This window comes from Chiloscyllium plagiosum, unplaced genomic scaffold, assembly GCF_037043375.1.
Source record: "Chiloscyllium plagiosum isolate Xiang-an unplaced genomic scaffold, Cpla_swu_hap1 HiC_scaffold_11, whole genome shotgun sequence".
Lineage (NCBI taxonomy): Eukaryota > Metazoa > Chordata > Chondrichthyes > Orectolobiformes > Hemiscylliidae > Chiloscyllium > Chiloscyllium plagiosum.
Window position 1 is genome coordinate 18,719,414 of NW_028270149.1, and position 144,179 is coordinate 18,863,592.

Below are 144,179 nucleotides of genomic sequence, written 5' to 3' on the forward strand. Positions count from 1 at the left end.
GCGTCGTACAGACTGGCATAGAAGGATTTACTGATCCTCATGACGTCAGCCTGAGATGACGTTATCGAGCCATCTTCTTCCTTCAGGCTGCTGAGCACAGAGCTCTCTTTGTGCACCTTCTGGAAGAAGAAACGTGAGCACGTCTCGTCCTGCTCCACCGAGCGGACCCTGGACCGGAAGATTATCTTGGAGACCTCCAAGACAAAGAGCGAGGCTTGCTGGCCCTTCACCTCCTTGAGGTCCTCCGTGACATCCACCCCCATCGTCTGCAGCAGGAGCAGGTTCTGTATACTTTCCTAGAGCTGGGACAGTTTTCCCCGCCTCTCTCTCACCTCCTGAATACCTTTGAGGATGAAGAACCTCTTGATGTTCCCTGTTACTGTTTCCCACCAGTCCGCTGGGGACTCAAAGGGGGGCTTCATGGTTCCCCAACCTGCGCAGTCCCTCTTGAGCTCCTCAATGTTTCCCGGGGTCAACAGCTGTTTACTGACCCCCCTGCCGGATCGTCCATCTGCATCAATGATACAGTTGAAGTCTCCGGCCAGAATGACCGGCCTGGACGTAGCCAGCAACAGTGGAAGCTGCTGCAGGACGGCCAACCGTTCACTCTTACCCACTGGGGCGTACACATTAATCAGTCTCAGGGGAGCATTCCTGTACATGACGTCGGCGACGAGTAGGCGCCCGCCCACCCCCTCCTTAACCTCGGAGATGGTGAAGTTGCCTCCTCTCAACAGGATACCCAGGCCAGAGGCGCGGCTATCGTTGCCCCCTGACCAAACTGACAGCCCATGGGCCCACAAGCTCGACCATCTCCTGTAGCTGCTGAGGTGCGGTATCCCACACTCCTGCAGGAACAGGATGTCGGCTTTAATGTTGGCCAGGAAGGCCATCGTAGAAACACATCACGTAGCCGATTTGATGCTACGCACATTGATGGTGGCAGTTTTTAACCCCATTTTAACAGTTTACAGTCCTTTTGCTGCTGGTCTTGCCCCTCTGGGGTAGCTGTGTGCATCCCCGTGGTGACGGCAAACTGCTGGACCCTCCCAGGGCTGAGGTAGCTGTCCGGCTCCACGCTGGAGCCATTTCCCCGCTCTGGTGCCTTCGGGTCGGGCCCAGGCTCAATGTTTCCCGGGGTCAACCAGCCGCTGCTTGTCCTGTAGGTGACAGTCGGCCAGCAGGAGGCAGTGGTCAGAGAAGAACACCGGCTTGACGTCCTTCACGTACCTTCAAGAGCTCCTCCCAAGTACTGCTTAAAGGTTGAGAAATTTCCTACCTCAGTACCCCTCCCAGACCGGGCATTCCAGATTTCCATCACCCTCTGGGTGAAAATTGTTTTCTCAACTCCCCTCTAATCCTGTTACCTTTCACTTTAAGAGCACTCCTGATTGAACCTGCTTCCACCACACGTTCAACGAAGTCGCCAGTGAACACCCGTGATACGTTTTGTTTTTTGTTTGTGAAAGGGGGGCGTTTATTTTGTTCATGTCCCATGAGTCAGCCAATAGTCAAAGGGCTTTTTCTTTCACGGAGGCAGGTTCCGCGTCAGCTTGTGTTGTCTGAACGCGGACATGTCTCCGAAACAGCTACTGGCTGGCCTCCTGTTTGTCGCTCCTTTTACCTACTGGAGCCCTGGCTTGCTGCTGAATGTGCTGCTGCTGCTGGTTTTCAGCTGGTGGCTCAGTGCCCCGGTCACTGAAGGGAACACGGACCAGCTGGACCACAGGCCGGATCGCGGGGACCAGGCATTGTCTGAGACAACGGAGGAGCTGGTGGTGAGTGCAGTCTGTTTGCTCAGGAACAGTAATCTTCAGATAGATAAACACTTAGCTTTCCTCTTCTCCAAAACCTCCACTGCCGAATCATGACAACCGCAGTCTATACCACTGATTCTGGTTTGGTTACAATTTCCTCCATTGAGAAGCCTTTCAAGTTGCTCAGTGTTGCTCTGTTTCTGCAGGCGGAATCGCTATTGTCTGTCTCTGTGTGAGGTTGAGGTGTTAGTTTTAAAGGATCATGTTTCAGACCAGGAATTCTTGGTTATGGGGTTCACTTTGGGAGTCAAGCATGAGAATTAAGCTTAGGTGTATGGATTATCTTCTGGTTAGGTTTGGAACCAGGCTTGTCTGGTCGTGATTGAACTGATCTGTAATTTACCCAATGCCACTTCCCCATTTTCACCCAGGAGCTCTGCATATTCCTTAAGACACAACAATCTCACTCACTTTTGACATCCTTGATTGTCGCTGCCTTCACTATACTCCAGGACAGTGCATTCCAGACTCTAACCAGCCACTGTGTGAAAAATATTTTTTCTTGTCATTACTACTTGTGCCAATTATCTAAGACAGGCCGGCTACTTGCGGAGCATTTCAGAGAACACCTCTGGGACACCCGGACCAACCAACCCAACCACCCTGTAGCTCAACATTTCAATTCCCCCTCCCACTCCACCAAGGATATGCAGGTCTTTGGACTCCTCCATCGTCAGACCACAACAAAACGACGGTTGGAGGAAGAACGCCTCATCTTCCGGCTAGGGAACCCTCCAACCACAAGGGATGAACTCGGATTTCACCAGTTTCCTCATTTCCCCTCCCCCCACCCTGTCTCAGTCAAATCCATCAAATTCAGCACCGCCTTCCATCCTGAGATCTTCTTCCCAACCTCTCCGCCCCCACCCCAGTCTGACCTATCACCCTCACCTTGACCTCTTTCCACCTATCACATTTCTGACACCCCTCCCCCAAGTCCCTCCTGCCTACCTTTTATCTTAGCCTGCTGGACAAACTTTCCCCATTCCTGCAGAAGGGCTTATGCCCGAAACGTCGATTCTCCTGTTCCCTGGATGCTGCCTGACCTGCTGCGCTTTTCCAGCAACACATTTCCAGCTCGTATCTAAAACTTCTGCCTATTAATCATCAAATCTTCCACCAATGGGAGCAGTTTTTCCTTATGTCACTGTCAGATAGAGTCATAGAGATGTACAGCACAGAAACAGACCCTTCAGTCTGACTCGTCCATGCCGACCAGATATCCTGAACTAATCTAGTCCCATATGCCAGCACTTAGCCCATATCCCGCTAAACCCTTCCTATTCATATACTGTCAGAAAAATTTGCCCAATAGGTTAGAGATCACAAAACACAGCTTGAAGTGAAATTGACTAACAGTTTATTGCAAGCTATATGGCTGGAAGAGAAATTGACTAGGCTGACACAGAACTGACAGTCTGTAGATCAGATTTCTCTTCCCACAGCTGAGGATGAGACCAATTTTATAATAGTGCTGCACAAGGCTGTTTAAGAAATGGGAAACTACAATGTGTCTGGAAATGGAGTAATCTAGTTACAAGGATGCTAATTGGAAAACAGTTATCAGATGAATGTCCTGTTCTTTCACACAATGCACAATGCAACATCCTGGTAGTACAGATGGTTTCATTCCTCTTCACAGGTAGGTGTTAATGTCTCCTCTGAAGTGGTGAGGTGCTTTCATTGTCCTGCTCCTGGAGCATGTCCTTTGCTGCTGCCTCTCTGTCTGACCTGCTCTTTGTGTGACTTTGGTATTGCTGAGTTGTGAAACTGACCTTGGGGCTTTGAGATATCTGTGGTGCTCTGTCATTCTTAATGAGCTTAAAGTGTATTCTCTTGTTGCGTGGGCTGTCTGATTTGGCTTGTGAGCCTGCTTGGGAATTCTGGGTGTTTTTGGTACAGTTTGGCCATTTTTGTGGGCCTATCGTGGGTTAGCAGATCTTTTCCCACATATACCCATCCAGATGCCTTTTAAATGCTGTAATTGTACCTGCCTCCACCACTTCCTCTGGCAGCTCATTCCATACACGCACCACCCTGTGCATGAAAAGATTGTCCCTTCGGTCCCTTTTATATCTTCCCCTCTCACCCTGAACCTATGCCCTCTAGTTCTGGACTTCCCCACCCCAGGGAAATGACCTTGTCTATTAATCCTATCCATGCCCCTCATGATTTTATAAACCTCCATAAGGTCACCCCAAAATTGGAGGTGTAGTGGACTGTGAAGAAGATTACCTCAGATTACAGTGGGATCTTGATGAGATGGGAGTTTAGATCAGTGTGGTGCTGGAAAAGCACAGCAGGTCAGGCAGCATCCAAGGAGCAGGAAAATTGACATTTCAGGCAAAAGCCCTTCATCAGAAATAGAGGATCAGATGGGCCAATGGGCTGAGGAGTGGTAGATGGAGTTTGGTGCTGCATTTTGGAAAAGCAAATCAGAGCAGGACTTACACTTAATGGCAAGGTCCTGTGTAGCGTTGCTGAACAAGGTGACCTTGGAGTGCAGGTTCATAGCTCCTTGAAAATAGACTTGCAGGCAGATAGGATAGTGAAGAAGGCGTTTAGTATACTTTCCTTTTTTGAACAGAGCATTGCGTATAGGAGTTGGAAGGTCATGTTGCGGCTGTACAGGACATTGGTTAAGCCACTGTTGGAATATTGCATGCAATTCTGGTCTCCTTCCTATCGGAAAGATGTTGTGAAACCTGAAAGGGTTCAGAAAAGATTTACAAGGGTTTGAGTTATAGGGAGAGGCTGAATAGGGTTGGGGCTATTTTTGGATCTCTCGTGATTTTGAATAGCTCGATCACATCGCCTCTGAGCTGTCACTTCCCAAAGGAAAATAGTTCCTAAATTCTCTAATCTCTCCATGAAACTGAAGTTCCATGCTCCCCCATTCTCATGAATCTTTGCTGATGTTCTTCAATATCTTCCTGTCTGTCCTAGAGTGTGGTGTGCAAAACTGACTCCAGTTGAAGCTGAACCAGTGTTTTCTACAAGTTGATCTTAACTTCCTTGTTTCTTTTTAAACAAATTTGTTCATGGGATGTAGGCGTCACTGCATAAGTCCATCCCTGTTGGCCCTGGGGAAGATACTGGTGAACTGTCTTGAATTGCTGCAGTTGAAATAAAGGTGCACCCTCAGTGCTGTTAGAAAGGGAGTTCCAGGTCTTTGACCCAGCAATATTGAAGGAGTGGAAATATCACTCCAAATCAGGTTGAAGTCACTATCCTTTATGTATGTACTGTATATTCCTCATATCTCTCTGTTCTGTGATCTTCAATGATTTATGCCCAATATATCCAGATCCTCTTGCTCATGCACCCCTTTTAGAATTATGCCTTCTATTTTGCAGTGTCTCTCTCCCTTCTCCGTAATAAGATTAGTGGGAAGTGATGACCAAGTGGTATTATCACTGGACTGTTAATCCAGAGACCCATGTAATGTGGGATACTGGGTTCAAATCCCACCATCTGGAATTAAGAGTCTAATGATGAGCATCAATCTGTTTATGATTGTTGGAAACATTCATCTCATTCACTAATGTCCTTTAGGGAAGAAAATTGCCAGCCTTACCTGATCTAGCCTATTTGTGACTCCACACCCTACTGTAATGTGATTGACTCTTAATTGCCCTCTGGGATGGGCAATAAATGGTGGCCTAGACAGCACTGTCCTCATCCATGTGAATGAATAAAAAAAAACACTTCACATTTCTCCTAATTGAATTTTATCTGCTTTTGCACCGACCTATCCATATTCCTTTGAAGTTCTGCATGGTTCACAATAATTCCAAGTTTTCCCTATATACCAAGCTCCATGTCATTAATGTGCAACAACAAGAGCAGAAGTCCTAAACCCATCCTGGGGAACTCTGCAATGACTTTTCCTTCAGTCCAAAAAATCAGCCATTAACCACCAGCTTCTGATTCCAATCAATCAGCTGTTCTTTTCACGTTGCTATTTATTTCATGAGCTTCTTATTCAAGTCATTCATATCAATGTCATTATTTCCCAGTTCCCTTCATTCTCAATTCCCTCAGTCTCCAGTTGCCTGAACGATCACTTCCAGCTTTGTGTGACTCTCCTCTGACTTTGGATTGCAGTTTATCCTCTTGGACTCTCTCCCTCCCCCATTCATTGTCCGTCGTAACTCCAGTCCAGTTATTTGGAACTACCTTAAATCCACATTCTCGCTTCCCCTGTCCATCTGTCGTTTTACCATTTTCTATCTCCACTCTCATCTGCTGCTCAGTGCTGAATGCTCTGCTGTATTTAGAGCACTGACGTTTTAAGTGAATAAGGCTGCAAACTAAATACAAATCGTGAGACGGCTGGAGAAACTCAGCAGGTCTGGCAGCATCTGCGGAGAGAAACTTTGTGTCTGGTACAGAGTTCCAACACGTTGACTAACATACCAGCAGGGAGATTTGCTAGAGCTGCCGGGGAGGATTTAAACTAGTAAGTGGTGGGGGGAGGGGAGGAACCCAGGGAGGTAGTGAGGAAAGAGATCAATTTGAGACTGGTACAGTTGGGAACGGGAGCGAATCAAATACTCAGGGCAGGCAGGAACAAAGCAGAAAACAAGGTAGGACTGATAAATTAAACTAAATTTATTTCCATGCAAGAGGCCTAACAGGGAACGCAGATGAACTCAGGGCATGGTTAGGAACATGGGACTGGGATATCATAGCAATTACAGAAACATGGCTCAGGGATGGACAGGACTGGCAGCTTAATAGTCCAGGATACAAATGCGATAGGAGGGCTAGAAAGGGGTCAAGAGAAAGCGTTTCTAATAAGAGATAGCATTAAGGCTGTACATAGGGAGGGTTTTTCCGGGGATACATCCAGGGAAGTTATTTGGGTGGAACTGAGAAATAGGAAATGGGATGATCACCTTACTGGGATTGTATTATAGAACCCCCAATAGTCTCAATAGAAATTGAGAAACAAGTTTGTAAGGAGATCTCAGTTATTTGTAAGAATAATAGGTTGGTTATGGTAGAGGATTTTAACTTTCCACACATAAACTGGGACTGCCATAGTCTTCAGGGTTTAGATGGAGAGGAATTTGTTAAGTGCGTACAAGAAAATTTTCTGATTCACTACGTGGTTGTACCTACGCAAGAAGCTGCAAAACTCTTGGGAAATAAGACAGGGCAGGTGACTAAGATGTCAGTGGGAGAGCACTTTGGGGCCAGCGACCATACTTCTATTAGTTCTAAAATAGTTCGAAAAGGATAGACTGGATTTAAAAGTTGAAGTTCTAAATTGAAAGAAGGCCAATTTTGATAGGATTAGGCAAGAACTTTCAAAAGTTGATTGGGGGTAGGTGTTTGCAGGCAAACGGACAGTTGGAAAATGGGAAGCCTTCAAAAATGAGATTATGAGAATCCAGAGACAGTATATTCCTGTTAGTTTGAAAGGCAAGGCTGATAGATGTAGGGAATGCTGGATGACTAGAGAAGTTGAGATTTTGGTTAAGATAAAGAAGGATACATATGTCAGGTATAGACAGCAGAGATCCAGTGAATCCTTAGAGTATAAGCAGTAGGAATATACATAAGAGGGAAATCAGGAGGGCAAAAACAGGACATGAGATAGCTTTGGCAAATAGGGTTAAGGAGAATCCAAAGGGATTTTATAAATATATTAAGGACAAAAGGGCAACTAGGGAGAGAATAGGGCCCCTCAAAGATCAGCAAGGAACCCAATTGTGGAGCCACAGGAGATGGGGAAGATGCTAAACGAGTATCTTGCATCAGTGTTTACTGTGGAGAAGGACATGGAAGATATAGAATGTGGGGAAATAGATGGTGACATCTTGAATAATCTCCATATTACAGAGAACAAGGTGCTGGATGTCTTAAAACGCATAAAAGTGGATAAATCACCAGGACCTGATCAGGTGTATCCCAGAACTCTGTGGGAAGCTAGGGAAGTGATTGCTGGGCCCCTTGTTGATATATTTGTGTCATCGAAAGTCACAGGTGAGGTGCTGGAAGACTGGAGGTTGGCTAAGTTCCTGCCACTATTAAAGAAAGCTGGTATGGAAAAGCCAGGAAACTATAGACCAGTCAGCCTGATGTTGGTGGTGGGCAAGTTGTTGGAAGGAATCCTGAGGGACAGGATTTACCTGCATTTCGGAAGGCAAGGACTGATTAGGGATAGTCAACATGGCTTTGTGCATGGGAAATCATGTTGCACGGACATGATGGAGTTTTTTGAAGAAGTAATGAAGAGGATTGATGAGGGCAGAGTGGTGGACATGATCTATATGGACTTCAGTTCGGTGTTCGACAAGGTTCCTCATAGTAGACTGGTTAGCAAGGTTAGATCTCATGGAATACAGAGGGAAGTAGCCAGTTGGATACAGAACTGGCTCGAAGGTAGAAGACAGAAGGTGGTGCCGGTGGAGGGTTGTTTTTCAGACCAGAGGCCTGTGACCAGTTGAGTACCACAAGGATCGGAGCTGGGTCCACTACTTTTCATCATTTATATAATGATGTGAACATTTGGATGTGAACATAGGAGGTATAATTAGCAAGTTTGCAGATGACACCAAATTTGGAGGTGTAGTGGACTGCAAAGAAGGTTACCTCAGATTACAACAGGATCTTGATCAGATGGGCCAATGAGCTGAGGAGTGGCAGATAGAGTTTAATTTAGAAAGATGTGAGGTGCTGTTGTTTGAAACAGCAAATCTTAGCAGGACTTATTCACTTAATGGTAAGGTCCTAGGGAGTATTGCTGAACAAAGAGACCTTGGAGTGCAGGTTCATAACTCCTTGAAAGTAGATTCGCAGGTAGATAGGATAGTGAAGAAGGCGTTTGGTATGCTTTCCTTTATTGGTCAGAGTATTGAGTACAGGAGTTGGGAGGTCATGTTGCAGTTGTACAGGATATTGGCTTGGTCACTTTTGGAATATTGCATGCAATCTGGTTTTCTTCCTTTGAACAAGTAACAAAGAGGATTGATGAGAGCAGAACGGTGGATGTGATCTATGTGGACCTCATTTGACAAGGTTCCACAGGGGAGACTGGTTAGCAAGATTAGATCTCATGGAATACAGGGAGAACTAGCCATTTGGATACAGAACTGGCTCAAAGGTAGAAGACAGAGGGTGGTGGTGGAGGGTTGTTTTTCAGACCGGAGGCCTGTGACCAGTGTACCACAAGGATTGGTGCTGGGTCCACTACTTTCATCATTTATATAAATGATTTGAATGTGAGCATAAGAGGTATAGTTAGTAAGTTTGCAGATGACACCAAACTTAGAGATGCAGTGGAAAGTGAAGAAGGTTACCTCAGATTATAACGGATCATGTTCAGATGGGCCAGTGGGTTGAGAAGTGGCAGATGGAGTTTAATTAGATAAATGCGAGGTGCTGCATTTTGGGAAAGCAAATCTTAGCAGGACTTATACACTTAATGGTAAGGTCCTGGGGAGTGTTGCTGAACAAAGAGACCTTGGAGTGCACGTTCATAGCTCCTTGAAAGTGGAGTCACAGGTAGATAGGATAGTGAAGAAGGCATTTGGTATGCTTTCCTTTATTGGTCAGAGTATTGAGTACAGGGGTTGCGAGGTCGTGTTGCGGCTGTACAGGACATTGGTTAGGCCACTGTTGGAATATTGCGTGCAATTCTGGTCTCCCTCCTATGGGAGAGATGTTGTGAAACTTGAAAGGGTTCAGAAAAGATTTACAAGGATGTTGCCAGGGTTGGAGGATTTGAGCTATAGGGAGAAGATGAATAGGCTGGGGCTGTTTTCCCTGGAGTGTCGGAGGCTGAGGGGTGACCTTATAGAGGTGTACAAAATCATGAGAGGCATGGATTCGATAAATAGACAAAGTCTTTTTCCTGTGGAGGGTGACTCCGGAACTAGAGGGCATAGGTTTAGGGTGAGAGGGGAAAGATATAAAAGAGACCTAAGGGGCAACTTTGTCAAGCAAGGGTGGTACGTGTATGGAATGAGCTGCCAGAGGAAGTGGTGGAGGCTGGTACAATTGCAACATTTAAAAGGCACCTGGATGGGTATACGAATAGGAAGGGTTTGGAAGGATAAGGGCTGGTTGTTGGCAGGTGGGACTGGATTGGGTTGGGATATCTGCATGGATGAGTTGGACGGAAGGGTCTGTTTCCATGCTGTACATCTCTGTGACTCTATGAGAGGATGTTGTGAAACTTGAGAGGGTTCAGAAAAGATTTACAGAGATGTTGTCAGGGTTGGAGGATTTGAGCTATGGGGAGAGGCAGAACAGGCTGGGGCTGTTTTCCCTGGAGCATCAGAGGCCAGGAGGTGACCTTATAGGGGTTTATAAAATCATGGGGGGCATAGATAGGGTAAATAGACAAGGTCTTTCGCCTGGGTGGAGCAGTTAAGAACTAGAATGCATAGATTTAGGGTGAAAGGGGAAAGATTTAAAAGGAACCTAAGGGGGCAACGTTTTCAAGCAGAGGGTGGTGCGTGTATGGAATGAGTTGCCAGAGGAAGTAGTGGAGGTGGGTACAATTACAGCACTTAAAAGGCATCTGGATGGTTATATGAATAGGAAGGGTTTGGAGAGATATGGGCCAAGTGCTGGCAAATGGGGTTAGGTTAGGTTAGGATATCTGGTGAGCATAAGACCATAAGACATAGGAGCGGAAGTAAGCCATTCGGCTCATCGAGTCCACTCCGCCATTTAATCATGGCTGATGGGCGTTTCAACTCCATTTATCCGCATTCTCCCCGTAGCCCTTAATTCCTTGTGAGGGCGTAGGTTTAGGGTGAGAGAAGAAAGCTATAAAGTTGGACAAGTTGGACTGAAGGGTCTCTTTCTGTGCTGTACATCCCTATGAATCTATTGACTCTGTTTTTCTCTTCACCGATGCTACCAGACCTGCTGAGTTTCTCTAGCCTTCTCACAATTTGTATTTTGTTTGCAGCCTTATTTATATATAACAATGTGTTTGTTTCAGATTGCCAAGTAATGCAGTACTTTGCATAAATACAAATTGTATTGGTTTAAATGCTTTTGCCGATATCAGTCAGAAGTTAAATATAACATTCGCACTTTATTGCTGATTTGTGACCTTTTACTTTTACTTCCTATTTCCTGGAGTATTATTAAACTATTTTGGCTGGGAATTCCTATATCGAAATTATGCTCAGCGCTTACTCAACTCCACTGTTTTTCTGGCAGACATTGATCAGTTACCACGTGCTTACAGAAATAGTTTGTTTTCTTTGTCGAAGCAATTTCCCTTTTGGTATTGTAATTAATTCTGTATGACTTTGTGTTCAATGGCCAGAAACGTCTGATTTTTACAAAAATGTACAATGCACCAAATTTACCAATGGATGCTGGTTTTTGTTAAGGTAGCTGGAAAAGCACAACTGGTCAGGCAGCATCTGAGGAGCAGGAGAGTCGACGTTTCAAGCATAAGCTCAAAGAGTTAGAGAATGCCGTCTGACCGGCAATACTTTTCCAGCACTACGCTGTTTGACTCTGATCTCCAGCATCTGCAATTCTCACTTTCCCTTTTAAGATAGCATCTGATCAACACAGAATTGTTGTAAACACTACAATTTAACTTATTCATTCACTTATCAGAACTCTTGGTGTTTTTTATATACTGAAGAGAAAGCACATCCTCTTTTTGATTCTGTTTATTTATCCTAAATGAATCTTTCATTTCACCTGTGCTGACAAAGTCACCAGATACTGGTCATCCAATCAGCCTAATTATTTTGATGTTAAGGACAGGGTTTGAATTGATCAGTATTCTAGCAAGCATATATAAATTTTCCAAAGGTAAAGTCATTTTAAGTAGTGGGGAACCAACTAGTTTGAAATACAGGAAGGCGTTAGGCAGAATGTGTCTTTGCGCAATATTCCTTAATGCAACACTGGATGTAATATTCAAGATGAAGGGCTTTTGCCCGAAACGTCGATTTTCCTGTTCCTCGGATGCTGCCTGACCTGCTGTGCTTTCCCAGCACCACTCTGATCTAAACACAGCAATATTCAAATGTCAACATGATAACATGGGCACTGGGTTTAAGTTATTAGATAATCATTGTATTGTCAAGATTACATTTTGAAGTCTTCCAAATGTACCACTTCCATACCACATTATTTCCCAACCTCTGTATCCTCAGGAAACATCCCTTGTATGTTCCTCATAGGTACTTCCAGTCTTAAAAAGAAAGTACATATGTTTTCCAGTCTTTGATTATGACTCAATCCTCTGTTAGGAACTCAATCTTGTGACTTATCTCTGTTTCATCAATATGGCTGGGTCTTTCCTTTCTGTGTGAGAGTTCAGGAAAAGCTGAACATACTTCTCAAAAATAGCCTGTATGTAGTCTTCTGCCTTATACTGAATTAAATTAAAATGAGAAAGGTAAGGATAAAGAATGGTCAATAGATCCATTTCATGTACTCCTCCATGAAAACCTACAGCTTTTTACCAGCAATGCAGCAGTTTCTGACACACAACACTGGAGTGTCATAGAAACATGGGAATAGGAGTAGGCCATTCAAACCTTTAAACCAGTTCTGCCTTTCAGCACTATTGTGGCTGATCAAGCAATTCAACACCTTTTTCAGCATTATCCCCATAACCTTAAATGCCATTGATAATCAAAAGATTATCAACCACTTTAAATATACTTACCAACTGAGCTTCCACAGCCCTCTGTGGTAGAGAATTCCAAATATTCACAACCCTCTGAGTAAATAAAATGAAGTAGTTAGGCAAAAAGTTAAGGCTTTGTAGAATGAATATAGGAGGTTTGTTGAAGGTTAAAAGCAGAACCTCAAATGTAGTAATCTCTGGTTTACACCCGGTGCTATGTTCTGGTGAGAGTAAGAATAAAAAGATAGGGCAAAAAAGTCAACAGGTGATGAAATGGTGCAATTTACAAGGATTCAGATTCTTGGACCATTGAGAAGATAAGGTGGTTCATATGTGGAATGAACTTCCAGGGGTAGTGGTAGAGCTACAGTTATAACATTTAATGTACATATGGATAAGTACATGATTAGGAAAGATTTGGAGTGATATGGGCCAAACACAGGCAAGAGGGGCTAGTTTAGTTTGGGAACATGATAGGTGTGGATTAGTTGGACTGAAGAGAATGGAAACAGACCCTATTATCTTATGATCCTAAATGTCATTCCCTCTGATTCTTAAATTGTGCCCCTGGTACTAGACTGCCCAACCAAGGGAAACATCTACCCTGTCTGTCCTTTAAAGTATTTTGCAACTTTCAGTTGGATCAATGTTTCTTCTTTGAAACCGTAGAAATAGATATTTAGATTAAATTACTTACAGTGTGGAAACAGGCCCTTCAGCCCAACAAGTCCACACCGACCCTCCGAAGAGCAACCCACCCAAACCCATTCCCCTACATTTATCCCTTCACCTAACACTATGGGCAATTTAGCGCGGCCAATTCACCTAACCTGCACACCTTTGGACTGTGGGAAGAAACCGGAACACCCGGAGGAAACCCACGCAGACACGGAGAGAATGTGCAAACTCCACACAGGCAGTTGCCCGATGCGGGAATTGAACCCGCGTCTCTGGCACTGTGAGGCAGCAGTGCTAACCACTGGGCCACCGTGCCACCCTCAAATACTAGAAACGCTAGAAGAAATCTGGTGAACCTGTGTTCCATTCCCTCAATGGCAATAATATCGTTCCTCAACTGAGATTATGGACTTCAGTCTTGGCATTCACCTTGATGCCTTAACCTTCTGACCTCATGAGCCAGTAGACTTTCAAGGATAATGAAAGAACACAAAATAATTTAGGAAACAGAGGTGATTCTCGGGTTTTGGGAATTATTCTTGGAGTCCTCAACATTCCCAGTTTACTTATAATGGAAACTTATTCAATATTTGTTTGGAGGCATTTCTTTCATTTTTACATGTCTACCTAACACTGTTTTCCAGTTCACACACTTGTAGTTAGGCATTCTAAAGTCATTCTATGATCCAGAAACTTCCAAAATCTGGAAATTATTTGGCATTTCTATATACAGTCATCTTCCTTTGCTCCCTGTGATGTTCAGTTAAGATGCAGGTTCTTTTTTTCTTCCATTTCTCTCCAATGCAATCCATTTTTTATGCCTACCTGATTAATATCTTTCACCTTTCTCACTCTGGATGTGTAATTCTTTTTGAACTGTTAGTAATGCAATACTGCAAGAATCCTTCCCCACCCGATGTCAAGGAAGGGAAGCTATTGCAAGTGATTGTCCTATATAAAGCCTTTTAACTACAAAATGGTGGACTACATTCATTCTTAATTTTTCAAAACATTACTGGCTGGATAGAATAAGCAATTGAAGCCTTGAAATACTTTTGAGTGGAAGTTATTATTTGTTCCCAAATTACGAAGTTTTTTTAGGGGATATTCTTTATACCTCAGTACATATGTGGTGCAAGGCATAACCTTTTGATGGACCCAGCACATGGTAATCACTCCTAATCAAATAATCTGTAATATTTGGACCATAACCTTATATCTAATTTTTTATAGGAAGAAGGACAACCTCATGATCATGTGGATGTACTTGATGGCAGAGAGCAGAATTCAATTGTGCTTGATCCAGGCCTTCGACAGTCCCTCAGGAAAGGTAAATATTCCATGTTTCTGAATTCAGGCCATTGTTTTTGTGTGTGCTGATCACAGTAAACCTGGGACCAAGTAGCCATTTCTTTGTTGCTATTGAATCACCAGACATTAACATTTTTGTTTTGTTTTAAATGGTCAACTTGAGTGCAGAGAAGGGTTTCAGATTAAGCCACTCATGGGCTGAGGGTTTCCATTTCTGTGCCAGCAGCCAGTGATTTTCTGTTAATTAGTGTGAATGATGGTGATATGGGAGGTGATGGCGTTATTACTGGACTGTTACTCCAGAGACCGAAGTAATGTTCTGGGGAAACCGAAAGAATTGCGGATGCTGTAAATCTGAAACAAAAAGCAGAAATTGCAGGAGGAGCTCAGCATGCCTGGCAGCATCTGTGAAGAGAAATCAGAGTTAACGTTTCAGGTCCGGTGACCCTTCCTCAGAACTAACATTCAGGGGACCCAAGTTCGAATCCCACCATGGCAGATCATGGAATTTCAATTCAATAAAAAAAAATCTGGAATTAAGAGTCTAATGATGACTATGAATCCATTGTTGGAAAAACTCATCAGGTCCAATTGTGTCCTAAAGGGCAGGGAACTGCCATAGGTTTGGCCTACATGTGACTTCAGGCCCACAACACAGTTGTAACTCTTATCCACTCTCAGGGATGGGCAATAAATGCTGGCCCTGCTGGGGATGCCCTCATCCCATGACTGAATAAAAGAAAGATATGCAGGAGCACTCATGACCAAGGCTTTGAGACGCTGGAATGCATCAGATACTTATCACAATCAGAACCTCAATTGGGAAAGCTGAGAAGAAAACCTTTTCACACAGCAAGTAGTTAGGGTGAGGAAGGCACTGCCTGGAAATGTGGTGGGGGCAGGTTCAATTGAGGCATTCAAAAGTGTAATTGATGATTTGGATAAAGATAATGTGCAAGGCTATGGGGAATTTGAATTCAATTTAAAATAATCTGGAATTAAGAGTCTAATGATGACCAGGAATCCATTGTTGGAAAACTTCATCCGGTTGACGCTGGGTAATGATCGTTTGTAGAGCTAGTGTAGACATAACAGGCTGAATCCCCTGCTGTACCACAACACTTCTGTGATTTCTGTAAAACATGATCCATCCCTCTATTTGTAGTTAGTTGGGTAAATCACAATTACCTGTTCAATCAAAATCGGGAGGTCTGTTACAAGATGGTCCTGTTTGTTGGTGCTACATTTAAACACATTCAAATGTATTTTTTTTTGCAATGTCCAAACCTCTTTGATTTTCTTCTAGTGTACACTAATGGTTCTCCCATGGCACCTCTCACATATGTAATTTTCTGAGGTATGGATCTACCAAGTCAACTTTTTGCATGAGTTTTCACCCAGAAACGTAACAGTTTTGTTTAGGAGGAATGCTTTGCACAAGTATTTCTACCGAATCTTTTTCTCATTGAAATTGTTATATCTTACAGTGTTTGACTGCAGTTACTCACAGTTCATCTTGTTATGGTACAATCCACCCGAACCCCGAGATGATCAGCCACTCTACCAAGTCCTGTTCCATGAGTTTACCTCGGCTGTAGATCATGCAGTCTTGAAGATCAGGAATCTGGACCTCACCAGAATAGAAATTGGATTGATTCAAACACTTGCCAAGCATTTGAAATCTGCCAAGAAGGGAAAGGAGAGGTATTGTGTGTGTTTTTAAGTTTCAAAAGGGAAATTTCAGTGGTTAAGAATGGGACTTCAGCTAAAATAGGAATATCACCAAGATACCAGCAAAATCCACTAGAATTTCATCCCTACTAGCTGTTTGTGTTTGTCATTCATCCTCAATATGGTAAAGTATAACCTTTAGAAATAAATTCCTTACTTTGAGATTGACAAGAGTTTTACAGGACATGAACTTCTGTAGCCTTCCCTTGGGGATGTTTCTAAATGGGTGAGGCAGCATTTCTAGATAGATTAGATTACTTACAGTGTGGAAACAGGCCCTTCGGCCCAACAAGCACACACCGACCGGCCACCCACCCAGACCCATTCCCTTACCTTTACCCCTTCACCTAACACTACGGGCAATTTAGCACGGCCAATTCATCTAACCTGCACATTTTTGGATTGTGGGAGGAAACCGGAGCAAACCCACGCAGACACGGGTAGAATGTGCAAACTCCACACAGAGAGTCACCTGAGACAGGAATTGAATCCGGGTCTCTGGCGCTGTGAGGCAGCAGTGCTAACCACTGTGCCACCATGCCGCTGTTCTGTATCTTCAGCAGTTTACTCTTCAATAATGCAGAAGTTAACAGAGATAATAAGTCTATGAAAAATGTGCAATGTTTTGCAATTTTCTAGACCTTGAAGGAAAGTCCCATGACCGAAGACCAATGGCCAAGAGCTCTTACTGCATTATAACACAAACAACATGTCAGCCATCATCTTGGGCATGGCCCCTTAACAAGCCTTATTTGGCCAATGCAAGTTTAAACCTCTTTTTGTGAACCCACCCTCCTGTTACCACATCTGTCAATCTGGCCTGTTTTCATCATAGCATACTTGACTTGTTTTTCAGTTAATTAAGTCAACATCACTTGTAAAAACAAAATATAGCTCAAAATGGGCCACTTTTCCTGATTGATGTAGGAACAGGAACTTTGAATGGAATCTTGGAGGCAATGGAGATTTGAGCTTTGCACCACCTCTTTTCAGGAAGACCTGCCCCCATTTGTTCCACTTAGGTACTTGACAATGATCCTTCTAATGGGATCAGGCATCTACCTGCTGAAAGCTGCTGACCTGGCATCTCTGAATGGCAGTGCCACTGGGAGTGAGGTAGCTACTGCTGGTATGCCAGCAACTCAAAGCCAAGGATCATCTCTGGCTCCTAGGTCAGAGGTGAATGATAACAGGAGGGGTTGGGGTGGTTGGCAATAAAGTTGACCAGTAGGCCCCTTCCTTCCTGATATCATTAGGATTGACCTATTGGAAGGTCAAAGCAATCATAAAAAGGGATAAGACATCCTTGAACATTGAACATTCTGAGACTGTTTCCTTTAGAAAATTGAAGAATGAGGGAGTGACCTGTTAATGGTCTTTAAGGTTCTGAAAATGTTTGATATGTTAAATATGGAAAAAATATCTCTACCGAACAGGGATGCTGAAATATAAGGTAAAGGGGAATTCTAGAGGAACTTATTTATTCAGTGTGAGTGTGAGTTGACTCATGGTGATTTGAAACACCTTACCTAAATGTTTTCATGCTTAAGTTGTACACAATCTTATGCATTTCATTATTATGCCTGCATTTTATGAATTATCAATCTCGACCTAGTTTTACAATTCCTTTAATATTGGGCTCGATCATACAATTATCCAACAGGGAAACAAACTCTGCTCCAACTCGTCCATGCTGACCAGATATCCTAAACTGATCAGATCCCATTTGCCAGCATTTGGCCCATATCTCTCTTCAACCCTTCCTATTCATATACCTACCCAGATGCCTTTTAAACATTGTAATTGCACCAGCTGCCACCATTTCCTCTGGCAGCTCGTTCCATACATGTACCACCCTTTGCATGAAATAGTTGTCCCTTGGACCCCTTTTAAATCTTTCCCCCTCACCTTAAAATCTATGTGCTCTGATGTGCAGAGATTTCCAAACAAACAGCAGACTCATAGTAAACCTGTTGGATTCATGCACTGGAAAGATCCATTTCCTTTTATTGAGTTGGCAATTCCAATAAGGTGCTGCTAGATCGCCAACTGGCTGAGCTTTAGTCATGATGGTCATCCCCAAGGTGACTTTCCTGCATGTCTGGAAGATTAGCATATAATTGAGGTAGACATATAATCTGGTAAATGTATAGCTGGCAAAGAAATTGGAGCTGGCACTTGGTTTCAGTTTCTGTTGGAGTATGTACATGTAGGCAGTGGACATAGCAATTGCAACATTAGAATTGTGAAGCAATTGAACCTTTATTTTTGCTACTTCCAGCTCAAAATTTGATTTTCACCGGTGGCATCTCCACCTTACCTAGATCCACCCTATATACATGTCCAACTGATCCAAAACTCTTACCCTTAGTGGGAGTCTTGACTTACCTTTAATCCAGTATCGAGCTTCTTCATTCTACTGTACTCTATCCAATCCTCTTCATTCTCTTTACTTCTAGTCCTTCAAAAGCTTCTGTCAAAACATAAGTTTTCTCCAATGTTCTTTTCCATAAAGCAGCAAAATGCTTTGTGCAATGAAGAGTCACTGTGCAGATGGAACATACTGGAGGTTCACTGAGAGGCTATCAGTTAAAAAAGAGTATAAGTATGCTACTATTATTGGTTTGCTCTCAGTTGCCATTGTAAACTTGATACTAAGCCATTTCTAGGTTTGTAATTTTTTTCTGTACTAGATAAAGCCCAAAACAGGCCATTTGTCCCATTCAGTCCATGCTAGCATGTGTAATGATTGCTTATGTCAGCCCTGACTCAATTTGTAGTCCTTCTGTTTCTCAGTCAAAATGTTCTGTGTTTGCATTCCACTCCAGGACTTGAGCACAAACGTCACTCCATTGCAATACTGAGGGAGTGCTGTACTGTCAGAGATGCTGTATTTTGGGTGGATGTGAAACTAGGGGCCTGTCTTTTGTTTGAGTTGTGAGTAAGAGACCCCATGGCACGATATTGAAAAAGGGCAGAAGAGTTTTCCTAGTGCCTGACTGTAAATTATCCCTCAATCACCATCACAAGAACAAGTTACCTGGTCATTGTCATGTTGTTGTTTGTTTGTGGGAGCCAGCTGCATGTAAAAGCATTTCCTGAAACACAACAGTGATTTTTAATTTGATTTATTATTGTCACATGCACTGAGATACAGTGAAAAATATTATTTAGAATCATAGAGTCATAGAGATGTACAGCATGGAAACAGACCCTTTCGTCCAACCCGTACACACCGACCAGATATCCCAACCCAATCTAGTCCCACCTGCCAGCACCCGGCCCATATCACTCCAAACCCTTCCAATTCATATACCCATCCAAATACTTCTTAAATATTGCAATTGTACCAGCCTCCACCACTTCCTCTGGCAGCTCATTCTATACACGTACCACCCTCTGAGTGAAAAAGTTGCCCCGTAGGTCTCTTTTATATCTTTCCCCTCTCCCCCTAAATCTATGCCCTCTAGTTCTGGACTCCCTGACCCCAGGGAAAAGAGTTTGCCTATTTACCCTATCCATGACCCTCATAATTTTGTAAACCTCTATAAGGTCATCCCTCAGCCTCCGACGCTCCAGGGAAAACAGGCCCAGCCTGTTCAGCCTCTCCCTACAACTCAAATCCTCCAACCCTGGCAACATCCTTGAAAATTATTTCTGAACCCTTTCAAGTTGCACAACATCTTTCCGATAGGAAAGAGACCAGAATTGCACGCAATATTCCAACAGTGGCTTAACCAATGTCCTGTACAGCTGCAACTTGACCTCCCAACTCCTGTACTCCATGCTCTGACCAATAAAGGAAAGCATACCAAATGCCTTCTTCACTATCCTATCTACCTGTGACTCCACTTTCAAGGAACTATGAACCTGCACTCCAAGGTCTCTTTGTTCAGCAACACTCCCTAGGTCCTTACCATTAAGTGTATAAGTCCTGTTAAGATTTGCTTTCCCAAAATGCAGCACCTCGCATTTATCTGAATTAAACTCCATCTGCCACTTCTCAACCCATTGGCCCATTTGGTCAAGATCCTGTTGTAAACCCTCTTCACTGTCCACTACACCTCCAATTTTGGTGTCATCTGCAAACTTACTAACTGTCCCTCTTATGCTCGCATCCAAATCATTTATGTAAATCACAAAAAGTAGAGGAACCAGCACCGATCCTTGTGGCACCTCACTGGTCACAGGCCTCCAGTCTGAAAAACTACCCTACACCGGCACCACCCTCTGTCTTCTACCTTTGAGCTAGTTCTGTATCCAAATAGCTAGTTCTCCTTGTATTCCGTGAGATCTAACCTTGCTAATCAGTCTCCCATGGGGAATCTTGTCGAACACCTTACTGAAGTCAATATAGATCACATCTACTGCTCTGCCCTCATCAATCGTCTTTGTTGCTTCCTCAAAAAAACTCAATCAAGTTTGTGAGACATGATTTCCCATGCACAAACCCATGTTGACTATCCCTAATCAGTCCTTGCCTTTCCAAATACATATACATCCTGTCCCTCAGGATTCCATCCAACAACTTGCCCACCACCAACATCAGGCTCACTGGTCTATAGCTCCCTGGCTTGTCCTTACTACCCTTCTTAAACAGTGGCACCACGTTAGCCAACCTTCAGTCTTCCGGCACCTCACCTGTGACTATCGATGATACAAATATCTCAACAAGAGGCCCAGCAATCATTTCTCTAACTTCCCACAGAGTTCCAGGGTATACCTGATCAGGTCCTGGGGACTTACCCACCTTTATGCGTTTCAAGACATCCAGCACTTCCTTCTCTGTAATTTGGACATTTTGCAAGGTGTCACCATCTATTTCCCTACAGTCTATACCTTCCATATCCTTTTCCACAGTAAATACTGATGCAAAGTACACATTTAGTATCTCCCCATTTTCTGCGGGTCCACACAAAGGCTACCTTGCTGATCTTTGAGGGGCCCTATTCTCTCCCTAGTTACCCTTTTTTTCCTTAATGTATTTATAAAAACTCTTTGGATTTCCATTTAATTCTATTTGCCAAAGCTATCTCATGTCCCCTTTTTGCCCTCCTGGTTTCCCTCTTAAGTATACTCCTACTGCCTTTATACTCTTCTAAGGATTCACTCGATCTATCCTGTCTATACCTTACATATGCTTCCTTCTTTTTCTTTTGTGTGCTACAGACGAATCATATCTTTCAGAATTACATCAGGGTAATTGGACAGAATGCAGAATACACTGTTATAGCTACAGAGAAGGTATAGAGAAAGATCAACTCTAATATGCGAGTGGTCCATTCATAAGTCTGATAACAGTGAGGAAGAAGCTGTTCTTGATTCTGTTGGTACATATTTTCAAACTTTATTTATTCTGCCCAATGGAAGAGGTTATTACCAGGGTGGGCGGTGTATTTGATTTTGTTGGCTGCTTTCCCGTGGCAACAGGAACTATATCACAGCATTCCTATAGTGTGGAAGCAGGCCATTTAGCCAATTGAGTCCACACTGACCCTATCCCTGTAACTTTGTTTCCCATGGCCTAGCCAATCCACCTAGCCTACGTATCCCTGGACATTATGCACATCTCGGTCTGTATTTTGGCTGGAGTCAATGGAAGGAAGATTGGTTTTTGTGAAGGACTGCGCTGTGTTCACAACTCCGTAATTCCTTGTGGTCTTGTGCAGAGCAATTGCCATGCTGTGCTGTGAAGCATCTGGATAGGATGCTTTCTATGGTATATCTGTAGAAATTGGTAAGAGTTATTGTAGAGATTCCAAATTTCCTTAGCCTTCTCAGGAAGTACAGGCTTTGATGTGCTTTCTTGACTGTGTAGTGTTGACATGGATGGACTAGGATTGCATTTCAAAAGTGCTTGATTCTGATTCCCAGGTGCTATAGATAGTAAATATAAACATGGGTCAGAAGCAGCACACAGATCATAGCTGGTTGATAGGCTGAGCTTTCAGTCAGTATTGGCCAACACTGCTATTTGCAAACCTTCCCTCTGATTGTTGGGATAGGCTGGTAAAAATTTCAAATGTTGCTGAGGTATGAGTTCATTAGTGCTTGTTACTTTTTGTACGTTATCCAGGTCACTTTTATTCATAGCTATAAAGACCTTCAGCAGGCCAACTATGCATAGAAAACAATAGAACTAAACAAGTGTAATTTGTGTTCAACTCGAGCAGCATCTTTAGTTGACCTTCCCTCCCTACTTCTGGGGAAACTCTTATTTTATTCTCTTGCAGTACTGTAAAATAACAGCTTTTCTACCCATATGTTCTAAGCCGCAGCAAGTTATTACATCTGGTGAAATGCTTTTTGCGATGAAGATCACCACATAACATTACAACTGACCTGTCCCTGTTATTAGTGAGTTCAAACCCACCATGTTACCTATAGCTTAGTAAAATTCTCTGCTAATCTGGTGAAACCGATACATTTTCTTCTGTATTGCTTATCCATCCAAGCTCCTCCTGTGTTTAACTGAAAATCAGAACCCTTACCCCCACTCCTAGTGCGATTTTAGAAATTCTTTTCATATGTTTTATGTGCGTGCCTGAGATGCTGCCAACTCTCAGTTTCAGAAATCTAACCTGAGGTGATATGTTTTAATCCAAAGAAGTAAAGTTGCTGAAAGTAAGAGGTTTAAATACCATAATAGGATAGAATTTGCCCAGTTTGTTCATCCTGGCTTTGTATAAAGTGACTCCTTTGTGACTACTAATGTAAGTTATATCTTATCGCCAACAATTTCAAGAACTGAGGTCCTTGCTTTGTCTCCAACTCAGTTTTACTCTAAGTATTAACATTCTTACAAGAATTTGATGCAGGTTCTGACATGATTGAATCAACAATCGCCAAGTATTCCATACATTCAGAAACTGGTTTTAATTTTTCTGGCTCATGTGCAGTATCAAAAATAAATCACATGAGAACAGAGAAGCTAACAACCTTTCAATTGGAGTTGAAGCCCAGTCACATGGATGTTAAAGTTTCTCACAGAGTTGCCAGTAAGTCTGGAAAGGTAGCAATACTCAGGTAGCTTGTTCCTCGTGTTCATCTGACTGCTTATCATACGATCCCAAAAGTGTGGAAACAGGCCATTCGGCCCAACTGGTCCACACCAGCCTTCCGGTAAGCATCCCATCACCCTACATTTCCCACGGCTAACTCACCTAGCCTGCACATCCCTGAACACAAAGAACGAATTAGAGTGGCCACTCCATCTAACTTGTACATCTTTGTGACTGTAGGAGGGAACCGGAGCACCCAGTGAAAACCCATGCAGACACGGGGAATGTGCAAACTCCATACAGTTGTTCAAGGGTGGAATTGAACCCGTGCCCCTGGCGCTGTGAGGCAGCAGTGCTAACCGCTGAGCCACTGTGCCATATGCAACTGGTTAGCTAATATGGTGGGACACTTACCTGTGGTTATGAATGTAAGCCATATTCCAGAACTGATTCTGTAATGCAGCACTGAAGAAGTGAAAGACTGTCTGAGATTCTAGTATGTGAGTGAGATATTACATGGAACCTCTGCTTGCCTGATCCAGGTGTGCCGATGGGTGTTAGTAAATCCTGTTAGAAAAAGTGTATTCTCCCCGTGTTTCCAGCTTCAGATAACACTGTGCAGGAGAAAGCTATTTGGCATAACATACCTGTACCTGCTCTTTGCATGATCATTTAGATCACACTCAAATGCTGTTTTGTTGTACTCTTACAACTTTTCTCATTTCAAATTCAGATACACTGCCTGAGTGGGTAGTGGAGGGAAATTAAGTGAAGATTATTCAACGGGACCCCAGCAACTGCTGAAAGCTAAAACTAAAAATTCTGGCTTTCTGGGAGCTTGACCCCACCCATTCAGGTTCTTATATGGTTCCACCTTTATCAAAAAAGACCCAAGGCCTCACAAGCTGTCTATTTTATCGGTGTTGAGCAGACCACTTGATACCTCTGTCTTTCTTCCTGAAAATAAATGATTAAATACACCACCTAAAGCCATTGTATAGTTACAAATCTGCTTCTGCTCCCTTTCCGGATTGTGCATTCTGGATCACAACAAATCGCTGCCTAAAACAGAAAAACTATTTTCGGTTCCTAACTACAAAATGAAATCCAGAAAGAAAGATTTTTCTGCAAAAGAGTCACTGGACCCAAAACATGAACTCTGTTTCTCCCTTGGCAGATACTGCCAATACCTGCTGAGTTTCTCCAGCAATTTGTTTTTGTACAGGATTTTTCAACCTCTGTAGCAAGTGGAGGATGGAGTAGTCTCTTAAACATAGAATGAGTTCACTTTCCTTTAGGAATCAAGGTATGAGTGTCAACAGAGTTTAAGTGAGAGGCATGATTTGGAGATGCCGGTGTTGGACTGGGGTGTACAAAGTTAAAAATCACTCTACACCAGGTTATAGTCCAACAGGTTTAATTGGAAGCACACTAGCTTTCGGAGCACAGCTCCTTCATCAGGTGGTAGTCACCTGATGAAGGAGCAGTTCTCCGAAAGCTAATGCTTCCAATTAAACCTGTTGGGCTATAACCTGGTGTTGTGTGATTTTTAATTGAGTGAGAGGCAACTGTCTGTGTGAAGTTTGCACATTCTCCCTGTGTCTGCATGGGTTCTGCTGTATCCTTTGGTTTCCTCGCTCAGCTCAAAATGTGCAGGTTAGGCCATGTTAAATTGCCCCATAGTGTCCAGGAATGTACAGACTAGGTGGATTAACCATGGTAAATGCGGGTTACAGGAATAGGATGGGGTGACGGTTGGATGTTCTTCAGAGGATCGGTGCAGACTTGGTGGGTCAAATGGCTTCTTTCTGTACTGTAGGGATTCTATGATTCTAATTCTTGCTCATTCCTGGATTTGTGCCTGTTGGTATAAATCCAATGTGTGTCCAGGCTCCATTGCCATCACAGGTTGTGTTGAATCCACTTTATGTATTGTTAAAATTAGAAATATGAGAATATAAGAAATGTTTATTATTTGCAAACAAATATTGATTCAGGCTGATTAGAAATCCCATCTAAGGATTTTTAAAAATAATCTTTTATGGGATTGGATGTTGTTGCTCATTCCTAATTGCCTGATGGGCTATTTCAGAGGGCAGGTAAGAATCAGCAACATTGGTGTAGTTCTGGAGTCACACATCAGGTTAGGATGACAGATTTCTTTCCTTACTGAACCAGATGAGTTTTTACAATAATCAGGGATAGGTTTATGGTTGCCTTTATTTGTTGATATTTTAATTCTAGATTTTATTATTGAATCTTAAATTCCACCAGATGTGGGGTGAGATTTGAACCCACATCCCTGGAGCATTGTTATAGGCCTCTGGATTAATAATCCAGTGAAATTACCATGATAGCACAATCTTCTCCCTAACCATGAACATGGGATCAAGTGAGGTTTTGGTTCATCATTCTCCTTCAATGCTACAGTGCTACTTGTAAGGTGGAAAGTATCAATTCATAACAGAGAACTGTTCCACAAATGATTGCAATGTGGTAGCTTGTCCAGTGGTCAAGACCCTCCACCAACTGTCCTTAATTTCAATTAGTGTTTGCCAGAAAGAAACCTTGAGCAGAAGTCTTGGCTGATTTTGTTTCTAAAATTACGCCTGGGACACTGATCACAGTTGCAGGTCTCTGTAATCCTGTGGGTGAGAACAGCTGAATTATCACTTCCAGAGACAGAAGTGGGAGTTTGATGGGTCACATCAAAAGAATGCCACAGGATTTTAATATATTTAGCCATTGAAACCTCAATGCTGAAACATAACATGGAGTCATACAACACAGTCCCAACCAGTCCGTGCTGAACATAATCCCAAACTAAACTAGTGCCACCTGCCTGCTCCTGGCCCATATCCCTCCAAACCTTTCCAAGTGTCTTTTAAACGTTGTAATTGTACCCACATCCACCGCTTTCCCAGGAAGTTCATTCCACATGCGAACCACCTTGTGCGCAAAAAAAAGGTCGCCCCTCATGTCTTTTTAAAATGTCTCTCTTCTCACATTAAAATTGTGCCCCTTAGTCTTGAATCCCCCATCCTAGGGAAAAGACAACCACCATTAACTCTGTCTGTAGCCCTCCATGATTTTATACACTTCTATAAAATCACTTTTCAATGTTACATTTTCCGGTGAACTTCAAGACCTATTTTGAAATGCTACAAAGTAAAGCCATCCTTCTTTACAAGAAAATTCACCGATATGTCCGGTTCTAGGGAGAAGATGTTCCAAACTCGACAAGAGGAGGTCTTTTTCCTGAGGAAGGCTGCAGAAACCCTGATGTGGAATCTAGTTCCGGATTCATTGTGGAAATTAAACACTTATCAACAACTACTGAAGGAAGTTATTGCACTGAAAGGCAGGTACCAGCGCTGGCTGTGTTAAATGTACATTACTGTGCTGTCTTCTGGGAGAAAGTGAGGACTGCAGATGCTGGAGATCAGAGCTGAAAATGTGTTGCTGGAAAAGCGCAGCAGGTCAGGCAGCATCCAAGGAACAGGAGAATCGACGTTTCGGGCATAAGACCTTCTTCAGATTCCTGCTGTGCTTTTCCAGCAACACATTTTCAGGTCTGTGCTGTCTTCTGCCCTTGTAAATGTTGGCTCACCAAAGATTTGTTTCGCATATCCTAAGTCCTCTTTACCCATCATCCCTGTGTTTGATGACTTACATTGGTCCCTTGGATCTATGTTGAAGGTATTAAACAAATGCATTTTATGATTGTCCTTTGACCTAGCTGGAGATTTTGGTTAAAGTTGGCAGATACCCTAAGAATTTTATGCGCTTTTTATTTTCGCTGCCCCTTGGGATTCTTAAAGTATTATTTTTTATTTTGCTTTATGCACAATTCAATAAACTTTAACAAAAACTGAATTTGCTGGAGAAACTCAGCATCTATGGAAAGAAAGCAGAGTTAACCTATTGAGTCCAGTGACCTTTCTTCAGAGATGATGGCAGCAAGGGAAAGATAGTGTTTTTGTTGAAGACAGGCGATTGGGGTTGGGAGAAAGGATAGGGAAGATGAAACCCAGAGAAAGTGAATGACATTTTGGGAAACTCAGGGATGGATAATATTCTGCTCAGCAGAAAAAAAACCTGATAAGGGGACCAGACATAGGTGGCTTCCACACCCAACCCATTTTCTCCTACTTTTATAAAGCATAAATACCACCTTTTTTTCTAGCTTGATCAATTGGGTCAAAGGGCTGAAGAGTGGGAGATGAAGTTTAATTTGAGTAAATGTAAGGTATTGCATTTTGGTAAAACGAACAAGGGTAGGACTTCTACAATTAAATATAGGGCCTTGGGTAGTGCTGTACAAGAGAAACCTAGGGGTTCATGTACATTTGGAGTTTGAGTCAATGTAGACAGGGTGGTTAAAAAGGCATTTAACACACTTGCCTTCATTGCTTAGGCCTTTGAGTGTAGCCGTTGGGTCATCATGTAGAGGTTGTAGAGGACATTGGTGAGGTTCCTTCTGTGTCAAGTTCTGCTCGTCCTGTTACACAAAGTATAGCTAGAGAGGCTTCAGAAAAGTTTTACCAGGATTTTGCCAGGAATGGAAGGTTTGAGCTATAAGGAGAGGCTCAATAGGCTGAGACTTTTTTCACTGAAGCATAGGAGGTTGAGGGGTGACCTTTACAGAGGTTTATAAAATTATAAGGGGTATAGAAAAGGTGAGTGGCGGGTGTTTTTTCCTTAGGGTTGGGGATTTCAAGATTAGGGAGCATATTTTTAAGATGAGAGGAGAAAGATTTAAAAAAGACTTGGGGCAACATTTTACACACACAGCGGTTTGTGTGTGGGATGCCCTCCCAGAGGAAGTGGTGAATACAGGTACAATTACAATGTTTAAAATACAATCGATAAGTATATCAATTAAGAAATGTTTGGAGGGGTATGGGCTAGGAACAGGCAGGTGGGAATAGTTTAGTTTGGTATTATGGTTGACATGGACTGGTTGAGCTGAAGGGTCTGTTTCCGTGTTATGTGACTCTACGCCTCTACTTGCAGTTCTCAGGAAGGGTCACAGGACTCAAAATATTAACTTTGCTTTCTCTTCACAGATGTTGCCAGACCAGCAATTTTTGTTTCAGATTTACAGCATCTGCAGTTCTTTTATTTTAATGCAATAAACTGTGCTGTGTTTCTTTTCAATGAGCTTTTTATTATGCTTAGTTAAGTCTTGACAAGCATCTCTTGCCCAATGCAAACACAAACCAACTAGATTGGCTGCTTGAAGATTCCAGCTAGAACTTGTCTGGAATCAGCCTTCATGAATCTAGTAGGTGTACTGTAAGTTTGGTGTTGGCTTTAAGAGATTCATTTATCAAAAGGTGGAAATGCTCGCACTTATTCAGTCCAATGCAATTCCCTGCAATCTGTTAGAAAACCACAGGAAGTTGAAGCAGGAGTTGGCCACTCAGACCCTTGAACTTGCTCCTCTATTTAGTAAGGTCAGGTCAGATCTCATTATAGCCTCACTTGCCTGACCTCCGTATCCCCTGATTCCCTAACTGAGTAAAACTATACTCAGCCTTGAATAAATTCAATGACCCACCCTCACACTATTCTCTTAGGAAGACAATTCCACAGGCTAACAATGCTCCAAGAGGAAATAATTCACCTCATCCTAGTCATGGCACTGAGAGACCTCTGGCAGCAAGAGGCTTTTATCTGTGACAAACATGCAACCATTCCTTCCTGATATCGTTGGTGCAAGGGACTGGTTTGTGTGTCCCCCTCCATCCCAACACATTGAGCCTTGCTTTCCGATCCACCTGAAGCTATTGAACACAGGTCATTCACCCAATATTCTGTAGGATGGGACAAGCTAAATACTAGTAACTGCATTCGTTGATAATTGAAATTGTTGTGCATCTTTTAACTCTGTGATTTTGTCAGAATTTTTTTAATATAATGGCTTAAGGTGTTGGAAGAAGGTGCAAGTTGGAATTTTCATGGAAATTTTCTTAGAATGGAATATATGTGATTTTTGCTGATTTCAACACCCAATCTCCCTAACTAGTGCTGAGCTTAGATATTGAGAAATGTGTGGCTAGATAAGCTGAAGTCAACTGGAAGGTGACTCATACTGAGAAAGACAGCCTTGCAGCTGTAACATGCTGAGAGCGTGCTAAATTGCTTAGCCTCCCACATACAAGGCAACCGTCAAGATAAGAAGGTGGGCAGTGCCAACAGAACAGCACACCAGCATGACTCAGCCTAGACAGGACTGCTGGGCACGATAACTACAGTGAATCACAGTATATAAGGCATTATTATATGTAAAATATATGAATATTTCTATGATACAATCTAAGCCATGAGAAAATAAACATTCATTGTCAAATTGATTTTTTTTTACTCCAACATATTTCCCAACTGCGCAGTTTTGGAGGAAGTGATAAACATGGTCTGTGATCCGGATTTTATCAATCAGACATTGATCAAATTTCTGGATAAAGATTCAGGTGAAACTAAAGAAGTTAAAGACATTGAAAACCCTCCCCAGAAAACGGGAGCAAGTAATGAAATCAAGTGAGTAGAGTTTTTATAATGCACGATGTACTTTCTGTCTTCCTCCTGCTAGAATAAAAAATAATTTCTTTGAGTGAGACCTGATTGCACTTTGATCCCATTCCTCATTGAACTCTGATCCCACTTGCAAGTCATATTCCTGCCTGGGGCTTAAAATTGGACTCCATGGAAGTCATAGAGATGTACAGCATGGAGACAGACCCTTCGGTCCAACTCATCCATGCTGACCAGATATCCTAACGTAATTTAGTCCCATTTGCCAGCATTTAGCCCATGTTCCTCTAAACCCTTCCCATTTATATACCCATCCAGATGCCTTTTAAATGTTGTAATTGTACCAGCCTCCATCACTTCCTCTGGCAGCTCATTCCAAACACACACCACCCTCTGCATGAAAAGTTGCCCCTTAGGACCCTTTTATATCTTTCCCCTCTTACCCTAAACCAATACCTTCTAGTTCTGGACTCCCCCACCCCAGGGAAAAGACCTTGTCCAATTATCCTATCCATGATTTTATAAACCTCTATAAGGTCACCCCTCAGCCTCCAACCTCCAGGGAAGTCAGCTTCTCCCAATAGGTAGAATCCTCCAAGTCTGGCAACATCCTTGTAAATCTTTTCTGAACCCTTTCAAGTTTCACAACATCCTTCTGATATGAGGGAGACCAGAATTGCACAAAATATTCCAGAAGTGGCCCAACCAATGTTCTGTACAGCCGCAACATGACATCCTAACTCCTGTACTCAATGCTCTGACCAATAAAGGAAAGCATACCAAACACCGCCTTCACTATCCTATCTACCTGTGACTCCACTTTCAAGCAACTATGAACTTGCACTCCAAGTCTCTTTGTTCAACAACACTCACCAGGACCTTACTATTAAGAGTCTAGGACTGAGGAAGGCTTTGTAGCTGCGTCCAAACCAGTCCTTACCTGATATTCACACATATGTACCCAGCAGAGTTTCTGGATAAAAATCAGGAGGGAGTATTCATGGTAGCTAGTGTTTCTTCCTTAATTCAGAACCACCAAGGCCAGTTATAGTTAACGGGATTAGACAATCCATGCAGACTGGAGATTGAGCTTTTATGGGCTCAACCCTCACACTCATTAAATAAACTCATCTATCCAATGGTGGAGAGAGATGATTAAAAGAAAGCACTTGCATTTATATAGCATCTCAAAACATCAGGAAATTACAAGCTACCACAAAACAAATTAAGTAATTTTGAAGTGTGGTCACAGTTGTAATGTAGAAAGTTCAACAGTTTGTTTTTAGTCATGATCATTGAATATTGGGCAAGGGTCCAAAGAGAACTCAATTGCTCTTCTTCAGAATAATGCCACAGAATTTTAAGTATCAGACTTAAGATACATTAAATTATTATTGTGCCTGTGTATCTCTTATGTGTGAAGCTGAAATATTATTGTTCCATTCCTGCAGAAATTGTAATATTCCTAAGGAAAACAAGAAAAAGAAATCATACAGAAAGGGTGAGTAATTTTCCTAACAGTCCTTTGTCATTTTTTTTCATGTTTGTCCGGTTGTGCATCTTGTGTGATGTTGTCATCACTTTAGGTATCTCCAAATCTTTGACAAGTTGCTGCTTCATGAACACACAAACATGTAAAAGTTTCTATTGGTGCTCCAGGACTTGGTTGCTCTCTCAATAGAGATAGGTGACTGGTGATGAGTTTAATCTGAGCTTCATCACACCTCAGCCAAGGAGTGAGGTTGAGAAGATGGGAGTTTTGTGGTTCAATTCTGCTCTCCCTACTATAGGAAGAATGTTGTTAAACTTGAAAGGGTTCAGAACCATTTTAACTAAGGCTTTTGTATAGCCATGATGCTCTGATCTAGTGTACTTGAAGTCCTTGAATGAAGAATTCCAAATAAATTTGTGTGTAATACTTAGTGCTCTCGGAGGTTGGGAGCTGATGTTTTGTTGTGCTGAGTTGTTTTATTTATTTATTAACAATCTTTACTGATTTGCCTATTTTGCACATGGGTATAGTTGTGTTTTGTTTGTGTTGGTGTTTTTTTTCTCTCTTTTGTTGTTAAATACCCATATTGAGTAAGGTTTTTTTTCCTTTCTTGGTGGTTTGTTAGTGTTGTATTTTGTTTGTAATTTTTTATATGGAAGAAAAATTTTCTTTTAATAAAAATATCTAAAAAAAATAGGGTTCAGGAAAGATCTACAGGGATGATATCGGGATTGGAGTGTTTGCGATATAGGGAGAGGCTGAATAGGCTGGGACTGTTTTTCCTGGAGCCTCAGAGACTAAACGGTGACCTTATAGGGGTTTGTAAGATCATGAGTGACATGGATAGGGTAAATAGTCAAACTCTTTTCCCCAGGGTAATGAATTCCAAAATCAGAGGGCATAGGTTTAATGTGAGAAGGGAAAGATTTTAAAGGCACTAAAGGAGCAAAGTTTTCACACAGACGGTGGTGCGAGTATGGAATGAGCTGCCAGAGGAAGTGTTGGAGGCTGGTTCGATTACAGCATTTAAAAGACATCTAGATGAGTATATGAATAGGAAGAGTTTAGAGAGATATGGGCCATATGCTGAAAAACCGGATTAGATTAATTTAGAATATCTGGTCAGCATGGACGAGTTGGACCAAAGGGTCTGTTACCATGCTGAACATCTCTATGGCAACCTCAGTCTGTGTGGAAGCAGAACCCACACCATTGCTGTCACTCTTAATCACAAACCAGCTGTCCAGCCAACTGATCAAACTGACATCCAACATGAGCAAGTAACCATCAGATGATTTTATACAAAACCTATGTGACTATCTAATTTACACTCTCTTGCCCTTTTGAAAGTTGGAATATCTTGAATTGATGAAAAGTCAGATGATCGATGTTCTCTCGACATCAATGAACTTCTCTATTACTTTTCCACTCTAAACATGCTCTCATGATGCTTCTGCTGTATGTTTAATCAACTTCCCATAGATTTTAATTTTTCAAAGCACTCAATCTTTATTGCAGCCGCTTAATTTTTCATCTTCTCCATGCTCTTTGAGACAATGGAAATCTTGTTTCTTTTTTGCTGTCATAAGTCAGTTTACCTTCATTGTATACATACAATGTTCCTAAGATGGAAGTTCTGATGCTCTTTCTTTTTACATTCTGGAATTGTCCACTGGTTTTATTGTTTAATTTTGATCCGAATGTTTATTCCATTCAAGCATTCAATTCAAAGCTTTCAAAAATATTTAAGAGATCCAAAAAGAAGGGTGCTGAAACCAGTTCATCATTTGGCCACACAGATGAAGTTGATGGAGAGTCTTGTTCTGAACTTGAAGCTGTTGACCAGAACTTTAGATCATTTTCTACTGATGTGGAAGACATCACGGAGGACAGTGTTGACGATTCTGCAGAAGAAGAAGACATCAAATTTGCTGATGAGGTCTGTGGGAAATTCCTTTAGAAGTAATCTATAGCCGACGTAGTCAATGTCTAACTTTTCAATGGTGGTAAATAATGAAAATGTTTTATTCTCCTTTAGATTTTTAAAGTATTCTAAGTTTTTTTTCACTCACTCCTACAAAACTTTTCTGAGAGGGGAACAACTATATTAGAATGGCCTCAATTGTCTCCTGTGTTACTTTGGAAAGGAAGATTTCTTAACCTGTTTTAGCCAGGAGCATAGTTTATTTTGAATAAGGATTCTTCAAATTGTAGAACACTCCTGGATCAGTTCTGGGAATTGTTCACGAAGGCTTGTATTATTCCATGCCACCAGCACTCTGATGTTCTACAAAACTTGGTATTGGTTTGTTCTTACTCAACTTTTAAGGTTCAAAAAACCCACCCATTGTTACTGGATTGATTATGATCCTAAAATCATACAAAACAATACACATCACCTTAATAATATGCCCCCTCGTTAACCCTTTAACTAAGGGAAATAGCTTCATCCTAGCCACCCTGTCCATGTCCCTCATAATCTTATACACCTCAAAGAAGTTCCCTCGCAAGCTGCTCTGAGGAAAATAACCCGAGAGTTTCTAACCACTCTCAAATAAACTGCTCCATCCCAGGCAGCATCTTGGTGAAACCCCCTCTGCCAACCCCATTCCAGTCCAGTGTGGCCTAACCAAAGCTTCAAACCAAAATCCTTCCAACACATGCCAGTGTTGAGAGTGGGAGATATTCCCAGTCAGCCATGTGATTGAAAGAATGCTAGCGCTTCTTAAATTGCTAACTCTGGCTCCGAACCATAAAACAATATTAAGGTAGATGTTGCCACAGTAAATCAGACTCCCAGAGAGAACTGTAACACACCACCACATCTGTTTGACATTGAACCAAATTCTGTTTGACTGCTAGATGAAATGTGTAATAAGTAATGGGGACTGGAATCCCATAATGGTGAACGTTGGAAATCAAGTATTTGCATTCTCGGTTTTAGTATGCTGCCAGTCCCTAATTAGGGTGAATTCATGTACCTTTCTGGGGTCTACCTACCAACCTTGCATCAACTTGTTGAGAATAACTAACAGACTTAGAAAGGATCCCAGAAAATCTTGATTGCAGTCTACTGCCTTCCTGTGGTGGGGGTTATGAATTAATACATGATGGTGAATCTTAGGCCCTCACTGTTTTGGTGATGTGCTCAGTTTGTTGGCTCTTCATTAGGCCATCCAGACTCCCCATTGCACTGGCTAATTTCATCTTGGCCACTATGTGATGAGGTTTTCTTGCCATGGGTAAGTAATTTTTAAAAAATTTATCTTACCCAAACCAAATCTAATCTAATCTAATCTAAGGATCTGCCATCAGTAAAATCAAAAGGGTTTATGTTTATGATGCTGTATATTTAAAATTTAGATGCTTGAATGGCTGAAAGAAAACCTTCTTATTACCACTGAAAATGAAGAATCATCACTAAGAAACTGCAAGATCACTATTTCAATGGTATGTTGTAAATTAGTTTCCTAAAGCACACATCATTCTTGAGGTATATGTTGTGGTTGTTTGGTTTTGTTTTAATGTATTTTTGGATATTACAATTTAAACAGGAACAATCACTTTCATTTTCTAAACTTTTCTATCCTCTATCCTCAAAGGAAATGGCTTAGTGCTGCGGAATGGAGCAGTCACCCATATTAGGTCCTTTGTATGCAATACAATATTATGTACAGTCAGTTCCGCTACAACACGATAGTTCTGTTCTCATGCATTCCTGTGCTGTAAGAAAGTCGCATGAAACCAGCACCATTTAAACTAATGGGGCCGGAATTGCATTATAACCAATACACACTTTAAAACTTTGTGCTTTCGAAATGGTGTCCCCATTTCATCAATCCTGTTAAAGCAAGTTCGCATTAGCAAAACGTGCATTATAGCAGAATGACCTGTAGTTGGATAGAAAGGCTCTGCCCTTGATAATCCAGGCTTCAGTGCAACAACTCACCCCCGATTCCATTCGTGCAAATTTTAATAGTTCTCACCCTTGACAGCTTTCAGACTCCTCTCCATGAGATTGTGAACTTGTGCTCTTTTTACAAATTGACTAAGAAGTGGCTGGATTGTCTGAATTCACTGTTCTTTAGACTATCCTGTCCAATGAAAGCCTTGTAGAACCATGTTTTTGATTCCGGTCATGATTTTAATCTATCAGTTGGCATTGACTGTAACCAGGTAAAAAGAATAACTGCAGATGCTGGAAACCAGATTCTGGATCAGTGGTGCTGGAAGAGCACAGCAATTCAGGAAGCATCCAACGAGCAGCGAAATCGATGTTTCGGGCAAAAGCCCTTCATCAGGAATAAAGGCAGAGAGCCTGAAGCGTGAAGAGATAAGCTAGGGGAGGGTGGGGGTGGAGAGAGAGTAGCATAGAGTACAATGGGTGAGTGGGGGAGGAGATGAAGGTGATAGGTCAGGGAGGAGAGGGTGGAGTGGATAGGTGGAAAAGGAGCTAGGCAGGTCGGACAAGTCCAGACAAGTCAAGGGGACAGTGCTGAGCTGGAAGTTTGAAACTAGGATGAGGTGGGGGAAAGGGAAAAGAGGAAGCTGTTGAAGTCCACATTGATGCCGTGGGGTTGAAGTGTTCCGAGGCGGAAGATGAGGCGTTCTTCCTCCAGGCGTCTGGTGGTGAGGGAGCGGCGGTGAAGGAGGCCCAGGACCTCCATGTCCTCGGCAGAGTGGGAGGGGGAGTTGAAATGTTGGGCCACGGGGCGGTTTGGTTGATTGGTGCGGGTGTCTCAGAGATGTTCCCTAAAGCGCTCTGCTAGGAGGCGCCCAGTCTCCCCAATGTAGAGGAGACTGTATCAGGAGCAACGGATACAATAAATGATATTAGTGGATGTGCAGGTAAAACTTTGATGGATGTGGAAGACTCCTTTAGGACCTTGGATAGAGGTGAGGGAGGAGGTGTGGGCACAGGTTTTACAGTTCCAGCGGTGGCAGGGGAAAGTGCCAGGATGGGAGGGTGGGTCGTAGGGGGGCGTGGACCTGACCAGGTAGTCACGGAGGGAACGGTCTTTGCGGAAGGTGGAAAGGAGTGGGGAGGGAAATATATCCCTGGTGATGGGGTCTTTTTGGAGGTGGCGGAAATGTCGGCGGATGATTTGGTTTATGCGAAGGTTTGTAGGGTGGAAGGTGAGCACCAGGGGCGTTCTGTCCTTGTTACGGTTGGAGGAGTGGGGTCTGATGGCGGAGGTGCAGGATGTGGACGAGATGTGTTGGAGGGCATCTTTAACCACGTGGGAAGGGAAATTGCGGTCTCTAAAGAAGGAGGCCATCTGGTGTGTTCTATGGTGGAACTGGTCCTCCTGGGAGCAGATACGGTGGAGGCGGAGGAATTGGGAATACGGGATGGCATTTTTGCAAGAGATAGGGTGGGAAGAGGTGTAATCCAGGTAGCTGTGGGAGTCAGTGGGTTTGTAAAAAATGTCAGTGTCAAGTTGGTCATCATTAATGGAGATGGAGAGGTCCAGGAAGGGGAGGGATGTGTCAGAGATGGTCCAGGTAAATTTAAGGTCAGGGTGGAATGTGTTGGTGAAGTTGATGAATTGCTCAACCTCCTCGTGGGAGCATGAGGTGGCGCCAATGCAGTCATCAGTGTAGCGGAGGAAGAGGTGGGGAGTGGTGCCGGTATAATTACGGAAGATCAACTGTTCTACGTAGCCAACAAAGAGACAGGCATAGCTGGGGCCCATACGTGTGCCCATGGCCACCCCCTTGATTTGGAGGAAGTGGGAGGATTCAAAGGAGAAATTGTTAAGGGTGAGGACCAGTTCGGCCAAACGAATGAGAGTGTCGGTGGAAGGGTACTGATGGGGACGTCTGGAGAGGAAAAAACGGAGGGCTTGGAGGCCCTGGTCATGGTGGATGGAGGTGTAGAGGGATTGAATATCCATAGTGAAGATGAGGCATTGGGGGCCAGGGAAACGGAAGTCTTAGAGGAAGTGGAGGGCGTGGGTGGTGTCCCGAACGTATGTGTGGAGTTTCTGGACGAGGGGGGATAGGACAGTGTCGAGGTAGGTAGAGATGAGTTCAGTTGGGCAGGAGCATGCTGAGACAATGGGTCGACCAGGGTGGTCAGGCTTGTGGATCTTGGGAAGGAGGTAGAACCGGGCAGTGCGGGGTTCCCGGACTATGAGGTTGGAAGCTGTGGGTGGGAGATCTCCTGAGGTGATGAGGTTCTGTATGGTCTAGATTAGATAGATTACTTACAGTGTGGAAACAGGCCCTTCGGCCTAACAAGTGCACACCGCCCCGCCGAAGCGCAACCCACCCATACCCCTACATTTACACCTTACCTAACACTACGGACAATTTAGCATGACCAATTCACCTGACCTGCACATCTTTGGACTGTGGGAGGAAACCGGTGCACCCGGAGGAAACCCACGCAAACACAGGGAGAACGTGCAAACTCCACACAGTCAGTCGCCTGAGGCGGGAACTGAACCCGGGTCTCCGGCGCTGTGAGGCAGCAGTGCTAACCACTGTGCCACCGTGCCGCCCACCGTCTGGGAGATGATGGTTTGGTTCTGTATGGTCTTTGGGCCTCATAGAATATGAGTTTCCTGATTGGGACTGTTAATCTGGTCCAGTCAGCGAGAGTAGGTTGACAGATTAAAAAAAGGAGTGTCAGAGATACTGACACTCTGACAGCTGACTCTAAAGAGGTTGTATTAGAGTCAAGCATTGTTAACGTGTAAAAGGTGAATTGGCGACTGGATACCTGCCTCTGTGGAGTTATTTCATCCTTCTTCCTGGCAGCTGCCCCAGAGGCTGAACCAGACTGGTTGCAACTTTGCACTCCTATCTGACTCTTCAACGGACTTCTGATTACAAATCTCCACCAGAGCTATGACCACCTATTTCCACTTCCATAACATTGCCTGACTCTGCCCTGCCTGGATTTTCTGCTGCTGAATCCTTCATCTGTACTTTCACTATCTCCAAATACAATGATTCCAATGTCTGGTTGAGCACCGATCTATTTCCCTCCAAAAACCTGAGGTTATTTAAAACTGCTCTCTGTGCCCTGATTTGCACCAAGTCTCATTTCCTGTCATTGCCATGTTTACTGACCTACATTGGCTCCTGGTTAAGCATTTCTTAATGCTGAAATTTCATCCATCATTTCAAATCCCTCCATAATGGTGCTCCTCCCCGTTTTTGTTTATCTCCTCCAGCCTGACAGTCTCTGAAATATCAGTTCCCTTTCATTCTGACTTCTTGAACATCTCTGATTTTAGTTGCTCCACCATTGGTGGTTGTGCCTTCATCTGCTGTGGGTCTAAGTTCTAGATTTCCATCGCTAAAGATCTGTCTCTCTAATTCTCTTCATTTTTAGAGGCTGGTCTTAAGGAATTCCTTTATAACTAAGTGTTTGATAATCTGCCCTAAAAAGTCTTCAAGTGGTTTAGATTGTGTTTTTATATTGTATTGATTACACCCCTGTGAAGTGCCCTGAGGTAAAAGCAGACTACTACAGATTAGATTAGATTACTTAAAGTGTGGAAACAGGCCCTTCGGCCCAACAAGTCAACACCGACCCACCGAAGCGCAACCCACCCAGGCCCATTCCCTTACATTTACCCCTTCACCTAACACTACGGGCAATTTAGCATGGCCAATTCACCTAACCTGCACATTTTGTTTTGGACTGTGGGAGGAAACCGGAGCACCTGGAGGAAACCCACGCAGACACAGGGAGAATGTGCAAATGCCACACAGTCAGTTGCCTGAGGTGGGAATTGAACCCGGGTCTCTGGTGCTGTGAGACAGCAGTGATAACCACTGTGCCACTGTGCTGCCCACTGGAATGCTAGAAATCTGAATCATGTAGAAAGTGCTGGAGAAACTCTGCAGGTCTAGCAGTATCTGTCGAGAGTGAGAAACAGAATTAATGTTTTGAGTCCAGGATGATGACTTTAAAATGAAGCGCTTTGAGATTTTTATTACCTTTAAAGATGCTATATGATTGCAAATTTTTGTAATGGATATCTTCCTAACTCTTACTGTATAATTTGACTGTATGGCTGCATATTATTAAAAGATTTGTCAGGAGGTGCTGACTCACACGTGCTGGAAAACAAGTTAGCTGCCCTCAACACTACTTTGTACATTGCTCGTGTGATTATTCTTCAGTGGACCTAGTCTGTGAGTGTCTTCAGGTTAATTGATGTGCAGAGATACCACACCTGAGCTAAATCTGCTCTTGACTAATGTTGTGGTTGAACAGTGACAGCCCTGGCTGATTTCATTTTTTTAGCAGGAGCGAGGGACTTAGGAACCTACAAATCAGGAGCAGAAATAGGCCACTTGGCTCTTTTCACTTGTCTCATTGTTCAATTCATGGCAGATCTGATCTGATTGATCAAGGTCTATCCTGTCCCATGAGGGAAGACATATCTTCAGTGTCCCTGCTTGAGATGCTAATGTTACATGTTTTGCAGGTACTTTGGAACGAAATAGAGAATCCAACTTGTGTGATAGACGTAGAAAACGTGCAAGTTGCAGAGGAATGCTGGTCTATTAAGAGAGAATACCATGAATTTGAGGAACTTCAGAAAGAACTCAGTAAGGTAATCAACTTCTTTCTTCAAAAATCCAGAAGTGATCATCTAATTTTCTAAAAGAATTTCTGTAAATAACAATCATGTGAAAATATCTATTAATGTTGGATTACTGATTGATAAATCTTCGCAACTCCATGTGATCAGTCGAGAAATTTGACTTGCTGTTTTGGAATTGGATATTAAAGTGACTTTCAGCCTCATTGTTTAATCCTCTGAGTACTGATTTGATTTGTTTGCCTTCCACATTGGGCTCCCCCTTTCTCCCATTCCCTCCTGAAGGCGTTGGCTTCTTGCAGAGCTCCAAGGCAATGTAATCTGGTGGTCTTCTTGACCATGTCATGTATTTGGAATTTCAGAATGCATTTGATAATGTGCCACATAAAAGGATATTGCACAAGATAGCAGCTCGGGGAGAGGTAGTGTATCGGCATGATTAACACACACAAGGTAAGAGTCTGGATGAAAGGGCCTTTAGCAAAAAGGCTTCTAACTAGGGCTTGATTAGCTCAGTTGGCTGGACAGTTGTTTTGATATACAGAATGACACCAACAGCTTGTGTTCAATTCCCATACTGGCCGAGGTCACTATGAAGATCTCAGTTTCTCCACCTTGCCTAAAGCACAATGACTCTCTAATTAAATTCAATGCCAGTCATCCATCTGTCAACTGAGAGGGCAGTCTCTGGTACTTCAGCAACTTGTAGCTTCAGTAGTGTCCCGTAAAGCTGTTATGTGACTACAGTCTGACTCTGGAGCTGGTTTGTGATCTTACAGTGGAGCAGAGTTCCTGGGAGGATCAGGTCCTGTAGGTCACCTTGGCTCAAACTAACCTGAAATGTTAGTACCTGTGTAACATGCTTACATCCTGACAAATTAATCAGGATAGATCTTTCTCTTTGGCGTATAGTAATCATTTATTTTAACTGATACCCCATACATATAGGACAATGTATGAACAAGTCTTTCAAATGGATGTCACTCCTTGTCACCAGATTACTACAGGATGTAGTGAAGACAAAAGTTCAGGCAAATGTTATAATTGGAAATTTTAAGAAGGGATGCTTTCATGGGATGTGTGTGATGCCAGGAGGGCTGGCATTTGTTGCCTATCTTTAATTGCACTGGAATAGAGCAGCTTGTCAGGCCTTTTTCGAGTACAGTGAAGTGTCAACCACATTGGTCTGGAGTCCAATGTTTGCCAGCCTGGCAGAGAGCAGACCTTCCCTGAAAGACATTAGTAAACAAGATTTTTTTTTGACCAACGATGGTTTCATGGTCATCATTGTTGAGACTACCTTTATACTCCAGAATTATTAATTGAGTTTAAATTCCATGAGCTGCTTTGGTGGGAATTGAACCTGTGCCCCTGGAGCATTAACCCATGTGTCTGGATTACTAGTCCAGTGACGTTACTGCTATATTAACATCTCCTCTGGCATTGTGAGTTTAGGTCCCTTTATATTGTTGACAAATTTGGAATTCCAAAATTGAAGTCATTGACTATTCTTGCCATTGTCAGAGATTTGAGTTCTGACTTCTTCAGTTTGTCCTGCAGTTGAGCGTAGTTTGTAGAAACGGAAAGATGATTTTCTGCTCAGTTATTTCACTAAAACCATTGTTCTTCTTTTTCAGACATTCGACACTTTGGTTGAAACAAAACTGCCATCAATCAATTGTGTGAAACCTGACACCATTGACGATAAATTCAAGGAAGCCATTGAATGTCAACTAAATGGATTTTTAAAGGTTAGAGAACCAAATAATTTAATAATGATTTGAATTTGGTCTGATGAAAATTGAAGAAGATCTGATCTGAACAGCTTCTTGATTAGAATAGTCTTGTTATACCAATGTTTTCTTTGGGGCAACAAAGGAGCAGGAATAGGCCATTCAGCCCATTGACCCTGCCCTGCCATTCAGCATGACCATGGCTGACCATCTACTTCAATACGTTTTCTCATGCTATCACCATGCTCCTTTACCTCACTGGTATTTAGAAATCTGACAGTCTTTCCTTTAAATATACACAATAACTGAGCTTCCAATGGTCACGTGCTGCTCTCCTAACCAAGCTGTTCTGGTATAGTTACAACACTGACATCTGTTCAGCAATAAGGAAAACCATCCAAGTAAGCCCTGTCCACAAAAAAAAACAGAACCAATCTAACTTGGCCAATTACCATTCCACCAGTCTATTCTTGACCATCAGTTAAAGTGATGGATGGAGTCATCAATGGTACTGTCAAACAGTGCCTCCTCAGCAACATCCTACTCACTAACGTTCACTTTGGGCTCTGCCAAGGCTATTTAGATCCTGATCTCATTACAGATTTAGTCCAAACATTGATGAAAGAGCTGAATTCTATGGGTAAGGTGAGAATGATTGCACATTGACAGCAAGGCTGCATCTGACAGAGTGTGGAGCCCTAAAGGAGCTTGAGTAAACTGGAGTCGATGGTAATTAGGGGGAGGAAAATGTTGCTGATATTTGCAAAATGTTGAGCACAATTCATGACTCCTCACTTACTGAAGTAGCCCTTGTCCATATTGGACAACAGTAAGGCTTGAGCTGATACATGGCAAGTAACAGTTACTCCACACAGGTGCCATGCAATGGCCATCTTCAATGAGTGAGATCCTAATCGTTGCCCCATGACATTTAATGGTGTGATGCCTGGCTTTAACACCCTGGAATACTTTGATTTGTTAGGTTAGAAAGTGTCTAAATCTTTAATTTGTTCAAAACTAATTTAGCCTAATTTAGTTTGTAGTTGGCTTCAAAATGAAATCTGGATTTTAGTTTCAAGAGTTGCAAAGTTTGAGCAGGTTTATTTTTAAAGTTTCTTTTGGTAGACCAGAATGGGGATTATTCAGATGTGAAGAGCAGAGATACTATAGTCATTAGTTAATAAATTAAATAAAGTATGATAGAGATGGCAGATCAGATAGTGCTGGATACAAAGGTGATCAAAAGTGAACACAACTGCCGCGAGTGTTTGTATCTCAAAGATCTTCAGATGCAAGTTGGGGAGATCGTGGCTGAGTTACAGACTGTGCCACCTCAGGAAAGGGAAAGTTAACTGGACACTTGGCTCCAGGAGGCAGGAGCACCCCTTAAATTAGTTGATTCAAACTTAGATAATGATAAAAGAGATGAGGGTGTGATTGCACATGAGACAGGTATCAGCTCTCTAAGGGACCTGAGGTACAATTCTTGAGGAGTTCCAGTCCCTAAAATTGTCCAGCAGTTATGAGGTTCTTGCAAGCTTTGTGGATGAGAAAAGGAACTGCAGGGAGGATGAGCAAACTGGCTAGGACACTTTGGTGCAAGGAGACATTCATGTAGGAGGAAGATGGGAATATAGAAATGGTAGAGGACAGTATGATTAGGTGGATTGATACTGTTCTCTACAGTTGAGCATGAGTTCCTAAGACTGTGTTGTCTGCCAGGTGTCAGGACATCTCCTTGGGCTGCGGAGGAAGTTGGAGAGGGAGGGGGAGGAATCCAATTGTCTTCATCCACATTGATACAGATGATTTTGAAAGGATTAGAAAGGAGGTTCTGCTGAAAGGTTTTGAATGGTTAAATTAAAATGTAGATTCTCCAAGGTAATAATGTCATTCAGTTGTAACCTTCACAATAATCTATAGCCCCAGTAGCATTAGAATACTAGACTAGCACACTTGCACTAGATGTGCACTCAGTTTTTCACCACTTCTCTTGTGTATTCCTGGCAGCAGGAAGCAAACACGTTTTTCACTTGTACTGCTACCTTTCACCATATTATGCCCATAGTCTGGGACTGTGACTCTCAAGTGATGGTTCAGCTTTCTGCCTTGTATTTCCTCCTTTTGAAGTGTTTCTCTGAAATTCCTTCAATGTATATCATTCCATAGTCTCTCCAGGGACTGGGTGTAAACCACACATAGAATTTCCCAGATAATCACTGGGTTGCATTCTCCAAAATCTCTGGCTTGTACGACCTTTTCTAAAAACCAGTCAAGCCATCTTCCTGTGATAAATCTGTAAGTAGTTTGGGATGATGATCATTTGTTGTGGTAATATGACACTGCAAGGACAGCTATGGTTCGAGAAGGTGACTCAGCACCAACTTCCACAGGACAAATAGGGGATGGGCTATAAATGCTGGCCCAGCTAGTGACTGCATTAAAAAATATAACAGAGCTTCTCTTTTCACATGTACATTTCCCTGCTGGACCAAGTCCATCACTATGTTGTGATCTGCTTGCATATACTCCTTTACATTCAAAAGTAGACAAGGGCTCTTGTGGTAATGTCAATTACAGCCTGGGCTTATGTCCCACCTGCTCCAGAGGTGTGTGGTAACATCCCTGAACAGATTAATGAGAAAATATGAAAGGCAATCCAGGAATGAAAGGCACCCTGTAATGAAAGCTTTCTTTAACTATATGAACAAAACCTGCTGTTTTCTCTCTTGCAGAAGCTGGTGACTGAAGAGTCCATTTTGCATAACGAGAGTACCCGCAAATTCTTCTCGGCCAATGATGAGCTTCGGGAATACTGGGGGCTATTAAAATCTCTGTTCAACGAGGATGATGAGGTAAATGCATATGATGTGGGTATTTGTTTCAGCTTATGGTCTCAATCAGGTATAATAGTGAAAACACATGAAAATTCTTCTTAAAAAAAAAAGTGAACAACAACTACGGTTTTCATTTCCTTGAGATGTAAATCACTAGTCCTGACTTTGCATTTATCATTGTTACTGTGTGATCAATTTTTTTTTCTCACATTGAAACAAAACAGGGAATTAAGGGTTTCAAGATAACTTGTGGTAGCTTCTATGCTCGTTACAGCTTTGATAAGATTAGGAAGGTCCACACTCATTTGTGTGGACATGAGGAACCATTATTAAATACAATTATATATAGCTGATGAGGGCATTATCAAGAATTCTGCAGACCCAACCTCCATGTGATCTAATGACACTATGACTCACTCTTCAGCTGCTTCATCGAAAGGTCTGAAGTGCTGATGTTTGTTAATGATTGTATAATGTTGAGCATCATTTATGACTCCTCAGATACTGATGGAATCTATGTCCATAATGCAGCAGGACCTGGACAACGTCCAGACTGGGATGATGTGATAAGTGTGACAAGTGCCAGGCAATGAGCATCTTAGCAAAAGGGAAAACAACCATTGTCCCTTGATGTTCAATTGGATTACCATTGCTGAATCCTCCGCTATCAACATCCTGGTAGTAACTGTTAGCTAGTTTTGAGAAGATTTGTAGCTCAGGTTGAGGTTTTGGATGTAGGTTTGCTCGCTGAGCTGGAAGGTTCATTTCCAGATGTTTTGTTACCCTACTAGATAACATCTTCAGTGGGCCTCAGGTGAAAATTTCTGCTTTCTATTTATATATCTGGGTTTCTTTGGTTGGTGATGTCATTTCCTGTGGTGATATTATTTCCTGTGGGGAAGTCACTTCCTGTTCCTTTTCTCAGGGGGTAGTAGATGGGTATTAACTGTAAACCAGAAGCTAAATAGGACAAACCACTTTATATGCTATGCCTATAAAAGTAGGTCAGAATGACCAATAACTTCCCTCCTGCCTTGTATTGTCTGTCCACTATCTACAAGGCACAAGCCAAGAGTGTGGTGGAATACTCTGCACCTTGCAGATCACACCAAAATTGGACTTGTAGTGGACAGCAAAGAAGGTTACCTCAGAGTACATGGGATCAGATGGGCCAATGGGCCGAGGAATGACTGGTGAAGTTTAATTTAGGTAAATGTGAGGTGCTGCATTTTGGAAAGGCAAATCAGGGCAAGACTTATACACTTAATGGTAAGGTCCTGGAGAGTGTTGCTGAAACAATGAGACCTATGGAGTGCAGGTTCACAGTTCCTTGAAAAGTGGAGTCACAGGTAGATAGGGTAGTGAAGAAGGCATTTGGTATGCTTTCCTTTATTGGTCATAGCATTGACTATAGGAATTGGGAGGTCATGTTGCAGCTGTACAGGACATTGGTTAGGCCACTGTTGGAATGTTGCGTGCAATTCTGGTCTCCCTTCTATAGAAAGTATGTTTTGAAACTTGAAAGGGTTACATGGATGTTACCAGGGTTGGAGATTTGAGCTATAGAGAAAGGCTGAATAGGCTGGGCAGTTTCCCTGGAGTGTCAGAGGCAGAGGGGTGGCCTTATAGAGATTTATAAAATCATGAGGGGCATGGATAGAGTAAATAGACAAGTTCTTTTCCCTGGAGTGAGTGAGTCCAGAATTAGACTGCATAGATTTAGGGTGAGAGGGAAAAAATGTAAAAGGGACAACGTTTTCACACAGAGGGTGGTGCGTGTATGGAATGAACTGCCAGAGGAAGTAGTGGAGGCTAGTACAATTACAATATTTAAAAGGCATCTGGATGAGTATATGAACAGGAAGGCTGTAGAAGGATATGGGCCAAATGCTGGCAAATGGGACTAGATTAACTTAAGATATCTATTCAGCATGGTCAAGTTGGACTGAAGGTCCTGTTTCCATGCTGTACATCTCTATGACTTTATGACTGTCAGCAGCTCCAACAAGACTCAAGTAGCTCAACTCCATCCAGGACAAAGCAACTGGCTTGCTTGGCATCCCATCCACTTTTCAACATTCACACTCTTCACCTCCAATGCATTGTGGTAGCAGAGTGCACCATCTACAAGGTGCACTACAATAAATTACCAGGTCCTCTTTGATAGCACCTCCTAAACCGGAGACCTCTACCACCTGGAAGTACAAGGATAACAGATTCATGGGAGTACCACCACTTGGAAATTCTCCACATACCATCCTTACTTGGAACAATTTGCTGCTCCTTCAGTGGTGCTGGGTCAAAATCCAAGAATACCCTTCCCAGCAGCATTGCGGGGTTCCTAAATGCTAATGACTGCTGCAGTTCAAGACACTCACCACCACTTTCTGAGTTAGAGCTTTTCGATAAATGATGGCCTGAAAGGTGACACCCAAAAGGAATACTTTAACGTCCTCCTAGGTGTTCTTCCCTTGTGTGTTAGATAAAAGACAGGGGGTTGATTTGGAATTTAATGAAACAGCCCCTTCTTTATTTAACTCTTCAGGTGTCAGCATAAAACATTCATTCATTGTAACATTTAATTTTCACTTCATCTAACTTCAACATTAACTCACTTCGTTTCATTTCACTTTAACTTAGTTCACATTTAACTCTAATTCTAATGTGAACTCTATAAGTGGTGACACCCACATGCCTTGAATAAAAAGAACTATAACTTAGCTGTGTACACTCAAGCTATTCTGAGAATGTTGGTATAATTAGCTTTTTCCACTTCCATGGCCAAAGTTACAAATAGTTTTCTTTAGATTATGGCCAGTGCATTGGCCTCAGTCTTTTGAATTTAAACAGCAAAAGAACAACCTTTTTTTTTCAATAGTTAAAAATCACACAACACCAGGTTATAGTCCAACAGGTTTAGTTGGAAGCACACTAGCTTTCGGAGCGACGCTTCTTCATCAGGTGATTGAAGGAGCGTCGCTCCAAAAGCTAGTGTGCTTCCAATTAAACCTGTTGGACTATAACCTGGTGTTGTGTGATTTTTAACTTTGTACACCCCAGTCCAGTACCGGCGTCTCCAAATCATTTTTTTCAATAGACTTCTCAACTTGTTCAGCTACCTTAACAGTTTCATGTATGTGTGCCACAAATGTGTCTTTGACTCCATACTGTATGTTAACATTTATATCATTTATTTTATTTTACTGCTCGTGATTGTTCCTCCTACAATGAATGTCTTTATACTTCTCTGTGTTAAGTCTCAACTCCTTTGTGTCGGGCAGCGTAGAGAATGAATGCCTTTCCTGCCAATGCCAGAGATAGTGTTGAGCTCAGTTTAAAGCAAGTACCAAGCCTGACACACTTGTTTAACATTGTTGGTGGCCATGGTTTCAGCTGCCAAGGATTTAATCTCTGCCCCAAACCTCATTACCCCCTTTAAGACACTCCTTAGAATTTGTCTCTGAGATTAAGTTACTCGTTCCCTATCCAAACATTTCACTTTCTGCCTCAGAGGCAACCTTTACTTTGTAACATTTCTTTTGTGAAGCAGTTTGAGATGGTTTATGACGTTAAAATGACTAAATAAGTGCAAGTTGAAGTAAAGTTACCTTTATACGAGCTTTAACTATCCTACTCCCATGATTGTGTGATGTTTCCGGTTTACCTTCCCCGTTGTAAGAGTGCAAAGCATGTTTACCAGTCATTCCTCATAATAGAGACACTGCCTCCGGCACCACTGGACCTGCTCTGTGACTTCCCCTTCCCCCACCTCATCCTAGCTTCTAACCTCCAGAAACTCGATCCCCTGACCTGTCCGGACTTGTCCGACCTGCCCAGCTCCTTTTCCACCTATCCACTCCACCCTCTCCTCCCTGACCTATCACCTTCATCTCCTTCCCCACTGACCTATTGTACTCTATGCCACTCTCTCCCCACCCCCACCCTCCTCTAGCTTATCTCTCCACGCTTCAGGCTCTCTGCCTTTATTCCTGATGAAGGGCTTTTGCCCGAAACGTCGATTTTGCCTGTCCTCGGATGCTGCCTGAATTGCTGTGCTCTTCCAGCACCACTGATCCAGAATCTGGTTTCCAGCATCTGCAGTCATTGTTTTTACCTGCTCTGTGACTTGGTGACTAGGACTGACTCCATTGACCCAAATGCAAAGCAACAGCACCAATTTATGTATCTGTGGCACCTTCACCATACCATAATGCCCCAATTGGGGTTGCACTAGCACAGCTGTTATGTCAATTAAATACAGAATCAGGGATTAATGATCCTTTGAATTGACTTCTGATTTCATTACAGAATCTCACTCCAAATACATGGGGAGGAGGTGAGGGTGGTCAAAGTTGCTGGTTGATTGGCATGACCTTCACAACAGGAGAAAGGGAGGACTGCAGATGCTGGAGATCAGAGCTGAAAATGTGTTGCTGGAAAAGCGCAGCAGGTCAGGCAGCATCCAAGGAGCAGGAGAATCAGCGTTTCGGGCATGAGCCCTTCTTCAAAGGGCTCATGCCCGAAACGCTGATTCTCCTGCTCCTTGGATGCTGCCTGACCTGCTGCGCTTTTCCAGCAACACATTTTCATGACCTTCACAACATTCAGTCACTCACAGCCGATGCTCAGTAGCAGCAGTCTGTACTGTCTACAAGATGTGCTGCAGAAATTTGCTGAAGATCCTTAAACAGCTCCTTCTGAACCCACAACCATTTTCACCTAGAAGGACAAGGGCAGCAATAGATACATGCAAATGTCACCAGTTGCAAGTCTGCCCCCGCTCCACCACTCCACAAAGTCATTCACAATGCTGACTCGCTTGCCTTCACTGTCACTGTATCACGATCCTGGAATCCCCTCCCTCAGGGCATTGTGGGTCAACTGACAGCAGGCAGACTGCAGCAGTGCAAGAAGGTGACTAACCACCAGCTTCTCAAGGGCACGTAGGAACAGGCAAAAAGCGCTGGCCTAGCTAGCAACACCCACAACTCATGAGTGAATTAAAACAAAACATTGGCCCAGATGATAGAAGGAATCATTGCCAGCAGGTCGCAGTACATATAAGATTTGAATTGAAGAATCAGAGTTTTGTGGGTGTGCGTTGAAGGTAATTTTAAGAAAATAAAGTAGTTCAAGGTGTTTCTCTCACTATCACCAAAGAAAATTTGACAGCAAAAGACACACGGTGACTTTGGGGTACATGACAAAACGTTTGATCAAAGAAGTAGATTTTGTGTGATTTAGAGGAGGAGAGAATTAGGAATGTGGAGAGTCATAGACATGATGTGGAGGAGCCAGTGTTGGACTGGAGTGTACAAAGTTAAAAATCTCACATCACCAGGTTATAGTCCAACAAGTTTATTTGGAAGCACAAGCTTTCAGAGCGCTGCTCCTTCATCAACTACCTAATGTAGTCATACACCATGGAAACAGACCCTTTGGTCCAACTAGTCCATGACAAACATAATCACAAACTAAACTAGTCCCATCTGCCCATATCCCTCCAAACCTTTCTTATTCATGTACTTATCCAAATGTCTTTTAAATATTGTAATTATACCACCATCCAGTACTTCCTCAGGAAGTTCATTCCATACGCAAACCACCCTTTGTGTAAAAAATTTTAAAATTTGTTCCTCATGCCTTTTTTAATTCTTTCTCCTCTCACGTTAAAATTGTATCCCCTAGTCTTGAAATCCCTCATCCTGGGGAAATGACAACTACCATTAAACTATCTATACCTCTCATTATCTTATAAACTTCTTAAACCGGTTGAGAGACAACCTTAAAGGAAATTATTCCAGAGAATTAGAGATTAGACAAATAGATGAAGGCACTGTCATCACTGCCCTAGCAGTGGGATGGACTGGAGGCCAGAAATGGTAGGAATGCAATGATTTCAGAAAGCTGCAGGTGAGGGTGGGGAGATAAATCAGATCAGATTAGATTAGATTCCCTACAGTGTGGAAACAGGCCCTTCTGCCCAACAAGTCCACATCGACCCTCCAAAGAGTAACCCACCCTCCTCTGACAAATGCACCTAACATTATGGACAATTTAACATGGCCAATTCACCTGACCTGCACATCGTTGGAATGTGGGAGGAAACCCACGCAGACACGGGGAGAATGTGCAAACTCCACATAGACAGTCACCCAAGGCTGGAATCGTACCTGGCACTGTGAGGCAGCAGTGCTAACCACTGAGCCACTGTGCTGCCCAAAGTGTCCTGGGAAATGAAGAAAGCCAGTTGACACAGTAACAATGTAGGTAAAAACAATGACTGCAGATGCTGGAAACCAGATTTGGATTAGTGGTGCTGGAAGAGCACAGCAGTTCAGGCAGCATCCGAGGAGCAGTAAAATCGACGTTTCGGGCAAAAGCCCTTCATCAGGAATGGTATATTTGTGTAATTTACTATTCAGTGTGTCTGGAAAAGGAAATGTAGTTTTGTAAGCTTGTGTGTGATAATTCCTGATTTTTATTTTCACTGTCATATACCATAGGTGATTTGTGCAGCAAGTGATACTTCAGAAGACCCATGTAACACTGATGTGGGTGAAGATGAGCCTTTGGAAACAGATCCAGAAAACACCGATATTTCGAACCATAAGTCTGTAGAATCACTACCTTCCAAAATACTTAGTGAAGACTCTGAATCAGATTGTGGCTTCAGATTGCTGTCAGGTACTTCTAAAAAGAAAGTTGCAGGTGGATTCAGCATTTCCTGCAGGAAGAGGATAAATGGACTATCTTGGGGAAAGATTCCACAAACTTCAGAGCGGACAGAATGCCTCACGAATGAGGTTCAGAAGCTCTTGGAAGAATTGTTTTGTACAGGTGAACTTTTATTTTCCTTTTTGAAGCAGCTTTATGTTAATATTTTGACATGAGGCAATGGATTTTCCCCCACACACTCTTTATACTGAGTGCATCTTTTGTTTAGACTCCATTTAACCTGACTGTTTTGATGAGGTTCATAAATAAGAATATAGCTCTGAGGTTCTGTTTCATATCTTTCTGCAATAGAACAGAATTGACTGAAGGCAGTGTGGTAATTACGGGCTCAGCCTTACCAGAAACTGGCTCAGTGGCATTTTTGTCATTTTTGACCTTTCTGCAAGGTCTACTGAGATTTCTTGAGTTTATCATTCCACATTCACTTCATTCTCTTCGTATTGGTACTCCTTATAGAGTCATAAAGTCATAGAGATGTATAGCATGGAAACAGACCCTTTGGTCCAACCCATCCATGCCGACCGGATATCCCAACCCAATCTAGTCCCATTTGCCAGCACTTGGCCCATATCCCTCTAAACCCTTCCTATACATAAATCCATCCAGATGCCTTGTAAATGTTGTAATTGAACCAGCCTCCAGCACGTCCTCTGGCAGCTCATTCCATTCACACACCACCCTCTGCATGAAAAAGTTGCCCCTTAGGTCCCTTTTAAATTTTTTCCCTCTCACCCTAAATCTATGCGGTTTAGTTCTGGACTCGCCCACCCCAGGGAAAAGGTCCTGTCTATGTTAATAGGCCTCTTGTCACTCAATACTGGGAATCACTTCTTGGCATCTTGTTTTTGACATTGAGAATGTACTCAATGGATACCTCACCCTGAACTATGTCATTCAGGGAAAAAAAATCACTATTTCCATTTCAGGGAATCACATTTCGGCTCAGTTTTATTGAAGCAGCTCCAATATTATATTTTTGATCAGCATTATCATCACTCAGAATGGTTAGGAAGTGGGAGACAGTATCCTGTCTTTCAAGATCCATTGGTTAGTCTGTATTGACCGGCCAGTCCAAACCAGTCGAACTGTAGATAAATGAGTCTTCATGGTGACCCTGAGGAGGTGATGGGGTTTTGAGCATGCTGGTAAAATTGGAAACAAAAACAGAAAATGCAGGAAGTAGAAAGCTTTTCAGTTCAGTTTCGCAAAAGAGAAAATCTAGATGAATAACCATGTATTGAATACTTCCAAATATTGGGTTCATCCTCCAAAATTACAACTTGGTCTTTATTTTCAGCAATTTTGTTTTTGCTCTCAGTATTTGATAAGTGAAATGGCTGTAAACTATCAGCTCCCTCCAATTTAAAGTACTGTAGTCTTTTTATTTCATCAGCAATGTGAATTTACTGAAGCAGAATTAATTTTATTTGGAAGTGTCCTTGGTAAACTTCAACTCTTCTGTTTTTTTGGTTTAGAATTATTGTATGATCAATTTCTAATTTTATGAATGAAATAGTATATGAGCCTTAAACTTATTTTTTCATATGCTATATTTGGAATCATCTTTTTATGTACAAACTTATCGCACCAACTAGCAAACTTTAATTTTTTTTTAATAAAGTGGGTGGTTTAGTGGTTAACACTGCAACCTCACAGCACCAGGGACCCAGGTTCAATTTTACCCTCAGGCAACTGTCTTTGTGGAGTTTGCACATTCTCCCTGTGCCTGTGTGGATTCCCCCCCCCCCCCCCCCCCCCGTGTGCTCTGGTTTCCCTCCCTGAGGGGAACACCACCCCTGCTCATGACTCCACTCCATTTCCCCTAACACCACGCCCACTCCAGTTACAGGCTCCACCCCCACTCCCAGCTCTATACCTACACCAGGTCCTAGCTCCCTGCCGAGTTTTCACCAGTCCCCCTGACCTCCCCCTCAATGAGGATGAACGATCAGTCCTCAGCAAAGGCCTCACCTTTATCCCCCTCCGTCCATGCATTAATTAATTTAACACACGCCGTGACGTCAAACACTTCTGCCGCCTCCGCCTCCGCCTCCGAACTTACTTTTACAATCAGGACTCCCGCCCACCTTCCGAGAACCCCTTCGCCCACCTCCAGCACACTCCATCCGCCTGGACACCCTGCACTGGTCTATTACTCGTCCTCGAACTCTTCATTTCCTACTGCCACCAAGACATTAATTGCCTCAACCTGTCTACCCCTCCCCCACTCCAATCTCTCATCCTCCCAACACCTAGCCCTCCACTCCCATTGCTCCAATCCCAACCTCACTATCAAACCAGCGGATAAAGGGGGTGCAGTGGTAGTTTGGCGCACTGACCTCTACACCGCTGAAGCCAGACGCCAACTCGAAGACACCTCCTACCGCCCCCTCAACCATGACCCCACACCCCCTATCACAAACCCATCACCTCCCAAACCATATAGAACCTCATCACCTCAGGAGATCTCCCACCCACAGCTTCCAACCTCATAATCCAGGAACCTCGCACCACCCGATTCTATCTCCAAGATCCACAAGCCTGACCACCCTGGCCGATCCATTGCCTCAGCCTGCTCCAGCCCCACCAAACTCATCTCCACCTACCTTGACACTGTCCTATTCCCCCCCTGGTCCCGTAACTCCCCACATACATTCGAGACATCAACCATGCTCTCCACCTCGTCCAAGACTTCCATTTCCCCAGGTCCCAACGCCTCATCTTCACCATGGACATCCAATCTCTCTACACCTCCATCCGTCATGACCAGGACCTCCAAGCCCTCCGTTTCTTCCTCTCCCGACCTCCCAAACAGTACCCTTTCACCGACACTCTCATTCGTTTGGCTGAACTGGTCCTCACCCTTAACAATTTCTCCTTTGAATCCTCCCACATCCTCCAGACCAAAGGGGCAGCCATGGGCACCATATGGGCCTCAGCTATGCCTGTCTCTTTGTTGGCTATGTAGAACAGTGCATCTTCCGTAGTTACACCGGCACTACTCCCCATCTCTGCCTCCACTACATTGATGACTGCATTGGTGCAACCTCATGCTCCCGCGAAGAGGTTCAGCAATTCATCAACTTCACCAACACATTCCCCCCCATCCTTAAATTCACCTGGACCATCTCTGACACCTCCTTCCCCTTCCTGGACCTCTCCATTTCCATTAATGATGAGTGACTTGACACTGATATTTTTTACAAACCCATCGACTCCCACAGCTACCTGGATTATACCTCTTCCCACCGTACCTCCTGCAAAAATGCCATCCCGTATTCCCAATTCCTCCATCTCTGCCGTATCTACTCCCAGGAGGACCAGTTCCACCACAGAACACACCAGATGGCCTCCTTCTTTAGAGACCGCAATTTCCCTTCCCACATGGTTAAAGATGCCCTCCAACGCATCTCGTCCACATCCCACCCCTTCGCCCTCAGACCCCACCCCTCCAACCAAAACAAGGACAGAACGCCCCTCGTGCCCACCTTCCACCCTCCCAACCTTTGCATAAACCACATCATCTGACGACATTTCCGCCACCTCCAAACAGACCCCACCACCAGGGATATATTTCCCTTCCCACCCATTTCTGCTTTCCGCAAAGACTGTTCCCTCCGTGACTACCTGGTCAGGCCCACGCCCCCCTACAACCCACCCTCCCATCCTGGCACCCTCCCCTGCCACCGCAGGAATTGCAAAACCTGCACCCACACCACCTCCCTCACCTCCATCCAAGGCCCCAAAGGAGCCTTCCACATCCATCAAAGTTTTACCTGCGCATCCACCAATGTCATTTATTATATCCGTTGCTCCCAATGCGGTCTCCTCTACATTGGGGAGACTGGAGGCCTCCTAGCAGAGCGCTTTAGGGGCCATCTCTGGGACAGCCGCACCAATCAACCCCACCGCCCTGTGGCCCCACATTTCAACGCCCCCTCTCGCTCTGCCGAGGACATGGAGGTTCTGGGCCTCCTCCACCGCCTCTCCCTCACCACCCGATGCCTGGAGGAAGAACGCCTCATCTTCCGCCTCGGAACACTTCAACCCCAGGGCATCAATGTGGACTTCAACAGTTTCCTCATTTCCCCTTCCCCCGCCTTATCCCAGCCCCAACCTTCCAGCTCAGCACCGCCCTCATGACCTGTCCTACCTGCCTATCTTCCTTTCCATCTATCCACTCTACCCTCCTCTCTGACCTATCACCTTCATCCCCACCCCCATTCACCTATTGTACTCTATGCTAATTTCTCCCCACCCCCACCCCTCTCTCATTTATCTCTCCACTCTGCAGGCACCTGCCTCTACTGCTGATGATGGGCTTTTGCCTGAAACGTCGATTTTCCTGCTCCTCGGATGCTCCTGACCTGCTGTGCTTTTCCAGCACCACTCTAATCTAGACTCTGGTTCTCAGCATCTGCGGTCCTTGTTTTTACCTAAATTGCCCATCATGTCCAGCAATGTGTAGGATAGGTGGGTTAGCCATTGGAAATACAGGGTTACAGGGATAGAGCAGGAGGTTGAGTTTGGGTGGGATATTCTTTGGAGGGTCAGTGTGGACTTGATGGGCCGAATGTTCTGCTTCCGCACTGTAGGGATTCTATGATTCAGTCATGACTCAGGATAGCAGCCTAAACTTTGAGTTAGTAGGTCTGTATTCAGGTGCCAGAGACTGGAACACAAAACCCAGGCTGACACTCAGTGCAACACCACCTCCGTGCTGTTCTGCATTGATCAGAGGTGTGACCCTTTTGGTAGAATTGTTGAAACAAAAGCTCTTTGCCATGGGACTTTTCCCCTAGTTTCTCAGGGAAGAGATACATGGCAATATTTCAAAGAAACATAAGGGCCAAGGCCAATATGTATCCCAATATTTAACTCAGCGTTACTATGGTATTTTCACATTTCTGTTTGTTGAACCTACTGCACAAAATGATTGTTGTATCTTCCTACATTAAAACGATGACTACACTTCAAAATTCAAATTGGTTGTAAAGTGATAGATCATTAAGTACTTAGAGGCATGATATAAATTTTATATTAACAGCAGGTTAAAGATAAATACAGTTAGAAATTTGTCTGGCTTGCATCTTCCTTTAACAGATGTAGCAGCTGTAGACAATTAGTTAATTTTTAACGTAATCTGAGTTTATTTCAGTTCCAGCCATAGCTGCTCAATGAAATAACTGCTGAAAATTTGATGGTAGATGTTAAGATAAAGGCAGCACTTTCAGCAACTCTTGAGTCATCAAATTCAAGTGGAAGAATTGTAACACCTTTTGTAACAATTGTTAACTAGTTATTATCTTCGAGGAGAAAGTGAGGTCTGCAGATGCTGGAGATCAAAGTTGAAACTTTATTGCTGGAACAGCACAGCAGGTCAGGCAGCATCCAGGGAACAGGAGATTCGACGTTTCGGGCACAGGCCCTTCTTCAGGAATGAGCAGAGAGTGTTCAGCAGGAGAAGATAAAAGGTAGGGAGGAGGGACTTGGAGGAGGGGAGTTGGAAATGTGATAGGTGGAAAGAGGTCAAGGTGAGGGTGATAGGTCGGAGTAGGGTGGAGGCGGAGAGGTCAAGAAGACGACTGCAGGTCAGGAAGGCGGTGCCGGGCTGGAAGGATCCGGCTGAGACAAGGTGGGGGGAGGGGGGATGAAGAAACTGGTGAAGTCCAAGTTCATCCCCTGCGGTTGGAGGGTTCCCAGTCGGAAGATAAGACGCTCCTCCTCCGACCGTCGGGTTGTTGTGGTTTGGCGGTGGATGAGTCCAATGACCTGCATATCCTCGGTGGAGTGGGAGGGGGAGTTGAAATGCTGTGCCACAGGTTGGTTGGGTTGGTTCGTCCGGGTGGCCCAGAGGTGCTCTCTGAATCGCTCCGCAAGTAGGCGGCCTGTCTCCCCAATATAGAGGAGGCCACACCGGCTGCAGCGGATGCAGTAGATGATGTGGGTGGAGGTGCAGGTGAATCTGTGGCGGATATGGAAGTTTCCCTTGGGGCCTTGGAGAGAAGTGAGGGGGGAGGTGTGGGCGCAAGTGTTGCACCTCCTGCGGTTGCAAGGGAAGGTGCCGGGAGTGGTGGTTGGGTCGGTGGGGGGTGTGGATCTGACAAGGGAGTCGCGGAGGGAGTGGTCTCTACGGAAAGCTGATAGGGGAGGGGAGGGAAATATATCCTTGGTGCTGGGGTCTGTTTGGAGGTGGCGGAAGTGACGGCGGATGATGCGCTGTACATGGAGATTGGTGGGGTGGTAGGTGAGGACCAGTGGGGTTCTGTCCTGGTCTATCTCAGGCGACCGAATCAACACGGACATCTACTACAAACCTACCGACTCCCACAGCTACCTGGACTACACCTCCTCCCATCCTGCCCCCTGTAAAAATGCCATCCCATTCTCCCAATTCCTTCGTCTCCGCCGCATCTGCTCCCAGGAGGACCAGTTCAAAATACGTACAACACAGATGGCCTCCTTCTTCAAGGACCGCAATTTCCCCCCCGACGTGGTCGACGGTGCCCTCCACCGCATCTCCTCCACTTCCCGCTCCTCCGCCCTTGAGCCCCGCCCCTCCAACCGCCACCAGGACAGAACCCCACTGGTCCTCACCTACCACCCCACCAATCTCCATGTACAGCGCATCATCCGCCGTCACTTCCGCCACCTCCAAACAGACCCCAGCACCAAGGATATATTTCCCTCCCCTCCCCTATCAGCTTTCCGTAGAGACCACTCCCTCCGCGACTCCCTTGTCAGATCCACACCCCCCACCGACCCAACCACCACTCCCGGCACCTTCCCTTGCAACCGCAGGAGGTGCAACACTTGCGCCCACACCTCCCCCCTCACTTCTCTCCAAGGCCCCAAGGGAAACTTCCATATCCGCCACAGATTCACCTGCACCTCCACCCACATCATCTACTGCATCCGCTGCAGCCGGTGTGGCCTCCTCTATATTGGGGAGACAGGCCGCCTACTTGCGGAGCGATTCAGAGAGCACCTCTGGGCCACCCGGACGAACCAACCCAACCAACCTGTGGCACAGCATTTCAACTCCCCCTCCCACTCCACCGAGGATATGCAGGTCATTGGACTCATCCACCGCCAAACCACAACAACCCGACGGTCGGAGGAGGAGCGTCTTATCTTCCGACTGGGAACCCTCCAACCACAGGGGATGAACTTGGACTTCACCAGTTTCTTCATCCCCCCTCCCCCCACCTTGTCTCAGCCGGATCCTTCCAGCCCGGCACCGCCTTCCTGACCTGCAGTCGTCTTCTTGACCTCTCCGCCTCCACCCTACTCCGACCTATCACCCTCACCTTGACCTCTTTCCACCTATCACATTTCCAACTCCCCTCCTCCAAGTCCCTCCTCCCTACCTTTTATCTTCTCCTGCTGAACACTCTCTGCTCATTCCTGAAGAAGGGCCTGTGCCCGAAACGTCGAATCTCCTGTTCCCTGGATGCTGCCTGACCTGCTGTGCTGTTCCAGCAATAAAGTTTCAACCTTAACTAGTTATTAAGCAGGAGAGCTGTGCTTTTCAGAAGAGCTATTCTGTGCACAGATTGGCTGAAAATATTAAAGGAATGATCTCGTTATTGTTTGCTGCTTGGATATTTGGTAGTAAATTCTAAGTTCGTTAAAGGATCGTATATATGTGCTTTCAATATTAACTCTTGATCATAATCTGATGACATTTAAACCTCTTGGGCTGTCGACTGCAGTATTGAAGTTAATCCATTTCCATTTGGTGCTCTGGGATGCATCTACAGAAAGTCACCTAGCCTTTATTGTTTTCTAAGATCTGACCAACACCCCTTCTATTGTTCCACCTAAGCTGATTTAGGATATGCATTCATTTGATTCCTCCTGAATATATAAGAATAAAAATTATGATGTTTCAAATACAGTGTCTCGTATAAATAAAAACATGCTCTCTTTCACTATTTGCTTTTGCATTTGAATATACTGAAAATCTTATTTGTAAGTCTAGATCATGGCACACTGTATTTGTTATAAATTGGAAAAAGACAACCTCCCATTTAAATTTGTCATTTGATGACCCGACTTTATGGAATCTAACCAATCAAATTAATTAATTAAAGCTAGAAGTACATTTAAAACTCTGAGAACATCTGTCAGTTTTATTTGTGAAGGTTTGCAGTATTTTGTTTTTATTTGGGAACTCAGTTTGAAAGTGAAGGAAATGTGAATTTAGATCTGAAGGTGATTGGCCTTTTTTTTTTAAAGAAAAGTTCAGAAAGCCATTTTAAGCAGTGAAGTAGTGATTTTAAGAACATATGTGACCAAAGTTAAATATTCAGTCAGTTTCTGTGGAGTTGATTACTGAAAGTTTACTAAATTGAGCTTTATGATATAGAAGGAATTCAGGGACCAATAGTAAGTTGAGTTAAGAGGAGTTATATCAGCTGAAGTTTAGGTGGTATAAATCCCCAAACTGTCAGAATTAGAAGGACATGTCCAAACCATCAGAGCTGAAAAGAATTCTTAAGCAGTCCCAGGAGAAGAATAGAAGGGAATTATTTGAGTACAAAATTAAAGATAGGAGTGATATTTCACTGGGATATTGCTAAGAAAAGGGTTTGAATCATTATTCCTAATACTAAATAAAAACCGAAAGAACTGTGGATGCTGTAAATCAGAAACAAATGAAGTTGTTGCTGGAAAAACTCAGCAGGTCTGGCAGCAGCTTTGAAGAGAAATCCGAGCTAACATTTCAGGTCCAGTGATCCTTTCTCAGAACTAAGGTTCTGGATCACTAAATCCAAAACGTTAACTCTGATTTCTCTTCACAGCTGCCAGACCTACTGAGCTTTTCCAGCAACTTCTGTTTTCCTTTCTGATTATTTTTAATATTTCCATTAAGATCGTTCTAAATGGTTTGTACAGATGATTTATGTTTGGTTTAATAAAGTTATGTTCTTTTGTTTAAAGAACATTGCCAGCCTCAGTTGAATACGTTCACTGTCTGACAACCACGGTGACCAAACTGCAAGAATAAACCTTACCATCTATAAAGTTAGGTTTCACTCTGAGAACTGACTTTTTCAGTAACACTGTCTTCTGTGGGCATATTTATCTGTGTAATTTTATCTTTGTAGGTTCTACATGCCTACATTTAATTAAAAGTTAATAGGTTGATGTGGTTGAGCATGCTTTTGCCAAAGTTTGGATGTTCCTGCTCAAGTGAACTCCTATAAATACAAAGTTGTTGTTATTGCATTTCTCATCATTGACTCCTCAGACACTGATGCAGATTGGCCACTTGGTATCTTTGTGTTATTGGTTTACATCAGACACGACTAAAATTCATCTTTCAGATGAGGCATTTGATTTGAATTATTATTGTCAGACATACCTAGGTACAGTGAAAAGTTCTATTTTGCCTGCACTACAGGCCGATCATGCCATACAAAGTGCATTAGGATGATAGAACACAGCAAGGAATACAATGTTACAGCAGCAGAGAATGTGCACAGAGAACGAGATCAACATTGAATTTAAAATTTGAGAGGTCCATTCAGAAGTCTAATAGCAGGAGTGAAGGAGCTGTTCTTGAATCTGTATACAGTTTTTTATATCTTCTGACTGATGGGATAGAGCATTTCTGGGATGGGATGGGTCTTTGATGATCCTGGTTGACATTGAACCAAAGCTACTCTTTCTCCATGTCCTTTCACTCCAACAGGAGCAAATTAGGAACTTATTGCAGTTAAACTGAGCCTGCATTTTAGTCGACTGTTATATTTTAGATAAGCAGGTGGAACTGGAGCTTAGGCTTTACATACTTAACACAGTTTCAGTCTGCTCCTCTTTCAAGTCAATGTTTCCAGAAATGTTATGACACACCTCTGGGGCAGATGGCACTTCAAGCTGGACCTTCTGGCCCAGAGGTAGGAACACTACATTTGCACCACAGAGCTCTCCTGCTCCTACTTATAAATGTACAACTGAGTCCCAGTTAATGCCCTCTGCTTGAATATGATTACATACACAACTAATATACAATCAACATTGTATATTAATTAAGATTGCCAAATGAAATGTTTGTGGCTCTGCTGTGATAAGTTCCATGTTTCACGTTTCACATTACAGATTCACATCAGCCTCCACCTATTCTATTTATCTAATCCTATCAAGATATCCTGCTAATCCCTTCTCCCTCATGTACTTATCTAACTTCCCCTTAAATACATCTATACTATTTAGCTTAACTGCTCCTTTTAGTAACAAGTTCCATCTTGTAACCATTCTCTTGATAAAGAGGTTCTCATGAATGTTTGTTTATTAGTTAATTATTTACCTTGTTCTTCTTGTGGATTGCCATGCAGTGAAAACATTACCGAATGACAGAATTGTTATGGTTCATTGTATCTGCACCAGCTCTCCAATGAACATTGTGACTTGGTGCCAGTCTCCTGCCCGAACCCAATTTAAATAATAATCTAATACCATCTTGACTGCCTCAGCTGAATCTACTTTTGCAACACTTCCAGGCAGACCATTTGAGACCTGAATCACCCTCTGTCTGCCATTATTTTTCATAATTTGCTTTCACTTCTCTGTCCTCTTCCAGAGAAATTAGTCTGAGCCTATGTAATCTGTCCTGATAGTTCAAACTTCTCCAATCTATAAGACAAATGGATGTGATTTGGTATGGTTATAAAGACATGATTGCAGGGAGACCAGGTTTGGGAATTGAACGTCTAAGGATTCTCAGTGTTTCAGAAGGATAGGCAGGACGGAAAAGGAGGCAGTGTAGCTTTGCTGGTAAAGGATGATGTCGGTGCTGTAGTGAGAAATGATGTCAGCACTGGAGATCAAGACATAAGAATCAGTCTGAGTCGAAATAAGAAATAGCAAGGGAAAGAAGTCCCCAGTGGGAGTAATCTAGTGGGGCACAGTATAAACTAGGAAATACTGCCAGAAAGGTACAGCAAAAATCATTAGTGATTTTAACATGCATATAGACCGGATTAATCAATTTGGCAGGGTAGACTCGAGGGAGAGTTCTTGAATGTATTAGAGATTCTTTCTTGGAGCAATATGTTCTGGAAACAATCAGGGAGCAAGCTATTCTGGATATGATGTTGTGTAATGAGGTGCGGATAAATTAATGATCTCATAGTAAAAGAGCCTTAGGAAAGAGTGATCATTCAAATTCAGTTGGAGGGTGAGAAACTGGAATCCCAAACTAGCGTTCTGGAGTTAAACAAGGTAATTACCTAGGCATGAGGACAGATCTGGTCACAGTGGACTGGAAGGGAAATCTAAAGATAGGTCAGTTGATGAGCAGTGGCAGGTATTTAAAGAGATATTCAATTGCTCCCAACTAAAATATTTCCCAGAAAGGAAGAAATATTGTAAGAGGGAGAGAAAGCATCCATGGCTAAGCAAGGAAGTTAAAGATGATGTAAAGTCAAAAACTATGGCGTACAATATTGGAAAAGTTTAAAGATCAACAAAGGGTCACCAAAAAAATTCATAGAGAAAGGGGAAAATGTGAAAAAAAAAACTCAGCACAAAATATGGAAATGGATGACAAAAGTTTCTGTAAATATATAAAATGGAAGAGAGTAGCAAAAGTAAATGTTGGTCCCTAGAACTGAGTTGGAGAGCTAATAATGGAGAACACAGAAATGACAGGGTCACTAAATGAATATTTTGCTTCAACTTTTGTAGTGGAGGACACTAAGACTATCCTAATTTTACAATGTAATGTAAGGTAAGGTTATAAAACAGGAGAAACTTGGAACAATCGTCATCGCTTGAGAAAAAGTATTAAGCAAACTATTGGGACTAAAAGCAGATAAATCTGATGGCCCAAATCCCATGGTCGTAAAGGAACTGGCAGCTGTGAAGATGATTGCATTGGTTATGATATTCCAAATTTTCCTGGACCCAGGCAAGGTTACAGTGGATTGGAAAAATGCTACTAAAACACACTTGTTCAAGATGTGAGGGAGGCAGAAAGTAGGAAATTACAGACCAGTTAGCTTAAAATGCATCATTAGGAATTTGTTGGAATCTGTTAGAACATATATCATTACAGTGCAGTATAGGCCCTTTGACCCTCTGTTGCACTGACCCGTGGAACCAATCTGAAGCCCGTCTAACCTACACTATTCCATTCTCGTCATATGCCTATCCAAAGACCATTTAAATGCTCTTAAAGCTGGCAAGTCTACTACTATTGCAGGCAGTGCATTCCATGCCCCTACTACTCTGTCCTATATCTATCACCCCTCAATTTAAAGCTAGCCATTGCCATCAGAGGAAAAAGGCACCCACTGTCCAACCTATCTAACCCTCTGATTATCTTATTATATCAATTAAGTCACCTCTCAACCTTCTTCTCTCTAACAAAAACAGCTTCAAGTCCCTCATCCTTTCCTTGGAAGACCTTCCCTCCACACCAGGCAATATCCTAGTAAATCACCTCTGAACCCTTTTCAAAGCTTCCACATCCTTCCTATAATGCGGTGACCAGAACTGTACGTTGTAAAGGAAGTAATGACAAGATGTTTTAAAAGTCAGAATGCAATTCATCAGAGTCAGTGGATTTATAAAGAATACATCGTATTTGACTAATTTGCTAGCGTTCTTTGAAGATGTAACAAGCAATATAGGAATTGAGGATTCTAATAGATGTAGTAAATCTGGACTTCCAGAAGGCATTTGATAAGGCACCACACAAAAGGTGATGTCACATAGGCTTAGGTTTAGTTATTAACTTGGATAGAGGATTGGCTAACCAACAGGAAGGAGAAAGTGAGGTCTGCAGATGCTGGAGATCAGAGCTGAAAATGTGTTGCTGGAAAAGCACAGCAGGTCAGGCAGCATCCAGGGAACAGGAGAATCGACGTTTCGGGCATAAGCCCTTCAGGAAGCAGAGAGTGAAAATAAATGTGTCTTTTTCTGGTAGGCAGGATGTAATTAGCAGGATGCAACAGGAGGCAGTCCTTTTGCCCCAACTATTTATAATCTATACTCAAAACTTGGATGTGGGAATGGAAAGTACTATGGCTGAATTCAGAGATGACACTAAAATATATGAGGAAGTAAATTGCAGTGAAGAAGTAAGAATTTTATAAATGAATATGGATCGGTTAGGTGCTTGAATAAGTGTAAAGTTAGGTCCTAGGAGTAGAAAGGCAACTTTCCATCTAAATGGAGAGAAAGTTCAGAGTTCTTCAATGCAGAGGGATCTGGGTGTCTTTGAGCATGAATCATAGAAAACTAGTGTTTAGGTAGAACAGGTAATGGGAAAGCAAATAGAATTTCAGTATTTATTGCTAAAGGAATAGAGTTTAAATGTAGGGAAATGTTACTAGTGAGACCACACCTGGAGTATTGCAGACAATTGTGGTCCCCTTATTTGCAGAGGGATGTAGTTACGTTGGAGGCAGTTCTGAGGAGGTTCACTGGATTGATTGCAGAGTTTGCCCTATGAAAAGAGATTGAGCAGTTTAGGCCTATACTCTCTGGAGTTTAGCAAACTGAAAGGAGATCTAATTGGGGTGTGTAAGATGCTAAAGGGGATTAACAATGTAGACATGGAAAGGATGTTTCCTCTTATAGACAATCTAGAATGAGAGGTCATAGTTTTAGGATAAGGGATGGCAGATTTAAAACAGAAATGAAATTACTTCATTGAAAGGATCATGAATCTGTGAATCTCCATTACCCCTGCATTCATCTTAGTAATATATAAAATGTATGACACATGAACCTTGTTAATTTGTTTAAGACAGGAAAAAAAGTTTCCGGCAATATTTGATGTGGAATGCACTGCCTTAAGGGGTGGTGGCAGTAGATACATCAGTAACTACAGATGAGAAATGGATATTTACTTGAAAAAGAAAAGTTTGAAAGACTTTTGCAGAATAACTGGGATTAAGACTAAATTCTTAGCTGTTTCAAAGTGTTGGTCCTACACTTTGAAACATCTCTATTGTTTCAAAACATCTCTATTGGTTTTGTACAATTTTATAATTAAGTACGCTTCATGTTATCATCCTGTCTGTAATGTACAACTGTCATTTTAGTGGTATATGTATCTTTTTGTTACAGATGATTATTTTCTCAACAAATTATTTCTGAGAGCTGCATTAAACTTTCTCCGGACATACAAGAGGAAGTAAGTGGCTTATAATTAACAATTTAAAACATTGGCCAATGGTAGGTTCTGTCAGCACTGACATAATAAATGCAAATTTGACTGCATTCTGGAGAGCAGGACAATCTTAACCTACAAACAGCTTATCCCTGCTTTTTATTAATTAGCAAGTAGTTTACTTAATTTACCTACCATTGTTTACCATCTCTCATCAGTGTCATTACTCCAGGTTCCATTTTAACTGAAGGTCAAAAAGTCACATTACATCAGGTTTTGTCTAACAGGTTTATTTGAAAACACTAGCTTTCGGAGCGCTGCTCCTTCAGTTGCTTGAAGTTGGCGTGTGATTTTTGACCTTGTCCAACCCAGTTCAACACCGGCACCTCCAAATCATGACCCTTTTAGCTGAAGGCAGAGAAGTTAAGGCTAGGATAGTTGCTTATTGAGCTGGTACTAAGAGGAAGCCACATTATAGCTGGTACCCATCGTGAACCACGCTATGACTGGTCAGAAGGTTAAGTCCCAGTGAGATTGATGGGGTAGATGAAGGATACAAGAGATTGACATGGAACAGAAACAACAGCATGAACATGGCCTATTTCTATGTAAAATCTAGTGTCTGACTGGATCTGTATGTTGTGTGTACCAGAGTTACAATGGGTAGCGCCCGATTTGCTAGGAGGGCATCCAATATTAATTCCACATTCCCTTACCTGTTCATTACAGTGATATTTTATCACAATAGCTGAAGGTACAAGTTGATGTGGCAATCTTGGAAACTAGACATCTGGGACCTGAGTGAGCTAGGTATGTAATTGTATCCTCTTAAGCAATCAGGTTATAGATATTTTTAATCAGCCTATTCAGGAATGTTATGACACATCTCTTGAGCTAGCGCAGCTTGAATCCAGACCTTCATGGCCTGGAGATAGGGACACTACCACTGTGCCACAATCAGATTGTAGGAATATGAAATTAACAACCTGGGCGCTGAGAAGGAAGGGTACATGAAAAAGTGTGAATTCAATATCGTCAGGAACAAAGGGAAAATAGAGAGGAAAAGGACGTTTGATTAAGCCTGAAAATAGCACAAAAAGAAAAACGTTTTTAAATATGTCAGAATTTCATACTTTTCCAATTCCTAACAATCAAAACCAGAAGACTGAGAAACAATTGTTAATTTCAATGTGAGGTCTTCATTGGCAGAAACCAAAATTCAGACCTCTGTTTTAGGATTTCTGACAGCCATTCCTGACATAATTAAATATGCATGAATCTTAGTTGACTCCAAAAGAGGCTCTTATCATCACTTCAGACCAGCTAAAGCCTTCTATGATGTTACTTTATACAAAAATGCGAGATTATATCATTTGGTGTGGCATAGCGCAAGATGCCACTTTTGAAAAACTAATGATGGAAGAAAGCATCTTGGACATTAATTCTGGATTTCTATGTTTCGTCGTATATCTGTCCATAGTGTGTAGCACATGCCCTATAAATATCAGCAAACGTTATTAGCTTTGTGGCTATTTTGACAGCGGCTTATGGCCCATGATGTTTGTGTTTGCAAATCTTTGAATGATGTGAGTCATGGGAAACCACAACTTCTGAACAAGCAGAAAGGAAAATCAAAGGCCTACCTTTTTTTACATCAAGTTGCAGAAGAATAAGTTCAAGCTATGGCTTTGGGAAATGCAAAATTGCTTTTGACTTTAAAATTTATCTAACTAATTCTGTTTTCAAATAGAAGTAGATTGTCCTATAAAAGTGAATTGATAATTTGAATTCCATACCAAAAGAGGTTGAAGTATTGAAAATGAAGACCTATTCTAATATTGATGGTTTGTATTTGACTAACTTAGATTTTTTTGATTTGATATATTATTGTCATGTACCAAGGTACAGTGAAAAGTTTTGTTTTGCGTACCATACAGGCAGATCATACCATACAAAGTGCAAGAAGAAGAAATATAATGTTACAGCTGTAGAGAAGGTGTACAAAGAGTGAGATCAACAATAAATTTAAAATTTGAGAGGTTCATTCAGAACAACGGAGAAGAAGCTGTTCTTGAATCTATTTTAACATAACATCAATGTTCATAGAAATTCCTTCAATAATTGAAATAATTGAACTTAAATGTTTTTAATTGGTTCAAGCTATAAAAAAAACCCAGTGTGTTTGGTTTTAAAATAAAATAAATATTTTTGACTTTTTAAGAAAGATGCATTGGGAATTTGAGTAGTGTAGTTTAAATGTAAATACAAGGTTTATGTTAAGCTGTTGCACTTCAGTACCCTGGTTATGCAAAATTATCTATTTCCCAATGTGTGGAAGCTCTAAAATAGAGCAAAGTTAATCTCTGAATCCTAAATACAATTTAATGTAAGGACAAAAGCTAGTTAAAAGTTTCAAAATATGTAAACCCCTGCACATATATGAAAACTGGATAAATGTTCTCTATATAGTCATCCAATGTGTCTGTTCTTATGTTGATTAAACTATATTGATAATATAGTTTTAGCTCTGGCCTCTTACTCACTTTTGGATGCATCAATTATGTTTCCTTTGTAGATATATTCAGAAAAGGCTGGACCAGTTCTTCAGTAAGGAACAGATGGTTCTGTATGTGGACTGTCTCAGAGAGACATTGTGGCCCAATGGAATACCTGCGGGGCCACCTCCAGTAAGATCCCTTGAAGAGAAAACCTCTGCTAAAGAAAGAGCTGAGGAACTACTACAGGAGAAAGTTTCAGGTAAATTTTAGTAATTCTGAATTATATTTTCATGCCTTTTATTCCCTGTAAACTTTACTTAAGTGTTCCTATACACAATCTAATCTTGACCAGGAGAGGTGATTCTTGAATATTATACAAAGATTAGACCGGTCTTGCTATTAAATCAAATCATGGCATCAGATTCTCCTCTTGTTTGGTTGTCTCCTGCACTGATTATGACTTGGTGGATGTGGGAAGAGAATTTCTTCTTGTTGGTCAACCCAGAACGAGGGAGCACTGTTTTTAAAATTAGGGGTCATCATTTTAGGACAGAGATGATAATCTTTATTTCTCTAAGAGAAGTGTGCCTTTGGAATTCTCTGCCCCAGAAAGTGGTGAGGTGGAGCTGTTGAATATTTTTAAGTTAAAATTCACACAACACTAGTTTGTTGTGCCACAGGTTTATTTGGAAGAATAAGCTTTCAGAGCGCTGCTTATTCATCAGGTGACAAATAATAGGAAGGATTGAAAGTACACAGAGAGCTGAACGTTGAGAGAAAGCAAAACTTGTGCTCTCCAGTGTGTTATTATAAAGCTGATCAATTTATCACCATCTAGTCCTTTCAGGCAGTGAATAAATGAGCTGCCTGGCTATTCTGATGGGCTATAATTAAAAGTCTCAATGATACTACATTTTTATTCTACTAACCTGGGAACTAAGTAGCAAAAAACATTGGATTTTTATTTCTGCAGCCCAAGTATAAATGCAGCCCAAACAGGAGGGACAGAAGTCTCCCAACCATAAGGGGAATGTGGGCATATTGAATTCCTATTTAGTTCTTGCTGTGAGCATGCTATCATTACATAACATTTGCAAACAGCCCATTTGGTCTAACCAGCCACAAATGGTTGCAAGAATTGCAATCTTACTCAGCATGATCAAGATCCATTCTCCTGAAGGTTTAGTGCTGAGATCCATTAGTTAGGGTAGCTTGGAGAGAACTTGCTGGCTGCTGTCCAGAGTGTTGGATGTTGCCAATGAACAAGTCTTATTAGTGGGAAAGAACAATTCTCTGAAGTCAGGCAAAATTCCCAACCTTGCAGTGTCCCCATTCATCAGAACCGTTTTTGCAACCACCCTCTTGCCAAAAATACCACCTACTGGTAAAATACCTGTGATAGCAAGACTATACAGAAAATACCTTTAAAATAGTACCAGGTAATTGAATAGGGTTAGCTCAGTTGGCTGGCTGGAGGGTTTGCAACTGCAAAATAATGCCAACTGTGTGGGATCAATTCCCAAGTCAGCTGAGGTCACCATGAAGATCCCATCTTCTCAACCTCTCCCCTCACCTGAGGCGCAGTGACCCCCCCCCCTCCCCCATGTTAATCTCTCCACCAGTCATCTCACTGCCTCTACTGAGAGAGCAGCCCTATGGTCCTCTGGGACTATGGTGTTCACCTTTTATGTGACATAAATTTGCATTTTGACCACAGCAAAGGCAAATATTTGCTTAATGGAGAGTTTAGCTGTTTCTGAAGATTCTAACTGCAACATTGTTTCCAGATACACCGGGCCAAGTCCTGATAGGACAGGAGTGGCGGTGTTGGTGAGAGGAAAGGGCTAAGGGGTAGAGTTTAGTCCATTTCCCCCTGCAGGTTCAGTAGTTCAGTTCCTAATCTTAGGTGGTTGTGGAGGTGAGGACATTTATGGTGGGACCTCGAGGGACTGTGGGAAAGCATTTGCCTACGCCTTAAAGTTGTCGATGCCTCCCTGCAACTGTCTCATTTCATAGAATTCATAGAATTATAGAATCCCTACAGTATGGAAACAAGCCATTTGGCCCAACAAGTCCACACTGACCCTCCAAAGAGAATCCCATCAAGACACATTCCCCTACCCTATTACTTTACATTTACCCTGACTAATACACCAAACCTACACATCCCTGAACACTATGGGCAATTTAGCATGGCCAATTCATCTAATCTGCACATCTTTGGACTGTGGGAGGAAACTGGAGCACCCAGAGGAAACCCATGCAGACATAGGGAGAGTGTGCAACTCCACACAGATAGTCGCCCACGGCTGGAATCAAACCTGGGGCCCTGATGCTGTGAGGCCCCACTGAGCTACCGTGCCACCCTGTCATTCCCTGAGGAATGACAAGTCTGCCAGCAAGTCTGAAATCAGAGGTTGCCTGTCTCTTTAAAACAATTAATTGACAAAACCATCTCTTAGAAATGAGTTGGCTCCCCACTTGTTGTCCCATCGTTGTTAAACATGAAAATGGGTCAATTGGTCATGGATTGGAGTAAATTTTGGGAACTTGAAGGTCTAGCAAGAATGCCCAATTTCAAACAATCACAGTAATTTATACTACAGGAGAAAAGGTTGCTGATTGGTTAGCACGTTATCTCTGGCAGAGGTGTTGCCATTGGAGTTATCAGTATTGCTGATGAGTAAAAAATAAGAAGCTTCCACACACACACCTCACTTTCAGCTGTATTCAGGTTCTGCCATCAGGTGAATGATTTTTAAAGTCTAGCATTTATTGGGGAATAAGATTCAGCCCACACTGTCAATTTACAGTACAGTTTACTATTTATTTACACGGCTCCCTTTCAGCAATAGACTTATTGTGTGGCCTTGACTGGTCCATTCAGTTGCTAAAGTGTTTTCATGGGTTATAATACACGGAGAAAGTGATTTTCATATTATCTTAATCAAAAAAGAAGATTTGATGTCTGTGACCTTTTGTTCTTATAAACTTTAGGATAGCAAGTAAAAACTGACCTTTTTTGTTTAATTTCAGCTTTAAAAATACCTTCAGCTTTTTTTCCTTTTAAAGAAATTATGCAACGTTTGTTACCCATATTTCAAGATGTGGAAATTAATAAGAGACTTGTATATGTAAGTACCACAAAATGGTTTATAAAGTCTTTTACAACACAGAGGGCTGGAATATACACTCCCCTTCCAGAGGATTTGAAGGTTGGGAAAAGGAACTCATAAAATCCAGTGGGCGGCCTATCTGCTTGTCCTGATTTGTCTGAAACTTTTAGTGAGGGTGTTGATGCTACCACTAGAGCTGTCACCCTGCCCATCCCCAAGCCCTTGCAAATATTGAGGCTCTTACATAGCCAATAGCCTTTTTTTTTATTCATTCGTACATGTGATATAGCATTTATTGCCCATCTCTAATGGCCCAGGGGACAGTTAAGAGTCAACTACACTGCTCTGGGTCTGGAGTTGCAGGTAGGCCAGACTAGGATACAAGGCAGTTTCCTTTCCTAAAGGTGAACTAGGTGGGTTGTTCCCGGTCACCAGACTTGTTTTTTTTATTGAATTCAAGGTTCACAATCTGCCATGGTGGCATTTGTACCTATTTTCCCAGAGCATTAGCCAGGGTTTATGGATTACCAGTCCAGTGACATTATCACTGTGCTCCCAGCTCTCCCTGTTATTAACGGTCACCGAGCCTTATCCTGCCAGTAGCATTTTACCCATGTAACAGGAAAAGCACATGTCATGCAGTGTGTCTGAGGCTGTGTGGGTTGGTGACAGGCAAGGGAATTGAATTTGCTGAGTTCCTCGCTGGCTGGCTGTTAACAAGCTGATTGCTTTGGCAAATGGGGATGATGAGTCAGTCACCATTGATCTCGCCACCCTACATTTAGGCTGGAAAATGTAAAATTACAGAATTATTATGGCCCATGTCTGCAGTGGCTTTCTGAGCATTTTGACTTTGTGCCAAACTCTTGTTTTTTCTCCCATAACCCTGCACATTGGTTTTAGTTTTATCTTGGCCTGGGTGCTATAGGTTAACCCAGAGGTGCGTTTATTAATTGCACTGCCTTAACATTTTCTTCCACTCTTATTTCTAGAAAAGTCTTATGAAGTTGCTTTGAATACTGGGTCTTGTTTACAAATGTTTGTCAGTCTTGGGGAACACTCTTTGTTAAGATACTTTTAATTAGAATGCTTCAGTTAAATAAAGGGACATTCATTCATTCTGCCGTAAGGATGTTAGTTAATCAGATAGTTTTCCTCATTTGTTTTTACACAGAACATGCTGAAGTTTTTGTTGTCTGAAATCACAACTGGGGTAAAGGAGTCTTGGAAACCTGATGTGATACCTTGTTCGAGAAGATTAAATGACAATGAGCTAAATGATAAACCACTGTGAGAGCAACCAAATTGGAAAAAAAATTGCCTTGAAACAAATGATGATATTCATAAACAATGGAAAATGTTAGGGGGGATGCTGTTCTTCTGCAGACTACAGAGGTTCCCCCAACTCATTTGACAGCTTCACAATGAAATGACGATGAAATGTTTTATAGATATTTTCTAATCAATCTGTTTACGGATATTAGAACACAGCTCTGGAGCAGGTGCTACTTGAGCCAGAGATAGGGATACTACACAAGTCCATGAAATGCTTTCCAAGCTTGTAGGATTGGCAAAGCTTATTCATCAATGAATCCACTTCTGTGCCAGATATTGAAACATGTATCTTCCGGGTTTGTTTTTAATACTTCAGGATTAATGACCACTTGTGACTCCATACTGTTTGCTCTACATTGGTAGACAATCCACAAACACTTTAAACATAGTGTTTACACAAAGAATTGAGTTCTTTCTAAGGCATGTTTTCAAGTCAGTTAAGCGGCATGGTGGCTCAGTGGTTAGCACTGCTGCCTCTCAGCACCAGGGTCCCAGGTTCAATTCTAGCCTTGGGCGACTGTCTGTGTGGAGTTTGCGCATTCTCCCCATGTCTGTATGAGTTTCCTCTGGGTGCTCCGTTTTCCTCCTGCAGTCCAAAGATGTGCAGGTCAGGTGAATTGGCCATGTTAAATTACCCGTAGTGTTAGGTGCATTAATCAAAGGGGGTGAATTGCTCTTCGGAGGGTCGGTGTGGACGTTTTGGGCTGAAGGGCCTGTTTCCACACTGTAGGTAATCTAATCTAAGAACATTCTGAACCACTCCTTTCCACCATGTGTACAAAGAATACCATGTGCCTCTGATTTTTACTCTGTGGAAATTTCTTTTGATGCACTGAAAATGTCTCTTCTTGGAGACATGTGTCTGATCCAATGTCACTATGTCTTTGACCAAAGTTGTAAATCAGAATGTAATTTCATTTATTTGCTTCCTGTACTTAATGTTTTTCTGAGACATTTTACTCCTTTACAAGCACTGTATTGAAGTATAATTTTTGTGAACAGATTCATAATCCTTAGTTTATTTTTAAGAGTCAACAAAATTTTATAGAATTTGATTCCTATAGAAGATGTATGAGGAGCTCCATGTTTAGAATCGTTGGAGTTAGTAGATCACTAGACTGGGACAGGAAGGGATAGCGTATACAAAAATAGAAAATCAGCAGCTAATAGAGTTAAAGGGGGACAGAATGGTAAAAAGACAAAATTTGAATGCACATCACATTTAGAACAAAATAAATGAACCAGCAGCATAGATAGAGGTAATGGGTATGTTCTTATAGCCACAATGGAGATATGATTATGCTAGAAGGTCAACCAGGAACTAAATATTCAGGGGCATGTGACTGTTCGAAAGGAAAGACAGGAAGGTATAGATGATGGGATAGCTTTGTAAGCATGGGATGGAATAAATATGATAGCAAGAGATGATCTTGCATTGAAAGATGTAGAATGCGTGGAGGTAATAAATAAGAGGAAGAAGACGTTGGTGGGAGTAATCTATAGGCCTCCAAGCAGTAGCTACACTGCAACACAGAATAAATCTGGAGATAATGAGGGCATGTCAGAAGGAGGTCATTGTGCATCAATCACAAAAAGCTACCATCTAAGTTCAGTAGGTAATTAGGGAGGTAAATGGGTTGTTAGCCTTTAATTCAAAGGGAATGGAATACAAAAATAGGGAGGTCACTAAAAGGTACTAAATTGACTACGCCTAGAATATTGTGAATAGTTTGGTCCCCATATCTAAGGAAAGATATATTGGCATTGAAGGCAATGCAGAGCGGATTCACTTGGTCAATGTTGGGTATGCAGGGCTTTTCTTGAGAGGTTGAGTAAGTTAGGCTTGTACCCATTGGAATTTAGAAGAGAGAGAAGTAATCTTATTGAAACGAACAACTTCTTAGGGGGCTGAGGGAAGATTGGTTCCCTCAGTATAAGCGTCTAGAATGTGAAGCCATTCTCAAAGTTAGAGATTGCCTGTTTAAGACATAGCTGAGGAGGTATTTCTTTGAGGGTGGTGAATCTGTGGGATTCTTTACTGCAGACGACTATTGAGGCTGGATCATTAATTATATTCAAGACTGAGATAGAGAGATTTTTTAATAAATAAGGGTATCAAAGGGAAAATGCAGGAAAGTGGAGTTGAGAATTATTAGAAACAAAAGCAGAAGTGGCTGGAAAAGCTCAACAGGTCTGGCAGCATCTGTGAATAGAGATCAGAGTTAATGTTTCGGGTATGGTGACCCTTCCTCAGAATGGTTTTTATTGAGGATTATTAGGTTAGCCGTGATTTCATTGAACAACAGAGCAGACTCAATGGGCTAAATGGCCTACTTCAGCTTCTATGTCTTATGGTATAAATAGAATATTTCAAGTGGATTAACATTTTAGGATAGATGTGCTTATCTGTTATGTATTGTCAGTCCTGGAAATTGAATATTGTCTGCTGGTCAGAACCTTTTATCAAACGTCAGGTAGTTTGCAACAAATACCGAGAATGCTGAAGAAACTCAACATCTGGAGAAACCTGTCAGTTCTGCAGAGTTTCTGCAGCATTCTATGTTTGTTTCAGATTTCCAGGATCCACAATATTTTGCTTTAATTCAGAAACTTTGAACTTATTGACTGCAATTTTATGTGTAATATTTTAAAGGTATTTGGGTGTACTTCAACATTTGAACTTGTAAGTGTACTTTTCAAATGTATTCCTTAGCCTATTTTAAGTTTCAGTTTGGTTCAATGATAGATCACTTGCCTCTGGATTTATACCTCAGTCCATGGATTTGAGCACATTATCCGGGCTGGTGCTACTGCAGTTACTTAGGGAGTGCTGCCGTATCAGAGGTGCTGTCTGATATATGCAATGTTGAATGAGATCCTGTCTGGCTCTTCGATGGACACGAAAGGTTTCTTGACGCTTTTTCAAAAGAGCAGAGTAGTGCCTGAGACCTACAATCAGCAATACAGTGAAGAGCTGACAAGAACATTAACTTATTACTATGCACAAATTGATTCCTGCATTTCCCTCAACTGGGATTATATTTCAAAATGAATGAATTGGGTGTAATTCACATTGAGATATCCTGAACACACACAAGGTCCTACAAGTCACTTATTTAAATTGAACAATGTGCTGAGTGACTAAATTTTAATTGAACACATTGGGACTACAGATGACAACTTTCAGATATTGTATTACTGCACTTAGTGAATATATACATAAATAAACCAAACATTGTTGTAAATCGTACTCTTAAACAAAAAATGTAACTGTGATTTATTAAAGAGGACTCACTTGTTTACAAATAAGTGGTCACTGTGTCCTATCAGTTATTCTCACTAAAATGTTTACTTTTATTATTCACGAATGGGAATGTGCATGTTGCTGCTGGCCAGTATTTATTGTCCATCTTTAGTTGCCTTTGAGAAAGTGAATGGCTCCTTGTACGACTGAGGTTTGTTTACTCTAGGGACACCCACAGTGTTATTGCGGAAAGATTTTCAAGATCTTGACCCAGATTTTTGACACTGAAGGGACAGCGATATATTCCCAAGTCTGGATGGTGAGTGGCTTGGAGGGAACTTGTAGATGCCAATGTTCCCATGTATTTGCCGTCCATGATTTCTCTAAGCTGCATGGCTCTCACTGATCGGGAGAGGGTTTAAAGAAAGGATCAACCTCTTTTAGCAGAAAAGTGCAGCCAAATCATTGTGGAAATTATTGTGAAGTGTCATTTTTGAAGGTAAGGCTTTCTATAATACATGTTTTAATAGACTTGAATTAAATAACTAAGCTATTGCATAATGAAATTTTAGCTGTCTCAAAGTATACTGATTCAAAATACCACATGGTTTGAAATGAAAATCCCCTCCACTGCTAATATTATTTACTTAGAAGCATAGTTTTGTAGAGACCAAAAAAGTGACTGGGAATTGAGAGTATAAGAGTTTGTAATTGTTATTCCTTTGTTTATCTTGGTAAAATTTGCAATGTTCACTTGCCAATCATTTTGGGGTCACAAATGATGAAGGGCTTCCTGAAGAAGGGCTTATGCCCGAAACATCGATTCTCCTGTTCCCTGGATGCTGCCTGACCTGCTGCGCTTTTCCAGCAACACATTTCCAAAACAATGTAATAGTGCACTCAGAAATGTGATGAGCATCACATTTCTTAGATCAGTAGAACCTCAAAATTTGACACTATACCCTGAAAATCTGCGAATGAAAGCTAGTCTCAGGGATGATCACAAACTTAATATCAACTGTCATCCAAACACACCGGTTCATTAATACCCAACAGAGAAGGAGGTTTGTCATCCTTAACCCATCTGAAAATAATTGGGTTGTCTCTTGCTGTCTAAAATGGCAGAGCAAGCCATTCCGTTCAAAAGTATTTCAGGATGGGGATCACATGATGACCTTGTCAGAAAAGCCCAGTGTCATCCCACTGAGGTTGGCTCAAGGTGTAGGTAACAATTTCTGCTTTGCCAGCGATGTCACCTCCAGACACAACTTTTAAAAGAATCACACAATTTTGGGATTTGTGCTTTTGTTCTTTGGTTGTGAGCATTGCTGGAAATGTCAATTTAACTCCTCACCCCTGATTGCCTAAGTGCTCTGTCCCTTATTTTTTAAATATATCACCAAAAATATAGAAGAAAATGTCAGGTGGAGGGGAATAAGTAAGTTTGCAGGCGACACAAAGATGAGCAGAGTGGTTGACAGTAATGAAGGTACAAAAATAGAAGATATCTTTAAGGTTCTTGCTACACCAGCCATTTCAGTTTGTTATATGAAAATAAGTAAATGAGCAGCACAGAATATTCCCATTAGTGTTTATTTTTCAAGAAATAGTTAATTAAATTTGTGTTGCTCAAGATAAAATGTATCACTATTTTGGGGGTAATGAAAATGTTCATTTGGCTACCTAATTATTTATCTAAATATCATACTTATTGATGTCTAAACATTGTGGGTGTGTCGTATTACAGGACTCATAACCCATGGGTCTGGTCTCTGGTTTCTTCTAATAGTCCAAAGATGTGCAGGTTAAGTGGATTAGCCATGCTAAATTGCCCCATAGTGTCCAGAAATGTGCAGGCTAGGTGGTTTAGCCATGGTACGTACAGAGTTAGGATCTGGGTGGATTTGATGGACTGAATGGCATGCTTCTGTGCGGCAGGGATTCAATGATTCTATGATCCAAAAGTGTGTATCAAAATCTCATCATAGCAATTGGGGAATGCAAATTCAGATAATTAACATAAATCTGGAATAAAATGCTAATATAAGGAATCCATCCCATGGAGATGGAAATGACCCATCATGTCACTCCATTGCATTCAGGAAGGTCACTCACTCTCCTTTTCTCAAGGACATTTAGTGATGGGATGCTGGTAGATACAAAAACAATGAGCTGGAAATACATAGAAGCGCTGGCAGCATCTGGGAAGAGTGAAGCAAAAGTTAATGTTTGAGTTGAATAAGACTTTTCTTCAGACCTGAAAATGGGAGAAATGTGACCTATTCCACTCCCAAAACATCTGTCTCTAATTTTTAGATCATGCTGCTCAGTCCTAAACTCCCAAAGGAAATAGTTACAGTGGAAATATTCTTTCTCCATCCACCCTCTCTGATCCCCCTAAAATCTTGAAAACCTAAATTAAATCATTCCTAACCTAGTAAATGGTCACAAAGACAACCCATGTTTGTCTAATCAGTCTCATAATGTGGGCCTTAGAATTCCGGTAATAATCTGGAAAGACTATATTTCCACTTCCCGCAAGGTCAATATATCCTTCCTGGGGTGTGGTGCCCAGACTGTTCAAAGAATCCAAAGTTTTGTATATATGGAGTATATTTTCTACCTCTTTATTTCTGTCCCTTAGATAGAAAGGCCTTTATTCCCTTAATCTTTAAGTGGTTTTTTTTGTATCTAATCATGACTCTTTGTAATTTAGTGCCACCCCCACTGACGCTCAGTGGTAGCACTGCTGCCTTCACAACACCAGGGACTTTGCTTCGATTCCAGCCTTGGACAATGGTCTGTGTGGAGTTTGCATATTCTCCTTGTGTCTGTGAGGGTTTCTTCTGAATGCTCCGGTTTTCTCCCACAGTCCAAAGATGTGCAGGTTAGGTGGATTGGCCATGCTGAATTGCCCCATAGTGTCCAGAGATGGGCAGAGTAGTCCATGGTAAATGCAAGGTTATGGGGTAACATAGAAGACTGAAATCTGGCTCTTCAGTGGGTCGGTACAGACTTGATGGGCTGAATGGCCTCTTTCTGCACTGTAGGGATTCTACGATTCTATGACATTTTGATGAACTCTCCAGTGCAACGCCTAGGTATTTTTGGACCTCTACTTTTCCTAACTTTTCAGAATTTAGAAAGTATTTCAGTTAAACTAAGTACCCTGCTTTTCTGTGCAGTGGGTACATATTTGCTTCTTATAGCAAAAGGCAGCAGTCATAGAGTTGTAAAACACAGAAAGAGACCCTTCTGTGTCTGTGCCAGTCATCAAGATCCTATCTACTTTAGTCCCATTATCCGTACTTGGTCCGTAGTCTTGTGTGTTGTGGCATTTCAAGTGGTTGCTAAATGTTGTGATGGTTCCAGCTTTACAACTCTTTCGAGCAATGAGTTCCAAACACCCACCACCCTCTGGGTGAATAAAATCTTCCTTAAATCCCCTCAAAGCCTCTGTCCTTTGCATTGCATCAATGCCCCCTTGTTGTTGATCCCTTTACCAGGGGAAAAGTTTCTCTCTACCTTATCTCTGCCCCTCATAATTTTTATGTCTCAATTATTTGCCCCTCAGCCTTGTCTGCTCTAAGGAAAAGATCCTTGTTATTCATCTTGATTTTATAAACCTCAATAAGGTTACCCCTCAACCTCCTATGCTCCAATGAAAAAAGTCCCAACCCATTCAGTCTTATCTTATAACTAAGCCCTCTATTCCAGACAATGTCCTGGTAAATCTTTTCTGAACCCTCTCCAATTTAATAATCTTCTCCCTTTAACACGGTGACCAGAACTGCACACACTAGTCCAGAAGAGGCTTCACTAATGTCCTGTACAATCTCAACATGACGTTCCAACTCCTATTCTCAAATGTCTGAACATTGAAGGCAAGCATACTTAAACACCTTCTTAACTACCTTGTCTATGTGTGGCACAAATATCAATGAATAATGTACCTGAACACCTAGGTCTCTCTGTTCAACAACACTACCCTACCATTAACAGTGTCCATCCTGTCCTTGTTTGTATTACCAAAATGTAATACCTCACATTTATCCAGATTAAACTCCATCTGCCGCTCAGCCCATTGACCCAATTGATCAAGATTTCGGTTTTTAAAGACCACCACTGCTCTGTTGTAGATTTTCCTACAGTAGCTACTCCCAAACCGTTTCTGCCAGATCCAGTTTAATCCAATTAAAAGCTACCTTCCCCTAATTCAAAACCTTTATTTCTGATCCATCTTTGTCCTTTTCCATGACTACCTTAAATCCAACTGAGTTATGGTCACTATCACCGAAATGTTCTCCCACTGACACTTCTACCACTTCCCCAGCTTCAATCCCTTAAAGTGAGATCCAGTGTTATCCTGTTTCTTGTATGATTTTCTATGTGCTCTCTGGGATACATTTTAAAATATTCTACCCCTTCTAAGTCTTTCACACTTTGTCTATCAAATTGGGCAAGTTGAAATTCTCTACTATTATACTCTATTATTTTTATATTTCTTTGAACTTTGCCTACATGTCTGTCCTTCTACATCTTTGATTGTTTAGGGATCCATGGTACACTCCTAACAATGAGATTGCTGTCTTTTTGTTTCTAAGTTTTCCAAAATGGCCTCAGTTGAGGAGCCTTCTAAGTTCTCACCCATCCTCATCTCAATAAATGACTCCTTGATCAATATTGCAATGCCACCTAGTCTTTTGCACTTCTCCCTGTCTTGCTGTAGGATTCTATAGCCCAGAATATTGAGCTGCCAGTCCAGAAGACCATAATACATAGGAGTGGATGTAAGGCCATTCAGCCCATCGAGTCCACTCCGCCATTTAATCATGACTGATGCGCTTTTCAACTTCACTTACCCACATTCTCCCCATGGCCCTTAATTCCTTGCAGGATCAAGAATTTGTCAATCTCTGCCTTGAAGGCATTTAACATCCCAGCCTCCACTGCTGTCCGTGGCAATGAATTCCACAGGCCCACCACTCTCTGGCTGAAGAAATGTCTCCTCAGTCCTGTCCCTCCCTCCCTCAGCCGTGTTTACAGTAATATCTTGGGTTTATTCATTCATGAGGTGAGGGTGTCACTGGCTAGGCAGCACTAATTGCCCATCTCCAGAAGGCTGTTGAGAATCAACCACATTGCTGTGGGTCAGGAGTTACACGTAGGCCAGACCAGGTAAGGAATGCAGTTTCTTCCCCTAAGGGGTATTAGCAACCCAAATGGGTTTTACCACCAGTCGGCAATGGATTCATGGTCATCATTAGATTCTTAATTCCTGATATTCATTGAATTCAAATTCCACCATCTGCCACAGTGGGTTTTGAACCCGGGTCTCCAGAACATTATCTGATCTCTGAATTAACTGTCCAGCAATACTACCAATGGGGCATTGTCTCGCCCACGGGTTAATCAAAAGCCTCCCCTCATCTGCCTTACTTGCAATACCCTTTAAATGCAATCCAGCCTGGTTGTTATCCCTTGTGCTTTAACTTGCCATATATGCTCTAACTTCCAGGCTGACTTGGCTTTCTTTCAACGATTGCCAGTTCATCAACTGTTGTAACTTCACTCTGCATTCCATTTCAATATCAGATTAGTTTAAACCCTCTCCCTCCCGGTCCTTGCAAGGATGTTAGTCACATTTCAGATCAGGTGCAACCTGTTGGACCTTGCGGGTTCCCACCTTCCCCAGAAACAGATGCAGGAATTTAAAATTCCAACCTGCAACAACATTTCAGCCACACGTTCATCTGTTCTAGCTGCCTATTCGTTTATTCATGAGCACTTGGCACTGGGAGTCATCCAGAGATTTACAACCTTTGAGGTCCTACTTTTCAGGGGTCCTGAGATATCCCAGCAGCCCTGAGTGCTTCAGTCTGTGGCTAAAATTGGGCTAGCATCAGATAAGCAGAGCTCCAAAGGGGTGAGGTACCTAAGTAATGAGGTGTGCGAGGCATGATAGAGAAATTTCACTAGGCTTTGTGAAAAGAGACTCTCCATTAAACTTGTCAAAAATGGTGTTTAGCTGATTTCTGGTCGCACTTAGCCCAAGGTGTCTAAAGTTCAGTAATTTTTCTTGTCTCTCACACCAAAGTTCTCCATTGTCACCCACTGCTCCATCTAGTGGTTCAGACAGAAACAACTGTATTCTCCCCTGTAGATTTCGATCTTCAGATAGTTTTGTCGTAATTACAATCAGACACTGTTAGAGTGACACATCCAGAGTTGCTCTCAGTGATTCTACCCTTGAAAGCTCCACAGTCTGTAATCAATCTGTAATCATTGTCATTTTACATTGTCATTGTGAGAATCATTGAAGGCAAGCATGCTTAAACACCTTCTTAACTACTTTGTCTACCTGTGGCACAAATATCAATGAATAATGTACCTGAACCCCTAGGTCTCTCTGTTCAACAACACTACCCTACCATTAACAGTGTCCATCCTGTCCTTGTTTGTATTATCAAAATGTAATTTATCCAGATTAAACTCCATCTGCTGCTCAGCCCATTGACCCAATTGATCAAGATTTTGGTTTTTAAAGACCACCACTGCTCCGTTGTAGATTTTCCTACAGTAGCTACTCCCAAACCGTTTCTGCCAGATCCAGTTTAATCCGATTAAAAGCTACCTTCCCCTAATTCAAAACTTTTATTTCTGGTCCATCTTTGTCCTTTTCCATGACTACCTTAAATCCAACTGAGTTATGGTCACTATCACCGAAATGTTCTCCCACTGACACTTCTACCACTTCCCCAGCTTCAATCCCTTAAAGTGAGATCCAGCGTTGTTCCGTCTCTTGTATGATTTTCTATGTGCTCTCTGGGATACATTTTAAAATATTCTACCCCTTCTAAGTCTTTCACACTTTGTCTATCAAATTGGGCAAGTTGAAATTCTTTACTATTATACTCTATTATTTTTATACTTCTTTGAAATTTGCCTACATGTCTGTCCTTCTATATCTTTGATTGATTGTTTTGGGATCCATGGTACACTCCTAACAATGAGATTGCTGTCTTTATGTTTTTAAGTTCTACAAATATGGCGTCAGTTTAGGATCCTTCTAAGTTCTCACCCATCCTCATATCAGTAAATGACTCCTTGATCAATATTGCAATGCCACCTAATCTTTTTCACTTCTCCCTGTCTAGCTGTAGGATTCTATAGCCCAGAATATTGAGCTGCCAGTCCAGAAGACCATAAGACATAGGAGTGGAAATAATGCCATTCAGCCCATCGAGTCCACTTCACCGTTTAATCATGGTTGATAGGCATTTCAACTCCACTTACCCACACTCTCCCCATGGCCCTAAATTACTTGCGGGATCAAGAATTTGTCAATCTCTGCCTTGAAGGAATTTAACATCCCAGCCTCCATTGCTGTCCGTGGCAATGAATTCCACAGGCCCACCACTCTCTGGTTGAAGAAATGTCTCCTCAGTCCTGTCCCTCCCTCCCTCAGCTATGTTTACTATGATATGTTTTATTTATTCAATCATGGGATGAAGGTGTTGCTGGCTAGGCAGCACTAATAGCCCATCCCCTAAATGCCCAGAAGGCAGTTAAGAGTCAACCACATTGCTGTGCGTCAGGAGTTACACGGAGGCCAGACCAGATAAGGATGGCAGTTTCTTTCCCTAACGGGCATTAGTGACCCAAATGGGTTTTTCCAACGACTGACAATGGGTTCATGGTCATCATTAGATTCTTAATTCCTGATATTCATTGAATTCAAATTCCACCATCTGCCGTGGCAGGTTTTGAATCCGGGTCCCCAGAACATTATCTGGATCTCTGGATTAACAGTCCAGCAGTACTACCAGTGGGGCACTGTCTCCCCCATGGGTTAATCAAAAGCCTCCTATCATCTGCCTTACTTTCAATACCCTTTATATTAGAATAAATGCAATCCAGCCTGGTTGTTATCACTTGTGCTTTAACATGCCATATATGCTCTAACTTCCAGGCAGATTTGGCTTTCTTTCAACATTTGCCAGTCCATCAACTGTTGTAACTTCACTCTGCATTCCATTTCAATATCAGATTAGTTTAAACCCTCTCCCTCCCAGTCCTTGCAAGGATGTTAGTCACATTTCGGATCAGGTGCAACCTGTTGGATCTTACGGTTTCCCGTCTTCCCCAGAAACAGATGCAGGAATTTAAAACTCCAACCTGAAACAATATTTCAGCCACACGTTCATCTGTTCTAGCTGCCTATTCTTTTATTCATGAGCACTTGGCATTGGGAGTAATCCAGAGATTTACAACCTTTGAGGTCCTACTTTTCAGGGATCCTGAGATATCCCAGCAGCCCTGAGTGCTTCAGTCTGTGGCCAAAATAGGGCTGGAATCAGATAAGTAGAGCTCCAAAGGCGTGAGGTACCTAAGTAATGAGGTGTGTGAAGCATGATAGTGAGAGAAATTTCACTAGGCTTTGTGGAGAGAGACCCTCCATTAAACTTGGTGTTTAGCTGATTTCTGGTAGCACTTAGCCCAAGGTGTCTAAAGTTCAGTAACCTTTCTTGTCTCTCACACCAAAGTTGTCCATTATCACCCACTGCTCCATCTAGTGGTTCATCTAGTTGTATTCTCCCCTGTGGATTTGGATTTTGGTAGTTTTGCTGTAATTACTATCAGCCATTGTTGGAGTGACACGTCCCAGAGTTGCTCTCAGTGATTCTACCCTTGAAAGCTCCACAGTCTGTAATCATGAGGAATCACTGATCTGATGAGACATTGTCATTTTACACTGTTCATTGCACTGTAAGAATCATTGGAAAATCTTGTATCTTATTGAGCTTTTTAATCAGGTGGTTGTGATGAAGGAGCAGCATCCTGAAATCTAGTGCTTCCAGATAAACCAGTTGGACTATAACCTAGTGTTGTGTGATTTCTAACTTTGTACACCCCAGTCCAACACCGGTGTCTCCAAATCATGAGCTTTTTAAATGGCATTCTAAGTTCAAAATTACTGCTGAACAGTCTTACTGTTCACTTATTAAATGATGATGTCGTAGAAAGTCAACATTTTCCAAAAGGTTCCACATTTTTATCTTTTCTTAAGTTTTCTTTCACAATGCTCAAGCTTCTATCTTAATCCAATATGGCCCAATCTTGCACTTAGCTCTCTGTTTTTCACTTTTAATTAAATTTCATTCATTTCTTTCCCTGGTTTCCATACCATGATTGCTACTTTTCTTTCATTTTAGTGATGAGCCATGGACTTCACTGGCTGGGCCAACGTTAATTCCTCATCCCTAGATGCACTTACGAGTCATACAACACAGAAACAGACCCTGCGATCCAACTCATCCATGCCAACCAAGTTTTCCAAATTAAACTAGTCCCACTGTCTGCGTTTGGCCTATATCCCTCTAAACCTTTCCTTTCATGTACCTGTCCAAATCTCTCATAAGTGTTGTAACTGTACCTGCATCTATCACTACTTCTGGTGGTTCATATCACATATGAACCATCATCAGAGTGAAAGTTGCCCATCAGGTCGCTTTTAAAATCTTTATTCTCTCACCTTAAAAATATGCCCTCTAGTATTGAACTGCCCCACCCTAGGGAAATGACCTGTGCTGTTCATCTTATCTATGCCCCTCATGTTTTATTAACCTCTAAGTTGAGAAGATGATGGCAAGCTGCCTTCTTGAACAGATGCAATTCAAGTGCTGAGAATGAGGGAGTTCCAGATTTTGACACAGTGACAGTGAAGGAACAACAATATACTTTCAAATCAGGATGGTGTGTGGCTCAGAAGGATTTTGCAGGTGGTGGCATTCCCATGAATCTGCTGCCTTTTCTTTCTAGGTGATAGAGGTCAAAGGTTTGGAGGAGATCATCGAAAGAGTCTTGGTGAGCTGTTGTATTGCTTCATAGAAATGGTATACACTGTAACATCTGTGCATTGCTGATAGAGAGACTGAATGTTGAAGTTGATGAATAAGGTGACAAGGTAATAAAACCCTTGCTGTTCTTTTTTAAATCATTTTTGGTTGAAAGTGTGAGCTGAGAGTTGAAGGTGACATTTGCACTATGAACAACAGTTTATAAAAAAGGACAACAAATGAACTGATACTTGTTTATAGCATTTATTGTGGAAGTTAATTGCAAATTGACTCTTGATCAAAGAATATTGGCTCTGAAGATGTGTTGTGCTAAAGTGCTGGCAGATGTTTGGATGTTAACGGGGACCATCACAGAGAAGCCAATGCTTCTCTTTGTTAACAAAGAGAATGTTTAGAAAAAACAGAGCAACTACATTTTAAATGTTTTTGTCCGACTTGGTGGAGCTGGTGTTGAACTGGGTGTACAAAGTTAAAAATCACACAACACCAGGTTACAGTCCAACAGGTATATTTGGAAGCACTAGCTTTCGGAGCGCTGCTCCTTCATCAGGTGATTGTCTACCTGATGTTGGACTGTAACCTGGTGTTGTCTGATTTTTAACTTTTTTGTCAGAAGGATTGTGGTGGCAAAGCTACAGGATGGGTGTTTAATTGCTCCTTGTTTATCCTCCCACTATCAACTTATTGAAATTTCAGAGAACAGAATCTCTGTTATAAGAATTAAATGAATATTACTTGGAGCTTACTGCAAGCTATTTGTATTGATCAGTGACTTCAGAAATCAATCAAAATACAATCCCACGTGCCTGTGATATTACTGTATTAATACATTTTTAATTATTTTATTTAAAGTCTAGATTTGGTATTGGTGATTCAATAAATCTGATTAGCAATCATTGGGGCAGTTTTGAGGGCCAGTGAATGTGCTAATTTTAATCTGTTGTGTATACAAGGATAGGGAGGCTGATTTGATTTGACTGCCTCATTATAGGAGAAAGTGAGGACTGCAGATGCTGAAGATCAGAGTCGAGAGTGTGGTGCTGGAAATGCACAGCTGATCAGGCAGCATCCGATAAGCAAGAGAATCGATGTTTCAGGCATACACCTTCATCAGGATGGTGGGCTTATGCCAAAAACATTGATTCTCTGGCTTTTCGGATGTTGCCTGACCTGCTGTGCTTTTCCAGCACCACACTCTCGACTCTGAATGTCTCATGATGCTTTGTCCAAGATGGTGTTGAACTTGAGAGTTGTTGCAGCTGCACTGCTCTAGAAAAGGGAAAGTGTCTGCCACCAGGTTCTTGATCTGTGCCTTGTACACAGTGAACACACTATGGGGAATCGGGAAGAGAGAAACTACAGAATTCCTAACCTTTGAACTGCTGTTGTAGCCACAGCTTTCATATGGTTGGTGCAGCTCATGGACAACCCCAAGGATGGGTATGATGAGAGTGTTAGCAATGGTCAAGATGTTGAATGTCAAGGGTATTTAGTCGTGTGTGGTGGATGGGGGGTGAGGGGTGGGGAGGTAGGTGAGTGTTTAGACTGTCATATTTTGGGAATGTTCATTGCCTGGCATTTGTGTGGCACAGATGTTACTTGCCACTTGTCAGCCCAAATCTGGATTTTGTTCAGGTCTTGCTGCATTTGGACAAGAACTGGTTGAAAATGGGTCGATCAAAACATGTTAAGCATTTTGGTCAATGTCCACAATCTGTGAATAAGCTGACCTTAAATTACAGCAAATTACTTTTTTAAAAAAACAAAACAACCCATCATTGTAGCTAGTAAATTGTTCTTTACAGTGTTCAACTGTAAAGCAAAAGAATGCAAAAGCTTTTCAAACTTACTTATTGGTTTATTTTATACTGGAAACAAAGCATACTCTTGCAAACCTCAGAGTATTAACCAAATTGCTGTAATTAAGGGAAACTCCCATAATGATTTAATTTGATTTTGGGATGTGTGAGCAGTTTTGTGGGTTGGGTCTTCTAGCATGATGCTTCTCCAACCAACCCACAAGATTGTGGAAACTTAATTTATACAGAGAAAACAATTTGTGCTTGGAATTGAAATTTAACTAGTTTGGTGAATTACATTATTCAAGGTCACTGGCATACTCCAGTTCTCATGGAGTTCAACCTGGATAAATGCGAGGTGATGCATTTTGGAAGGTCAAATTTGAAAGCTGAGTACAGGATTAAGGATAGGATTCTTGGCAGTGTGGAGGAACAGAGGGATCTTGGTGTGCAGGTACATAGATCCCTTAAAATGGCCCCCCAAGTGGACAGGGTTGTTAAGAAAGCGTATGGTATTTTGGCTTTCATTAACAGGGGGATTGAGTTTAAGAGTCGTGCGATCTTGTTGCAGCTCTATAAAACTTTGGTTAGACCGCACTTGGAATACTGCGTCCAATTCTGGTCGCCCTATTATAGGAAAGATGTGGATGCTTTGGAGAGGGTTCAGAGGAGGTTTACCAGGATGCTGTCTGAACTGGAGGGCTCATCTTATGAAGGGAGGTTGACTGAGCTCGGACTTTTTTCATTAGAGAAAAGGAGGCGGAGAGGGGACCTAATTGAGGTATACAAGATAATGAGAGGCATAGATAGAGTCGATAGCCAGAGACTATTTCCCAGGGCCGAATTGACTAACACGAGGGGTCATAGTTTTAAACTGGTTGGAGGAAAGTCTAGAGGGGATGTCAGAGGCGGGTTCTTTACACAGAGTTTTGAGAGCATGGACTGCGTTGCCAGCAGCAGTTGTGGAAGCAAGGTCATTGAGGACATTTAAGAGACTACTTGACATGCATATGGTCACAGAAATTTGAAGGTGCATACATGAGGATCAGTGGTTGGCACAACATCGTGGGCTGAAGGGCCTGTTCTGTGCTGTAATGTTCTATGTACCTGGTCATCATGTGGATTCAATCAGCCACTGGCTTTAAAGGCTGTTATTCAACAGTGGAAATACGGTGTTGCCTGGCAGAATGCAAGACTTTCTATTTTTGTTCAACATGCAGCATCTGATTTAGTTGGTATCAGGAAACTAGGTCATGTCCCTGTTTCATTTTCAGTAATTCATCCTTGGTTTCATACAGTTTCATGTGCAGTATCACAGATGGGAGCAGCTGGTGTGGGTTTAGGTGAATAGAGAAATAGCTTTCAGTTTCCTATGAATTAATGTTTCAACTCTTTTTTTTCTGAAAATTATGTTTAAATGTGTTATGGCACACTTCTGGAACAAGTGAGACTTGAACCTGATCGTTCTGACTCAGTTAGAGATGGTCCCACATACGACCCTATCAAAATTACTTGGAACTGTAGGGAGAGGTTGAAAATGCTGAAGCTGTTTTCCTGGAGCTGACGGGTGACCTTATAGAGGTTTATAAAATCATGAGGGGCATGGGTACGATAAACAACCTGGTTGGGAGAGTACAGAGCCTAAGGGCATAGGTATAGGATAAAAGGGGAAAGATTTAAAAGGGACTGAAGGGGCAACTTTTTCACTAAAAGGATGGGGTATGTACGGAATGAGCTGCCAAAGAAAGTAGTGGAAGATGGTACGATTACAACATTTAAAAGGCATCTGGATGGGTATATGAATAGGAAGGGTTTAGAGGGATATGGGCCAAGTGCTGGCAAATGGGACTAGATTAATGTAGGATACCTGGTCAGCAGAGACGGGTTGGACTGAAGGGTCTGTTTCCATGCTGTACATCTCTATGATAATATGCTGTCGGTCCCACCCACTTAATTGACACTTGTCTTTGCACTTTTTTTCACGTTTTGTGGGACATGGGTGTTGTTGACTGGTCAACATTTATTGCCTGTCCCTAGTTGCCCTTGAGGTGGTAGTGAGCTGCCTTCTTGAACCGCTGTAGTTCACCTGCTGTGGGTTGACCCACAATGCCATTAGCAGAGAATTCCAGGATTTTGACCCAGCTGCAGTGAAGGAACGGCGATATATTTCCAAGTCAGTATGGTGAGTGGCTCGGAGGGGAACCTGAAGGTGGTAGTGTTTCCTTATATCTGTTGACCTTGTTCTTCTAGATGGAAGTGGTCATGGGATTGGAAGATGCTGTCTGACTATCTTTGGTGAATTACTGCAGTATAGATGGTCACACATTGTTGCTACTGAGGGTCGGTGGTGGAGGGTATAGATGCTTGTGGATGTGGTGCCAAACATGCAAAATGGAGGTGGAATCTTGAGCATTTTAAGATGGATTCACCCCAATTGATTTAAAAAAAATAATAAATTGTTATTGGAATATGTTCAATCCAGGAAACTCCTGCGACAAAACAGCCAGCCACTCCATGGATGTACCTCTCATCCCCGTTCCCCAGCTCCAAAAGTGCTGGGAATCTTTTGTTGCATTTGGCGGTTTCCCCAGTGCAATAGGGTAAGTGAGGGATATTGTGCTAGCAAATTACCACATTTAAAGGGGGCAAGCCACTATCAGATTTATCCTACCAGCCCTGACACCTGGAAATGGACACAAGAGGCTGGGGAGAATTCTGGCAACAGTTGATTGAGGGTACGTATATTGTTGTGAAGTCAGAAAACTGGGAATTTCCAAAAGGCATTTGAAAAGGTTCCACATCAAAATCATTGCAGAAAATAAAATCCCAAGTAAGAAACATATTGGTGTTGTGATAAATAAATAATTTGGTATTTAGATTTTAAATAGAAGCAGTTATACATGAGTTAGTTCTATGAAAGTTTTGTTTTTCTTAAATGGTCAAAAAGTCTGTTTGGAACTGAATACATCTGTTCCAAAAAGGTATGTGAGTTCAGTTGAGTGTCTAGAAAACCTATACAGTGTTAATGGATAAAATGCTTACACTGTTAGGTTTATGACCGGCATAGCAAAGCATTAAGGCAATTAATTTAGTTTTGCCATTAGAACAGAATGTTCAAAAGTTTAGTTCAGAATAATCTGGAGTTCAGTTCAAAAGGGGGCATTTTTTTGTCTTGCAGGAAATTTGAGTTTTTAGTTTAGCTCATGGGAGCCAGTCATCCCAGCAGTAATGGTTACTAGTCTACAGAGCTTTTAAGCCAGAGAGTTAAGCAAGAAATCTTCATAAATGAACTTGTAACAATGGTCTCTGCAGTCCAATTAAAATGAACCGAATAGTGCCAATTAACTAAAAAGCTGTGATACAAATGATATTTCTCTGGATTGACCGTCTGTAATGAACCATATTAGGAAATAGGTTGGAACTTTGTTTTGATGTTTGTGTTAATATTTTTGAATTGTTATTTATAAATTTAGAGCTTGTTAGCTTATTTCTTCTTTGGTGTAATAAAGTTATGTTCTTTTGTTAGAGAGCATCTCCATCGTCATACGAATGTGTTTCAGTGACTTGGCACCATGTTAACTAACTGCAACAAAAAAATGATTTATCAAGACAATTTTCCTTTTGGGATTGATCTATCCAATACTACCAACAGCTAAGAACATAACAGCATGAATAGAAGATTGGCTGGTGAACAGGAAACTGGCAGAACACATAAATGGCTCTTTTCAGGTTGGCAAGATGTAACAAGTGATGCGCCACAAAGATCAGTGCTGGTGCCTCAACTTATATAAATGACTTAGATGAAGAGACAAAAGCTTTATGATTGCTAAATTTGCTGATAATACCAAGACATGTAAATTGTGAAGAGGCCTTAAAGAGGCTACAAAGAGGTATAGATAAGTGAGTGGTCAAAGGTGTGCAAATGGGGTACATGGGAGACCATATGAATTTGTCCATTTTGGTTAATTAGAAAGAAAACCCCTTCACCAAATGGTGAGGGTTTACACTGCTGTCATTTGAAGAAGGATCAGAGTGTCTTAGTCTGTGAATTGCAAAAGGTTAGCATGCGAGTAAAACAAGTAATTAAGAAAGCTACTAAAATGTTACCGTCTGTTGAAAGGGAAATTGAACACAAAGAAAGGAAGTTATGTTTCAGTTGTACAGGACATTAGTGAAACCATATCTGGACAATATCGGTTTCTTTGCCTAAGGAAAGATGTAAATATGTTGGAAGCAATTCAGTAAAGGTTCACTGGACTAGTAACTGGAATGTGTGGTTGGCTTATGATGAAAGGTTGGGCAGACTATGATTGTAGGCGAAAGTGAGGACTGCAGATTCTAGAGATTAGAGTGATGCTAGAAAAGCACAGCAGGTCAGGCAGCATCCAAGGAACAGGAAAATCGACATTTCAGGCAGGAGCCCTTCATCAGGAATCCTGATACATCGATTTTCCTGGTACTCTGATGCTGCCTGACCTGCTGTGCATTTCCAGCACCACTCTAATCTTGACTCTATTAAGAGCAAACCCATGCAAACAAGTCTTGAATGGGAAGGTGAAGAGGTGCCATCAAAATGGAGGACAGAATTCATTGTCTGGAGTTGTTCCACTCAATATTGTTCAGTAATATCAATTTAATACTAATTTATTCAGTATTTTACAATTTATAAACTTATTCAGCAATTTATTCTGCCCAAAACGTCGATATTCCTGCTTCACGGATGCTGCCTGACCTGCTGTGCTTTTCCAGCACCACTCCAAACTATGATTGTATCCACTGGAGTTCAGACATGTGAGAGATGATTCGATTGAAATGTATAAGATCTGAGGGATCTTGACAGGGTGCATGTGGAAAGGACATTTCCACTTCTCGGAGAATCTTAAACTAAGGGTCACTGCTTAAAACTAAAAGGTCACCCAACTGAAGACAGAGGATTATTTTCTCACAGATGGTAATGTGTCTTTCAAATTCTCTTCCACACAAGGTAGTGGATATATAGATCCTTTGACTATTTTTAAAGCCCAGGTAGATAAGCAAGGGTGTGAAAGGCTATTGGAGTAGGTGGGAATGTGGAGTAATCAGATCGAGTCATAGAGATGTACAGCATGGAAACAGACCCTTCGGTCCAACCTGTCCATGCCGACCAGATATCCCAACTCCATCTAGTCCCACCTGCCAGCACTGGGCCCATGTCCCTCCAAACCCTTCCTATTCATATACCCATCCAAATGCCGCTTAAATGTTGCAATTGTACCAGCCTCCACCACTTCCTCTGGCAGCTCATTCCATACACGTACCACCCTCTGCGTGAAAAAGTTGCCCCGTTGGTCTTATCTTTGCCCTCTCACCCTAAACCTATGCCCTCTCGTTCTGGACTCCCCAACCCTAGGGAAAAGACTTTCCCTATTTATCCGATCCATGCCCTTCATAATTTTGTAAACCTCTATAAGGTCACCCCTCAGCCTCCAACGCTCCAGGGAAAACAGCCCCAGCCTGTTCAGCCTCTCCCTATAGCTCAAATCCTCCACCCCGGCAACATTCTTGTAAGTCTTTTCTGAACCCTTTCAAGTTTCACAACATCTTTCTGATAGGATCGAGACTAGAACTGCACGCAATATTCCAACAGTGGCCTAACCAATGTCCTGTACAGCCGCAACATGACCTCCCAACTCCTGTACTCAATACACTGACCAATAAAGGAAAGCATACCAAACGCCGCCTTCACTATCCTATCTACCTGTGACTCCACTTTCAAGGAGCTATGAACCTGCACTCCAAGGTCTCTTTGTTCAGCAACACTCCCTAGGACCTTACCATTAAGTGTATAAGTCCTGCTAAGATTTGCTTTCCCAAAATGCAGCACCTCGCATTTATCTGAATTAAACTCCATCTGCCACTTCTCAGCCCATTGGCTCATCTGATCCAGATCCTGTTGTAATCTGAGCTAACCCTCTTCACTGTCCACTACACCTCCAATTTTGGTGTCATCTGCAAACTTACTAACTGTACCTCTTATGCTTGCACCCAAATCACTTATGTAAATGACAAAAAGTAGAGGACCCAGCACCGATCCTTGTGGCACTCCACTGGTCACAGGCCTCCAGTCTGAAAAACAACCCTCCACCACCACCTTTGAGCCTTCTACCTTTGAGTCAGCTCTGTATCCAAATGGCTAGTTCTCCCAGTATTCCATGAGATCTAACCTTGCTAATCAGTCTCCCATGAGGAACCTTGTCAAACACCTTACTGAAGTCCATATAGATCACATCTACCGCTCTGCCCTCATCAATCCTCTTTGTTACTTCTTCAAAAAACTCAATCAAGTTTGTGAGACATGATTTCCCATGCACAAAGCCATGTTGTCTATTTCTAATCAGTCCTTGCCTTTCCAAAAACATGTACATCCTGTCCCTCAGGATTCCCTCCAACAACTTGCCCACCACCGACGTCAGGCTCACTGGTCTATAATTCCCTGGCTTGTCCTTACTACCCTTCTTAAACAGTGGCACCACGTTAGCCAACCTTCAGTCTTCCGGCACCTCACCTGCGACTATCGATGATACAAATATCTCAGCAAGAGGCCCAGCAATCACTTCTCTAGCTTCCCACAGAATTCTCGGGTGCACCTGATCAGGTTCTGGGGATTTATCCACTTTTATGCGTTTCAAGACATTCAGCACTTCCTCCTCTGTAATATGGACATTTTGCAAGATGTCACCATCTATTTCCCTACAGTCTATATCTTCCATGTCCTTTTCCACAGTAAATACTGATGCAAAATACTCGTTTAGTATCTCCCCCATTTTCTGTGGCTCCACACAAAGGCCGCCTTGCTGATCTTTGAGGTGCCCTATTCTCTCCCTAGTTACCCTTTTGTTCTTAATGTATTTGTAAGAACTCCTTGGATTCTCCTTAATTCTATTTGCCAAAGCTACCTCATGTCCCCTTTTTGCCCTCCTGATTTCCCTCTTAAGTATACTCCTACTTCCTTTATACTCTTCTGAGGATTCACTCGATCTATCCTGTCTATATGCTTCCTTCTTTTTCTTAACCAAACCCTCAATTTCTTTAGTCATCCAGCATTCCCTATATCTACCGGCCTTTCATTTCACCCTGACAGGAATATACTTTCTCTGGACCCTCGTTATCTCATTTCTGAAGGCTTCCCATTTTCCAGCCGTCCCTTTACTTGCGAACATCTGCCCTGAATCAGCTTTCAAAAGTTCTTGCCTAATACCATCAAAATTGGCCTTTCTGCAATTTAGAACTTCGACTTTTAGATCTGGTCTATCCTTTTCCATCACTGTTTTAAATCTAATAGAATTATGGTTGCTGGCCCCAAAGTGCTTCCCCACTGACACCTCAGTCACTTACCCTGCCTTATTTCCCAAGAATAAGTCTAGTTTTGCACGTCTTTAGTAGGTACAACCACATACTGAATCAGAAAATTGTGTTGTACACACTTAACAAATTCCTCTCCATCTAAACCCTGAAGACTATGGCAGTCCCAGTCTATGTTTAGAAAGTTAAAATCCCCTACCATAACCACCCTATTTTTCTTACAGCTAGCTGAGATTCCTTACAAGTTTGTATCTCATTTTCCCTCTGACTATTAGGGGAACTATAATACAATCCCAATAAGGTTATCATCCCTTTCTGATTTCTCAGTCCCACTCAAATAACTTTCCTGGATGTATTTCCGGGAATATCCTCCCTCAGCACAGCTGTAATGCTATCCCTTATCAAAAATGCCACCCCTCCTCCTCTCTTGCCTCCCTTTCTATCCTTCCTGTAGCATTTGTATCCTGGAGCATTAAGCTGCCAGTCCTGCCCATCCCTGAGCCATGTTTTTGTAATTGCTATGATATCCCAGTCCCATGTTCCTAACCATGCCCTGAGTTCGTCTGCCTTCCCTGTTAGGCCCCTTGCATTGAAATACATGCAGTTTAATTTATTAGTCCTACCTTGTCCCTGCCTGCCCTGACTGTTTGACTCGCTTCTGTTCTCAACTGTACCAGTCTCAGATTGATCTCTTTCCTCACTATCTCCCTGGGTCCCACCCCCCCACCTTACTAGTTTAAATCCTCCCGAGCAGCTCTAGCAAATCTCCCTGCCAGTATATTAGTCTCCTTCCAATTTAGGTGCAAACCGTCATTCTTGTACAGGTCACTTCTACCCCAAAAGAGATTCCAATGATCCAAAAAATGTGAATCCTTACCCCATACACCAGCTCCTCAGCCATGCTCTATCCTCCTATTCCTGCCCTCACTAGCTTGTAGCACTGGGAGTAATCCAGATATTACTACTCTCGATGACCTCGTTTTTAAATTTCTGCCTAACTCTCTGTAATCTCCCTTCAGAATCTCAACCTTTTCCCTTCCTATGTTATTGGTTCCAATGTGGACAATGACCTCTTGCTGGCCCCTCTCCTCCGTGAAAACATTCTGCACCCTCTCGGAGACATCCTTGATCCTGGCACCAGGGAAACAACACACCATTCCGCTTTTTTGCTGCTGGCCACAGAAACGCCTGTCTGTACCTCGAACTACAGAATCCCCTAACACAATTGATCTCTTGGAACCCGACGTACCCCTCATTGCATTAGAGCCAGTCTCCATACCAGAAACTTGGCTATTCATGCTACGCTCCCCTGAGAATCCATCACCCCCTATATTTTCCAAAACAGCATACCTGTTTGAAATGGATATATTCACAAAAGACTCCTGCACTAGGTGCCTACCTCTCTTCCCTTTCCTGGAGTTAAGCCATCTATGTGACTGTATATAAGACTTTCCCCACTTCCTATAACTGCCATCCATCATATACTGTTGCTGTTGCAAATTCCTCATCGGTTCTAACTGTCTCTCCAAACAATCGATTCGATCTGATAAGATTCGCAGCCAGCAGCATTTATGGCAGATATAATCTGCAGTAATCCTTAAACTCTCTTTAAACTCCCACATCTGAGAAGAAGTACACATCACTCTATTAAAGGCCATTTTTCCTCCTTCACAATCTACAGACACAGAAAATAACACCGTCTTATTCCTCTACAAACACTGCCCCAGGTTAAATTAATAGCTGTGGTTCATATTTTAAGTTTAATCAAGAGACATATCTCCAAAAACATATAATCAAGAAAGAACCCACTCTACTCACTACTGCAGAATATCTACAGGCCACACTTAAAACAACGATTAACTTATCTGATTCTGTGCTGTGAACTTCGCCCTATAGTTCCTCCAAGATCAGTTGTGAATGTCACTGATAATTTTCCCAGATGCACTCCGATATCCAGCGATACACGAATTCAAACATCAAAGGCAGTAACTGTGCAGGTTTTCTCTCTCTCTCTCCTGCAATGATCTCACCATGTGCTTCCTTTGTCTGTTCTTCTTTTTAAAACTTGTTGTTTTGACTTTTTTTTCCAAAGTTCCAAATTTGAAGAAATCACCCCCAGCACCTAAAATACCTCAAAAAAAAAAGAGGAGCTGTTACAGCCAAAATGTTTGCCCGTCCTCCATCTTGGATTACCCAGAATTCTGAGGTATGATCTTATTTAATGGCGGTCAGCTTTTGAGGGGCAGAGTGACCTATCCCTCCTAACTCATATGTTCATACATCAGAGTTATAATGTGATGCTTCAATTATACCACCCCCAATCACTTTCCCGGTCCACCACCCCCAGCTTCTGCCTCCCAACATCTCCCCCTTCCTTCCACTCCCTCAGCACCACTCATGGCTTAATGTCACTCATACTATCGGGTAAATGTTGTCAGAATCTTTTGGAACAAAGCTTGAAAAATTGTAATCTACTGGTAAGTGACTGGGAACAGTACAGTGGGAACAGCTGGAAAGAAATTTACTTCTTGAACTTTAACATGGATGGTTGAGGGGCACAGGAGGGGATGATTCTGGAACTGGTTTTGTTTCACAAATTAAAGATAATTGAATGACTTATGGGTAGGGAGTATGTTCAGGAGATGGTACCATGTCATAACTTGAGTTTGACATCAGCTAGATGTGGAACCTTTAAGAACATGAAATTCAGATCTACAGCAACAGAAAGTGGAGGCCACCCCACCTCCCCCAGTGGGGCACTCAGCCGCTCTTGCTCTTCCTGTGTAATGCAGGACAATGAGATAAAAATTACAGCCTCATAGTGCAGGAAGTTGGGTGGACGGATCAGCAGATTTCACCGTTGGTCTGGCCAAAGTGGCCAAAATAGATATACTGGCTGTGGAGGGAGATTGGAGCACTCCAACTGACTGCCCTTTCTCCATAGTAATGTTGTGAACCATGGAGGGGAAAACATGCAGAGTTCACCTATGGGCATTGAAGAGTTTGGGATGCATCATTACACCTGGTAATGATATATTAATTTAATGCTAATAGGTTTCCATTTAACTTTTTGATGTTTTTGCGAGCATGCCCCTACCATGGGCTGCTTCAACCATTAGTATTTATTTTCAAAGAGTAGGAAGGAGGTTTGGTGGCAGAAAAACTCTCTGACCGCTAGCTGTAAGTGGTTGTTACTCAGAGACCAATGTAACATGGTGTTCAGCCGTGGACACCATTGCTAACGTACCTGAAGATAATAATAATGGCAGGAATTCGTTTAACCCAGAAGAAATTTCTTTTCAAAGAAGAAATTGACAGTCAGTCAGAAGCCAAAATGTGAAAACCAACAGTCAGCAGCAGTCATAGGAGCGGCAACAGCCATAAGGCAGCACTCCAGATGAAAACCTTCTCCTCAGAGTTGATAGACACGGAAAACAGTGTAGGCTAAGAAAAAAAATAAAAACTAGCGATATTGAAAAAAGAGAGACACCTTGGAGAAGAAGGTTCTGGTGAAGCATCTGGGAGAAAAGTTAGAGATCCCTGAGGGCAATGAGATGCAAACCTTAAGTAAAGTGGTAAAAGATTAGGCTGGAAAGGGAGGACGTGAAAGGAAATGCTCACCCTCCAAATGTACATTGCCGCCATCTTGAACAGCTATAGCAAATATAGCAAGGGCAACAAGTAATTTATAATGGGGCCACAGTATTGGAAAAGTACACACTTACTTAAGGAAATATTTGAATATTTGAAGGAAGTGTCTGACAGGAAAAAAAATTGAAAGAGTTTTACAAGGTTGTGCTGTTTGTAATTTAAATTTTACTTACAGCAACAAGAGTTATTAAGAACACCGCCATAAAAGTTTGTTTCTAAAAATTGTCAGATGGGATAATGCTTTGTGTTTGCTCCATGAGATGTGGGGAAGCAAACATTATACCTGGAAAGAATCGGGAAGCCATTATCTTGAAAAAAACTGTCCAGACTCGTGACCCACAGTTTTATCCATTTAGTGGGTAGGAAACTCCCAAGCAGCAATACAGAGATACTCTCTTGCTATAAGACAGAATTTGTAACTTCAAAAGATGTAACAGAGTACAGTACTGCTACCTAAACAAATTCAAAGGTTTTTTTTTTGAAAAATACCATACAGTATTACTGTATAACTGAGTTTAAAGTCTGAAAATATAGGTTAAAAGTTTGAAGAAACTTTTAAGAAACATTTAAACAGTATTGAATGTAAGATTGAAGACAGCAGATAAAAAATTGAGATTTACTACTGATTTAAAGCTTTATATAAATAAGAAGAAATAAATATATTTAGAAGAAAAGGGAGGAAAAATGATAGTTCCAAAAGCAGTTAATGTCAGAAACAGGCCAAAAGGAATACAGGATTGGACAATTTGGAGAAAATCATTCTTAAGATATAGAATTACTTCAAATTAAACACCAAGTCTCCAGTTGAAGAGATGAATACTTTATTATATTCAATGGATCTCAAAGATAGTGATACCTTTGAGAAAATAATAAAATCTTTTCATTTTTACTTCAATTTTAAAATGGCAATATTTAACAGAAGAGTTTAGCTTCCAAAGGAATCTGTCTATAATTTAGTAAGCTCCACATGTAGTGGAAAACCATGACTATGGGCTTTTGAAGTAAGAATTCATAAGACACAATTGCTGTTGGAATCATTAATGACTGTCCAATTTCTTGTTGTACAAGGACAATTTAATTTTAAAGAAAGCTGTTCAAATCAGCAGGAAACAGAAATCAGAAAGACCCTCAGACAGTTCCTGACACATGACCAACACATTATCGAGGTATGTGACATACCAACACGGGCAGTAAGTCAAACAGCAGATGTAAGAGTTAATGTAAACACTGTGGAACAACAACGCCTTATAGGTAAAGGCAATGCCCAGCCATGATGAAACATTGCTCCATGTGTAAGACTGTAAGTCACTTCTGGAAGATGTGTCAAAGTAGAACATGATTTTGAATCAGCAAAAACCCAAATGCTTACCCTTATAAAGAGGTTAATGTGGACTGCCCACACTCTGCTAGAAAAGATGCACATCCTAAGGAACCAAAATATCTCCATTAGAAAAGGTAACCTAAGCACTTTTGGGTTAATTTAGTGCTTCAAATAAAATTAGCTTAATAGACCCAAATTTCATTCGTATTTGTCAATGGATATCTTGTTAATTTTAAGTTTGATGCAGGAATGTGTTACTATTCTGTTAGATAAAATAACATGGCTGAGTAAAGAGATGTTACATCCTACAAGGGTTAGCTCCCAACTCTCAGCAACTGCATAGTCCAGGTGCAGCAACTCCCAAAATTGAAGGTATGCTTCAAGTAACATTAGAATACTTAGAACATTAGAAACAGCATATGGAGAGTTGGTTCACAATCAATACACCTCGCTTTTGAGCTTAAATACATGGCTTGGTCACAACATCCTTATTTAGAACTAGGAGCTCAATTAGCTCAGGAATATACCACTGTCAACTGAGTGGTCAAGAGACAACTGATGGACATTTCATTAGGCTTTCACAAATCATCTGAAGAAAGAATCTAGATTACCAGCATTGGGGTAAATGAGAAATGCTTCACTCTCTAAACTGGAAGGAAGTTAGAGATCTTATGGGAATATTGGAATTTTCCATTCCCAGCCTCACTGAAAAACACAGTAATCATTACTTATCAGTATCAATGGCAAAGATAGTGCTCGATGATGTCTAGTTCACTGAGAAAGACAAATACAGAAGTGAATGAAAATAGAGTCATAGAAATTTACAGCACAGAAACAGATCCTTCGGTCCAATTCCTCCATGCCGACCAGATATTCTATATAAGTCTAGTCCCCTGATGTCATTGAGTCAGTTAAGTCCGAAATATGGATTATCCAATAAGGACCTTTTCTGATAGCTCCAGATAAGGGACTCTGGGGGATATGGAAGGATTCTGTAAGATGTAGAATAGAGAGTTAGGACAGGACATTTCACCAGATATATGGGAAGATATCTGGGAGAATGTAAGGAAAATTTCAGTATGTAACAGAGAGCACAGGCTATGCAATTGAAGATCTTACACAGGGCTCATATGGCAGCGGAAGGGCTAGCTAAGTTTAAGAGAGGAGTGTCACCAGAATGTCCCAAATGTAAAATTAATATAGGTACGCTCACACATTATTATTGGTCATGTTGCAAGATCCAAAGATATCGGAGTACTATCATGAGGGAGTTAAAGGACATTCTGTGGATTGAAATTAACGTGGATCCATTAATTCTTCTTTCGGGGCTGCCAAACTTGCCCTCTCTGGGGGAACGTGCAAGAGTAATATCCTTGCCTGTTGCATGAGAAAGGACATTTTACTAAATTGGACTAAATTGGGGTGGCGTAAGCTGGTGATGGAGCATTTCCCCCAAGATTGCCTCACAAATATGGTGCACCACAAATTGGAACAGTTTTATAGGACGTGGCAGCCCTTTTAAAATTATATTGAAACTGACTTGTTGGCAATATTAGTCAGAGCTGTCGTATAGCCATAGGAATCATTATGGGCGTCCGTGGGGCCCTGGGAGGAGGAGACTGGAAGGAAAAGAATATGGGTTCTGTGGAGGTACTCCCAGGGATGGGAGCCTCAGTGGAGGTGTAATGAGTAAGATAGAATAAAGTAGTAAGACATTATCTAATTTAAGTAACTTGAATGTAATTTGAGCTAGTATTTATTCAATATGTTTGTAGTTTAGTTTTAGTTAAGTAGATAGGTTTGTTTTGGTAGAATAGTGGGTTGTTTAGTAACAATGGTACTATGTTATGGCTTTATTCTTTGTACTTTTTTTCCTGTTTTGATGGTTTTTTTATATATAAATGTTTTGTAAAATATTTTTAAAAGCTTTTCAATAAAAATATTTATTTAAAAATAAAATCTAGTCCCATTTTCCAGCATTTGGCCCATATGCCTCTAAACCCTTCCTATTCATGTAATCATACCAGCCTCCACTACTTTCTCTGGCAGCTCATTCCATGCACATACCACCCTTTGTGTGAAAATGTTTCCCCTTAGGCCCCTTTTATATCTTTCCCCTCTCACCTTAAATCTATGCCCTCTAGTTTCTGATTCCCCCACCCAGGCAAAATACCTTGCCTATTTATCCTATCCATGCCCCTCTTGATTTTATAAACCTCTATAAGGTCACTCCTCAGCCTCTGACACGCCAGGGAAAATAGCCCCAGTCAATTCAGCCTCTCCCTATAGTTCGAACCCTCCAACCCTGACAACATCCTTGTAAGTCTTTTCCAAACCCTTTCTAGTTTCACAAAGTCTTTCCTATAGAAGGGAGACCAAATTTGCACACAATACTCCAATAGTGGCCTAACCAATGCAACAATACCTCCCAACCCTTATACTCAACCAATAAATGTATACGTTTGTGGGAAAATCACCTCAAATTACCTTTAATTTGGCTACATATTAAGAAATCTCATAGACAATCAAATACTGAAACAATTTTTAAACTTTATTATAGGTAGTAACCAAAATAAGACCCCTCAAGTAAGCAAGTTAAACCATACAACCAACCAAACTATTACCCAATTAATGGTGGAATCTGGCCAGGATTCCAACCAATCATGTCTGTCTCTTGAAGTGTCCAGGTTTCAATCCTTGTGCAGTGTTGTTCTTCGAAATTCTGCTATTGAATTGTTGGATTCTTATACAAAATTTCTCTCTTTCAAATATGTACTGTGACATTCTGATGATTCAATAGATTATTTCAGTGTATTGATTACATTTCAGGAGATTCCAAATCTGAAGTTTGCCTTCTTATCAGAAGTAGCTCCCCTGTCCCTTATTACATTTGGGGTTAGCTGTCTGTTTAAAACACAGCTTTTCCTGCAATTAACACCTTTACTGCAGGACATTACTTCTGCAGGCAGTCTTAATTGCCCATTTGGCATGAGGCAGTAGGTTATTAAACAGTTATTATGGCCTCGTTGCTAAGAAATAGCTTGCTTACATTGCTTCTTCCCAGGGATGGATGTTACTTTTAATTCCTTTATAAAGGCTCTTCCTTGTCGCTATCATCTTGAGAAACTTTTTATTCCAGAAAGAATGTTGCTGATTCTTTCAATCCATGAAGTTGTGGAGTTTACAATGTGACAATAATCAGTTCAAAAAGTTAAAGCAAAGAACTTATACACTTCAAAACAGATCTATCAGTATGCTGAGCGTAAAGCCTTGTTTGAACAAAATGGAGCTTATCTGCATATAACTCCACGGGAAACCAGATCAATAGCCACAGATTCAGGACATGGTTCCAAAAAAGAAATGATCTGTTCTGAACATTGAGGATACTGCCAAAAAAAACTTCTTAAAATCAAAACTAAATTTCCTGGTCTATAAGTCTAAGTTACTACAAATGAAAAAAAAAAGTTTCATCAGAACAGTCATCTTTCATGGTGGATATTCATCAGATTAAAGATTCCTCAGAAGATGTTTATAGGGATACTTTAGCAGAGAAGTGGTCACTTACAAATAATAAAATCTGGAATATAAAGCTAGACTCAGAAATAGTGACCATGATACCTATTAGCAAATGTTGTCACAACCTACCCAGTTCTCTGGTTTCCTTTAGGGAAGGAAATCTGCCACCCATACCGGCTCTGGCCTACATGTAATGCCAAACCCACAGCAATACGGTTGACTCTTAACTTCCGTCTGAAATGGCCGAGCAAGCCACTCTGTTCAAGGACAATTAGGGATGGCCAACAAATGCTGACCTTGCCAGCGATGCCCACGTTCCATGAAAGAATAAAGAAAAGAATCAGAAATATCAAATATCCACACTTTTTGTACAGAATCAGGTAGAATCTTTATCTGTGAAACAAAGAAATCTGAAATGAATTGGAAACTAGCTGTGACCAAAGAAATAAAATATGGCTTTGCAAGGACTCTCATCAAAGCAATGGGAAATGATTAGTGGATGCCCAGGTATCAGTGGTTGGACTATTGCCTCCAAGCCCTCCATTTTTTTTTGCTCTCCCGACGTCCCCAACAGTACCCTTCTACCGACACTCTCATTCGTTTGGCCGAACTGGTCCTCACCCCCTTAACAATTTCTCCTTCGAATCCTCCCACTTCCTCCAGACCAAAGGGGTAGCTATGGGCACACGTATGGGCCCAGCTATGCCTGTCTCTTTGTTGGTTATGTAGAACAGTCCATCTTTCGTAATTACACCAGCACCACTCCCCACCTCTTCCTCTACTACATTGATGAGTGCATTGGCGCCACCTCGTGTTCCCGCGAGGAGGTTGAGCAATTCATCAACTTCACCAACACATTCCACCCTGACCTTAAATTTACCTGGACCATCTCTGACACCTCCCTCCCCTTCCTGGACCTCTCCATCTCCATTAATGACAACCGACTTGACACTGACATTTTTTACAAACCCACCGACTCCCACAGCTACCTGGATTACACCCCTTCCCACCCTACCTCTTGCAAAAATGCCATCCCGTATTCTCAATTCCTCCGCCTCCACCATATCTGCTCCCAGGAGGACCAGTTCCACCACAGAACACACCAGATGGCCTCCTTCTTTAGAGACTGCAATTTCCCTTCCCACGTGGTTAAAGATGCCCTCCAATGCATCTCGTCCACGTCCCGCACCTCCACCCTCAGACCACCCCTCCAACTGTAACAAGGACAGAATGCCCCTGGTGCTCACCTTCCACCCTACCAACCTTTGCATAAACCAAATCATCCGACGACATTTCCGCCACCTCCAAACAGACCCCACCACCAGGGATATATTTCCCTCCCCACCCCTTTCCGCCTTCCGCAAAGACCGTTCCCTCCGTGACTACCTGGTCAGGTCCACGCCCCCCTACAACCCACCTTCCCATCCTGGCACCTTCCCCTGCCACCGCAGGAATTGCAAAACCTGTGCCCACACCTCCTCCCTCCCCTCCATCCAAGGCCCTAAAGGAGCCTTCCACATCCATCAAAGTTTTACCTGCACATCCACCAATATCATTTATTGTATCTATTGCTCCCGATGCAGTCTCCTCTACATGTTCCCTAGCAGAGTGCTTTAGGGAACATCTCCGGGACACCCGCACCAATCAACCACACCGCCCTGTGGCCCAACATTTCAACTCCCCCTCCCACTCTGCCGAGGACATGCAGGTCCTGGGCCTCCTTCACCACAGCTCCCTCACCACCAGACGCCTGGAGGAAGAACGCCTCATCTTCCGCCTCGGAACACTTCAACTCCAGGGCATCAATGTGGACTTCAACAGTTTACTCATTTCCCCTTCCCCCACCTCACCCTAGTTCCAAACTTCCAGCTCAGCACTGTCCCCATGACTTGTCCTACCTGCCTATCTCCTTTTCCACCTATCCACTCCACCCTCTCCTCCCTGACCTATCACCTTCATCCCCTCCCCCACTCACCTATTGTACTCTATGCTACTTTCTCAGCACCCCCACCATCCTCTAGCTTATCACTCCACCCTTCAGGCACTCTGCCTTTATTCCTGATGAAGGGCTTTTGCCCGAAACGTCGATTTTACTGCTCCTCGGATGCTGCCTGAACTGCTGTGCTCTTCCAGGACCACTAATCCAGAATATTGCTATTTACCATCTGCATGAAAAACTGGGAATTGAAGATAGACACAATATTGCTGATTGTATCCATATTGAAGGGAAGAAGATAAAGGTAAATAGATTGGGAAATTAGCTGAAGAAATAGCAACTAAAATTAAATGACCATCCCAAAAAAAAAGAGACTGAAGAGCATTAACCATTGGAACTGTAAACCAATAGGTGATCACCTGCAGGATATAGCACAGGGAAGGGATTTGGGCTATTGCTATTCAGACCATCTGCCAGATTGGCACAGGAATAGGTGATGCAAATAGATCCTCAGGCTGTAAAGTACATGGATAGGGCCCAAATCACAGGTTGTGAAATGGAGGCTAAAGTGTCCAAAAGTAATTAATTGGTGACTAACCCATTTAGGACAAATAAAAAATGTGAAAGGTGTTATAGATATTATATACAAAGTAGAAAACAAATTACAGGTCATTGTGATCTAGTTATCAATTTACAGGAAGGACAATTTTTTTCTACGTGCTGCAGTCACTTAAGTACAATGAAAGACAAAATGCAGCTGTGTGCCAGCATCTCACCTGCTCTTGTAACCACAATATTTTTGTGGCTGATTCAATTAAGTTTCTGGTCAATTGTAACGACTCGGATATTGCCGATAGGAGGATTGCTGCAATGCTCATTGAATGTCAGTGGGAGGTGGTTAGATGTTCTGTCATTGGAGATGATCATTGGCTGGCACTTGTGTGATGTAAGCCCAGAGATGTCAGAGCAGTAGACCGCTCAGTCCATCAAATCTGCTCTGCCATTCATTGAGACTACGGCTGATCTGAATCCTCAACACCATGTTTCTGCCTTTTTCCCATACCCATTGACTCTCTCACTAAGTAAAATTCGGTCTATCTCAACATTGAATGTATTTAATCACTCAGCCTGGATTCTGCTCTACAGTAAAGAATTCCACAGATTCACCCTGAGAGAAGAAACTCCTCCTTGTCTCTGTTTTAAATACAGCACAGCTGTTGTTGGTGAGGCAGCTCAGGTCTCTCTTTCAGTTATATCTTTTATCCTTTTTATTCTTAAACTATTCAAAATGGTGCGGGATCGTGGTGATTGTTGAAACTTTTTGCTGCACTTTGCTGTATTATTCACTGTAAAATGCAAGTAACAATAAATAATTAATTAATTTCTTTAAACATGTGACCCATTATCCTGAGATGCTGCCCTCTGGTCCTAGACTGTCCCACAAGGGGAAACAATCTCTCTGCATCTACCCTGTCAAGTCCACTAAAAACCTTGTGTAAGGTTGTCTCTTATTTATCTTTGCTAATAAAACTATCAGCCTAGTTAACCTTCTCTGGGATGCCACCAATGTCAACATGTCTTTCCTTAGATAAAGGGCCAAAAACCATTCAGTGTTCCAGCTGTGGGCTGACTAGTGCCCTTGGCCTGGAGGAAGAGCGTCTCATCATCTGGCCACATGACGCCTGGAGGAAGAGCATCTCATCACTGGCCATACGACGCCTGGAGGAAGAGCGCCTCATCTTCCGCTTAGGAACCCTCCAACCACACTGGATGAATGTAGATTTCTCCAGCTTCCTCATTTCCCCTCCCCCCACCTTATCTCAGTCCCAACCCCCAGATTCAGTACCGTCCTCTTGAAGTGCAATCTTTTTCCCGATCTCTCCGCCCCCACCCCCTCTCCGGCCTATCACCCTCACCTCCTTCCACCTATCGTATTCCCAGCGCCCCTCCCCCAAATTCCCTCCCCCCTACCTTTTGTCTCAGCCCGCTTGGCACACCAGCCTCATTCCTGAAGAAGGGCTTATGCCCGAAACGTCTATTCTCCTGCTCCTCGGATGCTGCCTGGCCTGCTGCCCCTTTCCAGCACCACACTTTTCAACTCTGGTCTCCAGCATCTGCAGTCCTCACTTTCTCCTGACTAGTGCCCTTGTATAGTTTTAGCCAAACTGCACTTTTTGTCTTCATTCCTGTGAATGTTACTTCCCACTACTTGTCAACGTAAGCACGCATGTTGTCCAGCTTTGTTGAACGTAGGTTTGGACTGTGCCATCACTAGATAAGTCACAAAAGGTACTGAATACTGTGCAAACGTCAGTGAATGCTTCTGCTCTGGTCTAATGATGGCCATTAATGAAGCACCTTAAGATGATTGGACCTAGGACACCTAAGATGTGAAGACCATAAGCCATGCTAACAGAAGTAGGCCATTCATCCCATTGAGTCTGCTCTGCTTTTCTGAGAGATCACAGCTAATTTGATGATCCTCAACTCCAGTTTTCCGCCTGTTTCCCAAACCCCTAGAATTCCTTGCTGACTAAAAATTTTAGAAAGAATTCCACAGATTACTACTCTCTAAGAAAAGAAATTCTTCCTTATCATTGTCTTAAATGGGTGATTCCTTGCTCTGAGATTATGTCCTCTGGTTCTGGAATCACCCACAGGAAGAATTAATGTCTACACATCTCTCAATCCCCTTAAAAATCTTGTATGATTCAATAAGGTCACCTCTCTTTCTTATAAATTCCAGTGATTACATACCCAACCTACTCAACCTCTTCTCATAGGAAAACCCATTTATAACTGGGATCAACCAATATATCCTTCCTTCAATAAGGGGATAAAAACTGGTCCCTGTATTCTCAGTTTGGTCTGACTAGTGCCTTGTGTAGTTGAAGCAAACTTATTCTTGTTCATTCTTTTGGACTGCCTCTATACTTTCTCCAGTGCATTCACAACCTTCCTATAATGTGGCACTCAGGACTGTACACAATACTCCAGCTGAGGTCTAACTAGTAGTGTCTTATAAACGTTCACAAAAGCAAGGCTTTGTGATGATGATGTATGCTCCAAATGTATCTTGAACACTCTGCAGACATTCTGTGCCATCCTGAACACTTGCCTTCCCACCTATTTTGTATCATCTGCAAATTTGATGATAGGACATTAACTTCTCTTATCAAAGTAATTTGCCAACATTTATTGCCCATCCCTAGTTGCCCGAAGGAAGGTGGTGGTGAGCTGCCTTTTTGAACTGCTGCAGTCCACATACTGTAAGTTGACCCACAGTGCCTTTGAGGGAATTCCAAGATTTTGACGCATCAACAGAGAAGGAATGACAATATATTTCCAAGTCAGGATGGTGATTGGCTTGAGGGGAACTTGAAGATGGTAGTGTTGTCATGTATCGGCTGCTCTTGACTTTCTGGTTTAAAATGGTAGTGTGTTTGGAAGGTGCCGTCTCAGGATCTTTGATGTTTGGACTAAAGCTGTAATTTGATATGGATGTTCCCTGGTGGAATCTTTGCTGAACCTCAATGATCAGGTTGTTGCTGAATAACTGTTGCTATATAATGTTGTGAACAACTTTTCCATCATTTTGCTGATGATTAAGAGTCAGCTGATGGCACAAGAAATTAATTGGTTTGAAATCCTCCTGCTTCTTGTGAACTGTAGATACCTGGGAAATGTTCCATTTTGTTAGGTAATTCTAGTGCTGTCACTGTAGTGGAACAGCCAGGCTACTCTCAAGCAGCTTAGGAACACCAGTCTTCAGGAGTACAATATGGATAAATGTGTGATAGAGGAAAAGCACAGCAGGTCAGGCAGCACCCGAGGAGCAGAAAAAACGATGTTTCCTGATGAAGAGCTCCTGCCTGAAATGTTGATTTTCCTCCTCCTTGGATGCTGCCTGACCTGCTGTGCTTTTCCAGCACCACTCTAATCTTGACTCTAATCTACAACATCTTCAGTCCTCATTTTCGCCGCATAAATGTGTGTTAACAGACTGATTCCTGAGAGGGCAGGACTGATATCTGAACAGAGGCTGGATGGCTTAGGACTAAATTCCAGCAAATATAGAAGAATGAGGGGAGAATCTCACACAAACCTTTAAAATTCTAACATGGCTAGACAGAGTAAACACAGGAAGGATGTTCCCAATGACTCGGGAGTCCGTGACAGTCAGTCACAGGCTGAGGATACATGGTAGGCCATTTAGGACTGAGATGAGGAAAGATTTCTTCACCTGGAGAGTGGTGAGCCTGCAGAATTCTCTGCCACAGAAACCGGTTGAGGCTAAAACATTGACCATATTTGAGAAGGAGTTCAATATAGTTTTTAGGCCAAAGGAATTAAAGGGTAGGGGGGGAAAGTGGGAACAGGGTATGGAGTTGGATGATCAGCCATGATCACAGAACGGTGGAGCAAGTTTGAAGGGCGGAATGGTCTACTCCTGATCCTAGTTTCTATGCATAGTTAGAATTTCGGTAGGCCCATATTCTTTCTGCTATCTCGTGTTCTCAGCTGTTCTAGATATCAAATGGATTGAATCAAATGTGTTTTCTTTAACTCCTCCATTGTTGCTAAATTGACAAATTCTTTTTTCTCAACATCTAGTACAAGATGAGCATAAATTTTCTCATTAGAGAGAGGTTTGACCAGAAGGTCACCACACCTCCAGTGAGGGGAGAGGTTGAGACCTTCATGGTAACCTCAGCTAGTGTGGGAACTGGAAGCCAAGTTTTTCTCATTAATCTGTACCACAAACTGGCCATCCAGCCATCTGAGCTAACTCCCCCCTCCCCCCCAACTTTCATTCAACAGATGTTGGGGTCTAAATTGGGCTAGGAGAAAGTGACGACTGCAGATGCTGGAGACCAGAGTTGAAAAGTGTGGTGCTGGAAAAGCGCGGCAGGCCAGTCTAAATTGGGCTGCCTGGGGAGATTGAAACTAACACCAGATATTTTCAGAGGAAGTTAGTTAATATTTAAAAATATCAATTTAGTCATAAGGCAATGAACTGCATATTAACTTTTAGTAAAGGTTAAATGTTGCTCACGCTCACGTGTTGCAACACATTTTCCCAGATGCTAATTGACCTGTTGTGTCTATTTTCTGAAATAAAAAAAGTGCTGGAGAAACTTAGCAAGTCTGGCAGTATCTATAGAGAGAGATCACACAACATCAGGTTATAGTCCAACAGGTTTAATTGGAAGCACACTAGCTTTTGGAGCGATCTCCTTCATCAGGTGATTGTGGCAATCACCTGATGAAGGAGCGTCGCTCCGAAAGCTAGTGTGCTTCCAATTAAACCTGTTCGACTAAACCTGGTGTTGTGTGATTTTTAACTTTGTACACCCCAGTCCAACACCAGCATCTCCAAATTATTGAGAGAGAAACTGAATTAATGTTGCGAGTCCAGTAAGAACCATTTTTCAAACTGTGCAGGAGCAAGTGGAACAAATGGTGAAGATGCCCAAAACAGGAGAAATTTAGATGCCATGCAAGTATTCAGGGTAGGTGTTAATAGGAGAAAATAGGTCAGCTCTATTAAGAGCAAACCCATGCAAAAAAGCCTTGGGTGGGAAGGTGAAGAGGTGCCATCAAAAAGGAGGACAGAATTCGTTGTCTGGAGTTGTTCCACTCAATGTTGTTCAGTAATATCAATTTTATACTAACTTATTCAGTATTTTACAATTTATAAACTTATTCAGCAATTTATTCTGTAATCCAAGATGGTGCCAGACTGTATTGACATTACATACTTTTCATTGTATCTAGGTACAAATGACAATATTAAATAAATCTAAATCTACAGGCTGTAAAATGTCTACGCTGAAAATGAGACACTGTTCCTCCATTTGGCAGTGGGTTTCAGTGGAACCAGGCCTAGGACAGAAATGTTAGTAGGATTGGAAATACTCTCTATGCCTTGTGCTGTGGGTCACCTTCACCATCTGTTCCAGTTACAGCATGAAAGCAATCACTTTGCCAGCCTTCTTCATTGCTAGACTCCCAGCATTACTCCTGCCTCCACAGGTGCTGCCAGATCTGAGTTTCTCTAGCACTTTTATTTCAGGTCTCCAGTATCCATAGTACTTTGCTTTTATTTTGAGTGTACTACACTTCCTACCTCACTGCTTTGTATTGTTTGGAAAAGGTATATCTACTGGACTTGCACACTACTGTTTGTCTTTGTGGCCGGTTTTATTGGGAGAGGCTGTCTGGAGCCTGCAAAAGGAACAAGTTCGCACAGGTTTTCAATGTTAAACATGAGGTGTTTTGCACCCGAACACGGGAAGTGCTTAAAGCAATGAACCGGATCACTTTCCCCTCACTCGTTTTAATTTTGCAGACTGGGTGAAGGTAAGATGTATGGTAAAAACGGCAGTCGAGCTTGAAAGCAGGTTTTCTGCGGTATTTGTTTGTTTCAGGGCGCGTTCTCGTTACCCCGAAACAAGATTGTGAAAGGGCCTGGGGAACGTATGATGACGAACTTATTTGTCAAGTCCCATCTCACTCACGTGACCGTCAATAATTAGCCCCGCGGAAGGTACCATTGCAATCTGTTGGCGCGTGTGGAGTGTGGGATAAGCGTGTCATTGACGGAGGCAACTTCGCAATAAGGTGACGGCCAGTCTCCCTCAGCAATGGGAAGAAACTCGAGAGGGTTCGATTTGAAGGTGAATATTAGTTTTGTCAGGGTCGTTTGTCGGATGGGATGAAATAAATGTCAGGTGTCCTCCGCCTCCTTTTATTCCTCCCCTGCGCTGGTAATGGGATTGTCCATGGAACGTTCAGAGAGCCGGATCGAACGTTCAGTAACAATATTCTTTGATACGTGTCGGCGGCGAGTGTTGCAAAAAGCCGCTGCGTTCCTTCCGCTCTTTATGTCCCTTTATTAACCCACAAACCGCGGCAGAGATGTCCACTCCAGCTCGGAGGCGTCTAATGAGGGACTTTAAAAGGTAGGAAGGTGGCTGGGCTGGGGTAGGAATTTCTTTTTCTCTTTCGTCCTCCACCCTCCCTTCTTCCTCTCTCATTTAACATGGCGCTGCTTTGACTTTTAAATATGGAAACGCAGTGGGCCCGCTGGCTCGGATCGAGGGAGATGTGTTCGCTTTAGCTGTTCATGTTTAAACCGCCCTCCTTCTCCTCTCTTCCTCCCCACCCCCGATTTCAGGTTGCAAGAGGATCCTCCAGCCGGTGTGAGTGGAGCGCCCTCGGAAAACAACATCATGGTGTGGAATGCAGTGATATTTGGGTGAGTGAGGACTGATTCCTTTCTCTCTTTATCCCCCATCCCGGAGGAGTTGAGATCTGGGGGATAGATTCTCTTTTTTTTTCCCTCGCTGTCTCTCCCTTTCCCCCACCTCTTGCCCAGCTATGTCGGTCAACGCCTGGCCCAGCAAATACTTCCCAACTTCGTGTAGTGGTGTTACTAAGCTGCTGTGGCGGTGGTTTGTAGACTTGTTCTAAAACACTTTTTATTTGCACACATTTGTTTATCCATTTCAAAACAGGGCGGTACAGGATCTGTGGGGAAACTACTGTACCTGTTTAATTAGTACATCCCCGTGTGTTAGATCGACTTTTTAAAGTATTGATTTGAAGGATTATTACACACTTTATAATGTTATTTTCTCTTTCCTTGACCCCCCCCCCCCCCCCATTCCATGCAGGCCAGAGGGAACCCCTTTTGAAGATGGTAAGTCAACATGTTGAAGAAATGAGTGGTTTGCTTGATGAATACAACATTGTCCTGAAATCCAGTGAAATAACTTTTTTTTTGCCCGTGTGTGTGTGAAGGCAACGGGACTATTTAAAAAAGATAGCCAGACTTGTGCTTATATTTTGGTAGTGAGCAAATATAATTCAATGGAATAATGTACAGTGGGGGGGGGGGAATAATGTTCGGACAGTGGTAATAAGTGCGTATTTGTGTTTTGCAACAGCCATATTTCCTGTTTGTGGAAGTGATGACTCTTGTTGATTTTCTAAACTCAAATGCAGATCACTCCTGTGTTTTCAAACAAAGCCAGTCTTTAACACTAAATTAAGAGTTTGAGTATAGCAACTTCCTGGTTTGGGTGGTTGTCATCCAGGAAGCAGTTTTCTTGCAAGGTTAAGTGTATTTTAGAACAAATTGATTGTGTGTGTGTGTGTGTTGCAGAGTATGGGAATATTGTAAAGTAGCTACATTTCTTCAGTTGGGTGACAGATTCAGGCTTTTACTTTCTTACTATCTCTATGTTTAGAGAAGGAAATTTGGGATGTAGTTTGTGGTACCTCATTGCTCACCTACGTCCTTGTAATTTGACAGGAACACAGCCTTGGAGCAGAATACCATGTAGAAGCAAAAACAAATAGCAGTGAAGCTCTTTTGATTGTAATTTGGATGTGCAGCTCATGTTGACCAAACTGGACTAAAATGATTGGTGTCAGTGAAGTATAATCCTGTATTTGTAGGATTCTGTAAATGTAACTTGATAGAGATGTGTGCTGTGATGTAGGACGTTGTGCATTTGAAGACTCAGCTTGAGGGTTGCTATGTACAATATGTAAGTGTGCTCAAACAGCAACTGAATACAGTCTTTGCAAATTTAAATTCAGCTGAGAGTTTGTAAATTTTTGTTCTAACTCTAAAGTTAGAAGTGAGGAGCTGGAAAATGGGAATGAACTACTGTATTCTATTTGCAGTGACCTTTGGGTCTCCATTTATGAACAGAACAAATGGTGTAAATTTTCAGACTGGATTTCGGATGTCAATATATTGGAGTTCTTATAAATCAAAATGAATATTTCTAAAGCTTGAAAATACAGTTGACTAGAATACTGTTAACTGTTCTGAATTTTTATGATGGGCCACTTGCATATTGTATATGTTGTGCCACAGTTTGATGGAAGCCGGGCTCACATCAGCAGTGATGAGCTCTGGGTCTCGGTTATGCCATTCTGAATAGTTGAGAAAGATAAGAGGGAATCAAAATTTTTCCCTCTGGACCTTTTCCACAGGCTGTGTGGAATTGGAAGTAGCCATGCTTCATTTTTGACAGTTGCATGCATCCTCTTTGCTGGTGAACAAGTCAATAAGGGTTAACAGAATTCATTATTTCACTATGCTGCAGCCAAATGGTCAGTAGACAACAGAGTTAGGAGCAGGGCTGAAAGAGAAGTTATTGCAGTTGACTCCTGAGCCATATTATTAAATTGGATATGCATGTGAAAGATGACAACTTGTTGGGAAGCAGGGGTGAGGTATTACTTACAGAAATTCCACAACATGTAAACAGACTGGCTCCTGCTTGTATTTATACTCTGTTTGCCAGCGCACTCCTGTTTTTATCTAACTTTATTGACGTGCATCTGTACTCTTTTTTTTTTCCCTTTATGCTCATCCACCTTCCTCTTGAGTGCATCTGTTTTATTTTTTTGTTTCGGTAACTTATTATGGTATTGAGTTTCACGTTATTATGGTACATACTTTATTAATGACTGTCTTATCTCTGTCTATTAATTTTTGTTCTTTAAGTAAATGTAGAAGTTTACTTCACGTCTACCCCACTGCATCTTTTCATTACCTTTTAACGCTTGCCTCTCAGTTTTCTATTTTCTGGGCAGCATATTCAGTCTTTCCAGACAGTTGTTATTTCTCAGTTCTGTCAAGTTTTTTTTTGTAATTATAGCCACTGTTTGAAAGTCGTCTTTATAACACAGACCGGAATAATGCCCTGTTCCTCCAAGTGTGTTCCAGCAGAGGTTTTTCTAGTTTACCATGGATTTCCTGCATTTCAGTTGTTCTCTGTGAATCCCAATGCTTGGTTTCACTTTTTTTAACGTTTTATCAACCTGTGGGGAGAGATTTTTAATTATTAAGGCAATTGAGAGTTATGATGAAAAGCAGGAAAACCGAGTTGAGGATAATTAGATCAGCTTCATTTGCTCCTATGTCTTATGGTACTACTGTTAATTATATGCATGTCTCTGTATGATGCCAATTGTAAACATTTTCTTAAGAGCTGACATATGAAGAACTGGCTTCCTTCTGGGCTGTAAGATTCTGTGTATTACTAGCTGGGAGGCAGGAAGTTTTTTTTCTTATTCCTCAAGTTTGATTCTTACCAAAGAGCAGTTGCTGGCAAAATCATTCCACTTTGTTTATGACTGCTGTGAATATTGGCCAGCCATTTGAATAGGAGGTGTTATTATTGAGTCAGATTTCCAACTGTGCCCAGCGAGCAAAGAGATACCTTTTCAGCACAGTCACTAAACAGATATCATGGTAGAGAGCGGTGGATTATATTTTGGCTTTGTCTTCTCCCACTCCCAGCCAAGAAGTCTGAATTCAGCCCTGATTTTTATTTTTCACTAACATCTTTAGGGGATGTGGGTTAAAATGGTCGGCCTTGTTTTTGATACCAATCCTGAATTGCCCTTTTAGAAGGTGGTAGAGAGCTGCTACTTTGAACTGCTTTATTCCATCTGGTGCAGGAACACCAGCAGTGCTGTTAGGGAGTTTCAGCATTTTGATCCTGTTGACAGTAAAGGAATACCAACACAGTTTCAAGTCAGCGTGGTGTTATAATCACCTAAAGCAAAATACAGCAGATGCTGCAGATCTGAAATAGAGTGCTGAAGAAACCCCACAATTCTGGCAGTATTTCTGGAGAGAGAGAGAGAAGCACTGTGTAAGGTTTCTAGCTGATAGACTGTTACTCAGAGGTGTCAAGGTCAGTTAGCTCAACATGGGATTAAGATAGTGGCTTTGCATCAGTGGTCCATGGGCTGGGTAATTTTTTATTGCTTATATTTTATTCCATTAGTTTGTAGGCTGAATCTGGTTTGGTTATTTCAGATTATTAAAACTGGCACTAACTAACTAAATTGTAATTTCTAAACTGAAATGAGAGTCATAGAGATGTACAGCATGGAAACAGACCCTTCGGTCCAACCCGTCCATGCCAACCAGATATCCCAACTCTATCTAGTCCCACCTGCCAACACCTGGCCCTCCAAATCCTTCCTGTTCATATGCCCATCCAAATGCCTCTAAAATGTTGCAATTGTACTAGCCTCCACCACGTCCTCTGGCAGCTCTTTCCATACACGTACCACTCTCTGTGTGAAAAAGTTGCCCCTTAGGTCCCTTTTATATCTTTCCCCTCTCACCCTAAACCTATGTCCTCTAGTTCTGGACTTGCCCATCCCAAGGACAAGACCTTGTCTGTTTATCCTATCCATGCCCCTTATAATTTTATAAACCTCCAAAAGGTCACCTCTCAGCCCCGGATGCTTCAGGGAAAATTGCCCCAGCCTATTCAGCCTCTCCCTATAACTCAAATCCTCCAACCCTGGCAGAATCCTAGTAAATCTTTCCTGAACGCTTTCAATTTCACAACATCCTTCTGATAGGACTCCCCCCACCCCAGGGAAAATACTTTGTCTATTTACCCTATCCATACCCCTTTATAATTCTGTAAACCTCTATAAGGTCACCCCACAGCCTCCGACGCTCCAGGGAAAACCGCCCCAGCTTGTTGAGGACTCCCTATTGATCAAATCCTCCAACCTGGCAACTTCCTTGGAGAGGTTTTATTTCCAGTTACATGAGAATAGTGGCGTGCTGGAAAAACGTGGCCGGTCAGGCAGCATCCGAGGAGCAGGAGAATCGATGTTTTGGGCAAGAGCCCTTCAGGAAGAGGCTTGTGAGCTGAGGGGGAGAAGGCAGCTGACAATGTGATAGGTAGATGGAGGTGGGGTTAATGGTGATAAGTCAGAGGTGGGTGGAGCAGATAGGTGGGAAGGAAGATGGACAGGTAGGACAGTTCATGAGGGCGGTGCTGAGTTGGAAGGTTGGAACTGGGATAAAGTAGTGTGGAGGAGAAATGCAAGTAGGCATCCTGTCTCTGCATTGTAGAGGAGATCGCGTTGGGAGCAACATATACAGTAAATGACATGTGGAAGTGGAGGTAAAACTGATGTGGAAGGTTCCTCTGGGGCCTTGGGCGGAAGTGGGGGGGGGGGGAAGAGACGGGATACCTACTTGCGGTGCACTTCGGAGAACATCTCCAGGACGCCCGCACCAACCAACCCCACCGCTCTGTGGCTGAACAGTTCAACTCCTCCCCCAACTCCGACAAGGACATGCAAGTTCTGGACCGCCTCCATCGCTACACCCTCACCACCCGACCCCTGGAGAAAGAATGCCACATCTTCTGCCTTGGGACCCTCCAACCACACAGAGCACCAATGTGGATTTCAACAGTTTCCTCCTCACCACCACCACCATAAACCGCCCCCCCCCCCCCACAAAATAATTCCCAGTTCCAATCTTCCAACTCGGCACCACCCTCAATACCTGTCCTATTTGTCCATCTTCCTTCCCACCCATCTGCTCCAGCCTCGCCTCTGATCTATAACCTTCACCCCCACCTGTAGCCACTTATCACTCTCTCAGCTACCTTCTCCTCTTCCCTCTTCCCCACCCCGCCTTGGCTCGCAAGCCTCATTCCTGTTGAAGAATTCTTGCCCAAAACGTCGAATCTCCTGCTCCTCCGATGCTGCCTGACCTGCTGGTGCTTTTCCGGCACCAGACTCTCAACTCTGATCTTCAGCATCTGCGGTCCTCACTCATGCAAACAGGGAGAAAGTATAGCCCATCCTATAGAGGCAGGAGCCAGTGGGCTGCTTGTTTACTGGAATATGCAGGTGCCCTTAGTGAATCTTTTTGTATGTATTGAGATCCAAGACCCTGTTGCATCATGGAGGATTAACTTTGGAAACTGCAGAATTCTTAGTTATGTATAGCTACCAATTCTTCCTCCATTTAACATCCGTGATTGAATCCTGTCTCTCTCTCTCTCTCCTTATCGTTCCAGGTACTTTTAAGCTCACGATAGAATTCACAGAAGAATACCCAAACAAGCCTCCCACAGTTAGATTTGTTTCAAAAATGTTTCACCCAAATGGTATGTAAATAAAAATATTTATGTCTGTTGAAATATAATTGTGGCTGAATTGTGGGTGTCTCATGAATAATAGTAATTGATAAACCAAGCTCATGGTAGATGGATGCGACCTTATACCTGGTATTATCTGCCATCAGCTTCATGACCATTGGGGCAGTTTTGCTCATTTCTGTTATTGTCTCCTTACCCTGAGTCTTGTGTCCACATTGGCACCCATTCTTGTGTCCACATTCTTCCTTCCCGTTTTCCTGAGAGACTGCTTTCATTTGAGAGGATCTTCTCTGTGATGTTGAAGTGCCACAGTCTCCTGTTTTCCTCTGTGAGTTGCCATTTCTCCAGCACACTTGCTTAAACAATGGAACATCGTCTATTCTGATACGTCCAGCCTAACAGAACCGAGCTTTGATCATGTCCCTGCTGCCATGTATTCTAGTATTACATTTGGAGAAAATAAATACAAGTAGTCATGTTCTAAATGTGCATTTTGAACATTAGAATCGCTAACAGAATGCTCATGCTAGAGAATGGCTTACTTCTTTGTAGAAAGCTGTATCTGTGGTCACTTTTTAGGCTAAATGTAGAATAGAACTTCTCTCAGGTGTAATACCCTTCTGTATTGTACCTGTGAGACATCCTTCCTATTTCCCATGCTAGATTTCCTCTGGCATAAGTTTTGTGTTGGACTACTCCACAACAGGTGGATTAAGACTGGCCAAGAACAGGAAGAGACCTTTCGTCCTTAATTTAGGTTCAGAAGTCAAGAATCCTTACTCCATCAGGCCTTCGCGACCACACCTGCCATATTGTGATCATACAGGCATAGAGATGTACAGTGTGGAAGCAGACACCATTTCAACTCGTTCATGCCGACGAGATATCCTAATCTAATCTCGTCCCATTTGCCAGCACTTGGCCTGTATCCCCCCCAACCCTTCCTAACTCATACACCTGTCCAGATGCTTATTCAATGTGGAATTGTACCAGCCCTCACCACTTCCTGTAAGTCATTCCATACAGACACCACCCTCTGTGGAAAAGTTGCCACTTAGGTCCCTTTTAAATCTTTCCTCTCTCGTCATAACCTGTGCCCTCTAGTTTGGGACTCCCCACCACAGGGAAAAGACCTTGGCTCTTTTGGTTGGCTAACGTGATGCCACTGTTTAAGTAAGAAGGTATTGACAAGCCAGGGAACTATAGCCCATGAGCCTGATGTCAGTGGGGGGGCATTTGTTGGAGGGAATCCTGAGGGACAGGATGTACATGTATTTGGAAAGGCAAGGACTGATTAGGGATAGTCAGCATGGCTTTGTGCATTGGAAATAATGTCTTATAAAGTGAATTGAATGTTTGTTTTGAAGAAGTAAGAGGATTGATGAGGGCAGAGCAATGGATGTGATCTATATGGACTTCAGTATGGCATTCAATAAGGTTCCCCATGGGTGACTAGTTAGCAAAGTTAGATCTCATGGAATACAGTGAGAAATAGCCATTTGGATTCAGAACTGGCTCAAAGGTAGAAGACAGAGGCTAGTGGTGGGAGGTTGTTTTTCAGACTGCAGGCCTGTGACCAGTGGTGTGCTACAAGAATCAGTGCTGAGTCTACTACTTTTCATCATTTATATAAATTATTTGGATGCGAGCATAAGTACAGTTAGTAAGTTTGCTGATGACAGCAAAATTGGAGATGGAGTAGACAGTGAAGAAGGTTACCTCTGATTACAGTGGGATCTAGATCAGATGGGCCAGTGGGCTGAGAAGTGGCAGATGGAGTTTAATTCAGATAAGTGAGGTGCTGTATTTTGGGAAAGCAAATCTTAGCAGGACTTAATGGTAAGGTCCTAGGGAGTGTTGCTGCACAAACAGACCTTGGAGTGCAGGTTCATAAGTGGAGTCACAGGTAGATAGGATAGTGAAGAAGGCTTTTGGTATGCTTTCCTTTATTGGTCAGAGTATTGAGTACAGGAGTTGGGAGGTCATGTTGCGGCTGTACAGGACATTGGTTAGGCCACTTGGAATATTGCGTGCAATTCTGGTCTCTTTCCTATCGGAAGGATATTTGAAACTTGAAAGGGTTCAGAAAAGATTTACAAGGATGTTGCCAGGGTTGGAGGATTTGAGCTATAGGGAGAGGTTGAATAGGCTGGGGCTGTTTTTCCCTGGAGTGTTGGAGGCTATGGGGTGACCTTATTGAGGTTTATAAAATAATGAGGGGCATAGATAGGTTAAATAGAGACAGTCTCTTCCCTGGGGTGGGGGAGTCCAGAACTAGAGGGCTTGGGTTTAGGGTGAGAGGGAAAAGATATGAGAGACCGGAGGGGCAGTCTTTCCACACAGAGGGTGGTACGTGTATGGAATGAGCTGCCAGAGGAAGTGGTGGAGTCTCGTACGATTGCAACATGTAAGAGTTATCTGGATGCGTATGTGAATGGTGAGGGTTTGGAGGGATATGGGCCAGGTGCTGGCAGGTGGGTTTGGGATATCTGGTCGGCGTGGATGAGTTGGGCCGAAGGGTCTCTTTCCATGCTGTACATCTGACTCTATTTTACCTATCCATGCCCCTCTTTACAAACTTCTATCAGGTCAGCCCTCAGCCTCTGATGCTTCAAGGAAAACCACCCCAGCCTATTCAACCTCTCTAGAGCTCAAATCCACCAACCCTGGCAACATGCTTGTAAATCTTTTCTGAACCCTTCCAAGTTTCACAATATCCTTCCTTTAGGAGGGAGACCACATCTCACACACTATTCCAAAGTAGCCTAACCAATGTCCTGTACAGCTGCAATATGACCTCCCAATTTCTATACTCCATGCTTTGACCAATAAAGGAAAGCATACCAAACACCGACTTCACTATCTTATTTACCTGGGACTCCACTTTCAAGGAACCTGCACTCCAAGGTCTTTTTGTTCACCAGTGCTCCCCAGGATCTTACCATTAAATGTATAAATCCTGCCCTGATTTGCCTTTCCATTATGCAGCACCTTATCTAACTTAAACTCCAACTAGCACTCCTCAGCCCATTGGCCCACCTGATCAAGATCCCATTGTACTCTGAGGGAACGTTCTTTGATATCCACTCAGTCTTGATCTCTTAAGTAAGGATATATTTACCTCAGAAGTACTGTGAAGGTTCACAAGACTGTTTCCTGGGATGGTAGGATTATAGGAGGAGATTGAGTCTGACTGGGCCTATATCCACTTTATTTAGAGGAATGAGTGGGGATTTTATTGAAATAGGCAAAATGTTGACAGGACTAAACAAAACAATGCAGGTATGATGTTCCCCCTATTGTGATGTGCAGGGATTGGGGGGAGTCTAGAAGGAGGAGTGTCTCACTCTGGAATTGGGGTAAGCCATTTTGGATGGAGTTGTGAAATTTCTTTGCTCGAGGGGTTGAGAACTTTCTGGGATTCTGTATCATAAGGTTTTGGAGGCCAAGTCATTGAATATAAAATATTGAAGAATATGGGAGTGAGTAGAGCTGACTTGATGGGCAGAATGGTACAGTTCTCCTTTGACTCAAATAGTTTATATTTAGGTTGTGAAGATTATTAGCTTGAGACCTAGTCCCTCCAGTTGCAATGAAAATGAGCATTTCAGCAAGAGCTTCATCTTGAAGACTGCAGCCTGTCTCTTCAGGTTTTCAAGCCTCTGTTGTTTGCCACTGAAGAAGAGTTACACCAGAAACGTTGACTACCCCGCCACCTGATGCTGCCTGGCTTGCTGTGTTCTTCCAGCCTCCTGCCTGGCTACTTTTGGATTCCAACATCTGCAGTTTTTTTTGTCTCTAACCAAGTTTGCCTCTAGCTGGCCAATCTGGTTAGCTGGGAAATAGTGACAAATTGGTGGAAAGAAATGTCTCTTGAAATTTCTCTGAAAGCAGTTCTAAAGTCTAAAATGAACTGTATGGAACAATGACCTCAGCATCTGTAATTCAGCTTCTAGCCAACTCATTGTGTTAATTTCATCCGTACTGAATGTTCTGTCAGCGACAATCGAGCAAATTAAAAATGTTGCCAAAAATATGTTGTTGTGACCATATTTTTTAAAATGTACCATTTCAGAAGGGACTGTGAAAGTGATCGTTTTTGCATTTGTGATGGGTGATTTTTGATCATACCTATGTGCCAGCTTTGCTTTCCTAAATTAGAAAGACCCACAATATCTCGTCATCTTTATTGAGACCTGATACTTGTAATTCTTTCACTTGTGTCAGACTGTTGGAATGCTGCTTAACTTAGCGATCAGGTTCAAAGGCTGAAGTGTTTTCAGCAGTGACATGAACTTCTCAGCTCGTGAAATTCTAGTCTCCATGGACAAACTACTTTGAAAGACAGATGTGTTTTGCTGCCTTCAGTTCTGTTGCCAAAATACACTTTTGCACTTTAATGTGTAGTAAAGGGAATGTTGTCATTCAGATTAGAGTTTCAACTGTATCTCATGTTGGCCAGAAATGCTGCTGAGTTCAGTGCTGTTATTTTATTAAATGAAGGTGTTTTTCAGTATGTGGCTTAATTTCAAAAACTTCTTCATATATCCAAAATATTAGCTGTCTAAGCAAAACTTGAATTTCCATAGTTTAAATGAGACTGAATCCATTACCATGGAGTATTTATTTTATTTTTTATTCTGTAGTCTATGCAGATGGCAGTATATGTTTGGATATACTGCAGAATCGCTGGAGTCCAACATATGACGTGTCTTCAATCTTAACATCTATACAGGTAAGTATACTATGTATCCTGTTGAATATGACCCTTTACTCTTCCTACTTGACTGACACTGTGGAGAAGTCTTCTGCCAATCTTTCAGCAGTCTGTAGTTCACCATTTTGAAGTGCAGAAAATTCTTTATTCCCTCCCCCACCAGCAACACTACTTTTTGCCTTGTTAGGATGTATTTGCCTCTGCGCCAGCACACTGTCCCAGTTCAGACTGGAACTTAATGTGTTTCGAAATTGCAGAAACAAATGCATGTTGTAACTCTGTTTTTGAAAAGAGAAACTTTTTTCTCTAACTTGATGAGATGTGGCCCTACAGGTTTTGGCAACCCTTGGGTATCGCGATCAAATGGCAATTTTGATGTTCCAAAAATGTGCTTTACTCATAAAGTATGTAATGTTTGGCATTACATTTCAACATTGACAATCCTTAAAAAGCAAAACTGAGCAATTGTTTAATTTAGTTTGTAACACTGTGCTAAAACTGACTGGGAGATGAGGTTAAAGGTCGGTGGATATGCAGCGGTAGACATTTAAAGGAGATATTTCATCAAGCTCAACACGGATACATTCCAATAAGAGAGAGAGGCTGTAGGATTATAGATGTGTCTGCTGCCTGTGGTTAATTAAGGGAATCTAGGATAAAATCAAGTTGAAAGGAAAGTGTCCAATTCTTCAAATATTTCTGAACGATCAGAAGATTGCACAACTTGAGAAACTAATGGTAACTGGAAATGGATAAATCTGTGGTTAAGAATTTATACACCTATATTTAATAAGGACAAGTTACTATTCCTGAAAGTTCCCCTCTAAGCCACTCATTATCCTGACCTGGAAGGATATCACTGATCCTTTATTGTTACTGGGTTAAAATCCTAGAAAATCCCCTCCCTGAAGGCATCGTGGGTCTACTTACAGCACATGGACTGAAACTGGTCAAGAAGTTCAGCTCACCATCACCTTCTCCAAGGGCAACTAGGCAATAAATGCTGGCAAGCCAGTGACCTCACGTCCCATGAGTGAAGTTTGAATAAAAAAAAACTAAAGGGAGCATTGGTCCTGTTTGAATTCTCTGGGTAGGAGAGTAAGTTATAAAATGTAGATAGGGAGTGTGCAAAGGAAAGTAAATAGACTGAGGACAAAATATTGGCAGATGGACTAATGTGGGAAGATGTAACTTACCCAGTTTGACAGGGAGCATAAAAGAAACACTTCTTCAAATGTGTTCTTATAAAACTCTTCAGTACAGAGGGATCTGGGTATCTGAGAACAAATCAGCAAAAGCTAGTATCCAGGAATTGCGAGGGGCCAATAGAATGTTGATTGTGAGGGGATGTGACCGTGAAGCTAAATGTTTGCTGTATTTGTATAGGGAGGTGATGAGATCACATTCTGGAGTATTGTGTACAGTTCAGATCTCATGGCTTCAGCAATAATTATAATTGCATTAGAAGCAGCTCTGAAAGTTCACTTGGCTGATTCCTGGGATGAAGCAATTATTGTATTGAAGAAGGTCGAACAAGTTGAGGCTTAGTTTAGCACAAGAAGTAATTTCATTGACACGTGAGATTGTAACATAGATTATTGAGGGGGCTGGGTGGAGTGGCACAGTCCAATTAAATGTGACTAGGTCCATCTCTCCAGTCTAAATGTCTCCTCTAATCCTGCTGTTTGTCGGAAGGCATTGGACACCCCTGAGTGTGTCTGCATCTTTCCCGACTGACTCGGCAAACGATGTAGTGGCACCACCTGAATGGGATGGGGCACCCATGCCTGACTTCAGTTTTCGTCAGAAAGCTTTCAGATTCACACGAGTTGATTTTAAACACTGATGCTGATGTGGGGCAGTTGGGTACAATTGTGGATTTTCTCCCCAAAGCAACTTTTGGACAGCAAAGCTATCGTGTCAGCGTGCAGTATTCTGCTAAAAGGCAAAATGATGGGGCATACATCCACTTTCCTTGTACTACACATGGCCTCCCACTACCCGAGGCATGGTTGGATCTTTCTGATCAGTATAATGCATGTTTGGTCAGTTGACCACTAGCTCCTCAGCACGGGATCCTTTACAATATCTTGTAGTCCATATTAAGCAGTGAATTGGGCTACCAATTTTGAATTTCGTCCCCTCCTTCCACTTGCAGATGAGTGTGATGATCCTTTCCTTGTGGATTCTGTTATGTATTGGCCAAATGTGTACCTTCGTGCACTTCCAGCAGGTCTGTGTGGATTAACAGCTGACTACTACACTGCTGGTAAACTGATCACCTTCGGGAGTTTCACTCTTCTCAAGTGGCCTAATGGCCCTTGTCAACTCATCCTTGGAGTTCCCAAGGGTAATTGTCATTATTTGCTATTTTTGAATATTTGATCTTCGAATACAGAATAAATTTTCAAAATTTGCCAGCAGAGGGAGTTTAATTTGGATAAATGTGAGGTGTTGCATTTTGGTAAACATACAAGGGCAGGACTCATAGATAATGGTAGGGCCCTGGATAATGTCAAACAGAAACCTTGGGGTTCAGGTGCATAGTTCTTTAAAATGTGCATCGCAGGTAGATGGGGTGGTTAAGGACACTTGCCTTAATTTCTCAGACTGTTGAGTATAGGAGTTGGGGCATCATGTTGAGGTTGTACAGGATGATGGCGAGACCACTTCTGGAGTACTGTGTACAGTTACTGTCACCCTGCTCCAGGGAGGATATTATTAAATTGGACAGGTTTCAGAAAAGATTTAGCAGGATGTTGCTGGGATTGGAGGGTTTGAGTTATAAAGAGAGGCTAATTCTGACTAAATTGCTCCACAACAATCGTAGACTCTGACTCCAGTGGCCTTCTCACAATTTCTCTGAAATGACTGAAGCTAAGCAATTAGAACTCTGGGTTTCACATCACCCGATGTTCACTAAACCTGTTGGACATTGACTGGAAGAGCCTTAGCTGGCTGTCTTCTCGCTATTTATAAACTGAGGTAAGGCGGAACATCCACCTATAAATTACAATATGTTACCACCGTGTCCAGCTCAATCTGTCTGTGCATCTTTCCTACAGCCAGCAGGTATAGCCCTGCACACGCACCCTGCTTCTATTATCCTTTTATCACTCTTGCCTTTGACCCCCATTGACTCTATTCTTAAATGTGACCTGAGTTGCTTTTCACAATGTCAATTCAGCTGATTCAAATTTGCACAGTGATGTTAAACCTGGCCTCTTGTGGATTGTGTTATACTGTACACTGTCGTTCCGAACTAGACAATCCGGGAATGTGCCCTTAAGCTTTTCAATTTGGAGCAAGAAATGAAAACAGCAATAATATGCTGTCAGCAGTTGAAGTATTTTACTGTTCAATTTTATAGAATTGAGTATGTAGGAGGTGACTTCTCAAAGAAACAAAGGAATTTGGGGCAAAACACCATTCAGCCCAACACGCTTATGCTGGCGTTCAATATCATGGTTGATCTCACTCAACTCTTCCACAGCCTTGGAGTAGAGAATTCCACAAGTTCACCACCCTCCAAATGAAGAAATTTCTCTTCATCTTAATTACCCTACCCAGCATCCTGAGATACCTTGCTCTTAACTGCCCTAAGTGAGAGGCAACATCCCTTTTGCAATTAAACTGTCCAGCCCCATCAAAATTCTACATCAAGATCCCTCCCCAATTCTAAACTACAGTGAATACAAACCTTGTACTTCTGTTGCTGCTAAATTTTCAATTAAGAATGACATCCCATTCCATATGTCTGCCCTCTTCCAATGTTCATGGATTTGCCAGCTATCATGTTGAACCAGGAGAAGGACACTTCTGTAGCTGTTTTTGAGAGTTCAGATTATTTTCAGATGGCAGACCCATAGCAGGGAATCTCAACATTTGAGTTACACTTCTCTGGAATAAAATAATTTTAAAAATTATTTTCTATATTTGTGATGGCTGGCTTATTTTTGGAAAGGTGAAACTTGCAGGGGAAGTAATTTTTTGGAGCAATTTGGGAATTTTATGTTGGCTTGATTGAAAGTGTGATCATAAGACGTTTGAAAAGTCTATTTTGACACAGCCAAAGTAGTTAGGAAAGACAGCATGGTAATAATTTTGTTGGACTATACTTGAGAATTTTGGGTCACATGGATTCATAATTCCATCACAGCTATTGTAACTTAAATTTGAATAATAAATCTGTAATATAAATCCGGTCTCTGGAATGGTGACTTCGAAACTTAGTTGTTTAAAGACACAAAATCTTTTCATTAATGCCTTTTTAAGGAAGGCAATTGTTATTCTTACCTGGTCTGGTCCACCTGAGTCTGCAGCAATGTGGTTGACTCTTAACTACCCCTGAAATGGCCGAACAAACCACTCAGTTCAAGGGCAGTTAGGGATGGGTAACATATACTAGCCTTGCCCACATTCCATGAAACTATTTAAAGTATGCATTCTGCAATTTCCAAAGATATGTTTTTGTGCCATTGAGAAATTTGGTTCATTTTCTTTGAATCTTGATATTAATGAAATAAATGAATGAGGTTCCAATATGGGGAGAACCACTATTGGAAACTTAATTTTTGTGTTTGCCACCATATAGAGGCACCTTGGTCTGTGATCTTTGTCAGAAACCTGTTCTATGTGAGACCTCGAACACAAAGCAAACCAACTTCAGGAAAAAAAGATTTTGGATTCACTACCTAAAATGTCACAAAATGTTGTCATGCATGATTATATCCAAAAGATAATTAAACAATGAACATGTCCCATAATAGTGATAGAGGACAGTTGCCTATGATTAGTGAAGAAATTCTGGTTTTCTTGTACTATTGCAGTGGGATCATCTACTGTGCAGACAGTGGCCTTAGTTTAACAGCTCTTCTGAAAGATTGCCATTTTAATAATGCAGCACTCGTTCAGTTTCACTGATTTGTTGACCTCAATTATGTGCTTAAGTTCTAGGGTGGGATTTGAAGTCAATGGTTGGCTTGTTTGCAGGAAGGCTGGCAAGTTAAGACTTCAACTTAATTGTTTTCACCAGCGGCTCAGCACAATATTAAGGGATAGAGGAAAAACTAGGGAAATAGGGTAAGAATAGATAACCACAGTGTAAAATCTAGTGCAAGTGTGATGAGTTGAATGAAATCCTGTGTACTTTCTATAGCAAAGAATTTATTCTTTGTGAGCTGATGGATGTTTGTACAGTAGTGAAACAATATTGTATTTCTGCCAAGTATATTAATCCAGATTGGTTATGTTGTACCCAGTCATGCTGGGCAGAGCAGAAAGCACTTTGGTATATCTCAAACCTTCCTTTTGAAAAGGGTGGCATAGATATAATACTTTTCCTCCCAGCAACAGGAGGACTGGTATCTAAATGGTAGTTGGTACTGAGTTAAAGACAATTTTTCATGTTGCAAGCTAAGCCTTCTAGGAATGAGACTTCTCAATCTTTCTTTCAGAAGAATCCTTCATAAATACAGATTTTTATCCAGTCAGTCTTGGCTGACCCCAGGCTTGAGTGAGAATTCATCTTGCCACCTGGCTCCCAGCCAGTCGATAACTCCTAATGTTTGTCAGCTGCATATGAATTGGGAGTAGGTCACTCTGTCCCTTGATCCTGTTCCACCATTCAATAAGGTCAGATTACACCACCTGCCTCCCAACCCCAACACCTTTCATTCCACTTGCTTATCAAAAATCCATCTACCTCTGAGGAGTCTGCTTCTGCTGCCATTTGAGAAAGCATTCCAAAGAATTGAGAAACTTGGAAAGTAGTCATCTCCTCTCTCTTAAATGGGTAACTTTCAAAGTGCCCCTAAGCTCTAGATTTTCCCACAAGGGGGAAACTTCCTTTCCACATCCACCTTGTCAGAACCCCTCAAACTTTTTTATTTTTGTCAAGTTGCCCTTTACTCTTCTAAATGCCAGTAGATACAAGCTTAGTCTGTTTAACTTTTCCTCATTAAAATCTGCTCACTCTTGATGTTAATCTAGTAAACCTCTGAACTGTTTACAGTGAATTTACATCCTTCCTTAAATAAGGACACCAATACTGTACTCAGTACTCCAGATGTGGCCTCACTAATGCCTTTTATAAATGAAGCACAATCTGCCTACTTTTATATTCAATTTCCCTTCCCATAAGTTGGCTTTTCTAGTTTCTAGTGCCTATGTACTAATATTTATGATTCATGACTAGGCACAGAGATCTCTCTATCTTGGAGCTTTGCAATCTCTCTCCATTTAGATAATACACTTCTTTTGCATTCCTCCTACCAAAATTCCCAACTTCATATTTTCCCAAACTATACATTCCATTTGTGTGATCTTTGCCCACTGGCATAATAAAATGTGTGGTGTTCTCTTTACAACTTACATTCCTGCTTATTTTTGTTTCATTGGCAAATTTAGCAACCATATCTTCAGTACTTGCCTCTATGTTGTAACGTTTTGAGGTTCTGGCACTGATTCCTATGGCACACCACTCTTTCTATCTTGCCAGCTAGAAACATATCTGTTTATGCGTACTATTTCCTGTTAGCTAACCACTTTGCTTCTATGCTAATCAATGTTACTATCCATACCAAGAGCTTTTGTTTTCCACAAAACCCTTGGATGTGGCACCTTGTCAAATGCCTTCACTGAAATATAACTATAGTGCATCCACTGGTTCTCCTCTATTCACTGCATTTTACTGTCAGACAACTCATAAGTTGGCCAAACATCATTTTTTCCCCTTCACAGAACATATGACTACCTGATTTGAATTTTTCCTTGTTACATAGTTTGCCTTTTTGAATAAGCAATTTGCTGTTTTCTAATTTAATAGATCTGTCACTAAGAGTTTAGGGAATTTTGAAGAATTGAATTCAACATATCAACTATCTTATTGGCTGTTTCTTTTAAGGCCATAAGATGAAGTCCATCAGAACCCAGGAATTTGTAAGCCTGCAGCTTGACAACCAAACAATCCACCTTTTTATAGTTTGATTTTATATTTCTAATCTAACCTACCAGCCATCTTTAGGTTTGATACTGTCTTAAACATTTTAAGCAAATAACAGATGGTGAGTCCTCACATTGGAGTTTTACTTGTTTGAATTCATCTATCATGTGTATTCTGAAATATCTTAAGTCTGTCATTGCATCTCTATAGACTATGCTTTAACTTAATAATTCTCCTTCAAACTGAATTTAGAATTTGGTCATTCAATAACATTTGCTGTCACCTAGGTACATCTTCATTATGCAGTCATTAATTCCTTTCTCAGTGCAGCATACCAGTCTTGGTATCACATGCTTTCTATCTGGCTCTAGAACCTGCTTTTCTAAGAAACTATACTGAAAATGTTCTAGGAATTCCTCAAGTAGCCTATCTGATTTTTTTTTTAGTCTATAGTACCTTACGCTTGTAACTATCTTTCTGACATGCTCCATTTTTATTTTAAATACTGTATCCTACTGTGTGGTTACTGTTAGGTAGATTGTGTACCACTTCCACAAGGGATGTCTTGCCATTATAATTTCTACTCCAATCAGATTTATACATCCTGCTTTCCTAAACTTAGTTTTCTCTCTCCCTCTCTCTATTATGCTAATACCATCACTAATTAATAGAGCTACGTCTCCTTGTCCTCGCTTCCAGTCCTTCCTAAATGTCATGTACCTTTTTAATATTCTGGTCCCAATCTCGCTACCTGCAGCAATTTCTTTTTAAAAGCTATCAGGTCATAATTGTTTATTTCTGTTAGCACTATCATTTCCTTTGTTTTGTTTTGAATGCTATGTGCATTCAGATACAGAGCATTTAGCTATGACCTTTTCATTATTTTTGCGCCCTCTTGCCTTATGTTGACTGACTTAGTGACTTGGATTCATCCTGACTATTCCTTTTCTGTCATTTCTCATACCATTTCCCACCTTCCTATTTTGGCTTGACCCTTTGATTTCTGTTTGCAAAGAAGTGTGAATTCCCCCTCACTGTACTTTCCCTGACTGCCAGAATATTTGTTTGTGTGCACTTACCCCTGCCTCATGGCTCTTTCACCCGTGTCATGGTCAGTAAAGTTATCCATCCTGCAGCACACCACCTCCTTTTATTCTCGTCCAGATCATTGCAAAGGCTGAAGCTCTTGCTCCTTCCCCTTGCCTACTAATTCTTTCCTGTCTTTCCACATTGATTAAATCAGAAGACCCTTTGCTGACAAGTGAGACTTTCTTCTGGTATGAAATATCCAAGTAACCTTTTCCCCTGCCTAATGTGCTGCACTGTCTACAATGCAGCCTCCAGCTCAGTGACAGTAAGCCAAAGTTCTTTGAGTTGTAAATACATGCAGCAGACACGTTTGCCCGATCACTCTCACATCTAGGATCTCCTGTGTGCTGTAGCCATGATACATCACTTCTCCTATTGTCTTTAATGTATTAATTAACTGTTGTGGTTCTCTTCGCCGAGTTGGAAATTTTTGTTGCAAACGTTTCGTCCCCTGTCTAGGTGACATCCTCAGTGCTTGGGAGCCTCCTGTGAAGCGCTTCTGTGGTGTTTCCTCCGGCATTTATAGTGGCCTGTCCCTGCCGCTTCCGGTTGTCAGTTTCAGCTGTCCGCTGTAGTGGCCGGTATATTGGGTCCAGGTCGAAACACATCGACCTGGACCCAATATACCGGCCACTACAAATGCCGGAGGAAACACCACAGAAGCGCTTCACAGGAGGCTCCCAAGCACTGAGGATGTCACCTAGACAGGGGACAAAACGTTGGCAACAAAAATTTCCAGCTCGGCGAACAGAACCACAACAACGAGCACCCGAGCTACAAATCTTCACCCAAACTTTGTATTAATTAACTACTTAAAAGGAAAATAATTAATTTGATGAAATTATTTGTTTCTATTAACCTTGTTACTAGTTCCTCTACAGCTCAAAATCTTATGAATAGAATTCACATTAACTCTCTTTACAAGATACTCAACAGAGTTGGCTTTTCCCTCTTGTGGTGGAGTCAGAACCGATGCATAGTGAAAGCAAAATGGCACCCCCTTCCCTCTTCTAAAATTCTCATTCGCTCAACTCGAGCATTCTGTGCTAAGTTGTACTGAGGTCCTGTTTTATATGCTCTGAATCTAAAGGAACTAGCTCCACCTCAGATTAAAAATAAAGTTTAAGCTAGCTTCCTTTAATTATCTGATTTCATCTGCTTTCTAGTGGACAGTTTGTACAATTCTGGGTTAAATTTAGAATTTAAATAGTAAACTTCGCTGAAATGTTAAATACAAACAATTCGCTTTCTCAAAAGAACTTAACATACTCCTCACTTGCCCAACTCAATCTGTTCCTGCTTGTTTCAATTCTATTTTAAGGATAATCAAACTATTCCTACTTTGTAGATATGAATACAGATAATCTGTTTAGGTGGGCCACTGATACAAATCTGAAAACCCCTGAACCCTAAGTCAACCTGAAATCTGTCCGGATATATGGATGTTCTGATTCTGATTTACCTTCATTTTGGAGGTTTTTTTAATGTCTGTTGGTTTACTCAAGTGAACATGCTTCATTTGCATCAGCAGTTGATGTCAGTTATCACTTTTACTTTCCCCTCCTCCTGAAGTTCACTTCCAGTTTGATAATGAACAGAAGCAAGTGGCTAACTGAACTGCACTCCACTGCCAAGCAAAGGGCATTCGGTCTGAGCAAATGTTCTGATTGATTGAAATGTCAAGCTGAACTATTGATTGGATTAGTGGGGATTTGTCAGGTATGGTTCATCTGATGCAAACCCAAGTTGGAGCCAATGGCTTTTGTTTTTTTTTCCTCTTTTAAAGCAACAGTAGCAGGAACACTGTGACAGAGTCAGTCCCCTCAACTGAGGAGATTCTAAATCTCCTGGTTATATTTTTCCTTTTTTTTTGTTTTCCCACACTACCACCTAACAGCAGTAGTGCTTATTATTTTCCCCAGCATCCATGTGTGTGTGCAGGTGTGAGACACAGTAAAAGACAACAGCTGTATAAATCTTTATTCATTTTCCACCACTAGGAAGAAAGGAAACACTAGTGGTCAAAGACGAGCAGTACACTTCACATCAAAGGGCAATGCTGTGTGATCAAACAGTGAAGGGGGGGGGGCAGGGATTAAATCAAAATAGAGGTGGGGGGGAAATAAAGTACTCCACTCACTGCGACGCCCACCTCTCCCTGAAAACCTCAAGGGTGTTGGTAGACGTAGCATGCTCCTTCTTGAGGGACACCCGGGCATGGAAGAGGGGCAGGCAGTCGGCCATAACAGCCCCCTCCTTTGCCTGTTACCTAGACCTGTTTATGGCCAGTTTGGCCAGGCCCAGGAGCAGACCCATGCTGAGGTCCTCTGACCTACCCTCCCCCCTCCACACCACGTGCCCAAAGATCAGGACTGAAGTGCAACCAAAAACAGAAGGTTTTCCAGAAAACTAAAAATGGAGAGCAAGCACCCACACCCATATGTACATGGTCTATGGACTCCACAGCACCACAGAACAAGCAGTTGGGCCGGAAGTCCATTGAACCAGTGCAATTTGCAGTTGCAGGGGACTGCTGCGTACAGCACCCTCCACCCCAGATCCTGAGAAAGGGGGAGGACTCCTGTGTAGAGAGCCCTCCACTGGGGGGGTGAGGGGTGGTGCCACTGCCCAGTGGTAAATGGACGTGTCTGAGTGGTGGATGAGGAATGGCTTTTGTGTTTATTGCTGCAAGATGGCCACTTAGTTCATGAGCGTCTCGTTCTGATGATGATTGAATCTACCTTTGCATTGTAGCCTGTTTATTTCCTGTATGTGTATTGAAATTCACTTGTGTTCCGCAGTGTTGCCCACTGCAAGTCCAACGTGACTGTTTATGGTGCCAGATTATCTTGTACTACTGTTTCCATTTGATATCAATGACTAATTTATTTGTATATTGAGGTTGAGAACTTAATGGGGGGAATGGTAAATGCATTCAAAGGTAGATCGTCTTAGTGCTTCTACTTCAAAAGGAAACTGAATATTTTGTGTGTAATTACACGATTGTTTTGCTGTTGTTAAATCTCCTCTTTTGTTTCTCTATAGTCTTTACTGGATGAGCCAAATCCGAATAGTCCAGCGAACAGTCAGGCTGCACAGCTGTACCAGGAGAACAAACGGGAATATGAAAAGCGGGTATCTGCAATAGTGGAACAGAGTTGGCGGGACTGTTGACCCTGTCTAGTGCCTACGAACACTGTCAGGCCATGAGAATCATTAAGCATTTGAGTCCTTCTCGTTCTAGCATCATCGCATTATTTTGCAAGCTAAACTGCTACAATGCTGCCACCCGTCTGAAGCCTTTTTCCCTGGACGTTGAGTCAAAACACATGTTGAAGTGCATGCACTGTACCTGGGGCACTTGCCAAGGAATTTTTAATTTGACTTTCATCTATGGTCATCCACCTTTCGTGATGGTCTTTCATAGTCTGTCTGGGCAGTATCAGGCACATTAAAAAAAAGAATAAAGGTGCGCTGTAACAGATACAGTGTCATTTGCTTTGCATATTTTGTGCAGCTTCTGTGTATAGCCCAGTGAATGGATTTTTCAAGGTTGGAAGAACATTGATCTGCCCCAACCAAAATCCACCATAACAGTGAAGTCTTAAATATAAATTACCAGTGGGTCAATGTCACTTCTGTTTATGTAACAGATGTGTGCCTCTTCTCTGAAGCCAGCACTCTAGTTCTTGGCCAGAAGAACTTTTACTAGAAGGTGCTAGTCTATATATTTAAAAAAAAAGGCAATTTTTGAACTTTTTGATAAAATGTCCGGGGTACTGGAGCTTAGCAGGGTGGTCACTCTTGTGACTGTGTTTCTAGTTCTCTGTAGCTCTGTGAGTGTAGGTGTGTGCGTGTGTGAGAGAGCTGTTGCTGCATGCTTTTGTTTTAATTTCCTCTAATTAAATGAAGTGCTTTTCACTTTGTCGAGAATTACAGCCATCAATAATCCCATTAGTTACGTTAGACCAAACTTGTATATTCAGATACCTAATGCAGTGATGTGGGATATGGGAAGAGACCTGTACCTTGTATTGTCTGATGTTCTAAAGTACTTTTTTTTTTCTGCACATTAGTCTTTTGAAGTGACAGTATAACTTTGCACTATAGTAACCCATGTAAGAAACTGTACATTTTCTCACTACTTGTAAATAAAACTGCAACCTTGATATTGTGTCTTGTGTGACTGGACATTAGCTTACTGAACTGCTCAGCAAGCTTCCATTTTAATAATTGAAGCACACAATTGTAAAATATAACTGGAAAGGTTTTGGGAAGTCTGAAGCAGCAGACTGTTATTTGCTTTTTAAGTTAAATATCTCAAAGATTCACTTCACGCTGTACCATGGTCTAAACTGTTTTATTTCAGATCTAGTGGGTAGTTTATAGTTGTACTTACGAGTGGTTACATTGGTGCTTAGTTCATAAGTCTGTCAACTATTTCTAGGGCAATTATTTCAGTACATTGTGAAGGCATTGTTTGAAAATTACTATTGCTGAACAGACCCTTTTAACTTTGGACTAGATATTTGGAACTTGCAATATTATGGATATGGGAGCATTTTTTATCATTTGCATCAGATTACAAACTTGCATAATGAGAGGATCGAGGCTAAATTGCAGATCATTCAGCCATTAACTTGCATTTACAGCCTGAGTATATTCTAAAGACTTGCAACTGATCAACAGGGATAAAGACAGCTTGCAGAATATTGTGTAGTAGGCAGAAAATTATTGACTCTTTTGCAATTGACAGGAGTTAAAAACATCTTGTACCACTGGACTGAATCAGTGATTTTCCCCATAGATTTAGTAAAGTTAGCTTGTGTCGGATAGGTGTGCCGTTGGTAATTCATTCGTGAAAGGATGTGTAATTTGGAATTCTTCTCCCCACTGTCTTTTGTTTTAATAATAATAAGTGTTGAGAGAACAGTTATAACATCCAAATAGATAATTAACTTGCAATACCCATTTTTTGGGCTTGCATGAAGAATTAGCCTCAGAAATTAAATACAAGAGGACAGTGTTTTATTTAGTACAAGGTTGTGTAGGGAAGTACAAACAGTATAGGAATCAGGCAAAGGAACATGCAACACCTCAAGCCTTCCCTACCATTCTAATAAGATCATAGTTAATCCATCTCAGAACTCCACTCTTCTTTAAATACTTTTTATGATCTGTGTTCCACAACCTTCTGAGCTAAAGAATTCCAAACATGCATTACCTTCTGAAGAGAAATTCCTTCATATCCCTCGGTTTTAAATGAGTGTTCCCTTATTCTGTAATTATATTCCCTAGTTTGAGATATACCTCTGCTGGAAACAGCTCATTGCATATGATGTGGAGCCTTCTCTTGCATGTTTCAATAAAATCACCTAAACTTTAATGAACCTGTTAGTCAACTGCTTCATCTCAGGAACCAGGCCTAGCGAATCTATTTTCGTATGCCTTCAACGTCAATATATTCTTAAATGAGAACCAAACTTCTATACTACTCCAGATGTGGCCTCCTCATACCCTGCATAGTTGTAGAAAGACTTCACCATTTTAAAACTCCAACCCCCTGGTCATAAAGGCCAAAAATCCTATAGTTTTTACTTTGTAGCACCTGCATATGAACCTTTTGTGGTTAATACACAAGAACAGCCAGATTCCTCTGAGCTGCACTTTATTGGAGTGTCTCCATTTAAAATAATTGTCTGCTTTTTGATTAATTCTATCAAAGTGCATGAACTCCCACATTTCTACATTAAAACTCACATCTTCAAAGTGTTTTTTTTTGCTCACTTACACAACCTATGTATAACTACACCACCCCTCTGTTTTCCTTGGCTCTAATACTACCTTACACCCCCCTTAAGATGTAGCATATCACCACTTTCACTGTATAATGCAATTTGTGGTATTACATTCCATGTAGCTGTGTGTGGCAACTTGGTTCAAGTATAACCTGCACATTGCTCCCAAAATCATACTAAAAGCAGCCTCCTGGTCCTTTAATACCAACTTCTCAAATGTGCATTTGTACCAATTTGAAAACCTGATCAACAAATAGAAGAATACTCTTCAAATGAAGAGAGAATATAAAACATTAAGCAGAATATGGAAAATAATTCTTTTTTTAAAAAGAATTGTGCAACCTGACCATTTGTCAACATTTACCAGTAAAGTTACCAGATAATTGTAGCGATTTTCACCTGCCCTGTTTCCAATGCTCAAAATGCAATACATGAACATTGAATTTTCCTCTTCTGTGGAATCAGGTTTCCTTCAGAATTGACTCCAAAAGTAACAAACATCTTGTCAAAAATGAATATATGGCAGAAGTGACCATATTTCAGGATCAACTGTAGCAGCACATTATTTCTGAAAAGCTCAATCCTGTTTCCTAATCCTAGAGGCTAGCAAGATGTTAAGACTGCTCAGGTAAGCCAAAACTACCACAGAAACAGGTACATAGCTGGAGATTTGAAATTAAATGCTGCAAATGTTTCCATCTGACGGCAGAATTGATTGTTTGAAAGATCAGTTGAAACATTGACTGTTTCTGTGTTTGAAAATGTTGCCTCACCTGCTAAGCATTGACTATTTTTGTATTTTTATTCTAACATATTTAAAATTTGTTGCACTACAACAAAATGCATTTACTTATTGGGCAAGTCAGAAGTTCACATTCTTTTTGACATAAGTTAGTGTGTTTCACAGTTAAAGTCAGAAATTAGCACTCTTGGTGTGAACACTTCACCTTTTACTTTAGGTACAGGTATTCACACTACTCAGGATTTTCCATTTGTTTAAATCAATAGGCATTAAGTTCTGAGGCCTGCTAACCACTTCATGTGACCTTTAAATTTGTTTTCCAAGCTGTGGAAGATTTGCATTCCGAATACACACCTATAGCTACCATTTCTGTATTCTCGATATTTGTACTGAAATTATTTACAGGAGAGCCAGCAAAAGGGCATAATTGACATTAATGTGTTGTGCTTTATAGCTGTGAACATTTATCTTAAAAGGAAATTCCCTTTGTTTTGGTACCCCACCAAGGCTTGCACCTTGCAAGTAATAAATTCTCATCCTTCCTATCAAAATGTAAAACCTCACATTTTTGTGTTGGCCTTCATTTATTTCCATCTATAAATCTTCTCACGTAATTTGATTCAATCCTCAGTACTGAGTTCAACATTCGATTTCCCCTCCCTCCAAACAAAAGGTTCATCTGAAAATTGTTTTTGTTTCCAAAATCCAAATTGTTAAATGTAAGTTGTGCAGCAGTGATCCTTGTAGAACATCACTTCCAATTTTCTGCTATAAATCTCAAAAAGGAACAACAACTTATACTGCTTGGGGAAGGGCTGCTGATTGATTGAGGTTTTGCCATGGAGAATGAACCTAGAAACTAATGACAGTTGTTTAAAAATTCTGAAGTGGGACAAAATCAAGGAAATTACGTTCAGCCACAACTGAAATCTTGTGATTTATTCTTGGAAAAACAGGAGAAAGAATTAGATTGAGAGAGAATGCAGAATATATTTATAAGAATGGATTCATCAGAGGAACGTCCAGTATACGAATAGATCCGAGAAGTTGTGTTTCTCGCTTCAAATGTTCAAGACGATCTTTGATAGATATACTCAGTCACGAGAAGTCTAGTCAGAACAGGTAGAAAGAAACTTCCAATTTGCTGAAAGGTTGAGAACCAAAATGCAGATTTAGGTTGGTTGGCATAAAAAAAACCCCACAGGTGACAAGAAGATAATCGTTCTGATGCAGCAAGGGTTAGGATCAGGATATCGCTCCTCGCAGAGTGTACTGAAGACATTTTCGATCAAAGCTTTCAAAAGAAGATTGTGTAAGGGCTGGAGGGGTTGTATAGGAAGGATGGGGAAGTGTGACTAGCTCAAATATCCTACAGAGAGCCAGTACAGACACATTTGGGCAAATGGCCTCCTCCTGTGCTGTTACCATTTAATAATAGAGTCACAGAGATGGACAGCACAGAAACAGACCCTTCGGTCCAACTTGTCCATGCCGACCTAACCTAATCTAGTCCCATTTGCCAGCACTTGGCCCATATCCCTCCAAACCCTTCCTATTCATATACCCATCCAGATGCCTTTTAAATGCTGTAATTGAACCAGCCTCCACCACTTCCTCTGGTAGCTCATTCCATGCACGTACCACCCTCTGCATGAAAAAGTTGCCACTTAGGTCCCTTTTATATCTTTCCCCTCTCACCCTATACCTATGTCCTCTAGTTCTGGACTTGCCCATCCCAAGGACAAGACCTTGTCTGTTTATCCTATCCATGCCCCTCATGATTTTATAAACCTCCAAAAGTTCACCTCTCAGCCCCGGATGCTTCAGGGAAAATTGCCCCAGCCCATTCAGCCTCTCCCTATAACTCAAATCCTCCAACCCTGGCAAAATCCTAGTAAATCTTTCCTGAACGCTTTCAATTTCACAACATCCTTCTGATAGGAAGGAGACCAGAATTGCACATAATATTCCAAAAGTCCTGTACAGCCACAATATGACCTCCCAACTCCTGTACTCTATACTCTGACCATAAAAGGAAAACATACCACATGCCTTCTTCACTATCCTATCTACCTGTAACTTCACTTTCAAGGAACCATGAACCTGTATTCCAAGGTCTCTTTGTTCAGCAACACCCCCTAGGACCTTAACATTAAGTGTATAAGCTCTGCTCTGATTTGCTTTTCCAAAATGCAGCACCTCACATTTATTTAAATTAAACTCTATCTACCACTCCTCAGCCCACTGGCCCATCCGATCAAGATCTGTTGTAATCTGAGGTAAACTTCTTTGCTGTACACTACACTTCCAGTTTTGATGTCATCTGCTAACTATACCTCCTATGTTCATATCTAAATCATTTACATAAATGACAAAAAGTAATGGACCCAGCACCAACCCTTGTGGCACATCACTGGTCACAGGCCTGCAGTCTGAAACACAACCCTCCACCACCACCCTCTGTCTTCTACCTTTGTGCCAGTTCGGTATCCCGAATGTTTTGTAAATAGATTGATTGGTTTAAAGGGAATGAGTATGGGGAGAATCATATGCAGCAGAATTAAGATAATTATGGCCCTTGATTTTGATCCTAATTGACGTCCTTAATCCATACCTGTTGTTTTATTTTTATTGCTTTAATGTTGTCAGATAAAAATTACATACAAGAACAACTCTAATTCCTATATTTACTAATTCTAGCAAAAAAAGGCAGTAACGTCATAATATACTGACAATGGAAAATTCATACTATGTTTTACTCCATCCTCAAAACAGAATGAGATTTACCAATAGCCATTACCAGTTGAACACAAGCTCAATAAACAATTGCTTTTTAAATTGATGGTTGCATTAAAATTAATTTGCTGAAAACATCACTCCTGCATATTCAGATTGTATATTTTTAAAATTAGCTCAGAGGACTTGAGTATCAAATGGTTTTACAAGCATTTATTGCCCAAAGGCTGTTAAGATTCAATCCCTTTGTTTGAGTCACATGTTGACCAGACTCAGTAGGGCAGCAGATTTTGTTCCCCAAAGGGTATTAGTGAACCAGATGTATCTCAGTTACCATCAGGCTGGCTTTTAATTACCAAATTTTATATAATTCAAATTTCACCATCTGTTATGGTAGGATTTGAACTCATGTCTCTAGAATACTAGCCTGGGATCTTCAGTTTACTGGTCCAGTGACATTGATAAACTGATGGCATAGTGACAAATCACCTCACAGACTTTCTCATTGCTTTAGGTTCACAGTTAAATTGCTCAATTTCTGCAGGAACGTAAGTTACTGGACTGCTTGACAAAATGACTAGTAAAGTGTTCTCAGCAGAACTGAAATTGGAAAAGTTCATTCTGTTTATAGTAACTTTTCATTGCAACAGGTTTGTCTGCGAGTTTCCATGAGTGTTCAACCTGTTTACTGACAAACAATTGGAGTTTAATGTTTACCAAGACTTTCTGGCTTTCTATACAAATGACTGTACATACTAAAATATGAGAAGAGGCAAAGATGACCATCAAGATCCTTCTACCTAGATAATGTCTAACCATGTGTGCCATTAACCCAAATCCCTGTAATGTGTGAATGGTTATCCAATATGGACAATTATATTGATTAATTCCTGTGCCTCAGATAAACCAGCTGCCAAAGTAAGAAGATATACACGTGTAAATTGTGTGCAAGTTTAAAGTAAATTATGTAGGCTCTTCTGCAGTTCCAATAATTCGGGGAACCAAGATAAAAGATCATTACAAATCCCAAGGACGATCTGATCTGGGGTTTAAAATGAGTATCCATTATGAACACAATAATAGGAGACAGATTAGGTCATTCATTGAGATTCAGGCTGATCTGATTTTGGCCTTAAATTCACTTTCTTGCCTGACTCCCATAACCATTGACTCCAATGCCAATCAACTATCTGTCCAACTCAGCTTTGAATATACTCAATGATCCAAAGATCATTGGGAAAGAGAATTTACCAATCCTCTGAGAAAAGAAATTCTGCCTTGAAAATTCTTTTTCAGCTTCTACTTATAAACAAAATGATTTAAAAAAAAAGAAAAGATATGAATGTCAAACACTGAGCACTCAATTCACAAGCTCTGAATTACAATTGTGACACTTGAATTAATTGTAAATTATATTTTAATTTGAAAATCAAGTAAACTATTTCTCAGATTGACAATATCTTCAATTGTTCATAATACAAGATTTATACTTAATTTATTGTAGTCCAAGAAAATTGACTGATTAGTAATTACACATTAATTCAGTTATCCCCTTTAATTTATTTCAAAGATACTTTCTTTTTAACTGGTTACTATATAAATTAATTCAGATATGATATTGAAATTATTCACATTACCTGCTGAAGTAAAACAACTTTGGCATTACTCCTAGAAGAGAATGAAGTTCTTTGAGGATTCCATCCAAGATTCTTTCCCAACCAGCCACACCAAAAACAGATCATCCATCGTCTGTTTAATTGCTGTTTTTGGACCTTGCCGTGTAGAAACTATCTGCCACATTTATTGACATAATTGTGACAGCACTTCAAAATTAATCCAATGGTCATAACTTTATCTTGTGTGTTTAAAACTTTAAGTGCGTGTTCACTCACAGATGTATGAATACCTGATAAGATTTTGCAGTACAGACATCCCATCCACAAGAGGGAGACATGGAATATTCTCCATGTCTAAGAGTTTCAAATAGGTGAACGTATTTTTTGCTTAATTTTATTTCAACAGTGACACTTCAAATTTCTTCAGTGATTCTAAAGCATTTTGGGTTGTAAAATATGTAAACGTAACATTTTATCTGATCAAGAATTCTTTCACAATGAACTTTCCTTCTGTTCTGAAAATTCAGTTTATTTGTAAAATGATTTTATCCACATGGTCAGCTTCTCCATATATATTTAATAACTTAGTTTTGCAATCAGATTTCATAATCTAAGTGAGGAAATACTAAATTGTGTGGATGGGAGCCAGATATTAAAAAGAAGCATGGACACAGAGTTAGAGTCATGGAGTCACAGATGTACAGCCCCTTCGGTCCAACTTGTCCATGCCGACCAGATATCCCAACCCAATCTAGTCCCACCTGCCAGCACCCGACCCATACCCCTCCAAACCTTTGCTATTCATATACCCATCTAGATGCCTTTTAAATGCTGTAATTGTACCAGCCTCCACCACATTCCCTGGCAGCTCATTCCATAGACGTACTACCCTCTGTGTGAAAAAGTTGTCCCTCAGTTCTCTTTTATATCCTTCCCCTCTCAGCCTAAACCTATGCCCTCTAGTTCTGGACTCCCCCACCCAGGAAAAAGACCTTGTCTATTTTTCCTATCCATTCCCCTCATGATTTTATAAACCTCTATAAAGGTCACCCCTCAGCCTCCGATGCTCCAGGGAAAACAGTCCCAGCCTATTCAACCACTCCCTATAGTTCAAATCCTCCAACCCTGGCAACATCCTTGTAAATATTTTCTGAACCTTTTCAAGTTTCACAACATCTTTCTGATAGGATCGAGACCAGAACTGCACGCAATATTCCAACAGTGGCCTAACCAATGTCCTGTACAGCTCCAACATGATCTCCCAACACCTGTACTCAATACTCTGACCAATAAAGAAACATACCACACGCCTTCTTCACTATCCTATCTACCTGTAACTCCACTTTCAAAGAGCTATGAGCCTGCACTCCAAGATCTCTTTGTTCAGCAACACCCCCTAGGACCTTACCATTGAGTGTATAAGTCCTGGTAAGATTTGCTTTCCCAAAATGCAGCACCTCACATTTATCTAAATTAAACTCCATCTACCACTTCTCAGCCCATCAGATCAAGATCCCGTTGTAATTGGAGGTAACCTTCTTCGCTGTCCACTACACTTCCAATTTTGGTGTCATCTGCAAACTTACTAACTATACCTCTTATGCCCACAACCAAATCATTTATATAAATGATGAAAAGTAGTGGTCCCAGCACCGATCCTTGTGGCACAGCCTCCACTCTGAAAAACAACCCTCCACCACCACCCTCTTCTTCTACCTTTGAGCCAGTTCTGTATCCAAATGGCTTGTCAGGCACACTGGGTCTGTAGTTCCCTGGCTTGTCCATACCACACTTCTTAAACAGTGACAACCACGTTAGCCAACCTCCAGTCTTCCAGCACCCCACCTGTGACGATCAATGATATAAATATCTCAAGGGGCCCAGCAATCACTTCTCTAGCTTCCCACAGAGTTCTAGGGTACACCTGATCAGGTCCTGGGTATTTATCCACTTTTATGTGTTTCAAGACATCCAGCACTTCCTCCTCTGTAATATGGACATTTTTCAAAATGTGACCATCTATTTCCCTACATTCTATATCTTCCATGTCCTTTTTCACAGTAAACACTGATGCAAAATACTCATTTAATATCTTCCCTGTCTCCTGCGGCTCCACACAAAGGCTGCCTTGCTGATCTTTGAGGGGCCCTATTTTCTCTCTCATTACCCTTTTGTCCTTCATGCATTTGTAAAAACCCTTTGGATGCTACTTAACTCAATTTGCCAAAGCTATCTCGTCCCCTTTTTGCCCTCCTGATTTCCCTCTTAAGTATACTCCTACTGCTTTTATACTCTTCATACCTGACTTATGCATCCTTCTTTTTCTTAACCAAACCCTCAATTTCTTTAGTTATCCAACATTCCCTACACCTACCAACCTTTCCTTTCACCCTAACAGGAATATACTGTCTCTGGACTCTCATTTCTGAAGGCTTCCTATTTTCCAGCCATCCCTTGTGAATAACAAAGTCTTCAGGAGTATTTTTATTATCATCCATTCACAGGATGAGAGTATATCACTGTCCAGATCTGCATTTACTACCCATCCCTAATTGCCCAGAGAGTAGTTAAGAGGCTGTGGTTCTGGAGCCGCATGAAGATCAGACTGGGTAAGGATAGCAGTTTCCTTTTCTAAAGGACATCAGTGAACCAGATGGGTTTTTAACCCCCAACAATCAACAATTAGGCTCTTAATTTCAGATTTTTATTGAATTTAAATTCCATCACCTGTAATGATGGGACTATGAACCTAGAACATTACATATGTG

General features: G+C 41.9%; 2 protein-coding genes across 5 annotated transcripts; both read left to right on the plus strand.

Moving 5' to 3' along the window:
* Positions 1 to 1,267: 1,267 nt before the first annotated feature.
* Positions 1,268 to 75,459, plus strand: LOC122557409 (uncharacterized). Of its 4 annotated transcripts, none has more exons than XM_043705094.2 (16): positions 1,268 to 1,778; positions 14,356 to 14,452; positions 15,921 to 16,137; positions 26,384 to 26,526; positions 29,561 to 29,708; positions 31,154 to 31,203; positions 32,994 to 33,133; positions 34,558 to 34,644; positions 39,645 to 39,773; positions 41,399 to 41,512; positions 44,230 to 44,349; positions 50,838 to 51,171; positions 65,155 to 65,221; positions 67,773 to 67,954; positions 70,732 to 70,829; positions 71,986 to 75,459. In XM_043705094.2, the coding sequence occupies exons 1-16, from the start codon at positions 1,575 to 1,577 to the stop codon at positions 72,103 to 72,105; spliced, it is 2,250 nt and encodes a 749-aa protein (XP_043561029.2). In that variant the 5' UTR covers positions 1,268 to 1,574; the 3' UTR covers positions 72,106 to 75,459. The 4 variants fall into 4 exon arrangements, with proteins under 4 accessions (XP_043561029.2, XP_043561030.2, XP_043561028.2 ...); XM_043705093.2 differs by having other exon boundaries at positions 1,269 to 1,778; positions 32,913 to 33,133; positions 74,893 to 75,459; XM_043705092.2 differs by having other exon boundaries at positions 1,270 to 1,778; positions 32,913 to 33,133.
* A 36,166-nt stretch (positions 75,460 to 111,625) lies between these two features.
* ube2a (ubiquitin-conjugating enzyme E2A (RAD6 homolog)) lies at positions 111,626 to 134,688 on the plus strand. Its single transcript, XM_043705090.2, has 6 exons — positions 111,626 to 111,779; positions 111,995 to 112,075; positions 112,494 to 112,519; positions 117,690 to 117,779; positions 122,417 to 122,505; positions 133,565 to 134,688. The coding sequence occupies exons 1-6, from the start codon at positions 111,736 to 111,738 to the stop codon at positions 133,691 to 133,693; spliced, it is 459 nt and encodes a 152-aa protein (XP_043561025.1). The 5' UTR covers positions 111,626 to 111,735; the 3' UTR covers positions 133,694 to 134,688.
* The last annotated feature ends 9,491 nt before the right edge of the window (positions 134,689 to 144,179 follow it).

Excerpts from the sequence above, each read along its gene's own strand:
- LOC122557409 (XM_043705092.2), top strand. The coding sequence starts at position 1,575 with ATGTCTCCGAAACAGCTACTGGCTGGCCTCCTGTTTGTCGCTCCTTTT. Across the intron at positions 16,138-26,383 it reads GCCAAGAAGGGAAAGGAGAG|GGAGAAGATGTTCCAAACTC; the intron begins GTATTGTGTGTG and ends GTCCGGTTCTAG. Across the intron at positions 39,774-41,398 it reads TTCAGAAAGAACTCAGTAAG|ACATTCGACACTTTGGTTGA; the intron begins GTAATCAACTTC and ends CTTCTTTTTCAG.
- ube2a (XM_043705090.2), top strand. The coding sequence starts at position 111,736 with ATGTCCACTCCAGCTCGGAGGCGTCTAATGAGGGACTTTAAAAG. Across the intron at positions 112,520-117,689 it reads GGGAACCCCTTTTGAAGATG|GTACTTTTAAGCTCACGATA; the intron begins GTAAGTCAACAT and ends TTATCGTTCCAG. Across the intron at positions 117,780-122,416 it reads AAAAATGTTTCACCCAAATG|TCTATGCAGATGGCAGTATA; the intron begins GTATGTAAATAA and ends TTTATTCTGTAG.